The 144,179-nt window shown below is 46.1% G+C and overlaps 1 protein-coding gene across 1 annotated transcript; it reads left to right on the forward strand.

The window, feature by feature from the left end:
• The first annotated feature begins 32,012 nt into the window (after positions 1-32,012).
• On the forward strand, positions 32,013-32,384 carry LOC146822762 (nuclear apoptosis-inducing factor 1-like). The gene has a single exon (XM_085606295.1). It carries the CDS (start codon positions 32,013-32,015, stop codon positions 32,382-32,384), a length of 372 nt encoding a protein of 123 aa, XP_085462421.1.
• The last annotated feature ends 111,795 nt before the right edge of the window (positions 32,385-144,179 follow it).

The raw sequence follows: 144,179 nt of genomic DNA on the forward strand, positions 1-144,179 counted from the left end.
GCTTAAAAATGTCTAGATGCTGCTAATGCTTGGCAGCAGCAGCCCATTCATCGGCTTTAGACCGTTACATTTAGAGTCTGAGTTCTGCCCTTCACCCCTCCGGCCCCCCAGTGGATTCCACAGTGTTTGCTTCCAGGATCTTTTTTGAAGTTTCATCAACAGCCTATGATGTGTGCTACTACTGGTGAGTTAAGATTTTCTTTTCACGCTGGGGAGTAAGGGCAAAAATGGAGAGGCCAAGAGGGACCCGTCTTCGCACCGGGCTTTTAGGACTGCCAGTTCTGAGGACTAAAAGGATCCAGCCCGTTTACAGACCTGCACATTTCAAATCTAAAATGCTTCAGTATTCATTTTACTCTTCTTCCTTCCAGAAGGTCTGGGTCCAGTGTAAAGGCTGGGATACTTGAAGGCTGCAACCTCTGGCAGCAGTCGCACATCACTGTTGTCAGCCTTGGCCACCACTTCACTTTACCATCCTAAGTTCAATAGTTCTGCTGCCATCAAGGTGCTCAGCAGTGAACCCAAGAGCAGATACTCTTTTTATGATAGCACTGGCATACATCAGACTGGAAATTAACAGGCTCCAGGCGAGTGACAATTCCTGCTTTTTTGTGTTGTTGCTAGAGGTTATCACATCTCATTTATGCCCTGGCGAAATTTTGGAGTGCGGTTCTACGCCAATTTTTGCAACGCCGTGGTCTGCCAGTTGCAAGACTGTGGAACTCACTTTTGACACCACTCTGACTTAAACCAAGTAGAATACTTTTTAGGAAGCAAATTAAAACCTGGCTTTACTCTCAATGCTAATCGATCTAGTCGCACTCGCAGGTACCTTATGTTAGCGTCAAGATGCCTCGGCATTAGCTGCGCTTTATAAATGTCTCAGTCAGTAAGTCTGACATTTTTCAAATGCAGGGATGCGCAGTATTCAATGATACGGTGCACCCCTATGTTTTCCCTCAGGCAGTCACAAAAAAAGTTGCCTAGCGCCAGCGCAGGCATCCTGCCGCCATGTTCCAAGGGTGCCTGCACTGTAGGAGCAGTGGCGGCTCCTCCGCTAAGGCAGAGGAGCGTTGCCCCACTGCTCTTAGAGCAGTGAAAAAGGGAAAAATAAAAGGATAATTACAAGGTTATTATCATTATAATCTTCATTGCTGTGGGGCTGGATTAGGGCAGTGTGGGCGGGGCGGGGCATGGGTACTCCGGGAGGAGGAGTGAACTGTGCACACTAATTGTGCATGATGGCTTGGCCAGCCATCGTGGCTCGGCCATACAGTCATGCACAATTTGCATATTCCCTACCGGGCTGTAATGGACAGCCTGATAGGGATTATGCATAGGCTACCTGTCCCCTCCTGAGCGCTGATCCACAGTGCTTAGACCAATCACAACACTGCATTGCAGCGCAGGTATTGGCTTTGGGGAGCCTGTGTGCCTCCTGGTTCTGGGACTGCAGAGGAGAGACTCAGTGGGCGACCAGAGGTAAGTGTTTTAAAAAATATATGTTTTGTTCTCGCATTTTGTGGGCGTACTACCACAAAATGCAAGAACATACAAACAACGCCAACAAACAGAATGCTAGTGGCAAAAAGTCCCGTCATTAGCGAATTTTGTGCAAGATGTTTTAGCTCAAAATGCATCAACACATCGAAAAATAAAAGTAAGGATGCATTTTGTGCTAAGAAAATGCTGGATTGACACATGTATTTTTTTGTACTCTCATTACATTTTTCAGGAGTTTTGTGTAGTTTTCAAAATTTTGAGCAGGACTAATTTTATTAGGGTACGAAGTCTTCTGTCCACAATTGTTAAACAATAGTACACTTTTCAACAATATAACCTTTCTCCTGAACTCCAACATTTTTGCAAACATTTTAGAATAAAAAAATTCCAGAATGTAAAATCTGTGTGTATATACCACAATGGTTCAAACCGAACCAACAGGAGGAAGGAAGAGGAGGGCAGATAAACAAATAATGAGAAATTAATATTTCCTGGGAAATTTCATACCAAAGCCTCTGCATTCATCCCCTAGGATGACACCACCCTGATAATCACAGATCAGATGTACTCCACCCTACTCTTGGGAAGACATTAGAACACCTTCAGGTGAAAGATGATCATCCACTTTACCAATCCAGACTCAGTAGAAAAGCCCTGGCAGGGTCACTATGAGACTAGGCATACCTCTTGGCATTGGACTGGAAACCCTACTGATGCTTGCAACCCCTCTGTCGAGCAATTCCATCCTACTGCTCATTTGCCCTCTCTTCCTTTCCAGAGTTTCAGGACACACATCATCAAAAGGAAGGTAGCTCTGATTGTCATGACAATGCACTGTGCTTTCATTATTGTTGGTCTTCTTTTGGCCAAAATAAGCACTACTGTGCCACCTACCATAGTATTGCTACTGCTCGTCCTTGTAGGAAGTCTAGAAGCCTTGTGCACTATCCCAAATGTCACATCAAGAACTTCTTATCAGGGCACCCAATATAGTTTCCATTACTCATTCAAGCTCACCGCAGCATTAGTAGGCTTTCCCAGAGCCCTGATTTCAGAACCCTCCTTATCTTAGCTGACATCTCTCAGAGCTGTTTCAACAACACATCACTTCTAACTGCAGAGTATTTAGCCTTACAGATCTGTCAGTGTGTTTGTATTTGTTTCCCCTGCACTTCCAGCCCCTGTATTCTAGCTGTTGACATCACCACCACCTCTTCTGTTTGAAAACCACTATTTGCAAAGTCTATCCATTCTCTTCAATAGCTGCCACCACTGTTTCAACCCTGGTAGTATTTTGTTCCAGGTGAGCTTGCAGCGTCATAGGTGACCTGAGGATGATTGGCGTTCTCCCCTCATCAGGTCTGCATGATCAAAGGCTACCTCATCATAATTCAAATGCCGCTTGTTGTCTGAGCTATAAGTGAATACGTCATTCCCTCTCTTCATTTTGTGTGCCATCTGTCAAAGGAAGATCCCCAAATAATGCTACCTGGAGATGTATGGATCCACACACCAAGAAAGAACAGTTTGCTGGAGAGATGTGTGACATCCAAGAAATACACCCGCCCCTATGTGCCTGTGTCCGGTTAGATGTTCTGGATCTGTTGAGGCAGGAGTGATGTTGCATATGCATCTTCTGTTTGTTCTCGTGCTTGCATGCACGCTTTATGCATGGTGCATTTTCCTTTGAATCTCTTGGCTCATGGCACGATCGCAATGTTCTAGAATAGAGCATCTGATCGGGTCTGTGAGCTGAGATTCTCAGTTTTCTGGGGTCTGCCGGTGATGGAAGAGTTGTAGCCGGTAGGGCTTCCTTTTACGAGATTAAACTTCCTTTTATCTAAAAATTGCTTGCGATTCCTACTTAACAAGTGAGTTCACTGCTGCAGCAGAAACCCACATACAATCTTCAGCACCACCTTCCCTGCAAATCCTTACACCGACCTGTTTCACGCTCACCAGTTCTGGGATTCACAGTGTTGTTTGTAGACCTGATTTATCCTCAGACCTAGCAGCTTCTTCTTCCACCAATACACCTTTAGGGCCAGACCTCTGGAGCTATCCAACCCTCTATGCATGTTGGCTTAGTGGAGTGAAGGTAGGCCTGCCAGGGTTGATGCTATCCACTCCCTGCTCCCAGCAGCACACTTAAGGCCCATTTACGACTTTTGGCATTGCAGGAGCGGGCAGCCTGCCACCGTCAAGCCCCTGAACTGTCTAGAGTTGATGCCCACCTGGTTACAAGTTTTTTGTAGTCTGGCAGGCGGGTGGCATGTCAGTTCCCCCTGTGGTGTCTCTTTCCAATGGGGCGGTTCCTTTGAAAAAGGCACTGCAATGGGAATGCCTCACAAGGTTCCTGCATGGCGTGTACTGTAACGTCCATGCCCTGCAGGAATGTGTGCATACACAGGAGCACAGAGGCACAAGGTGGCACAAGGCCCCCTTTGTTTCCTCTCCACCAGGGTTTCCATGGCAGTTTCACTGCCATGGAAACCCTGGCGGAGAGGAAACTCGTAAAATTCTTGGCGGGGACCAAGGGGTTCAGCCAAACATATTGCTGCATCTGCCTGTTGCACCACAGCCAGGCTCTTGGGGTGGTCCAACCGCCCAAGTCATGATTTGGAGGTTGGATTGCTGGGGCAGTGGAGGCTGGACCGCCACACCACCACAGATCCCGAGATCATCGGAGCGCCAGACTCGTAATCAAGCCCTTAATGTCAACAAATGGGGGAAGAGCAGAAATCCCTGCTTCCATGTCTCCATTGACCCAGTGCAAGAGGGAAACCGGCTCTTATTTAGTACCTCACAGGATATGACACATGTTTCTGGGTTGGAAGAAGCAGGTGTAGAAACAGAGCTCTAGCTTAAGTACCAAGGAAAAGTAGCCATCCTTGCTCATGCCAGCTCCGATCTACCCTGTTTACCCTCAAATAATAAAACAGACAATAAGCTGTTTTCTTGGCTTTATAACACAACAAAGCATATGTTCCTTTCACGTTCCAAGCCTTGTATTTTTGATTGAAGTGACGAGTGGTGCTCATTAAAATATTGTGCCCTTCCCATGTACCCTCTTTTTTTAATATGGAACATCTACACATAGTTGTAAGCATCTTTGAAGAGATGTGTCTGTTGTGTTTTTAGTGTTTGAGCACTATAGCTGTATCCTGCTTTCCCCAATCTTATTACATTTCAGAAAACCGTAGCTATGCACAGCAGGTCATGGGCCCTCATCTGATATCTGTGTTAGTGCAAGCCACTGAAAGGTTTGATTGGGACAAGCACAGCTTCCACTCTCTACTCAAACTGGTCACTGCACATGGACCAGACCTGGCTGGGCAAAGCCAGGAGGTAAGGGTTGTATTTCAGAGGAGAGGTCCAGCAGGAGCTGGGTGGATTGAGAAACTGTTAGTGGTCAACACCTGTTCCAAAAATCCCAGACATAGTACCCATTATTGAACATAATTCTCTAGACAGCTATCTTCTTGGGCACGCGTTTGTGATAATTATTATGATATTATGTTATTCATAATAAGCCAATAGAGTGGCATCTCTTCTAGTCACTATTGTACCAAGGGTGAATTAAATCCTAATGAATGTGCATTATAATATGCACTGCAAACTGGAATGCTGCATTGAGCCTATAAGAAGGTAAAGGAACTTATAGATTACCTACTGGCGGTCACCAGTAGGTAGTTATAGTTAGGACCTATTTTCCATACGAAATCCGCAACATTCTATTTCCAATAAGTCTGGTGCCGGTTGACGAATCTTCGCGAACTTTTCCAAACTTTTGGCCAGCTCCGGTCCGCTCCTATCCTGAAAGTTTTGGGATGATTCGTCAAGTTGGGGCCGAGAAAAAAGGGGGTCCCAAAACACGTTTTCCCCTTGCAATTTCCCATAGGACCTTTTGGCGCAGCTACAGCCCGAACTGCTGAACGGAATTACACCAAATTTGGCAAACAGTTAGTCCTCAGTTCAGACTCATGCCTTTTGCTTAAATGGTGTAAATCCGTTCAGTAGTTCCTGAGAAAATTAGAGTTAAAAGTACATATATATCTATGGCCTCGGAGGGTCCGCGCACCCTATGCGCACCCTGAGCGCACCCTCTGCGAACCGTGCGCGTACCCTCCCGATCAGGCTCTGAATGCTAATTGGCTGTCAAGTGTCTGTCAACATTCGAAACCAGGAACTGTTGGCAGCCATTTTGTGCCTCGGTAGAAGCGAGGCTGAGGAACTAAGGGAAATAAGTGTGTGAAAGATGTAAAGGGGGCAGGTTAGAAATAATCTGACCCTCTAGTGTTGCTTAGGGGGTCCCCCTTTTTTTTTTTTAAACGTCAAAATGCGCACAGGGTGCGCGGATCCGGCCGCAAAAAAAACAGAAAATGAAGCGCGGGCTTTCGCGCTTCCTTAATAATTAGCCCCCGGGCTGCCAAATCCCGGGGGCAAAATGCGTAAACAATTCAAAGGGGGGCCCCCCAGCCCCAGGGACCGCTACCCCCCGGGGCTAGAAAATAAATGTTGTGGGGGGCTGAATGACCCCCCCCGGGGACCACCACCCCCGGGCTTTATTAATTGAGGGAGGGGGGCTGTGTGGCCTCCCTCCTGGAGCCTTCGAGGGCCCTGGGGACCGCCCCCCCCCAGGGCCGACTCCTACAGTGTCCTGGGGTGCCCACCCCCAGGACACTGTTGTTTTCTATGAGAGGGCGGGAGTCTCCCGCCCTCCCATAGCAAACTTCGTTTGGATTTTGAAAGAGAGAGCAGGGAAACCTGCTCTCTCTTTCATAATACAAACCATATTGCTTTTCCACACAGGGAGCTGCATGTCAGCAGCTCCCCATGTGGAAAAGCAATGCCGGCTCCCGAAGGACGCGGGGAGCCGGCTGGGACCGTGGGGGCATTGGGGCTCCCCCCACGGTCCCCAATGTGTTTTTATAAGCCCCGGGGGATGGGATCCCAGGGTGTGATAGGGGCTATTTCTTTTTTTTTTACGGTAAAATTTGGAGTCGCACATCCTAATGTGTTGGGTGCACGATTTCTCTTGCGTAGGGTGCGCGGTTCCTAGCGCGTTGGGTGCGCGACTCCAAGGAAATAAAACTGACATTTTTGGGAGATAAACATCAAGCTTAAGTGTTTTGTGCTTGAGTGGCTCTAAAAAGAGCCGTTGTGTTCATTGAGAGTTTTTGGTACTTATAAGTAAGTACCTATACAGAGTCTAAAGTTGTCGAGGAAGACTCTGTTTCCTTCATCAGTAAAGTGTACTCCATCTCTCCTATACATCTCTGGCATATGAAAGCGCAGATTGTTATTGTAAATGGACCCCATTCTATAGTCTCGGAGAAAAGCAGAAACAGATTTATTCACATGTCTCCTAGCTTTCTCAATCTGTGGACAAAAATGATTGGACCAGTTCCATTTCTGCTTTTGCCATATGTTAGAATACACAAATTCAGTTTTGGGAAAAAGTGAAATAAATTCTACAAAGGTGTCCTTCATAAGCATTTCCAGACCTACCCCAGTCAAAGTGCCTAGGTCATTGCCACCACAGTGCACTATTATGAGGTCAGGGTGTTGGAGATGCATAAAGGATTTTACCAATGGCATCAATTGGTGCCACTTTAACCCTCTCTGTCCAATCCATTTAATGTCTACATTTGGCAAACCTAGGTCTTTGTGAATGCCTTTGTTTTCTGCATGCCTTTGGCCCCAGAAAATATAGCTGTGTCCCACAATCCACACTCTAAGCATCTCGAAGGGAGGTCTGGATGCACTCAGATGGTCTCTGTAAATGAAATGGCAGTTTGAAAAGTAAGATTTTTCTAAAATTGTGGCTAAGATGCAGTTTTGAAAAAAGACAAGAAATCATTGGTTGTTTGACAACCTTCTACACTGAAAACTATGGTGCATGTTTCTTTTTTTTAAACACATGATTCTTATTGTTTAACACAAACTGATTGAAAGGGCAATTATTGTGAGAAAAGCATTTGGTAACATCATGTATTTGCTTGCAGATTACTGCTTTAAAATGTGGTTTGTTGTCAAGTTTGAGTAGCATTAGAGGCCAGTCATTGCTTATTCAATTGCAAAATAAGTCAGGCTTTCACAGTAGTGTGCAGTATTGAAATATGTAGAATGTGTGCAGTCACCTTACCCCTTCCAGAGTAGTGAATGACTTTTGGTAAACTCCTAGAGATAGTGTTGCTTGTCTAGAATCACACTGTGAGTCTGTGTGCATTTGGGTAAGCATTGTGAGAGAAGTATTTGGTAACATCGTGTATTTGCTGACAGATAACTGTTTTAAAACCTGTCATGTTGTCCAGTTTTAGTAGCATTAGAAGCCAGTCTTTGCTTATGCATTGATAAAAGGAGTCAGGCTTTGACACTAAAGTACAGTACTGAAATATGTAGATTGTGTGCAGTCCCCTTACTCCTTCCAGAGTAGTGAATATGTTTTGGTAAAGTCCAAGGGATAGTGTTGCTTGTCTAGAATCACACTGTGAGTCTGTGTGCATTATTATTATTATTATTATTTAAGAAGCTTATAAAGCGCGCAGCTACCCCCGAGGGGGTGTCCCGGCGCTGTAGACCTAAATGCTTAGAAGAGAGACAGCTTAATGAAAGGAGAACAACCAGGTTTTCAAGTTGCTGCGAAAGAGGGATTCTGATGGGAGAAACCTAAGCTCAAGTGGTAGGTAGTTCCAAAGTTTAGCCGTCATGACGGTAAAAGATCTACCGCCCATTCTGGAGCGACGGAAACGAGGAACCGTCAAAAGGCGAAGGTTATTAGATCGCAGAGATCTAACCGATTGGGAAAGCACAAGTCTCTTTCTCAAATAACCTGGGCCTGATCCATTAAGGGCGCGGAAGGCAAAAATCAGCATCTTGAACTGAATACGACGAGAAATGGGGAGCCAATGCAACTGCTTGCGATACGACGCAACCGACTGACGATAGGGAATATTGCCAATAAGTCTTGCGGCCGCATTCTGGACAATCTGGAGACGTCCAATTAGGTACAGGGCATGAATAACAGTTCTACGAGCATCCAAAGGCAAATATGGGAGGATCTTCCTAATCATGCGCAGCTTCCCAAAACATGCTGCCGTGACCTTATTGATTTGAGCCTTACAGGAGAGGTCATTGTCAAATTGAAAGCCCAGGTTGCGAGCTGTTAGAGCAGGTACAGGAGGGGGGTTGAGCACAGATGGCCACCACAGAGTGGCAGGAGGGATGGATTTCTGATTGAAAAATAAGACCTCAGTCTTATCGGTGTTGAGTCTGAGATGGTTGGCAGACATCCAAGAGCATATGTCGCTCAAACACTTGCGAAATCTGGCGAAGCTGGAATCTGAGTGATCACTGAAGGAGAACATAAGCTGAGTATCGTCAGCGTAGGAGATCACCCTAATACCCCAAGACTCCACTGTCTCGGCCAGGGGTGCAAGATACACATTAAAAAATAGAGGACTGAGTGAGGAGCCCTGAGGCACCCCACATAAAAGGGGTTGACTCTCTGATACAAACGGGTCAAGAAGGACTTTCTGGGTGCGTCCGGTAAGAAAGGAGGCAATCCAAGCTAAAGCAGAGCCTCCCAGTCCAAACTGCATTAGACGATCCAGTAGGATTTCATGAGAGACTGTATCAAATGCGGCGGATAGGTCGAGGAGGACCAGCATGGCCTCCTCTCCCCTATCCACACACTCACGGATCGTTTCAGAGACCTCTAAAAGAGCAGTCTCCGTACTAAAGCCAGTTCTGAAACCTGATTGTGAATCATGCAGTAAAGAGTTGGTTTCTAAGTACTCTGCCAATTGTAGCTGCACAGCCTTTTCAAGAACCTTCGCAGGCTTGGGTAGAAGGGAGATGGGTCGATAGTTACAAAATTGCATAGGGTCCACATCCACTTTCTTCAGAATGGGAACTAATAAAGCCTCCTTCCAAGCAGACGGAAACTGGCCCGAGCGCAGTGAGGAATTCCAGATGGAGAGGAAAGGACCAATCAACAGAGGGGCCAAATTACTCATAGTTTTGGCAGGAACAGGATCAAGAGGAGAGCCCGACTTGCACTGAATGAGCAAATTAAATGCAGTCTCAGTGGTGAGTTCTTTAAAAGCCATCATTGATGGGCTAGCAGTATCATAAGTGCTAGAGATATCAGAGGTGGACACCGCAGGAAAAGAGGACGTAATGTTGGCAATTTTGTCGTAGAAATAAGCCGACAAACCATTACACAGAACCTGGCTGGAGGGATTCTGAGGTACCATAGCAGGGGGTTTAACAAAGTCTTTTACGATCTTAAAAAGAGTTTTAGACGAGTTATCTGCATTATTGATTTGTAGGGTAAAAAAATCTCGCATCGTGGATTTTTTCAATTTAGAAAAAGTTTTTAAGGCAGATTTATAAACATTCTTAGCCTCTAGATCATAATTTAGACGCCAATTGCGTTCTAATTTTTTACAGCGGCTCTTTTCCAAGCGAAGGGCTGGGGAGTACCAGGGAGCAGCAGGGCGAGATCTGGCAGAAGTGACGTGTTGAACCGGGGCGATAGCATCAATAGACAACAATAAAGCCGAGTTGAGCTGAGCCACACAAACATCAACATCTGAGGACAAGGAATCAGATGGATAAACAAAAAAAGGGTCCAAAGCCGAGCAAGAGACTTTATGCCATTTTCTCCTAACCACCCCGTTAGGCACCCTCGGGCCAGACGCCACAGAGAAAGTGAGATCGAAAGGAATAAGGAAGTGGTCTGACCACGTGAGGGGGAGAGGAGAGTGGACAGTAATATCAGAATGATTAAAAAAGATTAGGTCGAGAGTGTGGCCTGCAATGTGTGTCGGGCCCTGGACTAATTGGGTCAGATTTAGACCCTGCAGAGTGTCTATTAGCTGATTGGCCTGGGAGCAGGACGGATTGTCGGCATGAAGGTTAAAATCACCGAGAACTAGGAAATGTGAATGTTTAAGGGATAAATCAGCTATCTGATGTATCAATGGTAGCAAAGATGAAGCTGAGGCATTGGGGGGATTGTATACTAAGATGCCTGCTAAAATGACAGAAGCCGAGTCTGAGATAGTGAAATACATGGCTTCAATAGAACCAATGTGAATAAGTTTGTTAGTAGTCAAATGAAAATGGGATTTTAATATGATGGCAAGGCCCCCACCAGTTTTATTTCCCCCACGATTAATGCCCGAGAGGAGATAGCCAGGGGGCAAAGCAAGATGAATATCAGGGTTGGAGGAATCTTTTAACCAAGATTCGGTGAGAAACAGAATATCCCAAGAGTGGGAATCAAGAGATGACCAGATATCACTGGCATGACGAGGAAGAGAGCGGCAGTTGATTAAACCAGCCTTAACCAACAAAGGGAGAGTAGGTCTCTTGATAGAGTGGGAGCGAGGTGAGGCCAATTTCCTCATGCATTTGGGTAACGATTGTGAGAGAAGCATTTGGTAACATTGTGTATTTGCTGACAGATAACTGTTTTAAAACCTGTCATGTTGTCAAGGTTTAGTAGCATTAGAATCCAGTCATTGCTTATGCATTCATAAAATGAGTCAGGCTTTGACACTAAAGTGCAGTACTGAAATATGTAGATTGTGTGCAGTCCCCTTACCCCTTCCACTGCAGTGAATGAGTTTTGGTAAAGTCCAAGGGATAATGTTGCTTGTCTAGAATCACACTGTGAGTCTGTGTGCATTTGGGAACCACTGTGAGAGAAGCATTTGGGTACTTCATATCTTTGCATACACATAACTGCTTAAAAACGTTTCCTGTTCTCAAGTTTTGGTAGAATTAGAAGGCAGTCATTGCTTATCTATTCACCCAGGAACTCTCCTTGCAATGCTGTAAACATTCAGTTAATATCCAAGTAGTAATGGAGTGAGGCAGGCCTTAGCACATGGATTGATTCAAACGCCTATCCACTATGCATGCAGTCCTCTAACCATCTACACACTTGTCTTTCACACCTGCAATTCCCCAGTCAGTATCCATACACTTCCAGAAAACACCCTGTCACTCCCCTTGCACTCCTCTAGTGACCCATTTAGCACCATGTACTAATCCATTCACTGAGTGAAAACCCAACCACTTATACATTCATCCAGGTACTCTCCTTGCAGTACTCTAATTATTCAGTCAGTACCCAAGTACTCATGCACTGAGCCAGGCCTTAGAACATGGACTGCTTCAAACCCCTATCCACTATGCAGGCAGTCCTCTAACCACCTACACACTTGTCTTTCACAGCTTCCATTCCCCAGTCAGTATTCATACAGTTCCAGAAAACACCCTATCACTCCCCTTATAGTTCTCCAGTGACTCATTCAGCATCATGTAGTAATCCATTTACTGTGCCAAAACCTAAACACTTATAAATTGACCCAGGAACTCTGTGCAATACTGTATACATTTAGTTAATATGCAAGTAGTAATGGAGTTAGGCAGGCCTTAGCACATGGATTGATTTATATGCATATGCACTATGCATGGAGTCCTCTAACCACCTACACAATTGTCTTTCAGACCTTCAGTATCTATAAACTCCAGTAAACACTCTCTCAGTTCACTTGCACACCTCTAGTGACTCATCTGGCACTATGTAGTAATCTATTCACTGCACCAAAACACAAAAAGTTAAAAAGATTAACCCAGGCACTCTCCTTGCAGTACTGTAATGATTCAGTCAGTACCCAGGTAATCATGCAGTGTCCGAGGTCTTAGCTCATGGACTGTTTAAACGTCTATCCACTATGCATGCAGGCCTCTAGTCACCTACACACTTGTCTTTCACTTCTTCAATTAACTAGTCAGTATCTATATACTTCAATAAACACCCTGTCACTCATCTTGCACTCCTCCAGTGACTGATCCAGTACCATGTACTAATCTATTCACTTCGCCAAAACCGAAAAACTTAAAAGTTTCACCCAGGCAGTCTCCTAGCAGTAGTTTAATGATTCAGTCAGTACCCAGGTACGGTGAACAACCATTACAACGCAACTTTTACAACGCACTGCCATTACAACGAAACTGTTACAACGCAAATGCTGTGACAACGCATGCCATTACAATGCAAGTCTTTACATCGACTTGCACTAGATCGCGTGCTAACATTAAAAATAGTGTAGTTTACTATCCAAACACCTTCCCTACTGCAACGTGGACTGGAGTTAGAATAGTAAATTACCCTTTTTTAATGTTGGCACACCATCTACTGCAAGTCGATGTAAAGACTTGCGTTGTAAAGACTTGCGTTGTCACAGCATTTGCGTTGTAAAAAATTCGTTGTAACAGCATGCGTTGTAAAAGCATGCGTTGTAACATCATACATCCCCCAGGTACTCATGCAGTGAACCATGCATTACCACATGGACTGCTTCAAAGGTCTATCCAGTATGCATGCAGGCTTCTAACATACTATACACTTGTCTTTAACAGCTTGAATTCTCCAGTCACTATCCATGTACTTCCAGCAAACACCCTGTCACTCCCCTTGCACTCTTCCAGTGACTTATTCAGCACCATGTAGTAATGCATTCACTGCGCCAAAACTGAAACATTTATAAATTCGCCCAGGCACTCTTCTTGCACTAGTCTAATCATTCAGTCAGTACCCAAGTACTAATGGAGTGAGACAGGCCTTAGCACATGGATTGATTCAAACGAGTTTCTACTATGCAAGGAGGCCTCTAACTACCAACACAATTGTCTTTCAGACCTTCAATTTCCCAGTCAGTATCTATAAACTCCAATACACACCCTGTCACTCCAATTGCACACCTCCACTGACTCATTTGGCACTATGTACTAATCTATTCACTGCGTCAAAACCCAAAAACTTAAAAAGATTTACCCAGGCACTCTCTTTGCAGTACTCTGATTCAGTCAGCACCCAGGTAGTTATGCAGTGATCCAGGTGTTAGTCCATGAACTGTTTCAAACCTCTATCCACTATGCATGTAGGTCTCTAGCCACCTACACACTTGTCTTTCACACCTTCAATTCCCCAGGCAGTATTCATACAGTTCCAGCAAACACCCTGTAACTCCCCTTATAGTTCTCCAGTGACTCATTCAGCACCATGTAGTAATGTATTTACTGCGCCAAAAAACAAATACTTATAAATGCATCCAGGCACTATCCTTTCAATACTCAAAACATTCAGTCAGTACCCAAGTACTATTGGAGTGAGGCAGGCCTTAGCACAAGGATTGATTCAAACGCCTATCCACTATGCATGTAGGTCTCTAATCACCTACACACTTGTCTTTCACACCATCAATATCCCAGTCAGTATCCATACAGTTCTTGCAAACACCCTGTCAATCTCCTTACTCTCTTCTAATGACTCATCCGGCACCCTGAGGTAATTCTCCAGTGATGTTTTCAGTAACATGAAGTAATCCATTAACTGTGCCAAAAAACAAACATTTATAAATTCATGCAGGCACTCTCCTTGCAATACTCTAAATATTCAGTCAGTACCCAAGTACTAATGGAGTGAGGCAGGCCTTAGCACATGGATTGATTCAAACGCCTATCCACTATGCATGTAGGCCTCTAACCATGTACACAATTGTCTTTCACACCTTCAATTCGCCAGTCAGTATCCATACACTTCCAGCAGACACCCTGTCAATCTCCTTACTCTCTTCTAATGACTCATCCGGCACCCTGAGGTAATCTTTACTGCACAAAAACCCAAACCCTTAAAAGATTCATTCAGGTTCTATCCTTGCATTACTCTAATGTTTCAGTCAGTATTCAGGTACTCATGCAGTGAAGCATGCCTTTTGACAAGGACTGTTTGAAGTAACTATCCACTATGTATATAGTGGTCTAACCAGTTTTACACTTGTGCATCAGGCCTACTTTTCCACAGTTACTATGCATACACTCCAGCAAACACACTGTGACTGCTGTTGCAAACCCATAGTGAGTCTTTTAGTAGCATGTAGTGATCTATTCAATGAAGTAAAATTCAAACAACTGTGATTTCACTCAGTGTCTCTCCTTATAGTAGTGTAATCATTCAGTCAGTTTCAGTGAGGCAGGCTTTAGGGCATGAACTGCTTCAAAGTAGTATGCACTATGCATGTAGTGTTTTAACTATCGTTACACTTGTGCTTCAGGGTTATAATTTCTTAGTCAGTATTTATATAAAAGGTGTTTGTATAGTAATAGAAAAGTATACATTTTAAAGTTATTAATATACATTTATTTGTGATTATTTTTTTCAGATACTGTTTTTCACCATAAAAATAGAGAAATCATGCCAGAAAAAAAAGAAAAAGAACAGAGAAAGGAGAGTTACTTGAAGAAAAACCAACCACAAGTATTGAATAAACAACATAATGTGGCTAAAAAGAAAAAATCTTCTGATAAGATCACAAAGCAATTTATTAAAAATGTTTGTAGGACCAGACAGAATGTACAGAATGCTGAAACCTCTGAGAATGCTTCAACTAGAAAAAATATTCAAAATATTAGGAAAAGCAAAAAAGCAAATGGACAGTCAAAGGAGACGAAGTATGGTAAAAGAAGGCAAAATCAGTATAAGGAAATACGCAAAAAAATATTTTACAAGAGAGTAGTACATAATTTGCTGAAAGATGTGAAGAAATATAAAAAGAGAGCTCTATTTTATAAAAAGAAGAAGTATATTGAAACCATTGTTGAAAAGGCTTTTGAAGTAAAAAGGAAACTATTCATTTTAGTATTAAACAGAATTCGATCACTAGATAAACCAATCCATTTAATGAAGGCCAAAAGTAGGAGGAAAAGAGTAATTAATAGAACACATTTCTGTGATGTTTTTTTGGGAGAATGGAAACGCAGTTCAAGTTCAGAGCCTTTCTTTAATGAAGAGAGTTATTTACAGAGAAATAATTTATTGCATGCAGTTGACACCAGTGGTCGAGGTTATGAGGTTAGAGATGGTTGTCCAATTGACAAAGAGAAAATGGTTGAATGAAATGCAGAAGAAGTGATAGCTGATGAAGTTCTAGGGAGACGTCTTAAACATCCTGTGTACATTTGGGATTGCAGTAGTATTTGTCATGTACGACAAGAATCTATAGATAAATATGTAGTTTCTTACGAGCATATAGTAAAAAAAGTGTTAAACAAAAGATTAAGGTGTCGGAAGGACTAGACCCTTGCAGAGTGAGAAAAAATACTGGTTTGCAAGGTCATTCTCTGGCTTGTCTTTCTAGGAAAGTTTGTCAAAGTGTTTTTCACCATTTCAGGATGTTGGCAGTATATCATACCCAAATGCGGAAGTTAGTGAGAAGATTGTATTATGCAAAAAGTCCAGCACTAAAGTTAAATGAGTTGAACAGTGCTCTTTTGCGTGGGTCAGTATCAGATGTGAAGAAGGTTTGTGATGATATTGAGTTTTGTTACTTTGGTCCTCAGCAAGAGAGTGCACAAACTGACACATTAGTAGAACAAAATGTTGAAGACAATGTAGAACCCGTGATTACAAAAAAGTTTGAAGATCAAATCACAAAGTTTAAGGTAATTTCAGGTGAAAGACCAAATGTTTCTTGTATTTGTTGTCGGCGAAGTCACTATAAAAATCAGACTAGGAGTGTCAATCTATATTTAAAAAGTGAAACAGAAAATAATGATAAGTGGAAGGAATTTGCAACTTATTTGTTGGTAGAGGATTGTTTTGATTTGGGATCTGAGCAGCGTATTTGCAAATATTGTGATAACAAATTAGATGAGAATAAAATGCCTGCTAGAGCTGTTCATAATAATCTAGAGTTGGTTGCTATTCCTCCAGAGCTGATAGATTTAAATACGTATGAGTCTATTCTCATTCAGTGTGTGCACCCGTTTCAGGCTATTGTTCGTATGGAGCCTAAAACAGGTAAATTACCTCCATCAGAGTTACAAAGAGGATTGAAAGGAAGAGTTGTGTATTTACCGTTAGATTTAAAGAAAAACATTGACACTATTGGTGTAGACCATGCAGAAATTGAACCACTAGTCATTCTAGTTAATGGTGTTCCTACTAAGAATAAGAAAATCTGGCAAGAGTTAGTGGATATTAGAAAAGTGCAAAAGGCATCTTTGTATCTGATAAAAAATAATGGGTACTATAGAAATGTGTTTGTAGGAGAAGAAGAAATAGATTTAGCAGAAGAAACTGAAACACTAAGAGGACAAATTGAAAAAGTGGACATGTCCAGATGTGAAGAAATCTATGAACATTACAGTGTACATCCACTTCATTCCAAAGAGGTGATGGTGAATACGATTGAGTTGTTCCAAATGAAAAAAGCAAGAGGAAGTCCCATGAGTTTATGGGAAGAGAACTTGGAAGCTAGTTGTTTCCCGCAGTTGTTTCCAACAGGAAAAGGTGGACGATATGATGAACGTCCTGTGCAGATTCCTGCATCTGAATATCGGACAACAAGATTATATGCAGAAGATCCAAGATTTCGACAATGTATCCCTTATATGTTTCATCTTCTGTTTGAAAGTGACTTGTCTGGACTTTCATGTGCAGTAAATCACATTTTAAAAACTGGAATGCATCTGCAAAATGTAACTGCAAAGGATTATATGGATAAAGTGCATCAGAGAGATGATCATTTAGAATCTCAGTTGATTAATTGATGGCATGTCAGCGTGGGACTAATGAATATTGGTACCGTCGTCATGGAGAACTGAAATGTATGCTACGGAACATAGGAACTCCTACATGGTTCGTTACACTGAGCTGTGCTGAGTATGCTTGGGATGATTTACTTGAATTTCTTCGAGAGGCAAATTCAAATATAAAAAATATTGAATACAAGACACCTGGAGAATTGTGCTCTTTGGATCCTGTTAATGTATGCAGATATTTCAATCATAGATTTGAAGCTATGATGTCTTTCATCTGCAATAAAAAGAATCCTCCTCTTGGAGAAGTTGTGGATTTCTTTTGGAGAAAGGAGTATCAAGCAAAAGGTGCTCCTCATATACATATGTTGTTATGGATCAAGGACGCCCCCAAATTTGGAACAGATTCAGATGATACTGTTTTGTCTTTCATTGAAGATTATGCCACATGTGCTGTACCCAATAGCAGAGAAGATAAAAACTTAAAACAACAAGTCTTACGATTCCAAAGCCATAAGTGGGGAAAATACCGTTGACGAAAGTACAAGTCAAAGGATAAGTTCTATACCAAATGTTGTTTTGGATTTCCACGTCCTTTATTATCCAAAGGAAGAGTGAACAGTTTTATGTCAGCTATGCAACATACCATCAAAAGAAAGTCTCTGAAAAATACCTACAACTTAAGAAGAAGCGAAGAGTCAAAATACATAAATGACTACAATCCAGTTATTTTATCCATATAGAACGCTAACATGGATTTTCAGTATGTTGTGGACAATTCCATTGCTGTTGCTCGATATGTAACGTCCTACATTACTAAATCAGAAAAGACGGAATTGAAAGAAATGTGGGAAGAGATTTCTCAAGAGAAGACTCTAAGTTAGAAATTATACAGTTTCAGTTTGAAGATGTTATCGCATCGTGAAATTGGAGAATATGAATGCCCAGATCGGTTATCATCTGCAAGTCTATACTCCAAAAGTAGAAGAATCATTTGGGTTAGTCTAGGTCTTGCAGCAATGCGAAATCGGGCACTGAAATCTGTTCAAGAAATTGAATATTTAGCAAAAGAAGAACCAGAAAGTACAGATATTTTGAAAACGAATATGTTGGACACATATTACCCAAACAGAAGTCATCATCTTGAGAACATGTGTCTCTATGAAGTGCTGCAAAACTACACTTTTAAACTGAATACTACAGAGAACATCAATGAAGGAAAATATGCAGTGATTGGTTCTGAAGGGTGTTTGGTAAAACAAAGGAAAGGAAATTTAATTAATCACAGGAAACTGACTTGCGACACTGCTGATAAAAGGGAATTTTACTATTTAGCCCTTTTGCAAATGTTCAAAGCATAGCGTTCAGAACTGGAATTACTTGGAGATTTTCAGAGCTATGAAGATTCATTTAATGCTTGTAAAGATAGCATACAATGCAGTGCTTTTGCAAATTATGTGAAAATGTTGAATGATGAAATTGATCAAGAAGCTACAATTGCAGCAGCGACTGATAGAGAGAGTTCTCAAGACAGTCAAAGTTCTGCTGCACTGAGTCAAGATCCACTAGGACAACCAATTGTTGAAAATGAAGCAGCAATTGCCATGATTGAGGTGGAAACAGCAATGCATCAAGCTCAAGAAGATGTAATGCAGTTAGGAAACTTGGAAGAACAACTAAATGTTGAACAGAAACAAATATATAACAAGTGAAAGAACAGATTGACCATGGATTACTTCATGAAAAGAAAGGGTGCTCATGCACATCATTTCAACCTATCCGAATGTATGTGAGTGGTCAAGCTGGAACAGGAAAAGGTTTCTTAATTAAAGTAATTACAAGCTATCTGCAGAGAACAACTGAGTCACATTTGTCTTGTGTTGTCACTGCTCCAACTGGGTTGGCAGCACATAACATTAAAGGAATTACTTTACATCGTTTACTAATGCTACCAGTAGAGCATGAGAACAAATTGGAATACCACAAGCTACCTGGAGAAGCTTGTTGTGAAGTTTCAAGAGTCCTGAAGAAAATGAAACTTCTCATTATTGATGAGGTAAGCATGGTCTCAAACTTGATGCTTGCCTTTGTGCATTTAAGAATGCAGCAAATTCTTAAAACAGAGTATGACGTTTTATTTGGAGGAAAGCACGTCATAGTTTTGGAGATCTACTGCAACTGACTCCGGTAAAAGGACAACCGGTATTTAAAACACTTGCACATGAAGATACCAGAAAGTCTCTCGGTAGTGTTGGTAACGTGAACATTTGGACATATTTTGAATACAAAGAACTGACAACAAATATGCGACAGGCAAATGATGCTGAATATGGAAGTATTCTTCAAGATATAAGAATTGGACTTCTGACAGAACATGGCAAACAAGCTTTGCAGAGTCGATTACTTTCCAATTTGTTTCCAAATGAAAATGTAGTTCCTGAGAAAGTGTACATGAAAATTGCAGAAAATAAATCAGTGATCTGCTTAATGCCAACACTGCGCGAGTGTTCTATATTCAACGAAGAACTATTGAAACTGGAAAATGAAGAAATTATAAAAATGGAAGCCATCGATAAAATAGAGCATGAAGGAATCACTATTATTTTGATGGGAAAATTGAAAACAAAACTGGATTCTTTAGAAGAAAAGATATCTAAAACGGCTGGTTTAGAAAAGACTCTGTATGCATGTGTAAACTGTCGGGTAATTTTAAGGCGTAATTTAGATGTGGAAAAAGGTTTAGTTAATGGAGCAATGGGTGAAGTGGTGGATTGTGTTAATTATCAGAAAAAAGAAGGAATTGAATTAAAACATTTTTTATTTGATCAGATTAAAGAAGTTAAAGAAATTGGTCGTTGTTCAGTTCGTTTTTTGCTTGTTAAAGATTTATATATCCGTAGGAAACAATTTCCATTTTCTCTGGCATATGCAGTGACTATTCATAAATCTCAAGGATTAAGTGTAGACAGTGCATTGGTGAACATTGGCTCTACCGTGTTTTAAGAGGGTATGGCATATGTTGCTTTGTCGCGAGTCAGAACATTATCTGGTTTGTTTTTGATTGATTTTGGTGAGACAAAGGTTACTGCAGATGCAAACTGTGTAAAAGAGTATAATAGGTTAAGAAGGGCGTATGCTCCCAATTTAGGTCAATATCCTGTATTTGAAAATTGTGTGGTTGGTCAAAAAAGAAGGTTTGAGAATATCTGTACTGAAGGTGTAGAGAAGGGAAAAGAACAAGATAATGTTGTGATTGCAAGTAAAATGAAAAAGGACACTATTGAAGAGATTGTTGGTTATCAGTTTGAAAATAGTTCAGGTGTCAACTGCTACCCTAATGTAGTGGTCAATGTTGTTTTTTATCTTGAAGGTTTGCAAGAACAAATTATGCAGAATCGGCAAAAAAGATTTTGTTCTTTGTTGCATTCTGTTATTGAAAAATTGACAACAGATACAAATAAAATGCAAACTGTTTCAGATGTTCGTAATCTTTTGGATGTGTGTTCTGGTTCTACACAATTTACACAAAATATCCAACAAGATGCTCAGGAATTTTTAATGTATATGCTTACCATTTTTGAAAATGAAGGTGTAGAAATAGAAAATATTTTTGGCCTTTGTTACAAATGGGAACATCATTGTGAAAATTGCATGTATACATCTAGCACTACTGTAGACACTGAAAGATTTCTATATTTAACATTACCGGACTGTAAATCAGTGTCTTTCAATTAATTAGTTAAAGTTGCAAATCAAAACATGGAGTGTAGCCAATGTAAATCAGATATGTTATCCACATTATTTTAAAAAAAATATGGACAATATATTTTAATGATGCAACGTTGTACAGCTGATGGAAGAAAATTGAATACTTTAATAAAGCAATTTGTAGCAACACAACTATCAATATCAGGAAAGACTTTTGTAGCAATTGCAATCATTTTCCATGATGGTCCTTCCACAACATCTGGACATTACACTGCTTATCTAAAATGTGACAAAGGCTGGACACTTTGTAATGATGCCCAGTTGGTTTTCAAACAACGTTTGCCTAGTGAATTACCAAATTCCTACCTAATATTTTTAAAGCCATAGTTTTAGGAAGATAACTCACTCTCTGAGGAATTCATTATTATAATTGATTAGGATTACCATTGGGCAATTTACATAAAAAAGGGGAACAACCTTTACAACGCAACTTTTAAAACGCACTACCATTACAACGAAACTGTTACAACGCAAATGCATTGACAACGCATGCCATTACAACGCAAGTCTTTACATCGACTTGCACTAGATGGCGTGCTAACATTAAAAATAGTGTAGTTTACTATCCAAACACCTTCCCTACTGTTACGTGGACTGGAGTTAGAATAGTAAATTACACTTTTTTAATGTTAGCACGCCATCTAGTGCAAGTCGATGTAAAGACTTGCGTTGTAAAGACTTGCGTTGTCACTGCATTTGCGTTGTAAAAATTTTGTTGTAACAGCATGCGTTGTAAAAGCATGCGTTGTAAAATCATACATCCATAAAAAACAGTGCAAAAATACCATTTGGCCTCAAGGAAAGGTATATGTTTGAATTATGGACTTTTTCGTGCTCATTGACTAGGTGAATATTTTAAAGCGACAACATTTACAGTTTTTATAAGTTAAAGTTATAAAATTTGGTTAGCCATAAGCATTTCATATATGTGTGATTTGTATTTTCTGGTATTTTACTGAGAATAGCATGTTGTTTTTTTTAAAACATTCTTTTTGATTGTTTTTTTTTGCCCGCTGTTATGTGATGAGTACAATTGAAATCACTATTTCTAGTAAAATTCAATATATTCTGAGAACAGCAAAAAAGGCAAACAAGTTACTTTGTTTAAATTATGCTGTGTTGTTAAAAATGTATTATTACATGTTATAACTACTTTTTCTTTTCTTTCACAGATCCTAATTCTAAAATAAGCAATTTACCCCAATTTACATTACAAAAAACATCTGAAAAAAATGTGTACCATTTTTTATTTCTATTACTGTGAAGGTAAGTTTAACTAAGTATTAATATGCAGAATGGGCAGATCTGCAAGAAGCTACAAAGTTTGAATACGTTTTTAAAACACCCTGTTTATACCTATGTAGTTATGGAATCTCCCTGTCATAGAATATCATGTGACCTGCAAAAAAACAGATTTGAGTGGTTCATAATAATACCCATTGTACCTATTGAAGGACCGCAATCATTTCAATCATTCTTCTTTGAGCATCTTTGCAGACAAAACTCTGTGCTTACTTCCTATCATTCGCAAGCAATTTTCCAAACAGAAATATGTCACTTTTTGTAACATAGTTATAGCGCAAGATACTCTTTCATATTTACAAAGAGAGGAAAAGGCACTCTGTGTACTTTTTCTTCTCCATGTAAATACGACCTTATCATACACACCACTTTGCGTTGAAAGGGCGATCTATAAGTGTTGCTGTGCGTGATTGCACAGAATACTCATAGAACAACACACATCTCCAGATTTATCATAAATCATAAATCTCTACATGTGTGTGAATGCTGCACCAATTGGTGTAGCAAAGCACAACAAGGAGAATTGTTTTAATTTCTCTTCATGTTTTATCTTTCAATGCATGCTACAATGCTCAGCATACATTGAAGGAGAAAAATGCCTTTACCGATTGTTTTTGTGCAGGAAGGTGTGTCTTTCTGCATAAAAACAAACTCCACATGACACAGATATGCTTGCACCATGGTGCAAGGGTGCCTGTGTCACCACATGGCTGCAGTTTAAGCAGCCGTGCACAGAGAAGCATAGACGTGCAACATATTTATGTACATATGTTGCATCCCTGTGCTTCGGAAGTACTACAGCACACTGCAGTTAAAGAGGTTACTGTGTGATGCTGCAGCACTTCCTTATAGTTCTGCACTTATACATTCATCAAACGCTACTAATGTATTCATTCAGTCAATTACGCACTACACATACATTCATCTAAACTTTCAGACACTAACATACAAATATAGCTCTTTTTTAAAAAGAGAAGTTAGTTCTGACATTTTTTTTTCTTCTTTTTCCTTTTATATTTTTTTGTGCTTTTTTCAACGATTATTTTTTTTTAAACAAAAAAAGGGAACAGGATGAACAAAATAGTGAAATTTAGGGGAAAAAAATGAACACTGATGGTTTCTCTGCACCCTGCAGATAAGGTCAATGGACTGCTCACCATAACAGAGCAGCTTGTTGCATTTAATGCAACTAATTTTAAGTTGTCCAAATTCGGGTGAACAACAGATGGCGATGCCGCAGATGTACTTGCCACTGCTGTCGGAGGGTTGTGACGCATTCTTCTGCACTCTTCCCTTGCCAGGTTGACGGGTTGGATAGTCCTGAGGTGCTTCATCATACTTGCGGTCCCGCAAGAGTATTTTTTGGTTGGATCTCCTCTCGACAGGACCCTCTGTCAAATTTTGCACGTGACCTTAGTTGCATTGGTTTTTATTTGTCCTTCAGGAAAGGAAAAACATTTCCAAACCACTGAAGTGTATCATTCAGGGCGTGGAGGTTCAGGAAGAAACCCATCATCTGAAGAATGTTCTGAATCAGATGATGCTTGCTGTCCAGAAGCCATTTTCTTCAGAATGAAATGAATGGCAGCTGTGGAAATCTCCCCAAAATAGTTCTTCTCTGCAGAGAGATGCTCCTCCAAAGAAGGTCAAAGAAGAATGATTGAAATGGGTGGGGTCTTTCAATAGTTAGAATAGGAAGTGTAATGAACCAATCAAATCTCTTTTTTTCAGGTCACATGGGATCCGCGCACTGTGCGCATAGGCAGCACGCACCGAGCGCGAATTCCCGAAATTGCATTTAAAAGCAATATAGGATTAGAAGTAAAAATATATTAATTTATGAGTAGTTTAGATTATGTCTTCAATTAATATTTACATGAAATACATATATATATGTTTTTTGACATTTAAAATATTTCGCGGGATTCACGCACCCACCGCGTCAAACACGCACATGACGTATATATATATTCACTAAAAAAAACATAGGCTTCAGGCACGGTATAGTTAGAAATGAGAATTTAAAAAACATTAGAAATTCACTGAAAAAACCATAGGTTTCAGGGACGTTATAGTTAGTTGGTCATTTCACTCATACAAAACCAGAGAAATTCCGCCGTTATAGTTAGTTCAGCTAACTATAACTCGCGCCCGCGCAATGCACTGCTGATGACGTCACATATTACATCATTCATGACATGGTCAGTGACTTCACTGATGACATCTCAAATGACATCACTGATGACATCATTCAGGGACTGTGTGTTTCTATAAAATTTAAATATGTTTTATATTTATGCCAAGGTTTATTGAAGAATGAGTGGGTGTATAAGTGTCTGGATGGAGGATTTAGTAGGTGCGTGACAGACTGTATCAGTGAGTGATTAAATGTGTCTTACTGAATGTATGGGTTAGTGACTAAACTGTGTGAATGTCTATATCAGTCTGTCTGTTGTTGTGTAAGCTGCTGCATGGGTTGGTCAGTAGCTACATGAGTGTCTATATGGGTTATTGATTGGATGTCTGAGTATTTGTATGGGAGACTGAGTGTGTGTGTGGGTGGGAGGTACTTGACTCTGCATAGATGTGGAAGTGGTTAATTCACTGGGTGTATGGGTTCAAAAGTGCATCTGGAAACAGCCATATGGGTGGGTGAGTGTGTATGGGAGTGTTGGTGAGTGAATGGATGTCTCAATGGTACATGTCCAAGTAACTACAAATGTAAAAGGCAGTGTATGTGAGAGTTGGAGTATATAAATGACTATACGCGAGAGTCAGTGATTGTGAGAGTGGCTGTATGGATGAGTGTGTACTTGTATCAGTGATTGTATGAGAGTAAGTATGTGTTAGTATCTGTATGAATAAGTGAGGCAGTGTGTGTATAACTGTGTGGGTGAGTAAATGGAAGTGTGATTGATTCTTTGCATGACTGACTAGGTGTGTGAGTAACTCTGGATGAGTGGTGGTGTGTGAGTGTCTGTAAAGGTGTATGAGTGCATATGATAGTGTTGTATTGATGAGTGACTGCATATATGAGTGACTGTATGGGTGCTCTCCTGGACCCACATCAACGACACCATCAAGACTATGAACACCATCCACTCCAGCTCACCATCCGACCCCTGCCCTCACCACATCTTCATCAAAGCAAACCGCATCATCGCACCCCAATTTCAGAAGATCATCAACAGCTCCTTCGAGACCGCCACCTTCCCAGAAATCTGGAAGCACGCCGAGATCAACGCCCTACTCAAGAAACCCACAGTGGACCCAAAGGACCTCAAGAACGTCCGGCCCATTTCCCTTCTTCCGTTCCCGGCGAAAGTCATCGAAACGATTGTCAACTGGCAACTGACCCACTTCCTCGAGGAGAACAACATCCTGTACCCACCCCAATCCGGAATCCGCAGCAATCACAGCACCAAAACCACCTTCATCGCTGCCACAGACGACATCAGGACCCTACTGGACAGCTGCAAAACTGCGGCCCTCATCCTCCTGGACCTCTCAGCCGCCTTCGACCCCGTCTGCCACCACAGCCTACGCACACGCCTACACGACGCAGGAATACGCGACAAAGCCCTGGCCTGGATCACCTCCTTCGCCACCGACAGAACCCAGAGGGTTCGCCTCCCCCTTTCTGTTCCGAAGCCACCAAGATCATCTGCGGTGTGCCCCAAAGATCATCCCTCAGCCTAAGGGTGGGCGGAATTTGCGAAATTGCCTTTTGCAAAATATCGCGAAACGGCAAAAAAATCTCCACGAACACGCAAAATTTTGCGTGCTCGCGTAGATTTGGGCTGATTTTAATGCGTTACTGAATTTGAGCTTTAACTCGGGCACCTGCTTTATTTATATCTGTAAGTGCTTCCTGTTGAGGTTTAATTTTTGTGACAGGAGCATCGTGCCAGAATGAATACTGCCCTGCATATTTACCCAAGAAGATACCATTGTTTTGTGCAATACCTCTAGTCAACCCGAGTACTTTCTGCTGGCTAATCAGTAAGTGCTACCTCGTTTGGTAAATGTATAGTGCTTTTCCTACACTACAGCTGCGTAAAGGGCCAGAAGAGTTGTCTACAGCGACCATGTGTGTCTGTAACGTTGCCACTGCGCCGACTGGCGCCGGGGTCCCTTGAGTGAGCTGTCCATCATAGTGGGGGAAAGGGCGGGAAGACATTGCACACCACTGGTGTGTGGGCCGGGGCCAAACGGGCGGGGCTTCCATGCAGTTCACATGCCTCTTGTTTATAAAGGGCCAGAGACCGATCAGAGCAGCAGATGAGGAGACAGACCCTCCTGGTGTCAGGAACTACACAGGGATTGCGCTCGAGAAACTCATGGATGCACAGAGCTCAATCAAGGATTACAGCAAATTGTTGACTGTAGATATGGGGAGAAAAGCACACCTGCCTAGCCTCGACCGTGCTCACGAATGTTTTGTGCTGATTAATGCGTTACTGAATTTGTGCTTCAACTCGGGCACCTGCTTATTTATATCTGTAAGTGCTTCCTTTTGTGGTTTAATTTTTGTGACAGGAGCATCATGTCAGAATGAATGAATCCTGCCCTCCATATTTCCGTTCCACCGCGGATCGCGAATGTTTCGTCATTTTCGCGTTCCGCGCTGAATTCGAAAATGCCGAAATTTTGCAGTTCCGCGAGCGGAACGGAATTTGTCGCCCAGGGTTATCTCATCCCTACACTTTTCAACGTCTACATGGCACTGCTCGCCAACATCGTCCGCTCGCACAACCTCAACATCGTCTCTTACACCGATGACACTCAACTGATCCTCTCATTCACCAGTGAGCTATGCTGAGAGCCATGAAGTTGGTCTATCTGTTTATGGGTAGCCAATGGATTTTTTGATTGGCTGGTGTAATGTGGTAGCATAGGAGAAGATGAAGAAGTTGACTTGCTGCAGCACTTTGGGATTATTGCATTCTTTGGCGTAGAAAGCGAATGGCCTATAGTCCGTGTCCAATCGCGTAGTCCACATAAAACATGACAAGGTCACGGTAGGCTGTACCTTCTGAGAGGAACGTAGGTGAGGGAAGATTGTCGCAGCATTTGCATGGTGTAGAAATGTTAATTATGACCAGGTTTACTTGGGGAACAAATGTTGATAGGGTCCTTATCAATCACAGACTGCTTATTTCAGGTAATGTCGCTGGTGGTAAGCCGATTTCCTTGGGCCAGATGGTTGTCGCTGGAAGTTCTTCAATTCTTTGCACATTAGGAATTATTAGTTCACAGAGTTAAATTTAAGGTGTATCCTCAGCATCCACAGATTAACGACTTAGAGCCCTCAACTGATTAGGTCACTTTAAAATGATGGTTTGAGTACCAGTTCAAGAAGTGTGTGAACTATGTGTGGGTACGATCAGTGTGTGGTGAGTAAACTCCCACTGTTGGTTTGCAAAACTATGTCATTTGAGCCACTGAACTCACCGGATGGTAAACGGAGAGGATCAACAAAAGAATCAGCCTTTCAAGACCAGATGGCAGATTTTATAATCGAAAATACCTGAAAAAGTACAGAAATTAAATCTACCATATAACAAAATGAATGTGTTGACTTGAGGGTTCAGTGGTGGGTAGAGGTACGGGAGTTGAGGGTGACTTGAGGGTTCGAGATGAGTGGAGGCAAAGGGAGGTGAGAGTGACCTGAGGGTTTGGAATTAATAGAGGTGAACGTAGCTGAGGGTGACTTGAAGATTCAGGGGTATGCAGAGGAAAAGGGAGGTGAGGGTGACCTGAGAGTTGAGGGGTGACTAGAGGTAAACAGGGGTGGGGTTAGTTGAGGGAACAGGGGTGGGCAGAGGTAACGGATGGAAAGGGTGATTTGAAGGTGACTGGTGAGGGTCACTTGAGGATTTAGGGGTAGGCAGAGGTAAAGCAACAGGCGGTAAAAATGTATGTGTGGGAATTGATCATATGCTCAAAGTGGAGTTTCTACTCTGATGGTTTCAAGTTGTCTTGCAAGTGAAAGCAAAACAAAAAGAAAACGTAACCATATTTGAGGGCACGCAGCGGGTAAGAACACTAATCAGTAAAGCAATCAGTACTTGGTCCATACTCCAGGGAATAAAAGAAAACACACAGAGATGAAGTGAAGCCTAAGTGAAGCAGACAGGTGCTGACACATCACACCAATGAAAAGGAGGAAAATTAGATACACAATGAGGCCAACCAATGGGAAGTAATTAGTGGACTAAAAGTCCCTTTTTAAAGGTTTTTCTTAATTTATTTTTTTGAATTGATAAATCATCTTAAGCTCTCAGGCGAGATCTAAAATGTGCCAGTCTGATGCATGGACTTATTTCAAGTAAGGTCTACAGTTAGCTGGCTGACACGTGGGAGCAAGCCCTTGTAAGGCATGCATTAGAATATATTACATGGCTTATAGTCCTCTATGCACAACTCCTAATGTGAAAAAACATATAATGTAAAAGTAACTGAATTACCTTCTGTTGCATTAAGTATTCCTTCAAAACAATGACCCGTAGCACATGGGCATCATGTCGATGGGATGCCCCCCCCTTGCACTCGCAGTGCCCTTAGTACTCCATTGGACTGTGATGTAAGTCCAGTAAATCCTGCTAAAACTGTGTAAGCCTTCAGTACTTAATTTGTGTTAGTGGTTGCAGGTGGTAGGCACCGGCACTCATTTTTTGGGACTGCCTGCGATTTCTTTTTTATCAGTAGACTTTAACTCAGAGCAAGAGCGAAAGGAAGAAATAACAAGGACGCGTAGAACGGGTAAGAGGAAGAATGGAACACAATTGCAAAGAGAGAAAGCGTGGTGAAAAAGAACATTAAGTTGCGAGATAAAGATAGAGGAAGTGCAGGGGGTGGACGAAAGAGGCATGGGTTGAAATAAAGACAAGGCAGCCTCAGCTTCTGGAAATCCTGAAACTGGGCAGTGACAACGGTGCTCATAAGAAAAACTTTATTTTTTAATACAAATTAAAATCTAATGCTCCAAAACAAAGTGAGAGTTCTTTGAACAAAAATAGAAAAGTAATGAAAAGAATTTAGCTACCATAGCCACTAATGCTACAAATCAAAGAATCACCATCAGTGTGGACTGGGGCAGAAAGTTGCCCCAGCACCAAAATAAAAGTGGGCACTATTAGCAAATCAGATAGCTACAAAGCGTGGCCTACATCAGAAGGTCGTGGCAGTTTTTGAACTTGTAAAGACACGTAGTATACGTGTTCTGAAAGTTATGGGAGAATGCATTTGTCAGTGCAAGCAATTTACAGGAAAAACCGGCCCACCACACCAGAAGATAGGTTCACAAACCGCAAAAACCCACAGTCAAGAACAAAAGGTGAACCGCGAGCACATTACTAACATAGCATTTAGCATCATACAAGTTTATGCAGTAAGAGAGCGCCATCTCGTGGTATAAGATGTACAGTACGTGAATATCAACTATCACTGTTATACTGTTAAGGTAAAACGGATTTTTCAAAATAGGGATATCTTTCACTGGTAAATCAGAAATGTCATTGCCTGTGACGATAGAAACGTTATTGCAACGTATTTGCTTGGGATAAACACCGCTTTAACAGCAAATAAGTGCTATATAGTACTGGTCACTGAAACACTGCAATTGCATTCATTATGAGGCGATTCAGTGTAGGCCATGAACAGGCCTTTTATCCCACCGGGCTTTTCACAAGTGGGCTGGAAGCTTGGAGGGCTGTTTCAAAGCTAAGGGTAGCTCCTGGAGGTATATTTACAAGAACTGGCACACCGCTGTTTTGCGGCAGCGTTGAGCCCCAAAAATTACAGCTGCGGTACGATAGATTCCTCAACATTGGTTAGCGTTGAATTTTCCATACGGTGCTCCATGGCGTTAGACTGAGGCTGGCGTCATAAAAACTGAGGGGCAGATTTATGTTTGACTTGCGCCTCATTTACGCCGCCGTCGCGTCACTTTTGTGACGCAGCAGCGGCGCAAATCCTGCGCCATGGTGCGGGGTATTTACAACGTGACGCATCTGGGAGATGCGTCACGTTGTAAAGCCCTGCGCCACATGTAGGCGTTCCAGGGCAGGTGGGGGCGTTCCGGCGCAGGAACGCCTCCTAAAAGTGGCTGAGTGAAATCTACAAGATTTCACTCAGTTACTTTTGAGCCCATGCTGCGTCAAAACCCTGCGCCTGCTTGAAGCAGGCGTAAGGATTGACGCAGCATTGTGCAGATAGGGCCCCCCAGAGCATTGCTGGAGCTGCGTCGCACTTGCGGCGCAACTCCAGCAATGCGCCACTTTTACGGCACAGATGTGTGACGCATCTGTGCCGTTTTTGCCCCATGGTGCGCCGCATTATAAATGTGGCGCATCCATGGTGGCGGAGCTGGGGCGCAAAATGACTGTCGCATCCCTGCTGATATGCAGGGATGCGTCAGTTATTATAAATATCCCCCTGAGGGGCAGATTTACAAGCCCCTTGCGTGACTTTTGCGCTGCAGTTGCATCACTTTTTTGACGCAACAGCAGCGCAAACAATGCGGCCTATTTACAAAGTGACGCATCTAGGGAGATGCGTCACGTTGTAAAGCCCTGCGTCACATTATACCTGCATCAGGTATAATGGGGCAGATCTATATTGGAGAAGCGCCACTTTTACGCCGCCGTTGCGTCACTTTTGTGACGCAGCGGCGGTGTAAACCCTGCGCCACTTTGCGCCATATTTACATCGTGACGCATCTATGGAGATGCGTCACGATGTAAAGCCCTGCGCCACGTAAAACCTGCATCAGGTTTCACGTGGGCGTGTCGACAGAGGGGGGGGCGTTCCGTCGCAGGAACGCCCCTGAAAAGTGACTCAGTCAAATCTATAAGATGTGACTGAGTCACTTTCCCAACGCTGATGCGCCAAAACCCTGCGCCTGCTTGAAGCAGGCGTAAGGCTTGACGCACCATGTTAGGGATAGGGTAGGTTGGAACAGTGCTGGAGTTGCGTCGCGCTTGCGACGCAACTGAAGCACTGCGCCAACCTTACGCCATCGAATGCGTCACGCATCTGTTTATTCCTGCGCCATGATGCGCCGCATTGTAAATGCAGCGCATCATGTGTGGCGCAAGGGTAAACTTGCGTGACGCATCTTTCCTGGCGCATCCTTGCTGATTTGCAGGGATGCGCCAGGAAACATAAATCTGCCCCAATGTATGCAGGCTGGGTGTTCCCACGCAGAAAGGCCTCGTAAAAGTGACTCAGTGAAATCTACAAAATTTCACTGCGCCACTTTTAGGATGCCACTGCGTCAAAATCTTACGCCTGCTTCAAGCAGGCATAAGTAGTGACGCAGTGTAGTGGGAATAGGCCTCAACACGCATTGCTGGAGTTGCGTCGTGCTTTCGACACGACTCCAGCAATGCGTGACTTTTCCGCCATCCGATGCGTCAGAATTTCTGACGCATCTGTCAATCCTTGCGCCATAGTGAGCTGTATTGTAAATACGGCGCATCTATGGTAGCGCAAGGGTTTCTAAGGGTGGCGCAGGGAAAGTGACGCATCTGTACAGATGCGTCACTTTCTTGTAAATCTACCCCTTACTCTGTTGTGTGCGCCATGTCGTTAAGAAATTTGACGAACTTGCTGCAAAAGTGACATTCGGCCAATTAGCGTCTAGAAAATAGACACTAGATGTCCTAGAACCACTTTTAGGCGCTTAGTTGAAAAACAAAATACAAAAACGGCACATGTAAAAAAAAAAAAAGTTACACGTACATGGAGCAGCCAGGAGTGAGTGCAGCCCAGGACAACAACCCCAGCAATCCCAGTACCAGCCAGGATGACCAATGGAGTCACAGGGGAAGAAGAAGAGAAAGTGCAAGTTCAGTCAGAAGGAGAATGAGATCTTGATCACAGAGGTGACAGAGCACCAACACCAGCTCTTCTTCAGCTATAAAATGCCATTGGGGAAGAAAAAGGCCATATGGCAGACCATAGTGGACAAGGTGAACAGCGTTGCTGAAGTCAAGAGGAAAGTAAGGGACTGTAAAAAGTGCTGGCATGATCGCAAGTGCAAGTCGAAGGAGAAACTGCCAACCAATTTCAAGGCAGCCATGCAGACCGGAGGTGGCAGTCTAGTGTCCCTGGAGGAGCTGGATCCCTTGGAGGAGCATGTGGCCACTGTCATCTCCGAGGTGTCGGTGGTCGGAGTCGTGTGAAAGGACAGTGCTGACTATGATAAATAAAACAGCAACAGGTAAGTTGCAACAAGGGGAAATGTGGGTAACTAGGTCATGTCGTGCAGAACAGGTATCTCTGTCCCAGCACTCCGTGTTACTGTCTGCAGGCCAAAGGGTAACCCTGGGCGTAGTAGGCGTAGTGGGGCTACGTGGAGCATTGCGTAGTGTGGCCAAATCTATGTACACTCGCGCGCTCCGCGTAGCCCCACTACGCGCAGCCCGCCTGCCCTCATTTTAAAATAAGTTAAAAGTATTTTAAAAGTAAATAAAATGCCTTACCTGTGGTGCAGGGTCCCGGGGCTCCCTCTTCCTGCTTGACGGCAACTTCTTCTCACAAATGCGCATGCGCGGGCGTCCGCGCATGCGCATTTGTGAGAAGAAGTTGCTGTCAAGCAGGAAGAGGGAGCCCCGGGATGCCGCACCGCAGGTAAGGCATTTTATTTACTTTTAAATTCTTTAAATTATTTTAAAATGAGGGCGGGCGGGCGGCTGGTGGCGGGCAGCTCTGCTTCGCCGCGGCATGTGCGTAGCGCTGCCTGCTACGCCTACTTCGTAAACCGCGAAGCAGGCAGCGCTACGTACACTCTGTGGGTGGAGTGGAGCACTACGCCCGGGCTTACCAAAGGTTAGGATGCTGGTTCTTCTATGGTTAAACATGACATCAATGAAAGGCTCATGGGCGTTTTGGCAATTTTTTGACATAGGGTAGCACTCTAAACCTTCTAGCTGTGCTATTCTAAGTTAATAGGAAAGGGCAGGAATGCACCATATCTACAAGATACAACAGACGTCTGCCAAAGCAGGCACCCTTTCATCAAGGGTGCTAGGGTATCTGCGTTAGTGATCGTCAGCTGATTGTGCACCAGCATAGAGGAAAGCACAGGGATGTGTTGTATTGTTGTAAGTACAGCATATCCCCCAACTTTCCTAATGACACAGCTTGGCACAGCAAGATGTTTTGTGGCGCTGCGCTGCACCACATGTCTATGAAATATGCCCCACTGTCTCACATGGGGCCATGCACATTAACCTGGCATGCAAATCCATAGCAGGGGACCCGTTTCTCAGAGTACAAACAACACACCTTAGGGGTGGGGGATATGTGGGCCATGGGAATTACCTACACATAGGAACATTTCAAAAACTACTTCCGTAGTAGCCTAGATTAAACTGCATGGTATGCAGCTGTCCTGGCATGCAGGGTGAGAGCACACAGGTTTCAGCGGTCATGGTAGGGACCACCTGAACTCCTCTCATCTACTAAATATAACTGTGTGTGAGGGTGAATGCAAGTGATGTACACCAAAGGACCATGCAGCATATTTACAATGAAATGGCACAGGGCATCGATGCAAACAGATCTGCTGCGTCGAGCTGCGTCATTTCAAAAGAACAGGCATGCGCCAACGCAGCAGCTGGTCAGGGATAAAAAACAGCAGCCCATTGTGATACTACATTCTACGTGTCATGTGGACCAGAGTGAAGATATAGTATGTGCCAGGAGTGAATATGGATCAAAATTGTCTCACTGTGCCCCACGTACAAGTCAGAGGATGTCATACACGGAACTGTCAAGGGATAGGGAGAGCTACTTAGTCAACACAAGGGGCACGAGTCTAGGAAGGACAGAGGCTGATGTGGATGGGCCAAGTTGTCTTAGAAAACTTGGGGGGGGGGCATATTTATAAAGGCATTGCACAACAGGAGCATCACTTTTTAGGGTGCTTAGGAGGTGCGATGCACTGCTCCATATTTATAAAGTGGCGATAATGCAGCTTTGTAAATATCACACTCTTTCATGTAGGTATCTGGTGAAAGGGGAGAGCAATGGGTGTTGCTGTGGGCGTTCCACTGCAGCACCCATTGCTTTTTGACACTGCCCCAGATTAACAAAGATCAGTAAATCTGAGGCAGCGCTATTGAAAGCAGGCATTATATTGGCGCAACGAGGAGAAATACTTTTATTTCTCCTTGCTTTTGCTCTTTCTGCAGCACACATAGAAGGAAAAAATCACTTTTATTGATTGTTTATATGCAGGAAAGTATCACCATTCTTGACATAAACAATCTTCCCTGCAACACAGACACCCTTGCATCAGGGTGCCTGAGTTGCAGGGAATCATCCCTGTGTTGGCGCTCTGCAGCTTTTTTTAGTGCCATTACAAGGGAAAACACGAGGGTGTGCCATATTCTTGTAAATATGGTGCATCCCTGTGTTTTTTAAATGATGCAGCGCGATGCTGCAAAATTGCTTGCAGTGCAGTGCTGCACCATTTCTAGATGAATATTACCCTCTTTAGGTACATGTCACCATTCCCAGCATTACTACCATATGGGGTGCTGCCTGACAAATCACTCTATAACAGCCTGCCATGTCAGTCCATTGGATATGGTCACGCATGATGTAGGTGTCGTAGGCACATGCGGGACAATGTATGATCAGGGTGCCATCACTGTGTGGTAGTTAGCCAGCTGCAATGTCTAAAATGGGAACAGCTAGAGGAGACATGTATACATACATATACATGGGTCTGATCAAAACGATGTGTGACACCCTGCAGATAACCAGCTCTGGTCCTGATGAAATGGGTTGAACCTCAGTGATTGTAATCTGACTAGTATGACAAGGCCCATCCACTCAGAGTAGGCACACAGTGGTGGTGAGAACAATGCTGAGATGAGTCATCTGAAAGGGAAATGCAGTGCTATTTGCAATCCGTACCCTTGAGTAACAGGTGTCCTACGCATCAATCAGGAACTGAAGGTGAAATGTATTGCCACTTCATTGTCAACTGGATTACTCATATCAATATCCAAGAGACATCAGCAATAGCATTTCTCCATCTCATTGCAAAGGATGAACCCTTACCTCCTGTCCAGCACGCTGCCCTGTACTTTAAGCGATGGTGGGGATGACTACCCACAAACCATTGACCAAGACACCCTCCAACCACTCCTGAACTCCATTGAGATACTATCTTCAGGCACGGGGAGGGTCAACAGCATTGTGGGTTCTCCACATCCCCCGCCTACCAACCTACAGGCACCACTTGCCACCCCACCCAGAGCCCTGGACTCTGAGGTTCCACAGATTACCTTCTAATGTACTGCGGTAGGAGTCCAGCGGGAATTGGTGAAGCAGGTGTGGGCAGGGAGGGAGACCATGGCTGAAACCCCAGAGGGAGTCCATGAGTGCCTCAGAGGCACATACTCTCCACTCCGTGGCCTCCAGCAGTCCCTGGCTGACATCGCTGGTGTCATGAGGCAGAGGCATGCACAAATACCCTGCCAAAATAGCACCAGCAAGGTGGCCAATCTGCTAAGAGCAATAAGCATAGAGTAGAAACAGGACTCCCACTTTGCTGCTGTGGCTGCCTACCTGCCTCTGTGTTGCAAAACCATCATATTCTCCTCAGTGCTGTGCTGCCTCATGTGTTGGCACAGATAAATGCTACTGCAGGCACAGGGTCCACATCTTCTTCCAATGATGTATGTGTGTCTCCCTCTGCTGCCACACCTACAACACCCCCCTCACCAGAGATACCACACACATCAGAGGAGTAAGATGTGGACTGCACCTCTTTCCAACAAAAAAGTGTCCGGTAGTATTCATAGGTGCCACATACCCAGTTTCTCCTTTGCGCTGTGCTTCTAAACATGCCAGGAAAAATCAGCTGCCACTGTCCTCATTTAGATTTCACCCTACTCACCTTGACCATTTATGGACTGTCAATGTGGCCTATCCTCCCTAATGGCATTGTGGTCATCCTCGTCACTGAAGCACTCTCTCCTCCACATGTTCCATGACATGTTATCCCCTAAGACTCTGTCTGGACATCCACTGGTTCAAAACATCTTTTGGGGTTGTTGTCAAATGAACTGTATCTATGAGCCGCATCATCATTTGCACATGATAATAAATGCACTTAGTACTACCTGTGTGTTGTCTGTCTGTTAGAGTCAGGACCAAATTGACCACTGGGCATTCTGTGAGGCAAAGACACCAACTGCTTGCCAAAGGGACATGTGTTGTTCGGAGAAAAGTCCTTTATATCGAGCTCAAATGAACTAGTCCCTCCTGTTGCCTGAGGTGTGGACATAGGTGGTTGGGATGGTAAGCTGTTGGAGGTGCAGGGTACCAGTGTCTTGGACATACCTTGGACTGCCCGTCCATCTTTTCCTGTGTTTCTCTTGCCCATTGCTGGTGGTCTCTGAGGAAAGACTTTCCACTTGCCTAGAGCCTTCTCATCCTCATGTTGCTTCCTCATCGCCTTGTGTGCCTTACCGACTCTTCGGTGGAAGTAGCACTCCTTTCTGAGGTTATGCTTCCTCTGCTGTTCTGGGGTCATGTTGTCTGTTTAAGCAAAAAGGAAAACTATCAGTCAAAGGGTGACTAGGAACAGGTATAAACATCATGAAACAATATTATTTTCACAATATCTAAGGTAGTAGCCCCTACTGCCTGAATTTTTCTTGCTGCTTAGTGTGACCATACACATGCCTATTATCTATCATATCAGATTTACTAAGGCCAAATTACGAAGGCAGGGCAATTGGTGCACAATGCAATTGCAAAACCTTGGTACATCAAGGTATGGCCATGCCAGTACATAGTATGCTTGGGAGTACTGATGTTTGGTATCTATGGAATGGCACACATACCATCTTTACTGAACATTGGTGTGCCTTCTGCATCCTGCAATGCCCTTTAAGCCATTGGCATTTGCCACAGTAAGATATCCGCTAAGTACATGTATTGTTTCACAACATAGTGTAACTGATATGGCAAGGACCCATATCAGGACACATTGCTAACTATACTGAACACTTGACAAATATTACATGTAACAATAAGCGCTGGAAAAGTACCTCAAATCACACAGAGGCATATGAAACCTCTCCTATCTGAACTATATGCACATGGTGCACCATGCTACTGCTCAGTAAATGGTCCCTTAATCATAGCATGTGCAACTGACATGCATTCTGAATCCTTCAAAACCATGACCATGTTCAGATGTGTATCCACTACTACATATTTTTGCATAGTCTTCCACTGTGATCGTGATTTCCCTGTCAAGCCTCAATCATGTGGTCCATCCAAGATTGGCAATGTATTCTCCTTGACAGTAGTCAGAGGCTGATAGACATGCAGCAATTATCATCCACTTTTCCTGGCCTATTAGTCATCATACAACAGTTTATTTGTGATAGGGATGCACATTGAATCTAGCAAGTCACACAGCATCTGACATCACACTCAATCCTTGCACTACACAATTAACATTGATGAAGGCACTCATTGATGAAGTTGGAGTCCTCGAAACCATCCACCTTACTAACTATGTATGCTAGGGGTCCACATACATGACATAACATGAAAAGCACATCATTTAAATTAGAAAACATATACTATATGCAACAGAAGCATAGTACATGTGCAGAGCTATTGGCTATGTAACACTTCAGGTTGTAAGTAATCAAATGACACAGTTGACATGCCTGAATGGTAAACATTGGTAAGGCAGGCTGAAGTGTACATAAGTATGATGAGCCAAAACATGCATCTGTTTGCCAATTTGCAGAGCCAGTTTAATTGACCTTATCATGGCTGTATTTCACTATGGTAGCTCACTTTGATGAGTCTCTGCACCTACATAACTCGCAAACCATACTCAGCAAGGTACACCACTACCCATGGACTCTTAAATCTTGACATGAGGAAGTGAGAAGCTACATACATCACACATTATGTGTACCTGTTTCCTAAGTTAGGTAAGTTCTATACCTGTCAGTGCTGCGGAGTACCAGATATTGTTCAGACATGTTCCATGCATTCCTAAGTCTTTTATTGGAAAATTGAACAATGACATGCATGGGATATGTTGAGATTTGTCAGATTCATGCTGGCAAACGCAAGATACAGTACCATGTGAGTGGGCTCCCCTCTGACATACATTAGGCCTCTCACACAAAAGGCATGTACAATGGGAGTCTCATATGTATGGGCAGCTCCAGTAGATCTGGCCTCAAAAACACATCCGTGGGGCCATACAAAGTCAGCATGCAAGATTTGCTAAGCACAGCGTAGCCATGGTGGCCATCAAGGAGCAATACCTTTTACTTAGGAAATGCTGTTCAAGACCAGTGATATGTGTTTTGCCAAATTCACAGGTTAGCTAAGCTGTGTAAGCCATGGCAGGCCTCATTAATGCGTGACTACCCAGGGGAGGTATGCCAAGGCGGATATCTGCACACCACTATGGGGATTATTTACAAGGCCCTTGGACAGGCGGTGCATCACTTTTGATAATGTAAAAAGTGGCAACCCAGTAGTGCAGGGGACTTGTAAATAAGCCCCTTTATGTGTAACATATGTTCTGTAATGCCGATCACAACTGTACCTGACAAATACTTGTTGTGGAATAAGCACCTCTGGAGCTGATCTGCACTGTCTGGTCTGTTATCATATGAGTTGTCTCGATGGGCGCGGCTGTTTATCATGGTAGTTTATGCATATGGGTGTCAGAAATGCTGTTTTCTCTCCCCCTTTTCCCCCCGGTCTCCCCCCTCTCCCCTCTATTTCCCTAGCAATCTGCCGGCTCGCTCTCTTCGGGCATATAATCAGCTCCCGAGCATCAACACACACTATCTACGTGGTGGTCATCGAATACTAGAAGGTATGGGGACACCGGGATACATGCTAAGTGCAGCCGTAATAGATAGACGGGCTGATGTGGCGCGATTGGAGAGTCATGGGCGTGGGGCATGCAGCGGCACATGGACTTACTGTAAATGTTCCAGGCGGCGGGGTAAACTGTTCAGAGTTATATATGTTTTTATTTAACTGCTCATTGTTTAAATTTGTATCCAAAGACAGCATGCTAAGGACCCATATTCGGGGCCTGTAAAAGTTGAATATGTTAGAAATGAGGAACGCTATAACTGTATTAGTTGTATAAGCAAAGATTCAATTTGTATGGTGACACAACCGCGTACAAATGTAATGTATTCCGTGATTATAGCAACAATAATAATAATAAAATCAAAGTTAAACAAAATGAGTTGTCTGGATGGGCTATGGGCATCTGCATCAGCTCAATGCTTCCTTAGGACTCATTTGTATCACCTACTGGGACACTAACACTTGTGTGGCCCGCTCAGTGTCACAGATAGCACTGGTGCACAGATCATGCCAGCGCCATGATATTTCCGTCTTTGAATGGAGGCATGGCTTTTGTGAGCCAAAATTCATGTGATTTATGCTTATTGGTACCACTGTTCTTCAATGGGTACATGCGACACATAAGATAGCACACACATCATGTGTACTTACCAACTGGTCCACCAGGTTTGATGCCAACATAGTTGAGAAGGTCAGACTCCCTCCAAACCACATCCGCCCAGCGATGTTTGAGCTGATAGATGTTCTGGTCTACTTCAAACAGAATCAGCATCTGTTAGTGTACCCTCTCCCACTGTCGCTTCTGCCCATTCATGGGGTAGCCCTGGAGCACACGTCCCCCACTGGCTACCATCTTGGGAAGGTAATGGGTAACCAGCCACAGGAATCTGTTAAACTCCTGTTCACAAAACAAAACAGAACACCCCAACACCCACAACTACCCCTAGAATAACAATACCCCAGAAGGCAAACACCCAACAGCACACAGGACAATACACAACAATAGACAACAAAACAGCACAAAAAGGACTTGGGGACATGACGGGGACAGCAGACATGACAAACCAATTTCAAAACCCCCAAAACACTCTCAAGCTCAGTCAAAACACAACCACTCCCAAGCTCATACAGTAAAACTGTGACTTAAAGTGAAAATGAAAGCAAATTAACACTTCCTGGCTTGCAGCATGCAGGATCCATGACATCACTTCCCTCTATCCATAAAATTACTTCCTGAGCAGATCCCTCACATTTTCAACCTATACGTAATTTTTTAATGCTACCAGTCAATGCGTTGATGTTACACAAGGCCTGACAGGGCACCATGCGGTCCTTCTGATGCGTCGGCTCGAAAGCGGCATTTTTGGCTGACATGCTAGTTGCAGCAATCACGCTTTAGTCTCATGTGACTGTTATTTTTTACACAATAGGGCAAACGTGTGTTTTTTGTTGCATCAGAATGTGCAATGCAGGTAATCGTTTACAGGATTGCGGTGATGGGTGTGAATAGTGGAGTTGTCCTGTTTACTGTCATTGCATGTGTTTTCTATGTGCATTTACAGTGTACACATGTGTGAGTTAATGCTTTTGGGTATCATACTACGCATAGGGCCCAATCTCTCTGGTAGCGCAAGGGTACACCTTACAAGAGGTGCCCTGTGTGCTGAACGGGTATTAGCACCCAATTATATTGCTTTACCTTCCCTCAGGGATGCCACAAACTAGATACCACAGTGCAGGCAGAAGACTGTGGGGATACTTTGGAGGTTTACATTTTCCCTTGCAGGCAAGTGCTGCGATTGGCTGCAAACACCTGGAAGGGAGGTATGGATACTGCCAGATGATTGGTTGAGTTAAGGCCATTCATATTATATTCAAGAGTCGTACCCTACAGAAAAGTATCAGAGTCAACATTTGTGGACCACATGATTCTCACTCATGCTGATGGTTCTATGCTAGTTCATCAGGCATGCCTTGGCGTGACCTCCAACATATTGCTGACAGTAAGGCTACATACATCACACCATAACTACACTCTGCATCACAGATGTGTTGCTTGTGCGTAGCAATGGGTGTTCACATGCAACACTCATGTAGTTTGACACTGAGACAGGTGATGAGAGCCATATAAACCTGGCACAGTCCAACACTTGACAGACATCCCCAGTACAGCCAGAACAAGGATGTATAAAATGAAGCAACCTTGGTCCATCTGTTTTAATGTGTCCTGCATGCTGATGCTCACATTGGCCATGTTGAACAATACCATGATTGGCTTATGTGCAGGCAAGTGTTGAGAGAACACATCATATCATGTTGTGGTACACAAACATCGGCTGTGTGGCCTTGTGTCTGGAAGATATGTGAGGGCAACTCCACATAGTCTTTCTCAAAAAGCGAAGCCAATTATTTGTGAATCAGGAGGCCAGGTTGTCTAGCCACAACTAGTGTCAATTAGTTGCAGGTGTGATGTGAATGTTTTGATGTTTACTGTGACTATGAAATAAAAATGTAGACACACTGGTAGTGCTCATATGTTTATTTACATATATATATATATATATATATATATATATCATGTGACCAAGGCCCCCAGAGGGCTGAAACGCATAATGGCGCCGGTGCAGGGCACGAAATAAAACTTTGAAAGCACTGAATTTGGGTTCGCCTCGTCCTTTCCTAGCACACGGATCGTTGGACTAGTACTGGATACATATATATATATATATATATATATATATATAATATATATATTTATTTCCACAGTTTCATGTAGACACCATGTAAGTCACTCATGCATCTGTGAAAATAATTGTGAATGATATTGTCCCTCCGCCGCGTTGCTGCTACTGAAGGTACTGTTTGATATGGCTCCTCATCTTCCTCATCCTCATGTCTGGCAATTCCTGCTTCTCATTGTTATCAGCCAATGGTACATTTATCAGCATACAAATATTGTGCAATATTCAGCAGACAAGTGTAATTTTGCATGCCATTGGTCGTGAGTAGACCAATCGGCCTCCAGACATTTCCAGACTACTAAAGTGGGATTTGAGTACACCAAATCTCCATTCTACTATGGACTGGGTCCTGCTTAGGGCATGATTGTACCTCCTTTGTGATTTTGTCTGTTTTTTGAGGAGTCATAACCCACGGCTCCAGAGCATATCCTTGGTCAGCTGCAAATACAGTAGATGTAAAATTAGCTAAGAATCATGACAAGTGATGGCCCCACATTCATGTACATTCTGCTATGTGTCCTGACTGATTCATACACTTTACCTACTGTAAGAGATGTGCTATGACATTATGTGGCATACACGCAAGTCAGCATTGGAAATGACTGACACTGTGCTACACATACAGGTGTGCTGTCCTCTGTGATACACATACTATTTGTCATACTTGGCAGTGTCAATGCCATGAAGGTTATGATTTTTCCCCAGTAAGGAGAGTCAATTAGCTATTGAGTAGACAAATACATGACACTCATCTATTGTGTCTGTTATTGACTACTATTTTGACCGATCGAGAGTTGGGCGCATATAGCTAGATACATTGCCTCTAGTTCACTGCCACTCTCTATATTTTTTATCAGGCAGTTTCCCTTCCTGAATAAATTATTGCTAGGACTAACTGACCTGTTTTAAACTCACTTCCCTCCCACATCTACACATACTAGGCCCCTCACCCCCACTGCACACTACGGGAGGAACAAAAGATCCCCGCCAAAGAGCCCCATATTGGGTGCCCGTCAGGTATTGCAGCACCGACCTGACGAGGGGCAGGCTCATATGGTGAAGCATGACACCTAGCTTGCTAGGTGTGTGAGAGCCCTTGCTCCGAAAAGGGGAATCCCCCTTTATCTCCAGTGTGGGGTTATTCCTGGTTTACCCCCACCTTTAGTTTCTCCCTGTTCTTTCACTTGGACTCAGAGGAACTCCATACCCTTCTTGCATACAGTACTGTTGGGGCACGTATGTTGGACCTCTTTAAACCTGCCCCGTTGTCCCTCTTTTTGGAATCATTGACTACTATTGCCATTTCTGAACCAATACATGTCTGATTTTGCAAACTGTAGATGAAGCTGGTGACGTTGCATACTTCACAGTCACACATATTTTGCAGTGAGAGTTGGAATCAATGTTGTTAAATGTGTACTGTCATGGGGAGGGTAGTTAGTGGATATCAATCTGGGACATGATAGTGTACACATGACATTGCAGTGTTTACATTATGTTGATGATGCACAAAGGGTTTCAGTTATATAAGAGTCTTGCGCTGTACAGTGTGAATGGGAGAGTGACCACACTACAGTGCCACACTGCTTGAGGACAGTGTGGGACTTAGTTTTTCACATGATTCATATTTGCTACCTGAGCTGGCAGGAAATGTGCAGAATTGCTCCAAGACAGGCACATTATTCCCAAGATACGTGTGTTGTTGGCTGCCATGGAAGATATAGTTTGTGCATGAGGCTGTACTTTGCTGCACAGTCTGGCGCCTTGGAAGAGTGATAGTGTGGGTTGTGCATCCCAAAACGGTGTGCACATAGGATTGGATTTGTGTACATGATGAGTAATGTAATGTAGCATGGTAGACATAATTTGGCAAGGTTAAAATATGACTCAATTTCTCAGTCTCACAGGTCTGGGATAATTCATATGTCTCATGACCATAGGATTTACCTGTGGACACATCAACGCTGCACTTTACTCTGGCTTGCCTTACTGCATATCTATGAAATTATGCAAGGGCATGCAGAAAGACTTTACACTGCCTTATTGATATGAGTTGGAGACCTACTCCACCAGAACATCATGACCAGTGATGCTCCAGCAGCGCAGTTCACTTGTACATGTGGCCCACAGTGGCGTAGGCAGACTCGACATGTGTGACTTTTAGGATTGTGTTGCACATGTGCCATGTAGTGTGGCACAAGTATGTAGGCTCACACCAACTATGTATGCACTGTCTCATTCAGCCTAAGACTAAAATGTCAATGTATTCCAACATATTTGGCTTGAGAGGTACTTACCAACCAATAAGCCATTCCCATATGTCCCATTCTGGAAGCGTATGGAAAGTGCCACCCCACGGGTGGCATCCCCCAACTCCACAGCAAGGTGTCCAATAAATGGAGTAATCAAATTAATCGAAGGTGAAAGATGTTAGTCAATTCTCAAAAATGCATGATCAAATCTTCATAAATGAATGTTCGCGAGTAATAAAGTTTGTTTCATTCACGTCTTGACAGCGAGAAAACTTTAATGAGGCGATTTAGCGATCCCAATGCATTTCGTGCTAATGGAGCCCTTCCTTAGGAGAATTAACGCCTAAAATTATGAAGTGAGAAGTACAGATCACAAAAAGGTAGATGAATGATTTGTAATATAAGAACGGTGAGTCATGCATTCTGTCAGAGATCGAATGAGAGAGATCCATTAATGAAGTTCAAACAGGTAGAAGCTCGTCTCGTAAGTGATGCTTTCTATACGTCTTTAACAACGCTCTTGGATCAGTGAGCGATACCCCACTGGCACGCATTACTCTGATTTGGTTCACTAAGGAACATTTGAAATACCAGGTGACCCCTGTGCCCCACACAGCCGGTCGCTCCTCGCCCTCTCTGCCCTGCTAGTGCTGCCTGCCTGACGCTTCCTGCTGCCTGCTTCCCGCACTTTTTCGCCGCCGACGCCGCCCAGTGACTTCTTTCCCGCCGCTGACCCTGCTGACCCGCCTCCCCTTCCGGCCCATTGGACACCCCGCTCCCGCCTCCCAGCGGCTCCTCCCCCCCGGCTCCTTTCTTAAGGGGACCGCAGTGGGCTGGTCAATGTGACCCCTGTGCCCCACACAGCCGGTCGCTCCTCGCCCTCTCTGCCCTGCTAGTGCTGCCTGCCTGACGCTTCCTGCTGCCTGCTTCCCGCACTTTTTCGCCGCCGACGCCGCCCAGTGACTTTTTTCCCGCCGCTGACCCTGCTGACCCGCCTCCCCTTCCGGCCCATTGGACACCCCGCTCCCGCCTCCCAGCGGCTCCTCCCCCCGGCTCCTTTCTTAAGGGGACCGCAGTGGGCTGGTCAATGTGACCCCTGTGCCCCACACAACCGGTCGCTCCTTGCCCTCTCTGCCCTGCTAGTGCTGCCTGCCTGACGCTTCCTGCTGCCTGCTTCCTGCACTTTTTCGCCGCCGACGCCGCCCAGTGATTTCTTTCCCGCCGCTGACCCTGCTGACCCGCCTCCCCTTCCGGCCCATTGGACACCCCGCTCCCGCCTCCCAGCGGCTCCTCCCCCCCGGCTCCTTTCTTAAGGGGACCGCAGTGGGCTAGTCAATGTGACCCCTGTGCCCCACACAACCGGTCGCTCCTCGCCCTCTCTGCCCTGCTAGTGCTGCCTGCCTGACGCTTCCTGCTGCCTGCTTCCCGCACTTTTTCGCCGCCGACGCCGCCCAGTGACTTCTTTCCCGCCGCTGACCCTGCTGACCCGCCTCCCCTTCCGGCCCATTGGACACCCCGCTCCCGCCTCCCAGCGGCTCCTCCCCCCCCGGCTCCTTTCTTAAGGGGACCGCAGTGGGCTGGTCAATGTGACCCCTGTGCCCCACACAACCGGTCGCTCCTCGCCCTCTCTGCCCTGCTAGTGCTGCCTGCCTGACGCTTCCTGCTGCCTGCTTCCCGCACTTTTTCGCCGCCGACGGAGCCCAGTGACTCCTCCCCCCCGGCTCCTTACTTATGACGCCCCCAGAGCGACCGCGCAGCGGACGCGCGCAGCGGGAGCACCGATTGAGCGCCGAAGGTGCGCCAAAGGTAAGCCCGTCTGCGCCCGTCCGCGCCTGGACCGCGCCCAGTGCCAGGACCCCTGGCCCCCGCAGTCACCCGCCCACCCGCCGGACCTACGACGCCACCGAACTCAATGCACTCAACGCCGGCCGAGTCCCGAGCTGCTACCAAGCCACCCCGGGACGCACCCACGGACCCTTCTGCTGCAACGCCTGCAAATTCACCTGCATCCAGACCTGCACTACACCAGCACCAACCAAGACCAAGACGAGCAACAGCAACAGCCACCTGAAGTGCATCCTGCTCAACACCCGCTCCGTCCACCGACACGCCATCGAACTCTGGAACCTGCTCGACACCGCAGCCCCAGACGTCGCCTTCCTCACGGAAACCTGGATGAACGCCTCCTCAGCGCCCGACATCGCCATCGCCATCCCAGACGGCTACAAGATCATCCGAAGGGACCGCATCAACCAGACCGGAGGAGGCATCGCCATCATCCACAGGAACACCATCCGTATCACGACCAACACTGACGACACCCTCACACCCACCGAGCACCTGCACTTCCAGATCCACATCAACCCCAAGACCACCCTCAGAGGCACCCTCATCTACAGACCCCCAGGACCACGCACACAATTCAGCAAAGACATCGCCGAGTTCATCAGCCCGCACGCCCTCGCCTCCGCTGACTACCTCCTCCTCGGGGACCTCAACTTCCACCTGGAGAACAACAACGACCGCAACACCACCACCCTGCTGGACAATCTCGCAAACCTCGGACTCAAGCAACTGGTGACCACCCCCACCCACTACGCGGGACACACACTCGACGCCATCTTCTCATCCAGCAAGGACAACTCCTTCAGCCACGCCACTGGACTCCACTGGACGGACCACAGCTGCGTCTACTTCAGCTTCAGAAGGACCACGATCCACCACCACCAGCAACAGGTTGCACGCCGCAGCTGGAACAAGATCACAGCCGACCAGCTCGCAACCTCCCTGAGCAAGAACCCACCCACCAGCGCAACGAACCCCAGCCAAGCGGCCACCAACCTCACGAAGTGGATCAGCGACTGCGCAGACGACCTCGCCCCTCTGAGGACCCCGCCTAGCAGACCCGGCAGCAAGAAAGCCCCATGGTTCACCGACGAACTGAAGAGCTCCAAGAAGAACTGCCGAGCCCTCGAGAGAGACTGGCGCAGAGACCCAACACCTGACAACATGACGGCCCTGAAGCTCGCCACCCGAAAACACCACCAACTGATCCACGCCACCAAGAAGACAGCATTCAAGGAACGACTGGACAACAACGCACACAACAGCAAGGAACTCTTCAACATCGTTAAAGAGCTCTCCAACCCCAACGCCGGAAACAACGACATCACCCCTTCGCAAGACCTCTGTAACTCCCTCGCCTCCTACTTCCACAACAAGATCGTGGACATACACAACAGCTTCAGCACTCTACAGTCGCACCCCACGTCCGAACCACCGCCCCCCACCACCACCCTCCGCGCCTGGACCCCGATCAGCTCCGAAGACACCGTCCGCACGATGAACACCATCCACTCCTGGTCTCCGACCGACCCCTGCCCCCACCATGTCTTCAACAAGGCCGACGCTGTCATCGCACCCCACGTGCGAGACATCATCAACACCTCCTTCGACACCGCTACCTTCCCGGAGAGCTGGAAGCACGCCGAACTCAGCGCTCTACTAAAGAAGCCATCAGCCGACCCCATCGACCTCATGAACTACCGCCCCATCTCGCTACTCTCGTTTCCAGCAAAAGTCATCGAGAAGACCGTCAACAAGCAGCTGTCCGCCTTCCTCGAGACGAATGGATCCCTCGACCTCTCGCAGTCTGGCTTCCGAGCCAACCACAGCACCGAGACCGCCCTGATCGCAGCCACCGATGACATCCGAACCCTGCTCGACAACGGAGAAACTGCGGCCCTCATCCTCCTAGACCTCTCCGCAGCCTTCGACACGGTCTGCCACCGTACCCTAGTGCAGCGCCTCAACAACGTCGGAATCCAGGAGAAGGCACTGGAGTGGATCATCTCCTTCCTCACCGGAAGGACACAGAGAGTCCGCCTCCCACCGTTCAGATCAGAAGCCACCGAAGTCATCTGCGGCGTTCCTCAAGGCTCCTCGCTTAGCCCAACCCTCTTCAACGTCTACATGAGCCCCCTCGCAGCCATCGCACGCCAGCACAACCTCAACATCATCTCCTACGCCGACGACACCCAGCTGATCCTCTCCCTCACCAACGACCCCGACACCGCCAGAGCCAACCTACACGAAGGGATGAAAGAGGTAGCCGAATGGATGAAGAACAGCCGCCTGAAACTGAACTCGGACAAGACGGAAGTCCTCATCCTGGGTTCCTCACCCTCCTCCTGGGACGACTCCTGGTGGCCCCCCGCCCTAGGCAACGCACCCAAACCAACAGACCATGCTCGCAACCTGGGCTTCATCCTGGACGCCTCCCTCTCCATGACCAGACAAGTCAACGCCGTTTCCTCGGCGTGCTTCAACATCCTGCGCATGCTACGTAAGATCTTCCGGTGGATCCCCACCGAGACCAGGAAAACGGTCACCCAGGCCCTCGTCACCAGCCGCCTGGACTACGGCAACTCCCTCTACGCCGGAACCACCGCCAAACTCCAGAAGAGACTCCAGCGGATCCAGAACGCCTCTGCACGTCTCATCCTGGACATCCCCCGCCGCAACCTCATCTCCGGAAACCTGAGAGACCTGCACTGGCTCCCGGTCAACAAGAGAATCACCTTCCGTCTCCTCACCCACGCACACAAAGCCCTACACAACCAAGGCCCAGGATACCTCAACAGCCGCCTCAACTTCTACGCTCCCAAACGCCAGCTTCGATCGACCAGCCACGCCCTCGCCGCCGTCCCCCGCATACGAAGAGCGACCACAGGAGGAAGGTCCTTCTCCTACCTCGCCGCGAAGACCTGGAACTCCCTCCCGACCCACCTCCGCCTTACCCAGGACCACCTCGCCTTTAGGAAGCAGCTCAAGACCTGGCTGTTCGAGCAGTAGCGGACCCCCTCCCCTAGCGCCTTGAGACCCTCCGGGTGAGTAGTGCGCTATACAAATGCTTTGATTGATTGATTGATTGACCTTAGGAGTGCATGAACCGCCTTCCTTATATCCATTCTGGAAGCGCTCATTTATGGTGGAATGCCGGAAGATGAAGGAATCATGAGCACTGCCTGGGTACTCTCTGAGGACATTGATGAAGAGGCCCAGATGGTCCATGATTACTGCACATTCATGGAAAGCGTGTGCTTCCTATTGCGGTACAGGCGTGATCTAGCAACTGGAGGCACAAGTTGAACAAGAGTGCAGTCCATTGCCCCAACATGTGAAAATCCTGCAATGCCATAAAAGCCTTGCTTGTTTTCCTGTTGGTTCTGCTTCGTGTTGGGAAGAAGAGGTACTGGGGTGTGAGGCTTTTGATGGCATCCATGACAGTGGGGAGGAATTTAGAGAAAGGATGCCTGGATATGCCTGCCACTCTGGCCGTGGTGGGATGGAAAGTTCCTGACGCCAACATGTATAAGACAGCCAGTAGCTTGGCCTGTTCAGGGATGTTGGTGCACCGTTGCGATGTTGGCTGCAGCCTTTGTGCAATCCGGTGAAGGAGGTGGACAATGGACTTCCTCCTGAGCCTGTAATGAGCAATGAGCTACTTCTCCCTGAGGTCAATGAGGGTTATCCTCTGCCGGTATTTCCTCTCCCTTCTCCTGCACTGCCTCTGTGGTGATGGTGGTGTGGGTGGTGATGAGGATGGTGGTATTCTTCTTGGTGCTCTGAGCTACAGTAGGAGTAGGTCCATGTGCCGTTGAGCTTGCCCAGGTGATTTGAGTATGTCCTGATTTTATACCAGTGGACATGTGTCATTTTTACACTTGCTTTTCCATAGCAGTAAAAATCTGCCACTACTGGGACTCTGACCCTCTTTTGCCAAAATCGTTGTAAATCCAGCTGTGTCAGTTTTGCGCAGCTTTTTCAGGGGGGAATGCTTACCATGCATGTAATTAGCGTTAACTGCTGCAGCCGGATCTGACATTAAAAAAATAGGCGCATGAGTTCAAAAAAGTGATGCTAAAGGCCAATAGCGTCACTTCATAAATATGGCACCACAAAAAAAAAGCAGCTGCAGCATCAAAAAGTTGACACTGCGGCAGCGATAGCTCCTTTCAAATATGCTCCCTGTTGTCTCTGCCCCAGCTCCGCCAGGTTAGTAACTGCAACAGGCAGAAGTGTTGTAAATTGGCAGCGATTGGGTTAGCATTAGCGGAAGCCATCTTGTATTTAAAGGTTATCTTGTCCATTTTGTGGAATCCATTTTGTATTTCTGGCAGCCATTTTGTTTGCCATTTGCTGCCACGTGCTCACCATGTGCTATGTCCTCCCTCAGTGTTGACTGCTCTTGTAATCTGCCTAGAAACAAACTATATTTAGCATCTTCCACCTTCGCACATGCCCAGTTGAGTTTGCAGCTGTCCTTAGTATGTAACTGTCAGGATGTGTTTACTAGCATTGGCAAACTGTTAACTCCTCCTACTTGTCGACTGTGCATTTCTATATGACCTTATATGTACCTAAAACCTTCTTCTGTACTTGTACCGCCTTCGTTTGAGCCCCTGTGTGGGTATAAAAGGACCATGCTCCTTCTGATTCAGTGTGCTACTTTATACATTACCGAAGGGTGCTGTGTGAATGTAGTTCCACCTCATGAGTTTTATTAAACTTTGTATTTTCTATTCCAGTTTCTGTGCCAACTTCTTCCTATTGGTCTGAGGACTCTGTGCAGAGAAGGGCGAACCCCTTGCACTGGTAGGCCTTGCTGAGGCTTACTACCACAGAAGGAGGCTTCAATTGAGAGAGAAGGAGTGGGAGGGATGGATGGGGTGGTAGAGAAAAAGTGACTAGATAGGGGGAAGAGAGTGAGAAGGTGAGAAAGAGAATAGATGATGGATGGAGGAGAGGAAGGGAGCGGGGCTGGTGAGAGTCTTTTCACTAAGGCTGCTTTTGGTCCTCCAATCCGACCCCAATACAGTGCCTCGAATGGGTACGTTAGGAAAACCAATGTTTAGGGGGGGGCATTTAAAGAAGAGGAAGTGGGACATCCACCCTTGAAATAGCAGGAGCTCTATTCCGCCCCACTCGTGGTTCCAACACGTTTGGAGGAAGAAGAACAACGTCCCTTTGCTTGTTGCCTATACCTTATGGGACCTACTGCACAGCGGCATCGACAGACGTACCAGATCTGGGCAGGAGGGCCTGTTATTCCAGTTCACAGCCACCAGTAGGACTGTGCTGTCAAAATTATAGAACTTCAAAATAAGACAGTACTCACCACAAAACGAGTTACATCATAATAACCAAATAAGTCTTGTAAATGTTGCTTAAGAATAGACTGCGGAGCCTATACCAGTTTAGAAGTGCTTTAACAAAGCAAAATGCTTGAATGAGAAAATTCTGCACCGCATAGTTAGATGAGGTCTAAAAAAGTCCACAGTGTATTTAGCCGAAATTTGTACTAGCCTCATTGGTGTACGGGGGCTTTCCTTGGGTACAACTGCTGCTGACGAACAGAAAAGAGGAACATAAATTCATTGTGCCGCATACTAGAACTAGACTGTTTTGTTTTTCAACTTATAAGATGTGCAACAGGTATTTTGTAAAGTTGCATGTACATGCAGTAGTTGAAATTGAAATTCAGAAGTGCTGGTACTCACTATCCAGGGGTACCTGCTTAACTACTGAGAAACATCAGTACTCTCCCTTTACAACTATTGCACTCCTGCTGAGCAGTGCGGATACTCTCAGTTTCAAATTTAAGAAGTTCAGGTATTCAGTACCGGACAGACCCTTTCTATTTAAAGCACTGTCATACACCTGGGGCGACCAGGTGTGCACTATATGCTACCATTGAAGAAGCCGATAAACCTTTGTTGAAGTGTGCTAGAGAGAATGCTGTCAACATTCTTTTGTTTTCTAATAGCGATCTATCGGCTATTTTGTCAATAACTTTGCTTAGTGGAGTTGACTTGTGAAGCAAATGCTTATTTTTGTCTCCAAGGTACTTGGCTTGTTGCCAAGCTCTTAATGTGTCAGGCATTTTTTAATCTATAAATTACTGCTAATATTAAACTCACATACAGACCCATTAATGTGTGAAGTCAATGAGCCTAATTTGCAAACTGCATTTTGGTGCATGCAAAGTAGCACTCCGGTAGTTTTTTAGGTCTCGCCTACGCAGCGCGCATGTGCTGCCCAGGCAAAAAGACCTTCTACGATCGCTTTGGCCAAAAACGTGCACGCGTTCCATTGCCTTCAATGGCAACGCGTGCACGTCTGGAGATTCACTTGCGGGAGTGCGCAGCGCCATATGGTAGCAATTATCGCTCCTGGCGCTGCTCGCTCTCGCAAGTGAAACGCTTTCACTCGCCCCCTCCTCTCGCCCCTCCCCCTGCTGCCTCGTTTTAGCGCGAGGAACGCGCTTGTTTTTATGCTGTAGCTAATTAAGGAAAATAACCATGCCGTGCTTTCTAGTAACGTTAGCCGTGGTGCCTAAGCAGATAAATGTTTTGGAAACTGAAGATTGCTGCCGGTAAAATGTTCCAAAAGTCTTCTTTTTTTTTTTTTTTAAAACAGCTGAGCCATCAGAAACCGGAGTCATCACTCTTACAGTCGTGATACGCTCCTGGACCTCAGGTACAAATCCAAGAGCCCGGGCTGCGTCATCTGGGATATGCAGGAGGATGTGCTGCCCTCCCTCTTGCCCTGTACAAGTTGCAAGCAAGTTCCCCCCAAGTTATACTGGCAAACTAGCAATGCCCTCACGACTTCACTTAAGCCAAAGGAGAGGAAGGAATCTACGGTAGTTAAATGCCTGCTACTTAACGCCAGATCTCTGGTAAGACATAGTATAGAGTTAGCGGACCTCATTTTGGAAACCAAAGCTTTGATAACATTCGTAACGGAATCCTGGACAGATGCTGCCTCAGGTCCTGATATCGTCAAAGCCACCCCTCATGAGTACGAGTGTTCGGTCCAGAACAGAGTAAATAAGAGGGGAGGAGGTCTGGCCATTTTCTACCACAACTCGATCAGAGGTTCCTTTCAGTAGGGGACCACCGACCTTTTCGAAGCGCTCATTTACAACTTCACCCTATCTAATCATCAAACCCTCAAGGGCGCCCTTATCTATAGGCCCCCTGGGCCCAAAGCACCCTTTCTCCCAGAACTCAGCTGCCTACTAGAGGAAGCGCTCTGCGCTAAGACGTTTACATTGCTGGGAGATTTTAACTTTCATCTAGAGAATGACTCTGACCCAGACACTCGGGATCTCACAGAGCTGATGCACGGGGTCGAGCTAAACCAAAGGGTCAACGGCCCGACCCACAGAGCAGGACACACGCTTGATGGGATTTTTTCCAGCCTCCCTAATTTAGAAGTTACCGCAGTTCGGCTGGTCTCCTGGTCCGACCACGCGGCAGTTCTATTTGATATTAGGCTGAATCCGCCTCCTAGACTAAATAAGGTCAAGAATCCTCCCAGAACGATCAGGAAGTGGAAAAATATTGAAGGAGAGGCTCTAGAGAACCTGCTTAGATCCTCCATGGGGCCTTGCCCAGTTAATGTGGAAGACGCAGCCACCTTATATACGAACTGGCTAGAGGCTGCTTGCTTCAACCTAGCCCCCCAAAAAACATATCATTCCACACGCTCTAGCCCCTCCGCTCCCTGGTTCTCAGAACAAATCAGGGACCATAAAGTGCTCTGCAAAAAGCTGGAAAGACTCTGGCGAAAAAACTACAAAGAGGAGGACAGAAAGCGTCTCAACGCAGAGTTGAAAAGGTATAAACTCGCGATTCAAGAGGCCAGGAGCATTATACGAAACTCATCAAGGATGCCAGTAATTCCTCCAAGGAATTATTTCGCACAGTATCATCCCTGGCTGCCCCTAAACCAGCAGAGATACCACCCAGTCGCAAATTATGCGAAGATCTGGCGAAATTCTTCCAGGAAGAGGTAGAAAACATCTTTCTTGCACTTGACTCCCAAGTCAAGTTTGCCGCTCCTGAATCTAACCTGGAGGCAGATAGGAACCTTGCGAGGCTACTTAATTTCCCTCCCATTAGAGAGGAGGAGGTCGAGAACAGATTACAACGGATAAAATCTGGCTCCCCTAATGACCCTTGTCCGGCTAGCGTAGCCAAACTAGCCGCGTCGGCCATGGCCGCAGGACTCACCCCGCTGTTCAACGCAATGCTGGACTGCGGGGAGTTTCCTCTGCACTGGAAACAAACCTCCATTCTACCACTATTGAAGAAACCAAATCTAGATGTAACGGACCTGTGCAATTTTCAACCTATCGCCAGGCTGCCCCTGCCGGCAAAAGTCTTCGAATGCATCCTGAACACACAGTTGAGTGCCTTCTTGGGGGCAGGCCATAGCCTGGATACATCTCAACATGGATTCAGGGCAGGGCACAGCACTGAATCGGCTTTGATTAGATCAGCAGAAGATGTAAGAACTGTGATGGATACAGGGGGCAGAGCCGCCTTAATAATAATAATAAAACCATTTCTAAAGCGCCTGGTTACACTGGCATAGTGTGTCCCCGCGCTGACAAATGCCACTGCACCCCGAAACGACAAAAAGTCCGAGGCACTCCTGGATCCCAGAAAAAGACTATTATTTACGTGGGAATAGGTGAGTTTTCAGTTTTAATCTGCATCTTGCTTCAGAGGGCTCCATGCGTAAATCAAGAGGAAGCCTGTTCCAGTGTTTGCTGGCTAGGAACCTAAAGGAAGCACCTCCAATCTTGGTCTTGCGAACGCGGGGAAGTTGGAACAACATTGCTCCAGCAGATCTAAGATTGCGGATGGGACGATGGAGAGTCAGAAGATTACGCAAGTAGTCAGGGCCTTTTCCCTGGGCGATGCGCTGGGCAAAACAGAGAGCCTTGAACCTAATTCGTTCTTCAATAGGGAGCCAATGGAGTTCATGAAGTGCCATTTTACCTGATGCTCTACGTGGGAGGTTTAGCACCATACGTGCAGCCGCATTTTGTACGCACTGCAGTTGGTGAATACCTTTTTTGCTAAGGCCCAGAAGGAGAGCATTGCCATAGTCCAGATGAGGCGTAACTAAGGCGTGGATGAGTGTTTTTCTAGCACTAATGGGGAGGAGATCAAGAACTTTGCGGAGTGTTTTGAGTATTCCAAAGCATTTACTCGTGATTTTGCTAATCTGATGCTTAAAAGAAAACTCCGTATCCAGCGTGATCCCTAGGTTTCTGACAGACTCCACCGGCTGAGGAGTTACCCCCAATTCCTTAGGCCACCAAGCATGCGACCAAGCGGAGGGAGATTTACCAACCACTAAAAGTTCAGTTTTGTCGCCATTAAGGCGCAAACAGTTGTTATTCATCCACACTGCTACGGACAGCATGCAGTTTGAAAAATTGGTAGCCGCCTCTGCCTGATTGTGGGTGAGTTTGATTATTAATTGGGTATCGTCAGCATATGTGACGATATCCACTCCAAAGGCTTCCACAATATGAGCCAAAGGCTCCATATAAAGATTGAACAACGTAGGGCTCAGACTGGAGCCCTGAGGAACTCCATGTCTGAGCTTTCTGAGGGAGGATTTGTAAGGGGGACAGTGCACCTGGAAGCTCCTGTTATTTAAAAAGGATTTAATCCATTCCAGTGCAGATCCCTCCACTCCCATGTCTGAGAGGCGGGACAGCAGCGTTGAGTGCAGCACAGATCCTGCTGGATTTGTCAGCGGCCTTTGATACGGTCCACCATAAGATACTTGTGGACCGGCTAAGGGCTTGCGGGATTCAAGGAAAGGCGCTTAAAATCCTGCACGCCTTCCTTTCCGGCAGGACGCAGAAGGTGGCACTAGGTGATTTTGAATCAGACCCATTCGTGCTCCCCTGTGGAGTCCCTCAGGGGTCCTCCTTGAGCCCTACTCTTTTCAACGTATATGTCTCTTCCCTGGCACCAATTATTAGATCCTTTGGTTTCAACTTAACATCGTACGCAGATGACACTCAGATAGTGGTATCACTGCTACCGGGGGAAACAGACAGCACGGCAGAAAGGTTCAGAGGCTGCATGCGGGAAGTCAGTAACTGGATGGCGGAAAATTGTCTTAAATTAAATACAGCTAAAACTGAGGTGCTACTCTTTGGATCCAGAGACAACTTCTGGTCTCCACGCTGGTGGCCGGAGGAAATGGCCCACCCCCAGCTCCGGTCTCGAAGGTTAGAAACCTGGGCGTACTAATGGACGATTCACTGTCCTTTAGGCCTAATATCAATGCACTCACCTCAGCTACCCATTTCGTCCTAAAAACCATCCGGAAAGTGCTGCCGTTTCTTGCCAACGAGCACAAGATGACAGTGGTGACAGGACTGGTGATGTCCCGTCTGGACTATTGCAACAGCCTACTGCTGAATGCCCAAAAGGGGCTCCTCAATAGGCTCCAAATTCTGCAAAATGCAGCAGCTCGTCTGATTACAGGCACACCCAAATTTGCCTCGGTATCGCGGGATTTGGCGAAGCTGCATTGGCTACCTGTTCGCAAAAGAATTACTTTCAAATCTCTATGCGTAACATTTAAAGCTTTGCATGGCTTAGGGCCCCATTGCATGACCCAACTCTTCCAATGGCACAGACCGACTAGATTGTTGAGGCCAGCTGAACAGAGCCTTGTAGTTGTCCCCAGAGTTAGGAAGGCTCGGTGGGGAGGTAGGAGTTTCTGCCTGGGTGCAGCAAAGGCATGGAACGCACTACCACTGAACCTCAGACAACTCCCCGACCTCCTGTCTTTCAGGAGAGCACTTAAGACGTGGCTCTTCACACAGTAATCTTTCGGCCCTCACACTTTGGCAATCAGCGCCAGGACACCTCCGGGTAACAGTGCGCTCTATAAATGTGAAAAATAAATAAATAAATAAATTCAGTTTTTCACTATGCTGTTTGCCACGTATACCATGGTGTTTGCCTTTATTTACGCCAGCAGCAGGGCGGTCACTTTAAAATGCTAGTGCTAAATGTGACGTGATTGTATAGTATTTAAACACATATGACGGCGGAAGTTGGCGTCTCACAAGGGTACCCATGGCCGCCAACATCTGGGGGCACTGGATGGAGCTCGAGCCGCAGCATTATCTCAGATGAGACCCGAGGTGCTCCGGAAAGCTCACTAAAGCCTGGGTTCTGCATGGGAACAGTGTCCCCCAGTTGTGAGGGTTTCTGTTCATCTTCTCAGGTTCAGCTGCTGCTGCTACACAGCGTCACCACAGGAGGGGTGGGGGTTGCAGGTGATGTGGCATAAAGTAAAAGAGCCCATGTACCAGGCATGGACCTCGAGAAGAGACTCTCTGTGGGAAGAGGAAATTAGCTAGAGGTACTATCGTGAAAAACATTACATTTATACTACCTTGCACAAAGCAGAGCACAAACCTACATATAAACATGTCTTAAACGTGTCTACTGTAGATCATTGCTGAGTTTATTGTGTTAGCACTGTGAAAGCACCCTACTCCAACAAAGATAGCCTTACAGATAGTAAAGGATTAATATTTAAGTGTCTCCCTAGAAGACAGTTTAAAGTTGAAGACATTAAACCTTGAAAAGTAATTGAAATTGTGCGCCAGTCACTTTTCGTTACTGAGTGTCCTCGTAATTGGTCACTGCTTCGAGAATACTGCTAGGTAAACACAAATTGGCATAATCTGAATCAAAGACAATTCTGAGAACAGTGAGTCATTCTTTCTCTCATAGTTCAGTATACATTTAAATATATAGCTTTGTCCTTCCATCAGGGGCGCAAGGGGCGTTGCCCATCCGTCCTGATTTGCCACCCAACAATAAAACTATATTTTAAATTACAGTGATGCCATAGTTTACATTAAAATTACTTGCCCTACCCCCAAACACCTATGCTCGATTGCAGTGCTCCTTCCATCGGCCATATGAGTGACACCAGCTGCCATCTATCTCCCATAGTTCCTCTCTGGAGTGTCTGATGCACTGTTTGCATTAAATAGCTCTTTATCTATTGGGGCGGGCATTGTCTGCACTCCATCTTGGTGTATTTCATGAATTCAAAGTCATTCTGCTTTGCTTGTTACATACAGTCATTGGCCCTTCACTCATTCATATGCTCACCCATTCATGTACCGTTCCATCAGTGCACTCAATAACTCACTAATTCTTTCATTCATAAGGCAGTGCTCTCATTTATCTGTTCATTCAAACAACTACTGAAAATCATTCTCACATTCATCCATTCACACACACAACCACACACAAACAATTTGTGAAGATTTACTACAATTTATGAAGACTTCAATTTATAAGTCAGCTGTTTTGGTTTTACCAGTGCTTGTTCAGCTTTTTTATTGTTCCCTTTTTTCAAAAAGGTTTTTCTCTCTGGTTATTGTTCTGTAATTATGATTTTTTTATGAGTTGAAATGATTTCCCAGTGATATCCATCCTCACTATATTGAACGTTTCTGCACACAGGAGGTGGGGAAATAACCTATGCCATCTGCATGCTTTTTGTGGAAGAAAGAGCGATCCTTGCAACTACAAGAAAAACACCCAAAAGCATTTTACGCTGAGCTACCCAAAATGATGGCCCCAAAAAACAAACAAAACAAGCATTGGCATAGCCAATAGGTCTCGCCTTTGGGACCTTATAAGTGTTTAACCATGCAACAGTTAATGTTGTTGCACCAAGGATATTGTGCTACATAACTGAATACTTATAAGGTCCCAAAAGTGAGACCTATTGGCTATGCCAATGCTTGTCTTTACTTATTACTAAATGTATTTTACAACGCTAAGGGTGGAGCTCGCCACCTCAGCCTCTCTTATTTTTTATGTATGGAGATCTCGGCAAACATAAGTATGCCCTTTTGAAGTAAATATGGCAGTGACCAGGGGGAATGGTGGGAAAATGGGGACTAATTACTACAAAGTGGGTGAAGTTAAGAGAACATTAAGGAGGAGCTTAGGGAGAGATACCCACAGAAGAGTAAAATCATTGCAATTCGAAAAAATACACTTCTAAATTTACCAAACACAACAAGATGTTGGACGGAGCGCTGAAACTTTTCAACCACTCACCCCTAGTTGAGATCTGGGTTGAACCCATCATTCTTTTTCTCAGTATGCGAACCAAGTTTGGACCCAGCCATATGTAAATCAGTCTTGACCCTGCTCCTCATGGGAACAGTCCAGCGCGAACTGCCAGCCAGGTCCTCAATGGATCGGAAACAAGCATCCTGGGACCGATTTTGGGGTATCACCCCTCATCAGCCATGCTAGTTTGAATCCAGTGGCACAGCAAGCACGGGACCCACGTCTCGGCATACCGATAGCATCTTAGGGCAAACATAGCAAACACAACAAGATGATGGATGTAGTGCCACTGGCTGGGTGCAGACTTGGGTGGCATAGTTAGCAAAAGAACAATAGATTCAACCCAGATCTCTTGACTGGGGTTGAGTGGCTGAAAAGTGTCAGCACTTTATCCATCATCTTGTTGTGTTTGGTCTCTTGCTTGCTGTGCAACTGGATTCAAGCTAGCCTGGCTGATGAGGGCTGATACCCTGCAACAGTCCTAGGATGCTTGTTTCTGGTCCATTGAGGACTAGGCGTAGCAGTTCAGGCTGGACTGTCCCAATGAGGTGCAGGATTAAGACTGATTTGCATATCGCTGGGTCCAAACTGTGGTGTCATAGTGAGCAAAAGAATGATGGATTCAACCCAGGGGCATATTGTAGGAGAGTAGGGTCTGCTATCCTATGGTCACCCCAAATATTTGCTTTTTGCTTCACTGGTTTTTGACATATTGAGGCTGTGGGCCTGCCAATCAGACCCCCAGCCTGCTGTTCTCTCTACTAAATTAAAACTATGCACCCTAGGTGCATAACCAATTAAAAGTGGATCACCCTGTCAGCCCCTGTACCAGTGTACACTAGGTACCCAGGGCATTGGTGTATCTAAGGCCTGCCAGGGGCTGACGCATGTATTATGCCACCCCAGGCTTGGCCTAACAAATTTGACACAACTGGCTGATCACTCAGCTGGGGTAAGTTGGTGTAACCACCTCTTACTTAGGTGTAGTATACCTATACCTAACCTTAAATGGGACACCTGGTAACCTATAAGTCACTCCTAAGGCAGGCCTTAACAATCCTGAAGGCAGAGTGCTTGGTTCCATGTGAGATGGTGCTCTGGCATGAGCTGAGCCTGTCTGCAGTGGTCGGAACAACTTCCTTCTACTGTTTCCAGATATCGTCATACCATATACTCTTAAGTGCATTATGAACCTCGCGGTTAAATGCTAACTTTGGTTTGGCTTTATCAAAACATGTCGAGTAAGGTGTCATACGAATTGGAATACTAACCCCTCGCCAATTCTGGTGACGGGGTTAGCATTCCACCCTTCTAGAGGGACACGACATGTACAGTACCTGAAACCCGGGTAAAATCAGACATAGCCTCAGCTCCACAAAATGGATGCTGCCACCACAGACACAAGTCTGCCCTCCTGCTGCTGGGAGTCCTTCCAGCTTGGGAGGTGTGGACAAAGGGTTTCCTGCCAGGGGAGGTGCGAGCACCACCCCAGACAGGATTTTGTGTATTGGTCAGGTAGGGCTTGAAAGGAACCAGACATGCCTGAGGCTCACAAGGAGCCTCGGTGCATATGCCAGTTCAATCCGGTCCTGGGGCACACCAGTCCCGGGCCTGGGGCGAGCTGGACAAAGGATTGGGGGTGTAACCACCCCCCTTCCTGGTCCCACCCTTAGGGAGGGACCTAGCAGGTAGTCCGGCCCCTAGAATCCGCTTAAAGGTAGGAGCTGTGTCCTAAGACTTCAGACATCCTGGAATCAACTTGAAACTAAGAAGAAGACGGGAACTTCGACGCTCTGCCGCACAGAGGACTGAAGCCAATCTCCCCTGTGGTCAGGGAGTGACCACCTTGCTAACGCAAGCACCATCCAGCGAATCAACGTCTGCTTTGCTGCCGCCTCCCGCCGGAGCCCGAGCCCAGAGACTGACAAGACCTGGACCTCCAGACCTCTCACCGCCCGATCCACAGTCCCTGAGAAGAGGAGACCCGTGGAGGCACCGAGACACGTGGAGCCAGCCATCTTGAAAAGACCACGACAAGCTGCAAGCGCAACAACCGAGGCTCCCTCCAAGTTGTGCTTTGGGATCTGAGAAGCCCAACACCCGAGCAGCATCTGCACCAAAGGTGAGCCCTTCAGCATCTCCACGATCTGCGTGGGGCCCTTCTGCATTTTGCCACTCGACGCGCCTAACCGGTTGCTGGCCTGCTGGCTAGTGGCCATCTTGGCAACGAACTTCAAAAACTACACCACTGGTCTGGTTGCTCCAGACTGGCCCTTGCTCCCCTCCAAAGGAGCAATCCCTCTGACCTTGCTGGTCAGAGCCATCAGCTTATTTTGTTTTCCACAACAATTGCTTTTGCCAAGGCTTGTTTGCTTCGATCAAGTCGCCGACACCGCCGACAGCGAGAGCCTGCGTGGGACAGCTCGTGACTCGACTCCTGGACGTCGTCGACCTTCAGGGACCACGTGGCTGCAGAGACAAGCTACACCTTTCTTCCTGTTTGCACCCGACATCGCCTGGTACCCACCTGGTGCCACGCTGGTCACTGGCTAGTGACTGTGAACACTGTCCCCTCTGCTTACAGGTCTTCAACATCTCCGATCCACTCTTGGATCCACTGCATCTCTTCCGGACCGGCCGCCTGCAGCATCTTTGTCCACAGGCTCCATTGAACAGATAGAAGAAACCCGACGCACTTCGACGCCTATGCAACCGCTTCCTGTGGGTGAGGTAAAGCTGGCACTCCGGTGCCCAAGTGTAGAGAATCATCTCTAGTGTCTGTGTTTCCAATCTTAAGTTCCTAGTCCATCCGGAAGATCCTCTTTGCAGTAACTTTGTACTTTTTACGCACCCATTGAAAACCTATGGGAGCTCGCGTGTGACTATTTGCTCTGCACACGCAACCCGTGGACCTCCTGGTCACTAACTGAAGTTAGCTCCTTGTAGGCCCAGCGATTCTAGAGGCCCTAGGCCTTTTCCCTTTTCTGTTCGTGGTACTTATACCACTATTTTAGTATATGGTTTGAGCGGCCACCAGGGCCTATCCATATAAAGTGCAACTTCTGTGTATTCTACTGTAATCTTGTTTGACGATTTGTGCTCCTGTGCTCATAAAGAGACTAGGGGTTACTTTGAGAAATAAATACATATATATTTTGAATATATATCTGTGTGGTGTCCTTTCATTGGTATAAAAGGGGGTTACATTTGGTAAAACAGCCTGCTTAACACGCTTCACGAGTTTAGCCTCAAAGACTGCTTAGCCTACGCTACCACTAGGGCAGCTAGTCCGAAAAGGTTGACTTACAACCACACCATAAGGGTTGCTTGGCATGGTACAAGGTGGTCACTTTAACTAGTGAACATCATATACCAGGCCAACTTCTCACATTGGTGGCAGCGGTGGGATTTGAGCTTGCTGTGTTTTACCATTGTAATCTCTTGGTTACCAATTGAAAGATCACATAGGTACCTATAGGTACATATAAAACAAGATTAGATATACTTAAGTTCTACTGAACTTAGTTGTTGTAGAGCAAAGGGAGTAGCACACCCTGACTACAACTACTAGATAGGTTTAGTAGGTAAACCCAAGTGTAGGTAGATTGCAACACATCCACCCACACTTAAGAGCAATGGCTGGGGCAGAGGGGTCCAAGGTACCCATCTCTGTTGAGAGTGACCCCCAGAGGGCACCATCCATCTTTGCTACCCTAAATCAGAATGAGATCAGGCATTTGGCAACTCTTAGAGGCCTTAAACAGCCCAAGAACCGTACCTCTGCTGAGCTCAGAGAACTCTTACAGAATGATGAAAATCAGAAAGAGCTCGAGAAAGCTTCCCAGTTAGCCCCCTTAGGGACAGGAACAGGAGGCCCCCCTTCTGAAGATGCCACTGAAGTACCCATTTCCAATAGCCATCCCTTAGATGAGCACCATACTACAGAGGAGGAAAGTGGTGGGGATACAGATGTGAGTGAGGATGAAGGGAGAACTAGCCCAGTGCCAAGTGTTATACTTGGCCCAGCTAAACTAAGGCTATTGGGGACTGACAATGGGATCATCCCATTGGATCTCCCCAGTGGACTTAACCAGAGGTCTGGGAGGCAAAGGAATCACTCAGGTGAATCTAATGCTTCTCATACCTCTAGAGGCTCTCAAGGTCACTCCAGGAGAAGGATGACCACCCCTCAGAGGAGGGAGCATGAGGCCAGAATGCAGGAAGCCCAGCTGAGGATCAGGAAGCAGGAGCTAGAAGTAGCCCTGATGGAAGAAAAACTGAACAAGGCTAGGCAACCTAGAGAGAGTGGGTCTATACCCACCGGTGGCAGCATTGTCCCTAGGGACAAAGATAGGGTCTTTGATAATAGGAACCTGTCTAAGGTTGTGCCCCCCTACAAAAGTGGGGATGACATCCACAAATGGATAACTGCTCTTGAGAGAGCCTGCAAAGTACAGCAGGTTCCTGAAGACCAGTGGGCAGCAATCCTCTGGCTCTCCTTTGAAGGAAGAGGCAGAGATAGACTCCTCACTGTTAGAGAAGAGGATGTCAGAAATTACAGAGTCCTGAAGAGTGTCCTAGTTGATGGGTTAGGCTTAACCACTGAACAGTACAGGTTAATGTTCAGAGACACCCAAAAGACACAGACTCAGGACTGGTCTGAATATGTTGAATGTGCCACTAAGGCTTTGGAGGGTTGGTTGCTGGGAAGTAAGGTATCTGATTTTACAGGATTGTATAATTTGATGATGAGAGAACAGATTTTAAATAACTGTCAAAACCAGCAACTGCATCAACACTTGGTTGACTCTGATCTGACCTCTCCCCAAGAATTGGGAAAGAAGGCAGACAAATGGGTCAGAACCAGGGTTAAGCAAAAGAACCAGAACCTGGGCCAAGGGGGTGATCAGAAGAAAACAGACCAAAAGGGTGGAGATCAGAAACCTAAAGACCAGAAGTCTTCAACAGGGCCCCAAACTACTGCTAAGGAGGGTGGGTCCCAACAGTCCAAAAAGAAGAAAGAAGGTCAAAAGAAACCCTGGTGCAATCATTGCAAGAATACAACTCACTGGACTAGTGATTGCAAAAAGGGTGGAGCCCCCAACACTGTTGCCCCTAAGGCACCTGCTCCCAGTACTACTGTTAGCAGTGTTGGTCCCCAGACAAAGGGTGTAGTGGGAATCACTATGGGAACTGAAGGAGATTCTGACTTAGACAGAACCCTGACACAGGCAGTCCTGATCTGTGATGGGGACATTGATTTGTCCCTGACTGTGAGCCCCAGTAACCTGGGCAAGTACAGACAGACTCCTTTAATTAATGAAAAAGTGGCTCAAGCCTACAGGGACACATGTGCCAGTGTCACCATGGTGACACCAGGCTTTGTGGACCCTGGACAGTACATACCAGGTGAGAATTACCTGGTGACCAATGCCAGCAATGCCACTACTTCACATAGTGTGGCAGTTGTTAACTTCTCATGGGGAGGGGTAACTGGCCTCAAAAGGGTTGTGGTTAGTGCAGACCTCCCAGTAGAATGTTTGTTGGGCAATGACCTAGAGAGTTCTCTATGGTCAGAAGTGGAGTACAGGACACATGCAGAGATGTTAGGTATATCACCACATGTCCTTGCTGTGACCAGGTCACAGGCCAAAAAGTGCCTTACTGAACCACAGGTCTTGGATCCTGGAACAATGGACCAAGCACCTACCAAGAAGAAGAACAGGAGGGTCAAGGCTGTGCCTTCCCCCCTGCCTCAGAGTGATGATCAACCTTCCCAGGAAGCTGATCTAGAGGACCCTGAAGGAACTGTCCCTGAAGAGCTTGAATCTGATCAGGTTGAGTTTCTGGGGACAGGGGGACCTTCAAGGGCTGACTTGAGGCAGGCTCAGTTATCCTGTCCCTCTCTTGAACCCCTCAGACAGCTGGCTGCTGCTGGGAATGCTCAAGGTACCCATAAAGTGTATTGGGATGATGGGCTCCTTTATTCAGAGGCTAGAGACCCCAAGCCTGGTGCAACCAGGAGGTTGGTTATACCTCTGCAATTTAGGGGCTTCCTTCTTACCTTGGCCCATGATATTCCTTTAGCAGGACACCTAGGCCAGAACAAGACTTGGGACAGGCTTGTCCCTCACTTTCACTGGCCTCACATGAATGAAGATACAAAGGAGTTTTGTCGCTCCTGTGTTACCTGCCAAGCCAGTGGCAAATCAGGTGGCACAACAAAGGCCCCCCTAATACCACTACCGGTGGTGGGGGTCCCCTTTGAAAGAGTGGGAATAGACATAGTGGGTCCCATGAATCCTCCCACTGCATCTGGGCACAGATTTATACTGGTGGTAGTGGATCATGCCACCAGGTATCCAGAGGCAATTCCCCTTAGGACCACTACAGCACCTGTTGTGGCCAGGGCCCTGCTGGGAGTATTCTCCAGAGTGGGGTTTCCTAAGGAGGTAGTATCTGACAGGGGTACCAACTTTATGTCAGGATACTTGACAGCTATGTGGAAGGAATGTGGTGTCAACTACAAGTTCACCACTCCTTATCACCCACAATGCAATGGGCTTGTTGAGAGATTCAACAAGACCCTAAAGGGTATGATCAAAGGATTACCTGAAAAGCTCAGGCGAAGATGGGACATCCTTCTACCCTGCCTTCTGTTTGCTTACAGAGAGGTCCCACAAAAGGGGGTTGGCTACAGCCCCTTTGAATTGTTGTTTGGGCACCCTGTAAGAGGCCCACTGTGTTTAGTGAAGGAAGGATGGGAGATACCTCTCAAAAAGCCTAAGCAAGACATAGTGGACTATGTACTTGGTCTCCGCTCCAGGATGGCTGAGTATATGGAGAAGGCATCCAAAAACCTTGAGGCAAGCCAGGCCTTACAGAAAGCTTGGCATGACCAAAAGGCTGTCTTGGTTGAGTTTCAGCCAGGACAGAAGGTATGGGTGTTGGAGCCAGTGGCCCCAGCAGCACTCCAAGACAAATGGTCTGGACCCCATACAATCCTGGAAAAGAAGGGAGAGGTCACCTACTTGTTAGACCTAGGAACTCACAGGAGCCCCCACAGGGTACTCCATGTTAACAGGTTAAAAGCATATGTTGACAGGGCAGACATGGGCTTGCTCATGGCTACAGATGAGGGACAGGAGGAAGAGAGTAACCCTCTCCCAGACCTGTTGTCTCAGAACCCTGAAGATGGCTCAGTTGAAGGAGTGACCCTTGGAGGCAACCTCACTGCCCATCAGCAGACCGAATGTAGACAAGTTCTACAATCATTTCAACATCTGTTTTCCCTAATACCTAGCCAAGCTGACTGGTGTACCCATGTTGTGGACACTGGTGACAGTCTGCCTGTAAAGAACAAGCTCTACAGACAACCTGACCACGTCAGGGACTGTATAAAGGCTGAGGTACATAAAATGCTGGAATTAGGTGTCATTGAACCCTCAGAGAGCCCCTGGGCTAGCCCAGTGGTTCTGGTCCCCAAACCTCACACCAAAGATGGCAAGAGAGAGATGAGGTTCTGTGTGGACTACAGGGGTCTCAATGCTGTCACCAGGACAGATGCACACCCTATTCCAAGGGCAGATGAGCTCATAGACAAACTAGCTTCTGCTAAGTTTTTGAGCACATTTGACTTGACAGCTGGCTATTGGCAAATCAGATTAGCTGAGGAGTCTAAGGCCAAAACAGCATTCTCAACCCCAGGTGGGCATTATCAATTTGTGGTGATGTCCTTTGGTCTGAAGAATGCACCTGCCACCTTCCAAAGGCTGGTGAACCAAGTCCTTACTGGGTTGGATGACTTTTGTGCAGCATATCTTGATGACATTGCTGTCTTTAGCTCCACCTGGGAGGATCACCTGATCCACCTGAAGAAGGCTCTTGAGGCCCTGCAAAGGGCAGGCCTCACTATCAAGGCTACTAAGTGCCAGATAGGGCAGAGTAAGGTTGTATATTTGGGCCACCTTGTAGGTGGAGGCCAAGTTCAACCACTGGAGAGTAAGATACAATCCATCAAGGACTGGTCCCCTCCAACCACCCAGACTCAAGTTCGAGCTTTCTTGGGCTTGACTGGGTACTACAGGAAGTTTGTTAAGAACTATGGGTCCATTGTGACTCCTCTTAATGATCTGACATCCAAAAAGATGCCCAAAAAGGTTCAGTGGACAGTAAGCTGTCAAAAGGCATTTGATGACCTGAAGGAGGCCATGTGCTCTGCACCTATCCTGAAAAGTCCTGACTACTCCAAAGAGTTTATTGTCCAAACAGATGCTTCTGAGTTGGGTGTGGGAGCTGTGCTGTCACAAATTAATGTAGATGGTCAAGACCAACCCATTGCTTTTATTAGCAGAAGGTTGACCCCCAGGGAGAAGAATTGGTCAGCTATTGAGAGGGAGGCCTTTGCTGTGGTGTGGGCCCTGAAGAAGCTGAGGCCATACTTGTTTGGCACTCACTTCAAGATTCAGACCGACCATAAGCCCCTCTTGTGGCTAAATCAGATGAAGGGTGAAAACCCCAAACTGCTTAGGTGGTCCATTTCCCTACAGGGTATGGACTTTACAGTGGAGCACCGGCCAGGTACTGACCATGGGAATGCAGATGGTCTCTCCAGGTACTTCCACTTAGGACATGAAGACGAGACTGGTCAAGGCTAGTTTAATGTCCCTGCGTTTGGGGGGGGGGGGTTGTGTAGGAGAGTAGGGTCTGCTATCCTATGGTCACCCCAAATTTTTGCCTTTTGCTTCACTGGTTTTTGACATATTGAGGCTGTGGGCCTGCCAATCAGACCCCCAGCCTGCTGTTCTCTCTACTAAATTAAAACTATGCACCCTAGGTGCATAACCAATTGAAAGTGGATCACCCTGTCAGCCCCTGTACCAGTGTACACTAGGTACCCAGGGCATTGGTGTATCTAAGGCCTGCCAGGGGCTGAAGCATGTATTATGCCACCCCAGGCTTGGCCTAACAAATTTGACACAACTGGCTGATCACTCAGCTGGGGTAAGTTGGTGTAACCACCTCTTACTTAGGTGTAGTATACCTATACCTAACCTTAAATGGGACACCTGGTAACCTATAAGTCACTCCTAAGGCAGGCCTTAACAATCCTGAAGGCAGAGTGCTTGGTTCCATGTGAGATGGTGCTCTGGCATGAGCTGAGCCTGTCTGCAGTGGTCGGAACAACTTCCTTCTACTGTTTCCAGATATCGTCATACCATATACTCTTAAGTGCATTATGAACCTCGCGGTTAAATGCTAACTTTGGTTTGGCTTTATCAAAACATGTCGAGTAAGGTGTCATACGAATTGGAATACTAACCCCTCGCCAATTCTGGCGACGGGGTTAGCATTCCACCCTTCTATAGGGACACGACATGTACAGTACCTGAAACCCGGGAAAAATCAGACATAGCCTCAGCTCCACAAAATGGATGCTGCCACCACAGACACAAGTCTGCCCTCCTGCTGCTGGGAGTCCTTCCAGCTTGGGAGGTGTGGACAAAGGGTTTCCTGCCAGGGGATGTGCGAGCACCACCCCAGACAGGATTTTGTGTATTGGTCAGGTAGGGCTTGAAAGGAACCAGACATGCCTGAGGCTCACAAGGAGCCTCGGTGCATATGCCAGTTCAATCCGGTCCTGGGGCACACCAGTCCCGGGCCTGGGGCGAGCTGGACAAAGGATTGGGGGTGTAACCACCCCCCTTCCTGGTCCCACCCTTAGGGAGGGACCTAGCAGGTAGTCCGGCCCCTAGAATCCGCTTAAAGGTAGGAGCTGTGTCCTAAGACTTCAGACATCCTGGAATCAACTTAACCACAAGAAGAAGACGGGAACTTCGACGCTCTGCCGCACAGAGGACTGAAGCCAATCTCCCCTGTGGTCAGGGAGTGACCACCTTGCTAACGCAAGCACCATCCAACGAATCAATGTCTGCTTTGCCGCCGCCTCCTGCCAGAGCCCGAGCCCAGAGAATGACAGACCTGGACCTCCAGACCTCTCACCGCCCGATCCACAGTCCCTGAGAAGAGGAGACCCGTGGAGGCACCGAGACACGTGGAGCCAGCCATCTTGAAAAGACCACGACAAGCTGCAAGCGCAACAACCGAGGCTCCCTCCAAGTTGTGCTTTGGGATCTGAGAAGCCCAACACCCGAGCAGCATCTGCACCAAAGGTGAGCCCTCCAGCATCTCCACGATCTGCGTGGGGCCCTTCTGCATTTTGCCACTCAACGCGCCTAACCGGTTGCTGGCCCGCTGGCTAGTGGCCATCTTGGCGACGAACTTCAAAAACTACACCGCTGGTCTGGTTGCTCCAGACTGGCCCTTGCTCCCCTCCAAAGGAGCAATCCCTCTGACCTTGCTGGTCAGAGCCATCAGCTTATTTCGTTTTCCACAACAATTGCTTTTGCCAAGGCTTGTTTGCTTCGATCAAGTCGCCGACACCGCCGACAGCGAGAGCCTGCGTGGGACAGCTCATGACTCGACTCCTGGACGTCGTCGACCTTCAGGGACCACGTGGCTGCAGAGACAAGCTACACCTTTCTTCCTGTTTGCACCCGACATCGCCTGGTACCCACCTGGTGCCACGCTGGTCACTGGCTAGTGACTGTGAACACTGTCCCCTCTGCTTACAGGTCTTCAACATCTCCGATCCACTCTTGGATCCACTGCATCTCTTCCGGACCGGCCGCCTGCAGCATCTTTGTCCACAGGCTCCATTGAACAGATAGAAGAAACCCGACGCACTTCGACGCCTATGCACCCGCTTCCTGTGGGTGAGGTAAAGCTGGCACTCCAGTGCCCAAGTGTAGAGAATCATCTCTAGTGTCTGTGTTTCCAATCTTAAGTTCCTAGTCCATCCGGAAGATCCTCTTTGCAGTAACTTTGTACTTTTTACGCACCCATTGAAAACCTATGGGAGCTCGCGTGTGACTATTTGCTCTGCACACACAACCCGTGGACCTCCTGGTCACTAACTGAAGTTAGCTCCTTGTAGGCCCAGCGATTCTAGAGGCCCTAGGCCATTTCCCTTTTCTGTTCGTGGTACTTATACCACTATTTTAGTATATGGTTTGAGCGGCCACCAGGGCCTATCCATATAAAGTGCAACTTCTGTGTATTCTACTGTAATCTTGTTTGACGATTTGTGCTCCTGTGCTCATAAAGAGACTAGGGGTTACTTTGAGAAATAAATACATATATATTTTGAATATATATCTGTGTGGTGTCCTTTCATTGGTAAAACAGCCTGCTTAACACGCTTCACGAGTTTAGCCTCAAAGACTGCTTAGCCTACGCTACCACTAGGGCAGCGAGTCCGAAAAGGTTGACTTACAACCACACCATAAGGGTTGCTTGGCATGGTACAAGGTGGTCACTTTAACTAGTGAACATCATATACCAGGCCAACTTCTCACACATATTTACAATAGAAGTGGCGGAGCATGATGTTAACCTTCTTGGCTAAACACCACGCTCTGCCACTTCTGAAACGCAGGGCTGCACCATATTTACAACAATATAGTGCAGCTCTGTGTTTCCACCTGTGCTGGTGCTAAATTTAGCACCTAGCGCCAACGCAGGCACTATTGCACCATAGTGCAAGGGTGTCTGCATTGCAGGTGAAGATTGTTTATGTGTTGGAAGGTGTCCCTTCCTGCACATAAACAATCTTTCAATGGTGTTTTGTAACTTCTATGGGTGCTGCGTAATGCAGCATCCATAGAAGTTGCAACGTGGCATTTTCATAATGATTGTTTATGTGCTGGAAGTGACACCTTCCTGCACATGAACAATCATTAATGGTGCTTTGTTGTTTCTATGTGTGCTGCACAATGTAGCACAGATGGAAACAGCAAAAACAAGGAGAAATTACACATTTCTCCTTGTTTCGCCTAGGTAAGAACAGGTTTTTTCTGTTCTTAATTTTGGCACTGCCCCATATTTACACCACCCTTGTAAATATACAGGCAGTGTCAAAATCAATGGGTGTTGTGGCAGAATGCCCACCACAACACCCACTGCCCACCTCTTTTACACTAATTATAGCGTGAAAGGGTGCCTTATTTACAAGGCAGCGTTAAAGTGGCTTAATGCTCCCTTGTAATTAAGGCAATGCCCCTATTGCCACCACAATGTCGTGAAAAGTGACATTGTGGTGGCAATAGGGGCTTGTAAATATACTCCCAGATTCTTGACTCGGGGTGAGTGGTTGAAAAGTTTCAGCACTCCGTGTATCATGTTTACTACTTCTAAATTTACTACAGCACTAATAGTGTTAATACAGGCTCAAATGCACTCCAGCCCAGCCTTGGATAAATAGTTGCACATATACTTATACAGTTAATTCATGTGGGGAAATGAATAAAAGAAACAGGTAGGCTCTAACAACACAGTAATGAGGTAAATAATATATAATTAATAAAACTTGAATAGTGATAAACCATATAGTCAGACAATAAGGTGCTCCATAAGTGCTAAGTGAAAAGGTGCTTGTGTAGTTCACCAAGGAAAAAGAATGACTGTACATATATGTAAAGAACATGAAACAATTCAAATTCTTTGGTCAGCCAGCCAAATTTGTCCATTCAATATTGTCTCATAAATGGAAGCTGTTACACATGTAGGAGCAGATTAACAAGGCCCTTGCGCCACTTTTGCGTAACATGGGAAAAGTGACGCAAAAGTGGCGCATGGGGCTTGTAAATAAGCCCCGTAATGTTTTACATATTCACGGCAGTCAATATGTTTACTGCTGTATATTTGTGTAGTATTCATTTTTAGGGTTCGCGCCCTGCGTTGCACTGCGCAGCGGTGCTCGCGCAGGCGAGAGCCCTTTTGTCCGGGGTTTGAAAACGGACCCTGGAATCGCACACGCTCGTGCGTGTGCTTTGGCTATTGGGCTTTGCGTGCGTGTTTTTTGTAACAGAGCACGCAATAGGCCAAAGGCGGGCGCATTGCTCCGCCCATGGCCTATTGGTGTCTGTTACGAGCACCAAAGCCCATATGTTTTCAATTATCGTGCCCAGACACGTGCGCGATAATTGAAAACATATGCCTCGCTGTGGCGCGCGCATGCACCACTCGCGGGCGTGTTTTAACTGCGACGGATTTATCGCACAGCTTCTAACTCCTCTAGTCAGAAACACGAAAATGAAGTAACAGGTGAGGAGAGGTCATGTAGGATGTTTATGGATCGGAGACAGCCAAGAAACGTTAAGCGCCCTCTCTAATAATTAACAAATGAAAGCAGCCCTACGCTTCCAGGCTATCTCTGGAAGGGAGCAAGAGGTGGTACGCCACCATGTAGTGGTTGCCAGACCACAGTAGATGTGCCCGAACCCCTGGCCTACGTCTGGGGGCGGGGGTAGGTTGTGCCACTAGTCCCAGGTGTGTACTCTAGTCCAGGACAGAATGGGGAGGGCTGCACATGCAGACCTTTGTAGATTGGAGGCACTCTTTGCAGCAGTGGCTTACAAGGAGAGGCTTCTGTGTCCCTGGACCACCACGTGTACCATGACTCGCTAATTACCCGCCCCCCGGCGTAATCCAGGCATAATCATGGGGTGGGGGGTTTATGAGCAGGCCAGACAGCTCCCAGGCCTACGGGTTGCGGACGGTGAAGTGGAGGGGGGGAGGGTGATAGTTGGACGACTAATGATGAGGATAGTAGGCCTTCGCTGCTCCCCACATCTGAAGATCACGGCGTTATGTTAGTTCCGCCCTCAGCAGCAGGGGCCAGCCTTCTCCCAGCCCCCTTCCTTGGAGAGTCTGATGTTCTTCTTTATGTCTTAATGGCGAAGGGCGGCGGGCAGCAGGAGCCAGCGTGTGGTGTGGGAAGTGCCGCTCTCGCTACTACACATGTGGATTGGGACTAAGATGAAGAATGCATCGCCATCTAGGTCAGATGGAACAGGAGGTGGAAGAGGCAGATGCCCCGCTCAACAGCCAGGCCACCTGTGTCCCTCGGAGCGCCATGTTAGTAGGCCTCCATGATAGGTTTGAGCTGGATTTGCGGGCACTCGGGCAACATATCAGGCCCATACCACCCACTCCCTCAAAACAAAGTGGCGCTGATGAAGCAAGGGAGGATGTCGGACCACTGGGTGCAGGTTGGGCTCCCCCAGCAAAGGTACTCACTGCGAAACCAATAGATGTGGGAAGGATACAGGCACTGGATCTTTTAGGAGAAGATGAGGTGACAGACGGCGCAGCCCCCAGCCTCCGCGATCCGTTCAGTGTACCCAGGAGTCTCTCCAGCCTCATGGGTGGTGCGATGGTGGCCGCGTTGAGGGATGTTACTCTGCCACGTCTGCCGGCGGTGCGATGGGTGGTAATCTCGGCGTGTAGGTCTGGGAGGCTAGGCACAGGTTGGCCCCCACTACATGGTGCGCGGGCCCGGTGGGCCTTTCAGTCCTAAATAAGCAGCTCCAGCGATCGCTCACAATGGGTGGAAGGCAGCTGTGCCGGCCCGATGGTGCGTCTACGATGTGTGGTTGCAGACCCGGGATGGCCACATGGACAATGTGTCCTCCTTCGTACAAGTGCCTACAATCAGCCCGAGCCACGGAATCAGCCAAGCCTTGCCCGCAATCTCGGGGTGCCAGTACAGGCCACACAGGCGCAGCTAGTCACTGAAGGGCACAATGGGTGAATGGTTGTGCCTTTGGCCCAGGCAATAGGCTCAAACAATGCCGGGGGGTCGGTAAAATGTGGGCTGTGTGTGTAAGGGTAGTTACTGCCAGGATCAGTACGGACGATGGCAGATCATGGGTCGTGGTGTAGAGCAGCTCTAAAACACATCTGACATCTTTCCATAGCTGGCCACGCCCCCACTGTCAGACTCATTTGAGTTGACTGCGCAAGTGTGATTAGGTGGTCAACCACACACACAACCACACATACAACCACACACACAGCCACACACACAACCACACACACAACCACACACACAACCACACACACAACCACACATACAACCACACACACAACCACACACACACACAACCACACACACAACTGCACACACACAACCACACACACACAACCACAGACACAAAACCACACACACAACCACACATACAACCACACACACACACAACCACCACACAACCACACACACAACCACACACACAACCACACAACCACACACAACCAACCACACACACACACACACAACCACACACACACACACACACACACAAGCGCACACACACACAAGCACACACACAACCACACAACCACACCCAACCACACACATACAACCACACACACACAACCACACATACACAACCACGAGCACACACACAACCACACACAACCACACAACCCCACACACAACCACAAACACAACACACACAACCACAACCACACACACAACCACACACACACACAACCACACACACAACCACACACACACACACAACCACACACAACCACACACAACCACACACACAACCACACACACAACCCCCCCCCCCCACACACACACACACAACCACACACACAAACACAACCCCACATACAACCACACATACAACCACATACACAACCACACACACAACTACATCATCAGTGCACACTTTCACCATGCACAGACACCATCAGTCTTCAGTGCACGCTTTCACCGGGCACAAACACCACCAGCCGTCAGTGCACGCTTTCACTGGGCACAAACACCACCAGCCATCAGTGCACGCTACCACCAGACACACACCACCAGACGTCAGTGCACGCTTTCACCAGGCACACACACACCACCAGCCGTCAGTGCACGCTTTCACCAGGCACACACACATCACCAGCCATCAGTGCACGCTTTCACCAGGCACACACACACCACCAGCCGTCAGTGCATGCTTTCACCAGGCACACACACACTACCAGCCGTCAGTACATGCTTTCACCAGGCACACACCATCAGCCGTCAGTGCACGCTTTCACCAGGCACACACACCACCAGCCGCCAGTGCACGCTTCCACCAGGCACACACACCACCAGCCATCAGTGCACAATTTCTACAGGCACACACACCACCAGCCATCAGTGCACACATCAATTGTTAACGCATCCACAATTAACTATTGTAGCAATCGCAGTATGGTGCACTTTACTTTTAAACATATTAATCTAAAGCGCAGCATGCCGCCATTGCTACAAAAATAAATACACATTTTTTTGGCCTACAATTTATAGACTTTTGTTGCAATTGGTGTTCCAATATTTAGCAATGCCGATAGCTCAAACTTAATTAATGCGAGACCTATTGCATTGCAAATGCTTGTTCTCTACTGGCTTTGGGCCGGGTGGGGGAGCTAGTTGTATGGTAGACCCTCCCCATTATATCCTAAAGTTGTTTACCAGTACTCTGACCAAACAAGATCAAATCTGGGCACCCCAAATCACATAGACAAACACTTCTTGTCTTGCAATGGTCAAATTCAACTTATTTCTGCCAGTCTTCTCTATCAGGGGAAGGGTAATAGTTTCCGAAATAACAATCAGATTTCTTGCCACACCCTGATCTCATTCCTCGTACAACCGAGTACGATCCTCATGGAACGTCCGGTTTATGTTTTTCCTGTGAGTGATGCAGCACCTCTTATGAGCCCCAAATCACAAGCACAAACATCTCTTGCTGTGCCACCAAATCATGGGGATAGCTTGATGAGGCCCATTGGCCCATTTTTCCAATTGTTTTAGAGGTCAGCATGCCAGTGGTTGTGTTGTATATATTGGAGTCAAGCATTGCAGGGGATTTTCTCAGGGCATTGTAGTGCTTTCCCCCCATTCTTTGTCATGGGATGCCCTCCCCGACGGTCCACCTCCTACCTGTTTTGCATACGGTCTTGCTATGTGCCCCTATCTCTAATAATGCCTTACACAGGTAAGTGATCAGCATTTTACCACATTCCATTATATAGATGGTCTGAACATATCCATGTCTCTTCTTCCGCAACCCCCAGATGGTAGACATCTCTGCCTTCAAGGCCCTGTGCTGAACAAACTGTCCCACTGGCGTCCTAACTCACCAATCAATCACTCCAACAGGAGAAATCCCCATTTTCAAACAGGCCCTCTACAGTTTCTAGCTTATTAGCCCACAGCTCTGCAGGTCTATGGATTGTCAAAGCCCTCCCTGGGTACCCAAACTGTGCAAGGGCATCGCATTGGCATAAGGCACCCTATGTCCTTGAATGTCTGCAGATAGTACTGCTGAGCCATGCATTTCAGCCCTGGTAAGGCCACACATGCAAAGTCCTGATGGTGTAAAGAGGACAACTGTGTAAGTTGGCCTTATCAATCAATTACCCATTCCCTGTGTGCTCCCTCTGGTGCAATCTCCAAGCCAGAGTCCTATCCAATTTGTTTGAGCTGCAATATAATATTATTCAAAGTCACAGCCCCTTGGGTCCACCATTCAACCATCCTTTTCAAATTCCCCAACACAACTCTTCTTCTCCAACAGCTCCAGATCAATTCACCGAGTAGTGAATCAAGCTTCTTAACATTGAGGAATAGGTGTTGATAGGGTCGAAAAAAGTGGTACAACAGGCACAGGAGGATCGCCCTCTTGGTTAGGGCAATTCTCCCTGTCACTGTGAGGGGCAGGATTCTCCAGAGAGCAATGGAGGACCTCAAGTCCATAGTAACCCACCTTATGTTGCCATCTAAAAGATTTGTAGTGAAGTGGTACACATGCAGTCCTATGTATCTGACTGTAGACTCGACCCACCACACTGACTCACCATAAAGTCCCATCTCTTCCTGACGTGCTGCATGGCCTACGGGGAGAAAGCAAGATTTTGACCAATTAACTCATAGCCTTGAGAGGCACCAATACGCTTAAAACGACCCCCACAGTGGAACATCAGCCTGTTCCCACATTGCAAATGTACAGCAGCACATCGTCCACATACAGGGAGAACAACATATTGACCCTTGCCCCATTAGTCCTCCTTTCTCCCCTGAAACTTGTAGCACTGGGTTTGACTGCTAGAAGTGGTGAGATCAGACACCCCTGACTTGTCCCTCTGTGGGCGCAGTATTAAGAAATCACCTCCTCAGTGCAATCCCTAGCTAAAGGGCAATATATATAATAAGGAAATCAATCTGTAGTTATTAAACACATCCGAAATTTCTGGAGCACCTGCTGTAGGCTACTCCAACTTAAGCAGAAAAGGGGTTTGATCATGTCAGTGGAGAAGAGAAGTGCCCATGGCCATTCTCTTGGAGAAGTTTCTAGAATCTGAAAACGTCAACAGACATCCTGAGATGTTAGCACTTTTTAGTCTTCATGTATAAGCGTGGGCACATGCAGGCGCAGCCCTCGAGGCAGATCCTTTACCATATTTATAATATTCCACAATTAGGATAGGGCCCTATGAAGGAATCTCTGTCTGGGCTTTTCCCATTTTGGAATGGGCTACTGTTACTTCTTTGCTTGTTGTGGGGGTGATCACCCTTCCTCAAAAGTCGCAGCATAAAGTGCTTGGGGGCCAAGTGATCTGCATATGCAGAATAAAACTCCTGGAGGAGCTTGTGCGTACCTCGTACCTTACCATGGGCTACATCGAACAGGACGCCTTTAACATTTTGTATCAAAATTGACACATTTGGTGGCCTTGCGTGGTTTGATAAATCCTACTTAAGATTTGTGTTGCTCTTGCACCCTGTTGCATGGCGCAAGAGCGATGCAACTCTTCAATAAATATGCCCCCCTATTTTACTCAGCCACTGCCCTGTCAGAAGAATGTGTGTTCTCAGTGGCTGGAATAACGTAGCAATTTGTAATCTTTTGCAAAACTCACTTACTGAAAAAGATGGAATATGCTAATGTGAATGCAACTTACTTATTCAGATGCCTCCTTACCTTTCAAAAGAGGTAAAAATGGCAGCTGTCAATAAGAGGATAATAAAATGTGTTCCTCGTCCATTTTAGAGGTAAATCACACAATGACCTGTTGTGCACACCTATGCTCAGGCACTCACAGTATAAAGGTACTAAAGATCAAACTGAAGGAAAACTGAAGATTTTGCTCCTAGATACTTGAAAAGATATGAAGATGAACATTTAGGGACTTAGTACGAGTCCGGTGGAGTGCTATCCCTGGGTGAGATACCACTACACCTGATCACAACTGGCCTGGTGTTTCAGGAACATGGGACACGTTTGTACCGGCTGGTAACACTGATTGGTATCATCTAATATGACATTGGCTGTAACAACAACCAAGCCTCATTCCTGCTGCCTGCTGACCTTTATCTCTTGGGGGGGGAGCATGTAACCCCCTGCCAGAACTAACCTTCCTTCCCTCATGCTCACATCTCTACCATGCAGAATCCTCCAAACACACTTGGTGGTAAATGTGTGTGTTAACCTCTCAGAATAGAGATTTCTGTGTGGAAGTCTACGTGGTAATGTCATGTTCGCACAGTTATTGCCTTTTCAGAGGAGTTTAACTCATAAATGTGTGGAATTTCAATCAGATATACTTGCTGGTAATGGTAATTCTGTATGTTGGGAATTTCTGCATGTAATTCCACCTAACTAGTGATTTAGATCTTGGCGGCATTACAGTTTTCCCGCAATGGTGACGGTTCCAAGTACTCCATTGAGCTGACAGCGGTCCGCACGTCATACTTAGATGTTGTATCAATAGACAGTGTCCCGCCATGACAGTGGTCTTCTCTGGTAGCCAACAGTACTCTGTCATGCCGGCGGGCTTGCTCATAGCTGAATTAGATGTTCCTGTTCTGCTGGCATTGTCCTGGCAATGGAATCCTGATGGAGTGAGGCCATGGTGGTGTGGAGACAGGTAAGTACTACTTATTATCATTTCAATACACTTATATGTTGTGAATCTGTCAAAATGTATATGTGGGTAATGTGTACTGCCCATATTTTTACATATAACATTGCACACAACTACATACACACACTGTTGAATGTACACCCACACCCACCACAAATGCCTACCTTCAATCTCGTCAAGTAGCAGCAGCACAGGAAAGAGCTGGACAATGGCGTTCAGGATAGAATCAGTGATGGGACCCCGAAATAAGGTGAGTTTTCATCTCTTTTTCTTCCACTCGACCAAATCGACCTTGGAGGTTTCCCCACCACAGTTGCCTCTATGGAAAGACACATTGTAATCTGGATGGTGGAAATCTTGGCAGGATTCCCCCAGTTAGCCCCTTCCATCTCTGATGCGGGAGAAAGATTCTGGCAGAGACGGCCGTCTTCCCTCCTCTTCCCTCCAGTGACCAAGCAGATGGCCCACCAAGGTGGTGGGCAGGAAGACCACCAAAAAAGCAATGGCTTGACTAGTCCTGCAAAGATCTAAACGAGTCCCTTAGTGAATACGCCTGTTAATTAAAATGCATTCCCAACTACATGCTAGCATTTTAAATCTAGGCCCTACCTCATAGGTTTACTTATGTGGTAGTAACTGAGACAAGGGTCGAATCAATCATGAAAGAGCACATGGGTCTGATTAAATATATACAGGACCAAAGGCTCAGTTCCTGTGAAAACTAATGGTATATTCCAACAAACGATGCAACATCAACGCTGTGACAATGATATCCTTCAAAGAGAATCATCACCTGCACTGTTGGAAAAAGTAAAGTTGTGTGGTTTTACTATGGAGCTACATTTTTATCAACAAAGACCAGTTTTATCACATTATTTAGAGCCACTACCCCTGTTATAGAGATTTCAAAATGTCATTAAAGTTTTGGCATAGTTGTGGCTCTGCTCACCGGGCTTAAACATAAGATATTGCCTCTGATAAAAAAATAATCAGATACTGCAATTTAGCCTATATAGGGTGAACTCAATGAACCACTTGTAAAGGCTAAAAATAACTGTTGTGTTACTCTGTCTAAAGTGGCACCGTTGGGTGGAAAATTATGGGTTCAAATGTTACCCAGAGTGAGTGTTAGTGATTGTTAGTAGTTTAGACTATTTGCAGGCTTTCCTGTCACCACCTTTTGGGTTGGCAGGAAAAGTGGCCAAGGATATGCCCAGACGTGATCCCATTGCTCGCTGTGCAATAGGATCCAAGCTATACCCCATTTATGAGGACATTGATGAGGCCTAAAAAGACTGAAATTGGTCTGGATGATCCCTTTCAGATGGGGCAGCTACTGGCAGTTCAGAATGGACTGTTCCATGATGAACAGGGTTAGTAATCTTTAGCGGATATGAATGATCAATAATCTATTGTAGGACCGGGGGTCACCAGGCCCTACGGGGGTAGCGTGACTCGAGCAGGTAGGCATCCAAGGGCTTACATGTAAAGTGACCATACAGCACACACATCCACTGAGACAGGAAACGCACGCAATAATTGACACCACACAGTAGTTTGAATAAAACCAATCAGTTTTATCTAGATCAACCTTAGGATCAAAAGCATTTCATTATGAACGGATTAGCAGTTCATTATGAATAGATTAGCAGTTCATTTCGACATCAAAACCTGGCCTTGAATCAAAGCGCGACACCTGGTGATCCTGGGGAGCGTCAAACGCAGCGTTTACGCAAAGCGCTGCACATAGCGATTCAATAGCGCTTTTAAAACCTGGCATCTAACATAGCGTTGCACATAGCAAGGCAATAGCGCTTTAAAACATGGAATCTAGCATAGCGCTGCACATAGCAAGGCAATAGCGCTTTAAAACAGCATTTGACATAGCGCTGCACATAGCAAGGCAATAGCGCTTTAAAACATGGCATTTGACATAGCGTTGTGCTCAGTGAATCATTAGCGCTTCAGATATGGCAGTTCAACATAGCGCTTTGAAACATGGCCCTCAGCATAGAGCGCTAAACTTTACAGTTCCCTGAGGCGCTCACCGGTAATCCCATCAGAGCCTTTCTAAGTACCAGTCTTTCGGAAGTTAAGCGCTATCCCTGGAAGGAAGTAAGGGGTCCGACCAGCCTCTGGCACGGCCGCCGGCCGGGGGGGGGGGGTACACCGACTCGCCTTCTCTCCTCAAAAGGCCTCCGGAGGGCTGTGGGGCCCACCGACGCTATGGGGAATCCCCCCTGGGGGAGGGGCGTGCTCCGGGTTCCTCGAGGGCCTCCCGCCCTCTTCCACAGGGGGTTACCTGGATCTTCGGCCTGACGTGGGCCCTTGTGAGGGTTCTCCGGCCTCCCGGCGATGTCCGGGTCGAGCAGCCCGCCCCCGTCACGTGATGCGGCACACTGACTTCCAGGCCTAGCGCGGCCTTCTTCGAATTCTGGCGGCCCTCTCCTCATGAAGGGCCGCGTTGCGGAGGCTGTGATGGCAGCGGTGGGGCCCCGATCTTCCCCGCAGGCCCCGAGGATGGCAGGGGACAGGCGACACGGCTCAGGGCCGCGGCGGTGAGCTATTCTTTTTCTTTTTTTTGGGGTTCCCCGACGGGGGGTGGCTGAATTTAAGGGGTGGCCTGCAGCTCGGGGGTGGCGATCGATTTGGCGCCCAGCGCCCCCTCTCTCTCACGATGAGGCTCGGCTCGGGGCAGGCAGGCTGGGAGGCGGCAGGCCACACACCAGTGGCAGAACAAGTTAGGAAGGGGGTCCAGGCGACGCCAGGGAGCGCAGGAATGGCACAGCGCAGGTACCTGTTTGATCCCCCAGCAGTTCTGTGTTAAGTTCCTGCGGTAAGTTCTTGTGGTAAGTTCTGGGGTAAGTTTCTTCGTCCTTTTGGCGCTTGTTGTATCTGGCGCCCTTGGTAGGTTGGTTCCTTGGGGGAAGGGGGGTAGGTTGAGTTGGTGACTAGCTAGCTCCTAGTCAGGCTTGGTAGGTTGTCCCTGGGTTCCCCTCCCGCTGGGCCAGATCAGTGGGCTAGTTCAGGATCCCTCACTCACTTAAAAGGCAGCACCTAATCCCTGTCACTTTCAGAGGCATAGGTCCCTGACTAGGCCCTACCGCCTAAAACTCCTGCGTAGGTTCCCCCAGGTCTGCGTCACCCCAACTGACTAAAAAATGTTCCCTCCTTTCCTTAAGTAGCCCTAGGTCAGGTGACCACCCTCTAAGGCGGCAAAAGCAAAACCCCACCCTTCTTCTAGAAGGTTCCAGCAAGTTCCAGGAGCTTCCCCACTCTAGCTATAGGACAAAAAGGCGGGCTGGTGTCGCAACATTGTTGTAGGGTCCCAGCCAGCTCCTGGCAACTAGGGTGCTACTAAAAAGGCCACTCCGCAGTAGCAGGGGCCTGTGGCAGCCATCTTGGGGGAAGAGAGCACCTGCACCTTAACACTGATTAGCAGTGAAAAGGCGCTCGGAGACCTAAGGCCAACGAAAAAGGGGGTGGAAAAAATGAGGCAAGAGCAAAAATACAGGGAAAGACAACCCTAGGGCTGACAGGTCTAACATCTATAATGATTCTTTTTCATATGTTTCATGAATATACTTTGTAAATAATGTTCTCTGTTTACGGTGTTCCCGCGCTGATCAGATAATATTGTATAAAATTCTAGATTGCACTAATACTCAATAATTGAGTTTGCACTCATTTTCTTTTAAAGACCTGGAAAAAAGTCAGTGTTTTTGCATAATACACAGGACAGGAGGGCATGTCCTGTGAAACCTTTTCGGGTCTGGTGTCATACCCTTCAGAGATCCTCTGTTCCCCTCTTCCTCTTACCTTGTAGCAAAAACATGCTCAGTATTGATTTGTATAAGGAGATCCTCTGTGTAAAGTGACACACAGGCAAAAAACAAGTTGGAATGCTACCCAGAATGATTACCAGTGGTTTAGACTATTTGCAAGCATTTCTCCCATTATCTTTTGTGTTTATGATGTAACGGTCTAATGGCCAACGCTATGCCCAGACATGGGCGTCTTACTTGCCGTGCCTTACGGCTCAAGTTTTACCTCACTGATGAGGCCTTATAATGCCGTAACCAGTCTGGGGTTGCTTGTTTTCCCTTGTGAAGGGGGCTTCGCCTGACACTTTGAGATGGACTGCATAGTCAAACTAGGGCAAAAATAGGCCTGATACCAAAATAAAAGTAGCCCTCATTAGCAAGTCAGATAACTTAAAAAGTGTCCCACATTAAAAAATCTGCAGTTTTGAACATTGTAAAGATATATCTTCCAAGTGCTTTGCAAGGTAATGGAGACGGCAGCCATTTGTTGCAGACACTGGGCCTGATTCACAAAGCACCTCCACACTTGTGGTGGAGGCCCCACAATCAAGGGAACAGTCTCCGCACTTGGGGCAGAATCATTCCGCCTTGAGTTTGGAGACTCCCCCACAACTCCAGGCCTCTGCCACGAGTGCGGAGACCCTTTGTGAATCAAGCCCAATATCTGTGTTTAGTATCACAGAAAACAACAGTAAAAAAGGCCATAAAACAGGCTCACAAACAGTCAAAAAATGGCCTAAACATTGACCTGTCAGACCAGCACTTGGGCCATTGCCAGTTATCCCTATATGCCAGACCGACAATGATCGATTGTTCTGTTCCGAGGAGCAACTGAATCAGTACTGATTTTCATGGGCCTATTTTTAGAGTGGCACAATGGGCAAAAACTGATGGTTTCACTCAATCATTCAGGACTTATAAAGTGTTGCAAATCACCCTTGAGGGCATCAAGGAGCTGGATTTGCTAGCTGCCTCACAGTGCTCAGTTAATTTGAACAGCCATGTCTTGAGTCCCTTAAGGGATGTGGATTGCAGGTGTCTGGTCAGTTGGTGGAAGGTCATTTGTTTGTTGATGTATGCTGGTCCTTCATTGTGCAGGGCTTTGAATGTGTGGGTCAGTATCTTGAAATTGCATCTCTTCTGGATCGGGAGCCAGTGTAGCTTCTTGAGATGCTAGGGGATGTGGATCTGTCTGAGGAGGTCAAGGATGAGTCTTTCTGCTGCATTTAGTATTGTCTGCAGTACTTCAGAAGGCGTGTAGTGATTGCTAGCTAAAGGGTGTTACTGTAGTCCAGGCTGCTTGTGAGGAGGGCTTGAGTGAAGGTCCTTCTGATGTCGATTGGGAGCCACCTGAAGATCATACAGAGCGTAGGGTGTAGAAGCAGTCAAACAATACTTTGTTTACCTGTTTCTGTATAGATAACTTGATGTCCAAGATGATGCAGAGGTCGAGGGCATGCTCTGTAGGTGCCGGAAAGGGCTGAATTCATCAGGCCACCAAGTGTTCCATGGCTAGGTGTTGTTCCCAAAGATGAGGAGTTCCATCTTGTCCGAGTTCAGCTTGAGACAATTGTCCTTCATCCAGTCAGCAACATTCCTCATACGTCTGTGGAAGTTGGTTCTGGTGGAGGGAGGTGGTGTCTTCTGACAGCGAGAGGTTGAGCTGGGTGTCCTCAGCATGATAAGAGATGATGTTGAGTCCTTGTAATCTGGCAGTGTTAGTCGGGGGTCATGTACATCTTGAAGATGGTGAGGCTGAGGGATGATCCTTGTGTAATGCCGCAGATAATCTCTTTGGGTTCCGAGGTAAATTCTGGGAGACAGATTCTCTGAGTTCTTCCAGTGGGGTATGAGGTGATCCATTAAAGGGCATAGCCCTGGATTCCAATTTGATAGAGTCTGTTGATCAAGATGTGGTGGGAGACGGTGTTGAAGGCGGCTGACAGGTCCAGGAGGATGAGGGCTGCTGTTTCACTGTGGTCTAGGAAGTCCCTAATGTCATAGGTGGCTGCTATCAGGGCTGTCTCTATGCTGTGGTTGACTTGGATTCCTGATTGAGAGGGGTCCAGGAAGTTGTGGTGCTCCAAGTATTTGGTGAATTGCTGGTTGATTGTCTTTTCGAGAACCTTCACCAGAAAGGAGAGCAGGGATATGGGCTAGTAGTTCTTTGGATCTGCTGGGTCAGCAGATGGTTTCTTAAGGAGGGATCTCACTTCAGTGTGTTTTCAGTCCTCAGGGACGGAGGCCGTGGTGATGGAAGCATTCAGAACTTTCTTGAACTCTTCGCCAATCGTCTTGCTACTGAGGTTGAAGATGTGGTGGGAACATGGGTCCGTAGGTGCTCCCGAGTGTACGAATTTCATGATGAGATTGTGGCTTGAGTTGTGAGAGGGTCCCAACGGGTAAGTAGGTTTTCAGGGTTTGTATTCGTGGGTATGAATAGGCTGATGCTCTTGGTGGCAGGGGGCTGGGGTTTGAAGTTCTCGCAAATGACTGAGATCTTGTCGTGGAAGACGTCCACCTAGGTGTCACACAGTTCTTGGGAGGGGGTGATGCTTTTCCCAATGGTTGCTGGGTTAGAGAACTCCTTCATGATGGAGAAGCGCTTCTTGCTGTGGTTTGTGCTGGCTTCTATGCAGCCTGCTGGAGTGTTCTTCTTTGATTCTCACAGAAGGCGGTGGTATTGGTTGAGTGCTGTTTAGAAGGTGGTATGATCTTCTGTCTTTTCGCTAGTACGCCAGTTGCTGGCAGCTGCATTTGGAGGATTTCAGCTCTGGGGTAAACCAGTTGGCTCTTCTGGCTGGTACTTTGGGTTTGGGTGGTTTGGCGGGAGCGATTGTGTCGGTACACTCCATGATCAACTAGGAGCAGTTCTTTGCAGCATATTCTGGGTAGGGTGATGTGTCTGGGAGGTGGGAGTTGACAGTGTTGTTTCACTGATCTTCTGATACCTTTTTCCAGTTTCTGCATGTGGAGCTGGGGGGTGTGGTGCTAGTGTTAGTAGATCCCGAGATGGTGAAATGAATAATGTACTGGTCAGTCCAGGTGAGCTCAGAGACGTGGTTGTACATGACTCTGTTGATGAGGTAAAAATGGGGTCGAGCGTGTTTCCTGCGATGTGGGTGGGATCGGTGACAAGTTGTTGGAGGCCGATGTTGCTCATGTTTTCCAGGAGGTTGGTTGTGTTTGTGCCATCGGCGTCGTGGATGTGGAAGTTAAGGTCTCCTAGGAAGATGTAGTGCTCATAGTCAATGGCGATCGGAACAATGAGGTCAGGGATGGCATTGCAGAAGCCTGACCGTGGTCCCGGTGGTTTGTATGTGAAGGTGCCTCTGATGTTGCTTTTTGAGTCAGTATGAAGTTGGAAATTATGATGCTACCTTATTGGGGTTGGGTTGCCTGAGGAGGTTGTGCTGTGTTTGTTGCTTTGGATCTGGTGTGTTATCTTGTAGCCTTTGGGTGTGGCGATGAGGCGGGGTTCAGCCAGGTCTCTAAGAGCAAGATGAAATCCGGGGTGAGGGATGACATTGTGTGCCAGATCTCCATGGCATGTTTGCCAAGTGATCATGTGCTGAGTAGAATGCACTGGAATTGTGTTGTGGCAGTCTCGATCAGTGTGGTGGGCGCAGTCGTGTTTGCGGTGTGTCTCCGCTGCTGCTGGTTACTTCAATGTTGCAGGTGAAGTGGCAGCGCTGGCAGGGGAACGGTCCTCTGGCGGTGCATGGAGATGTGCAGCAGCAGTTGTTGCTGTCAATGCACCCAGGGTCCAGGCCTCAGAGGTCTGCAGTGGTATAGCTGTACGGGGTGGAAGAACAAAGGTTCCTGGCGCTGGGCTCGGTACAGGTGCAGACGAGCACAGACGGGCTTGCCTTTGGCATGCTGGCGGCGTGTCCACACTGTGGTCATACTGCGGCCTCCATTATGTAGGTCCTGAAAGAAGGGAGGGGTGCTTTGAGGCAGTGGGTGGGAGTAGGCAGGAGGCAGGAAAACGAGCAGCAGGAGAGAGCGGCAAATGAGGAAAAAACAAGGAAAAACAGTGAAAAACAAAGGAAAAGCAGGAGAAAGCACTGAGAAAAACTGGGGAAAGTAAGGAAAGAGCAGTAAAAAAAGAGGAAAAATGGGGGAAAGGAAGGAGAAAGCAGTAGAAATTGAGGGAAAAGCAGGAGAAAACACTCAGGAAAATCAGGGGAATGGAAGGGGAAATCTGTAAAAAAATGAGCAAAAAGTAGGAGAAAGCACTCAGAGAAATGGGAAGGAAGCAGAGCGGTGCAGCAACATGGGAGAGCAGGGCCTGGGACCTGAGTTGGAGCACTACTCAGTGTGATTGCCAGTGGTTTAGACTATTTGCAAGCATTCCTAGGCTCGCAACATTTTCAGGTCTGATTGGCTAACTTTTAAGGTGGTGAAATGCAAAACACCACATGAATTACCTACTTGCTAAATTGTCACTGTCAAGATGCGTTAGGAAATTTGTGAGTAAGGAATACCTTAAGGCCACATAATATATATATTTGCGGAGAGGTATCACTCCAAGGGGCAGTTCGGCACTATTGACAGATAACCTATGTTCATTGTAGCCCAGGTCAGTGGTACTCATTTTGTAGATCCTGGAAGACTGAAAAACAGACAGGAATTGCTCCGAATTGAACATGTGGCACAAAGATCAAACTCAGGTCAATGCAGTGCGTCCATTAATACACTAAGCCACAAGAGCCAGCATAGATTACTGACCACCATATTCTAAATGTCCAAAACTTTTCACTTGCATAAGGAAGCAGATATTTGAAAATGTACTTTTGGTCCTGTTGTAGTTAACATCTTGCATTCTGTGGCAGGTTACTTTATGGAACTATGAAAGGAACAAATTATGGGGTTCTACAGTTGCCAAGGGCTCAGAGTCAGTTGAAGAGCTGCTGACTCTTCAACTCATCTCATCCATTATGGTCTATGTCCAATAAATTTTGGAGCAGAAACAGGATGTCGGGTTTACTTTTGTGCAACAGGTTTGAAACACAAGATTCGTGAAAGAATACACCAGCACCTGATTCTCCATCCCGCCTAAAATTACAGCCCCGCCCGGGATACCTACAAATCATGTCCTAACTGGCGAGAATGCAGCCCCCCTTTTTCCACTCCTGGAACATGCAAGGTGACTGGGTGGCTCAATTGTTTGCTGTCCCTGCATGCCACCTGGTAAAGGAGTCAGCAAGAGGCTGAACTCCCAGTTCCCTGTCCCTAATATTTCCTTATCCCTAGCTCTACTCCCCTTCCTACCTTGGCCTATCTCTATCCTGTCCCACTCCTGGACTATTCCACTCTCGAAGTTACTAGGGGGTAGACTAGCTATGTCTGCCACTCCCCCTGGTTCCCATCAATGGAAACATGGTGGACGGGAGTGTAGCCTCCTTCCTCATCGCCTACGGATATATCTCATGCACCTGTCATAGAAGGTGCAATGTGCAAATAATGAATTATAAAGTGCCGTGCAGAACCATTTTACCATTATCAAGTGATTATGTCCAATCTTTCTAAGGGGGGTGGGAACTAATACCTCACGTTCTAAATACATAGAATAAAGGGCAGTGCATAGTAACATTTACATTTAAAACACAATTATTCTGCTTAACTCATCCCACTTTGATCTAAAACTCTGACCTTTTACTTCCAATCTAGTCCATAAATTCCCAAACTGCCAAGAATTTCCTAGTGACCCCTACCCTTTTTGCATACGTTTCCTCGAAAGTTCTAGTACATTGCATTTTTCTATACAAATCTAGGTGGGTTGGGATTTTCGCTGTCTTCCAGTTCTGAAGGATCAAGGAGAGAACCACCAAAGCAGAAATCGCTATAAATGCTTTCTCTCCTCTGGAGATTGGGGTATTGGATCTTTGCCTTACAAACCCAAACAATGTGATTTCTGGTTCTTGTTTTAATTTTCTCCGTAAACTTTCATTAAAAGGAGAGAACTCTTCTTCCTAAAACTGGGTTAAAGATGTTATGTTATGTTATGTTATTACCATGCAGTGAAATCTCCTGCCACTCTAGTTCTGAAAAAATACATTGAGTTTCTTGGGAGATTTTATCTAGAAACCTTGTTACTACTGGGCTTTCCCTTTGGTCTGGCAATAATATATACCAATTTCCAACACACCTTAATTTAGCTCTAAAAAGAGCTGGGAATAGGGAGGCCGAAGTACTCGACGGAAAACAACATTTCTTCACGAATTGAGTAATCTGGAGAAAGCCCCAAAAAAACGAATTACAGCTGGTTCCACATCTAGCCTGAATCTCCTGCCATTTTATACATCACCCCCAACCACGAAATTACGTAGCTTCTTAAAACATATCTGATTGTTTCTGATATAAAGGCCCAGTGTTTTACACTCCGTAAGTTTCAAAAACTCATACCCCTGTATTCACCTTTGTATGTTAAAATGAACGTATTCTTTTCCCGAACCCCTGCAATGTCTTATAACAAGCCTTTTTCAGAAGTTTGGCCGTTTTAAGAAAAACTGGCGTTTACAATTCTGCTTCCTGCACCATCTTATCCATAAAAAAGCTACCCAGCGATACCTTACCATCTAGCATTAAATCCACCAGAGTTGCCTCATAGTAAGTTCATATCTCTGGAAGTGCCAAACCCCCTTGTCTGATATTGAGTTTAAGCACTGAAAGTCTTACTCATGATGCTTTTTTTTCCCAAATAAATTGTCGAATCATAACTTTCAACGGTTTGAAATATGCAATGTTAATTTTTATGGGAACATTTGAGAATAGAAATATTAATACAAGTAAGATGGACATTTTTATAAGCGCTACCCTTCTGATTATTGTAAGTGGAAAAAGAGTCCATCCATCTAATACATTTCTAATCTTTGTGGCCATTGCTAAATAATTCAATTCTAAAAGTTCCTCATAACTATTTGTAACGTAGATCCCTAGAGAACGGATAGGCACTGAAGATTGGGCTTGCCGTTGCAAAAACTCAGGCAAAGTTTGCCTACTCGCATTAAGTAATAACATTTCTGTTTTATTATGGTTAATTGTATACCCTCCAATAGCTTTGAACTGCTTCAGTCAAAGTTGTCCTGATATTCTGTTCCTCTGCCTAAGGTAAAGAATAATGTCATCTGCGAATAGTTTTAATCTGGGCATTCCTTCTAAAGGCGCTTGAATCTGCAAATTAGCCCTCATTTTTGCAGCACGAGGTTCTATAAAAAATGTGAATAAAGCAGGGGATAAAGGACATCCCTGACGGGTTCCTCGCCTTATATCCACTCTTTCTGCTAACTGCAAATTTATAATAACTTGGTCCTGAGCCCCTTGATATAAATTTGCCAACATTTGTGTTATTTGCATTGGGAATCCAAACCTTTGTGAGAAATGCAAAAAGGGCTTCCCAATTAACTAGGACAAATGCTTTTTCGGCATCGACCGTCATTATAAGGACAGGTAGTTTGCTCAAGCGCTTGGACTAGGAACAGAGTGTTTGATGACATATATCTGCCTGAGACAAACCCCGTCTGATCATCATGAATAATCCTCTGAGCTATTGGTGAGAAACGATTTGCCCAGATCTTCATTAAAATGTTATAATCAACATTCAATAAACGAATTGGTCTGTACGAATTAACGTTGTTAGGGCACTTATCTTTTTTAACCAAGCTTATTATCGTGGACTCATAAAAGATAGAGGGATCTTCTCCTCCCACTCTTACAAACTTCAATAGCTCCAATAAAAAAGGTGTTAATTGTTATGAAAATGCCTTATAAAACTCTGTGGGTAAGCCATCATTTCCTGAAGCCTTGCCACCCAGCATTGATGCATTGAAGCAAGGGCACCCTTGATTTTGCTTGGGGTGATTTCAGCGCTTATTTCAACTCCCTGATCAATTGTCATAAGTGGAAGATAAATGTCACCCAGATATTGAGTTATCGCCTTGTTAGATACCATAAACTTAGTTGCATAAAGCTTGCGATAATAGTTCAGAAATGTTTGTGCAATTTTTTCCTTATCAATAATCAATGCTCCTGATTCTGGTTTGATCCATTCTGAAATTATCATAGACTCCTGCTTGGCTTTGCTTGACCAGGCAAGGAGTTTTCCCACTAACTGACTCTCCTCATATACGCATTGCTGGTATGTCTTAGAGCTGGCTATTTCCTCAAGAATAAAGAATTCCCTTAACTCCTGTTTTGTTCTGATTAGTTGTTGCTCCAATTCGAGATGCTCCCCCCTGGAACTATCCCTCTGCATTAAGGCTACTAGATCCACAGCTTGTTGTAGTTTAATTATTTGATTTCTCCGCATCTGGGATTGTGATGCCGAAAAGACCATCATCTGGCCCCTTACTGTAGCCTTATACACCCCCCATATTAAAAAAGTAGTCGCCGTGCCCTTATTTTCCCGAAAGAATGTCTTAATCCATTCTTTCATCTCTTCTACCCATTTAGGGTTCGAAAGGAGGAGCCGATCCGTCTGCCACCTGGATTTCTCCCGCCTCTCCACCTCTATTCTTATCTGAATAAAGAGCAAGGAGTGATCTGAAAAGGAGTTGGCTCTAATTTCAGCATTAACATGATTAATATAACGAGGGATCAAAAAGAAATCTATACGAGAAGCAGTCTTAAACCGCTGGGAGTAACAAGTAAACTGTATATCGCCTGAAAGTAACTCCCACCATGGATCAATAAAAAGACAATCCTGTTTCATAGACCATAAAATCCCTTTTTGTCCTTGGTTTTAACTGTTTTTTTCACTTTATTGGAGGTATCCTTTTTCAGATCTTGAATGAAATTAAAATCTCCTCCTAACACTATCGGGGCCTCTTTGCCTCTAACCAGCTCATTGATCTTTATAAGGGCTGTTGGATCATCGTTGATTGGTGCATAGTAGTTTACAAAATTAAACAGTGCCCCATTTACCCTGACAGGGGTCCAAATCCACCTCCCTTGAGCGTCTCTGGTTACTTGATGTATCTCACAGTTAGTTCCTTGGCCAAAATAAATAGCTGCCCCCCTAACTGCAAGCGCTGCTGAGGCAAAGAAGGCTCTAGAATAGTTTTAGGATGGGTCTCCTGAAGATACAAAATCTGAGGAGAAAAAGAAGTAAGCAATCTAATCAGCCCACCATATTTTTTGTTATTAGATATCCCATTAACATTTATCGATATTATCCTTAGATTAGAATCCATATTACATCAAAAAAACACTAAAGGCATACCATTTGTGACCCTTTGTTTCTACCTTACACATTACTCTGATATTTGCATTAATAAGTAAGGTTACTTCTCTAATTCTGCTCTCTTTTTTTACAATTACATCCCAACCCCCCCTTCCCGGTGTCCTACCCCCCCAACCCTCACCACTTCCCCGTGACCCTTCCTACTCCTGGCAGATGGGGAATAGGCCGCCTTACCCCCAGCCTGCCCTCTTTGTGAAACTACTGTGTCAGGTGCCATGTTGTTGCACCCTACTGTGGTCTACTACACTACCCCGCCCCAAAAGAGTAAAAGAAGAGAGAGAGAAAGAAAAAAAAGGAAAAAAGGACAAAAACATAAGAATCAGTGTCTATCTTGCTGGACAGTCCACTCTCTTTACTTTTCCATAGTGATTTTCTGCAATAGTTTCTGGGCTTCATCAAGACTTGTAAACATGTGAAATTTGCCTTCAACCAAAACTCGTAATTTTGATTGTTGAGCAATGGCCGCTTGAGCTCCCTATGCTTTAAACAAGTAGAGAAGCTTAACGAACTCCTTCCGACGATGTGCTGCTGCTGCACTCATGTCTGAAAAAATATGACAACTAGGAACTTCCAGAGAGGAGAATTGCTTCTTCTGAATCGCTCTGGTCAGAATCTGCTCCTTCAGTCGACAGTCCGCAAAGTTAACTAAGATTGTTCTAGGCAATTTTGAGTTGGGGAATGGCTGCTCTGGAACTCTGTGTGCACATGTTATCGTGAGGTCACCTAAAAACTGGGGAAGGACATTCTCTTTGATAAAGGATTCAACCCACTGGAGTGTTTGTGACCCTTCACAATCTTCAGGGACCCCAACTAGCCTCAGATTTGAATGTCAAGAATGGTTCTCCAGTTCTTTCAACTTGGTTTCCAGCAAGTTTTTCAATTTTTTATCTATTGAGACCTCCTGCTGCATCGAGGTCACCTGATCTTCCAGGAGAGAGATTCTTGATTCAGCCTCCTGGAGTCTTGCCAGGTAAGATCCAACTACTTCTTCAATTTTTGATAGACGAGCATGAAGTGCTCCTATCTCGGTTGCTTGTACGGCTTTCATCTCTCTTATCTCGTCAAGAATAAGGTTCAGCATAGCTTTTATATCACACTGGAAGCTTGTCCCGGTCTCCGAAAGCTGAGCCTCAAACGGATCCTCTAATCCTAGCCGTGGTTGTTGACTTGCTAATAAGATTCTATTGAAGTATTTATTAACCAATTACCCAAATGTGTCCGGGTATTGACTTGGATTGGGGACACGCCAATCGTTCAGATAGGGGTGAAACATTGTGTCAGGCTTGCTCTGGAAGGACTGTCGTCCTAGAGCACCAGGGAAACCACCCCAGCCCGACCAGCACTGTCATCCACAAGCACAGCAACACCCTGGGAAGGACTTCATGTCCCAGGGTGCAACGCTCGCCACCACATGCTGCTGATTGACATTAGGAGGAGTTACCATCGCTGCTGCCTTAAGCACTGTCAGGACCTCTGCAGAACAGGACGCACGTGGGCAAAGCCTGACCCAAGGGCGGGCCCATCCTAGCCTGTCAGAGACAGACTGAGGCAGGGCAGGGCCACCTCCCTTGGCTGTGCCATAGCACAAAAGCTAAATGGTGCAAGTGGGTAAGAACACTTTAAATATTTCTCTCTTTGGAATCCAAGTCCAAAGATTGCTCCCACCACTTCCCGGTTGAAGTTGTGGCAGCCAATCATGTCATTGCTGTTAGTGCATGGATCCGCGTATCCACCTCGGTGGATCCGCTGTGGATCTACGTCTCTAGATATACATAAATAATTTTTCTTTAATAACTGCAAAACTACTCAACTGATTTAACTCAAATCACTAAAAGCACTTTTTCTGGACCTAGATCTAGGTTTCTGCCAAATTTTGTGTAATTCCATTTAGCTTAATGGGTGGTAGTTATGTATGAAATCCCTATAGGAAATTGCATGGGGGAAACATGTTTTAGGACCCCTGCCCTTTTTCTCAGCGCCCACTTCACAAATCAACCCAAAACTTTTCAGACAACAACTGAAGTGAGTGGCAAACTCGTTTTGAAAATGTAGTGAAGATTTGTCAAAACTGCACCAAAATTATTAGCAAAACAAAAAACCCTTTTCCTATGGAAGCTCAGTCCTAACTATAACCACCTATCAGTGATGTCATGAGTGATGTCACTGACCATGTCACAAGTGATGTAATATGTGAGGTCATAAGCAGTGCATTGCGGAGGCACAAGTTATAGTTAGCTCAGGTAACTAAAATTGCTGAATTTCACTGGTTTTGTATGAGTGAAACTTGAGCCTAACTATAACGTCTCTGTAAACTTTGTTTTCTTTTCTGTGAATTTCTGTTTTTTAAAAATATATTTCCTAACTATAATGACCCTTTAACCTTTGTTTTTTTTTCAGTGAATTTCTAAGATTTTCCATATGCTAATTCCTAAGTATAATGTCCCTCTAACCTTTGTTTTTTTATTGAATTTCAAAAGTATTTTTAATTTAATTTCCTAACTGTAGCCTGAAAACCTTTGAGAGTGGGTGTGTGAGTCACTGTATAGGTTGCTGACCAGGTGTTTGAGTGGCTGTATAGGTCTGTGAGTGAGTGTGTAATAACTGGGTAATTACATAAGTGCATGAGTAGTGCATAGGTGATTGTATAGGTAGTGCCTGTGTCATTCTATGAGTGCAATTAGCAAGGACACACTGTGAATACCGTGTGTTTTTGACAAAGTGTAAAACACATATACAGACATATTTTACTTAAGGTTTCAGTGTAGCTATTTAGTAAGACTAATTTAACATTCCCCTTTTTTCAAAAATGTATTTTCCTTCTTTACAGCAACACGAGAGGTTGCAATGACATTAGTAGTCACAAATACAAATGACAATGTGTGAAACAGATATAGACATAATTTACCCAAAGTTTGAGTCTAGCTGTTCCGTAACATATTGGTTTAACTTTATTTTAACATAATTCTAAAAACCAACAGTTTCAAAAAACTAACTTTCAACATCTGAACTCACGAAAACAACATAACTACCAAGCAAACTGTTACACAAACTCATGGGGAATCAAAAACTGCTGCAAAACTAGTGCAATACACAATGTGAGACAAAATCCTCTCTAGAGGGACGAACAAAAAATATTCATGTGGGACGATGTCCATCTTATACTATCCTAAAACCTATCATAGAAAATGTCTCCAACTGGCGATCTACCAAAGGGAAGCCCAAGGACCATGTACATCAGTGGCAGAAGCAACAATACCTGGCTAGAAAGTCCCTTCAGAGGTGCACACTACTATAACAGATATAGCTCCAGAGTTTTCAAGAATGGCAATGTATTGCATGGACTGTGGTATGGTGAGTATGTTCTGGTGAGCAGTGTGTTACAGCTATTCGCAATGCTGCAAAAAATCATACATGCTCCCCTTTTATATTTTTTGCACATTTCTCAGTTTACACTTTTCAAATTCCTCCTGTCCCAGTTGCCATTTTTGTTACCATAAAAAAGAACAATTTTTTTTAACTCTACAAAAGCACTAAACAAAACAGAAAATCATCTCACTGAGAAATAAAGGAATATCATTGGATAATACACTTTTCAACTAAAAAAATAAGAAGACCAGGTCCATTTATCTCTCTTAAACATTCTTTAAGAGGAGTTAATAGTGAACAGATTTCTGTAATGCACAATATGCCAGTAGACATTGTCAAGGGTACAAATAAAAAATATTCTTACGGAACTTTTTCCATGCTTTACCATCCAAAAACACACCATAGCAATAGTGTAAAAGCAGCAAGAAGGCAACACAAGGCTGAAGGACCCTCAGCTTCAATAGCAACTGCAACAACACCGGGGCAGAGACCCCTTCAGAGGTCCAAATTCAACTTCTAGATTTGGCTCCACAGTTTGCCCGGATGGCATCATATTGTATGGATTGTGGCATTGTAGTGAGGGCTGGAGAGAAGTCCATAACAGCCCTTCGAAATGCTGCAAAGAATCATGAATACAGATGTTTTATTTTTTTTATTTTGACCCCTCATAGTTTTTCTACATTAGCAGGCATTTCATTACCTTACAAAATAGGTATCTAATATCTATGTGGTTTTCGTTATATCATCTTCTAATTTATTGTAACACTACTTACATATTACTTGCCATATGGACAAGTCAAAGCATTCCTCTACAAATTAATACACACCTAACCAGTTAACATTATGTACTTTTCATTTTTTAAATACAAGTCAACAGTCTGTGTTTGAATCTTCTGATGAGTGCTTCAACAACATATACATACATACTCTTGTTTTGGGACCACACTGCGTTAAATTTTATAATCTCTTTTTCAACACTATCAACTGTAATATCCCTGTCCTGTTATGCAACTCCTCCTCTTAAGAACTCTTCATTTTCCCTAGAATCATGCTCAAGACCAAAGAAACACAACTGCACATCATCAGAAACTTTTCTACGTCTGCCACAGTACCATGCAAAAGTGCTCTATTCATTTCTCCTCAATCTTTCTCATAGTTTGAATTTTATTTTAATTATTTAATAAACTTTGGAAATGCCCACATATATTATTTTGGTTTAAATTTCTTTATTACAAAACCCATCATAGCAAAGAATGTAAGCGACATGGCCTGTGGAACACAGGGTACTTTACATACATTTATCCAACTTACCCCTCCCTCCCCACCCTGGACCCAGACAACCTAAGACAGACTAATAACAATTGTATCTTGCTCCCTCACCCATCCATGTACCAACTCAGGATTTTGGAGTGGGAATCGTAGGGGCTTCCGAGAGGCGCGATAGGCTAAGATACTTGGGGCAAGTAAGTTCAAGGAATTCTGACACCAGGAGATTCATAAATGGTTTCCATAGCTTGCGAAACACTGAGCTTTGATTCAACAGTGTTAGGAAAACTCGTTCTATTCCCATAATGTACCACAGTCTATGCAGCCATCCTTGGTATGCCGGGATGTGATCTGTACCCCAGTGCAACAGTATGTTCTTCAGGGATGCTATTAGCACTAGCCTGATCTGCCTGCCTCTTGGATTTTAGTGGGAAAGTGAGAGCATTGGGAAGGCCCAGGATGATATAGGCGGGGAATCTCGGGAGATCTGTTTCCAGGTATGTGTCAATGTCGTTAAGGACCCTTGTCCAATATGTCGCTATTTTCGGGCAGTCCCATGAAATATGTAATAAGGTGACTGGGAGGCCACACTGACACCAACAGTCTGGGGATTTGGACAGTGCAACTTTGGACGTGCGCAGAAATACAGAGTCGCTGAGACTGGTTACTAGCTCTGTAATAGAATCTGTGCTCTGCTTTCTTTAAAAACTGCATGGAGATCGCTACTGTTCTTTTAAAGGTTATCTCGCACCACTTTGCACCTTAAAACCTACATTTATATCGGTTAAATTGCTATTTGCACAAAAAATTTTCTGCAAGTATAGCTCTATTTTAAATTGTATTTGAATTGTTTTTACTGTATCTGTAGCGGCGGGTTGCCCCTCCCCATTCCACCGCGGGTGTAGTCCTGATTGTTGTGGAGGGAGTACAGCAACTTCCGGTGCTCTGGGGTGGGCGCTCTAGTTGTCACGCCTTCCCTTCCTTAAAGCAGATGCCTTGGCTATCGCGCAGCGGACGCGCGCAGAAATACAGAGTCGCCGAGACTGGTTACTAGCTCTGTAATAGAATCTGTGCTCTGCTTTCTTTAAAAACTGCATGGAGATCGCTACTGTTCTTTTAAAGGTTATCTCGCACCACTTTGCACCTTAAAACCTACATTTATATCGGTTAAATTGCTATTTGCACAGAAATGTTTCTGCAAGTATAGCGCTATTTTAAATTGTATTTGAATTGTTTTTACCGTATCTGTAGCGGCAGGTTGCCCCTCCCCGTTCCACCGCGGGTGTAGTCCCGATTGTTGTGGAGGGAGTACAGCAACTTCCGGTGCTCTGGGGTGGGCGCTCTAGTTGTCACGCCTTCCCTTCCTTAAAGCAGATGCCTTGGCTATCGTGCAGCGGACGCGCCGGTGGCGCGCCAAAGGCGCGCCAAAGGCATGCCCGCCTGTGCCCGTCCGCGACCAGACTGCGGCCGGGGCCAGGCATGCTGCTAGTGAGGGGATTTCAGAGGTAAGGATCGTGTGGTCGCGAGAAGATCTGTGGGCGCTCAACATGGATGCTGTGTGTTGCGCTCATAGGATAGACCTAAGGTCTGACACCTTCCCTCAGACATGTGAGGCTTGTGGAAAGTCTCTGGGTGCGAGGGGTGGCGGGGGGGAGGAGGTATATACCAGGCCCAGGCCGCTCATTAGCAGAGGTTTCAGAGCTGGCCTCCTAAATTGGAGATCCCTACCGAAGCACGCAGACGACATTTGGCTGCTATTGGAAGGTCATGAGTGGGATGCTCTGTTTCTAACAGAAACCTGGCTTAATGAGGACAATGTGACCGCCATTGCGCTGCGGTACCTCCAGGTTATAAAATGTGTTTTTCTAACAGGGCAGGTGCTAGAAGAGGAGGGGGGGTGGCTGCTATATTCAAGGAGCAGTTTATACTAACATTCTCTGCCCCAACCCTGATTCCGGGACTGGAGGGACTACACTTTTGCCTTCAGGTGGGACCTCAGCTATCACTAGCGGGACTAGTTATATACCGCCCTCCTGGTGGGGATGAGCCCAACCTGATAGCTCTGTTGGATGTGATCGTGCAGAGCTCCCTCCTTCACCCTCATTTCCTCACAGTTGGGGATTTTAACATCCATGTGGATAAAGAGGGCTGCGCCCCTGCTGAGACATTGAGGGCCATACTGAATGCAGCCAATCTGAGACTAAGCAATGATGGCCCCACACATAGAGCGGGTCATACGCTTGATTTAATTCTTTCTAACATTAAAAACGTGACGATGGAGGCGGCACTGCCGCTAGTTTGGTCAGACCATTCGCTCATTCCATTTAAAATAAACCTAGCGGCGGATAAACCTGCGACAAGTAAGTACTCCTTTATGAGGAGACAATGGAAGAAGCTAGTCCCTGCCACTATGGGCCCTGTGTTGGCTCAGACTAAACCAACTCTAACCTCAAATGCCAACACTGATGCACAGCAGTTCAATGACTGGATTGGGAACATGGTGGCGTCCATTGCCCCAGCAAAACGCACAATGTCCAAGAGGGAATCCCCTTCCGCCCCCTGGTTTTCGCAGGACCTTAGAGTAGAGAAGGCAGCGTGCAAGAGGCTAGAGAGGCTCTGGAGGGTAAATTACGGGACCCTGGAAAAGCCCGATAAAAGGATGCCTCTAAAAAATTGCAGAAGGCTGTTAAAAAGGCTAAAAAACTGTTCTTTGCTGCATCTATTCAGCAGGCAGAACACTCAAGCAAGGAAATTTTTAAGATGGTTCAGTCCTTTTTCAAACCTAAATGTATTGAGAGGGAGGTACCGACGTCGGTCACATTGTGCGATAGCATTTCTGATTTCTTTGACCAAAAAATCAAGCGAGTTTATGAGTCCTTCGGCCCGGAGAGGAGGACGGTGAAGACAGATCTGATTATCAAAGAGGTGACTGGTGATTCTTTGTCTCAATTTCAGCCTATAGCTCTGACCTCGGTCATGCAGGAATTAAGACGTTGTAAGTCAGGATCACCTGACGACCCCTGTCCACCTAAGCTCTGGAGCATAATGGCGGACTACGTGGCTCCCACTATACAGCACATCTGGAATTCGTCCATTTCCTCCTGGGTGTTCCCGGAGATATGGAAACATGCCACCCTCCTCCCATTAAAGAAAAACCCAAATGGGGACCCTACGGACCTCAGTAACCTTCGTCCAATTCCTCTGCTGGCTGCACCGGGAAGAATGCTTGAGAAAGTTATCCAGCGGCAGCTAAGTAAATTTACGGAGGAAAATAGGATACTGCACGAAACGCAGTCAGGTTTTAGACCCGGTTTCAGTACCGAGACAGCTCTGATTGAGGTGGCAGACTCAGTGAGGTGGTTGATGGATTCAGGAGACTCAGCCATGCTGGTGCTCCTGGATTTATCGGCAGCTTTTGATACGGTTGACCACGCAAGGCTGTTGAAGCTACTGGTAGAGGTAGGCCTCCAGGACCAGGCGCTGGGTTGGATACAGTCGTATCTGACTCAGAGAACCCAAAAGGTGGCACTGGGGACCGTTTCTTCAAAACCCAAGGTTCTCAGTTGTGGCGTCCCTCAGGGTTCGGCACTTAGCCCATTATTATTTAATATCTACCTGGCTCCGCTTTTCACGTTGATTGCCAATTGGGGGGTCAAGGCAATTTCATATGCTGTTGACACCCAACTGGTGTTTCCATATTCGGAGGTGTCAGAGGCGACCTTTTCAAGCTTCAAGGGCTGTCTTCAAGACGTCGCGTGTTGGATGAACACCAACAAATTGAAACTTAATGCGGACAAGACGGAAGTGATTTTCTTTGGAAAAGGTTCCCCTCCCCCATCTGAGCCTTGGTGGCCGGCAGCGATGGGCCCGGCCCCTTCGCCTAGACAAATGGCAAAAAATCTGGGGGTGCGCTGGGACAATAATCTGTCTTTTGCCTCGCACATCCAACAGGTAGCGGGTTGCTGTCTAGGCAAGCTGAGGAATCTACGGAAGATTCTGCGACTTTTACCTGAGAGTTGCCGTAAAACAGTAATCCATGCCACAGTGACATCAAGACTGGATTACGCTAACGGCCTCTATCTGGGCTTGCCAAAGTCCTTAATTCAGCGACTGCAAATGGTCAAGAATGCGGCTGCGAGACTTTTAATGCGTATTCCATTTAAGCATTCAGTCTCTCCGCATCTTCTTTCACTTCACTGGCTACCTGTAGCCAGTAGGATCAAATTTAAGGCACTTACGCTGGCTTTTAGATCCTTGTATGGCACCTGCCCAAACTACCTGAGAGATCGGTTGCCGAGATATACTCAGGCCCGCTCCCTTCGTTCCAACTGCCGCGTTCAGCTAGCAGTTCCACGAACAAAAAGGGCCCGGCTGGGAGGAAGAACCTTCTCGGCCAAGGTGGCGGCGCTATGGAATTCCCTGCCCCCTGCGATTCAGCAGGCCCCCTCTGAATCCTGTTTTAAGCAGATGCTGAAGACCTGGCTCTTCACCCAACCGCGCTAATTGCTTAAAATCGGTCTCTGTGTCTTTGCCGCTCCTAGCGCCGGGACACCTCCTTGTGAGGTAACTGGTTGCGCTCTAGAAAATGCTGTATTATTATTATTATTATTATTGTAGAGTCTGATGGGGTAAGATATCAGTATGTGATAATCTTTGTTGATGTTTCAATCCCTGGTATATTATGGGCTGTGTGCCTAGCGCAATAGTGAATATCTACCCATTCCTTTGGTGTCAATTCCCACCTGATCTCCGGAGTTGGCCTTCAGTTTTAGTAGGAGTGCTCGGTGGACATAGGAATTTATATAACTGTGTGATTAAACGTGAGTACGTAGGGGTTGAGAACAGCCGGCGTTCATAGGGTGTGAGGTGTTGTTGTGTCCCTGGACGAATTGTTGGTTGCAAACCACAGTGGCATATTTGTGTGTAGTGCCAACGCTCACTTTAAGGTAGCCCTAGTTCTGCTTGGAGGGACTCGAATGGTATAGGGACCTCCATGTCGAACAAATGTCCAATTGATCTACATCCTGGTTCGTTCCATCGGTAGAACGCAGTATTGTTCAAGGCTGGTATAAAATCAGGGTTCCCTACAATAGGGGACAATGGGGAGGGAAAGGAAGTAAGGTCTCTCTGAGATGCTAGTCTATCCCAGGTATTTAGTGCTGATTTGGTGATAGTGGACAGGTAGAGGTTAGGGGGTTGGTGTTTTTAGGGAGGAAGAGGATTCTCCATAAAGGTTGTCCTGCCAGGGCCCTTTCCATGGACAAGCAGTGTTTCTCCGACTCGGCTCGGGACCATTCTAAATAAATTCTCACCTGTGTAGCCTGGTAATATCGTTTCAGATCTGGGACACCTGGCCCACCCTTGAGGGGATTGCTGTAGGCTATATCTTTCTGGTGGCTTATCTGCCCAAATGAAGTGGTGTACCTCATCTTGGAGGGTGCAGAGCATGCCCTGCAGTGGTTCTACTGGGAGGACTAGAAACATATACAAGATCCGGGGGAGGATCGTCATTTTTATAGCCGCAATGCTCTCCAGCAAAGAGAGAGAATAGTGTTGCTAGTGGTGAACGTCACTGCTTATTTGGCGGGTCAGGGTGCAGTAGTTAAGAGCGGCCCTCTTCAGGATTGTGGGGGCAACTTGAAGTCCCAGATAAGGTATGTTTGCTTGAGGGTATCCATTATTTGGGCCTGCAGGGTTCAGCTCAAGGCCAGTGATTTATGAATGTTAATTTTTACACCGGCTGCCTGGCCAAACAATTCTAATTCCTTTAAGGAACGTTGGTAAAGAGGTGGATGGGTTCTCCAGTGTTGCTAAAATGTCATCTGCATACAGACTGACTGTGTGGTGATCTCTGCCAAATTTAATCCCTGTTATCGCTTGGTTGGATTGAACTCTATGGGCCATGGGTTCCATGTACAATGTGAAAAGTAACAGAGACGGGGGCAACCATGTCTGGTGCCCCTGGAAATTGATAAGGAGGTAGACGTGTGGCCATTAACCCACATCATGGCTGTAGGGCGATCATATGCACTGAAAATCCAGCTTCTAAACCTGTCCCCAAAGCTGAAGTGCTCTAGTGTAGCCTCAAGATACGGCCAGTGCACTATGTCAACTGCCTTCTCGGCATCCACTGCTAGGAGCATTCGTTCCTGGTTGTGTCTCTGCGCCTTGTCTATGAGGTGGAGAAGCCTGCACGTGTTGTCTCCGCATTGACTTTGAGTGACAAATCCGGCTTGGTCCTGGTCTATAAGGCCTGGGAGGAGCGGATTTAGGTGAGACGCTAAAATATCCGTAAAGATTTTAAGGTCCACATCTAACAGTGCAATAGGCCTGTACAACGGGCATTGCATTTTGTCCTTCCCTGGCTTTGGAATCACCACTATCAATGCCGTCTGCATAGAAGGGGGAAGAACAGCCGAGATCCCCAGTTCATTAAATAGACGAGTGAGAAGGAGTGCAAGGGTTTTGCAGAAGGACTTATAAAAGATGGCTGGGAAGCCATCCGGGCTGGGGGATTTAGATAACTGTTGGCGGGCAATGCAAGAGATGACTTCCTTAATTTGTATAGGACCGTCTAAGACGTCCCTCTGGTCTGAGGTGAGGACTGACATGTGCATGTCCCTGAGATAGTCCGGAGTGTTCTCTGAAGGAAGTGACTGGGCTTTGTAGAGTTCTTTATAGTATTCTCGGAAGGCCTCCGCTATATAAGGGTCCTCGTTCTGTACCTGGCCCTTAGAATCTTGGACCTCTTGGATTCGTAGCTTCTGTCTTTGGGCCCGCAATTTTTTGGCAAGGAGATGCCCGCACCTGTCCCCACCTACATAGTATCGATGTTTAAGATGTATTGCTGTGTATTCTGCTCTGCCTGTGTCTAGGCTGGCCAACTGAGCTCTAGCAGCTTCCAGCTATCTCCATACTCTGGAGGAACTAGTCCTTTTAAGAATGCGTTCAAGTTTTACTACTTGAAGGGTAATCTGTTGGCGTTTATCCCGGAGGGTTTTATTTTCAGCAGCCGAATTGGCAATCAATTCCCCCTAATCACTGCCTTTAGGGCGTGCCAGAGCAGTGAAATCCCGTAACCGGTCCTAGGATGCTTGTTTCCAGTCCAGGGAGGACCTGGCTTGGCAGTTCGGGCTGGACTGTTCCCATGAGGCACAGGGTCAAGACTGATTTGCATATGGCTGGGCTCAAACTGGAATGGCATGGTGAGCAAAAAAACAATGGATTTAGGCCCAGATCTCTGTACTGGGGTGAATGTATGACATTGTTCTGCACTCTGGCCATCAACTGTTGTTTTTGCATTTGTCACCCTGAGTGGGTCGGGTATGCCCAGACGTGGGTGCCCTGCTCTCCATGCCACTGGAATCAAGCTATCCTGGCTGAAGAAGGGTGAAACCCCGAACCCGGTCCTAGGATGCTTGTTTCCAGTCCAGGGAGGACCTGGCTTGGCAGTTCGGGCTGGACTGTTCCCATGAGGCACAGGGTCAAGACTGATTTGCATATGGCTGGGTTCAAACTGGAATGGCATGGTGAGCAAAAAAACGATGGATTTAGGCCCAGATCTCTGTACTGGGGTAAATGTATGGCATTGTTCTGCATTCTGTCCATCAACTGTTGTTTTTGCAGAGCATGGGAGTGGACCTACCCGGGGTGTCATTTGTGGTTAGGTTATTGTCTATGGCGTTAGAGATCTTTTGTATATTTTCAAGGCGCTGAAGGAGGTCTCCCGCAAACGCCAGGCTCTAGCATATGGACTGTGTTTAGAGATCTCCAATGTAATACTACCGCCGCATGGTCGGAGAGGGATCTGGGTTCAATGGTGGCTCCCTGCACTCTAGGGATGATGTCTGGTGTGACCAGGAGGTAGTCCAGTTGGCATAGGTTTTGTGTGAGAATGAATAGTACGTGTAGTCCCGGGTCTGAGCGTGAGTGTGTCTCCAAATGTCTGTGAGCTTAGAGCTTAGAAACCATTGTAGTCTCCTCTTGGAGGGGGCACCTGTCTGGCCGTATCTTTGCACTGACTTGTCCAAGTCATTATCAAAGACGAGGTTAAGGTCTCCCCCCACTATAAGTGATCGAGTCTCCGACCCCAGTACCTCCGTCAGGGCATTTTAAAGGAAAGGTTCCTGTCCCTCATTAGCCACATATATGGTGGCTATAGTTACTGCTTTTGGGTCAACTTGTAGTGAGAAGGCCAGCATCCTCCCCTTTATGTCTGCCTCTTTAGAGAGGACCTTACCACTAAAGTGCGGGACAACAGTAGAGCTATTCCTGCAGTTTTGTTCGGGAGGGACGAAAAGTATTGTTGGGGAAAGTGTTGGGAACGGAGCATATGGTCGTCCTTGGGGAGGAAGTGGGTTTCTTGTAACAGGCAAATGTGAGCTCCGGATTGTTCCAGATACGATAGAATAGCGCTCCTTTTCAAGGGATGAATAAGGCCTTTTATATTCAGCATAAGGATTATTGATTAGGTGGTCTGACATGAAGTAGTTAGGGATTTAACGCTACTTAAATAATTCTGGAGTTGTTCACTGAAGCTGTGGGCAAGTACATTATGGAGCCTGATGCTGGGGGTGGGTATATCAAGATATTGTGATGGCAGTACCTGGGTCCAACAAACAAAAATAAACAAGTCGCCCAGTATAATGGCGAAAAAAACGTAATAACATAAAGTCCATTTCCGGTAGGTCTATGGAATGTTCTTGAAGTGGGGTCGTGGAAGCCTACCTCTGCCACCACCTGGCCCACCCAGAGCATAGTCCTTTGTAACAAGATGAGGGTAGGTGTAAAGGAGGGGCATAGCATCCAGGAGATGTTGGTGTCCTTGAGTTGTGGTCTGTGGGCCTGGGCTCAAGGAGAAGGTGGTCCTGAGGTGTTCTGGGACTAGGCATCAATGACGACTTGCTTCTCTCTGGCTACAGTTTCGGCGTCCAGCCTTGTGCTCTGCAGGGAATGCTTTTCTGATTCTCTGTTCTTGAGAGCCCTCTATGTCATGGCCCCCCTTGTCCTCCTGCGGAGTGTCCAGGGCCGTGTCTGCTGAGTCTAAAATATTGCGAGCCTCCTCCAGCGATCTTATTTGGTGTAGTATCCCTTAGTGGCAAAAAATTATGCGGAAGGGGTGGCCCCCATGATACTGTACCCCAGCCTCCCGGAGATGTGAGGTGATAGGGTAAAAAGCTTTCCGTTTTCGAAGAGTTATGGCAGCACATCCAAATATAGGGTTGAGTGATAGCCCTGGTACTGCAATGGATGTTTCTCTTGTGCCCGTTGGAGGATATGTTCCTGCAGAAGGAAATCATGTACACAGGTGAAGATGTCCGGTGGTGGAGCTTTAGGCTATCGTTTAGGGCCCACCCTATTTGTTCTGTCCAGTTTAATGATCTCCTCTGGGGCGGGGCCTCGAGGACAGATCTGAAAAAGTCCATTACAAACATGGAAGTATCCGATCCCTCTGCGCCGGATGGTGCGCCCCTTATGCGGATGTGATTCTTTAAGTTCCTGCATAAATTCCTTTTTGAAAGACTGAAGGTCTTCCCGTAGTGCAGCAAACAATGATTCCAGATAAGGGCAGGTGACTGGCTCCTCTGGTACTCTCATATTGGCAGTCCCCTCCACCGTTGACATCGCCGTGGCATCGCTCGACTGGGCCCCTGGGTTTTAAGAAGCATGTCTTTAAGGGTAGAGTCTTTCTTTACTTCAGCAGATGCCACTGGCTCAGCGTGCCCCAGAGGACTGACCTGGCCAGTGAGATCGGGAGCCCAGGGGTCCCCTTCCAGGCAAGATCTTTGTCCCAGTAGGTGAGTGATAGACTCCAACCTGGTGTCAACTTCTCTGCTTCAGTTACTGCCCCCTAAAGATTACATTGCTGGCTGCCTCCGGGTCGTCAATTGATGAATACACTGAGCTCGGGGCTGTAGAACCAACAGCAGCCCCTCCTCCCCCATTTGCTCTGTCCTGGGTGGAACTGATGGATTTGGGGCCCACAGGGGCCAAGGCCCCCTGGGCTTCAAAGGTCCAACTCACAAGTTGTTGCGCTGTGACTCTGCCGATTTGGGAGCTGCCGCTCCCGGGCAGCTGGGTGTCCCATGCACTGAAGACCACAGTGGTAATCACATCTGGGGGTCCCTGTACTATGCCCCTTTCTCAGATGGTCTCCGAGTCCCATCTGAAAGTATTCCGCCTGATCTGTAAAGAAGAGTAACTAGGCATGGGCACCTGGGCCGCTGCAGATTAATTAATTAAAGGGGCCCCCAGGTCCCCTTGGGGCGAGGAGACTCCCCTCCACGTCAGCAAATTGTGGCCTCTGGGAGCTGTCGGTGGGGAGCGTATGGCATTCCTCCCACCCAGAGAATGCTCACCGGCCCTCCGTAATGCCTCTCTGCTGGCCCTCTATTTCATTTTAGCGGCCTCTTCAGTGGCCCCTCGGGTGCTCCCTCTGGAACCGGGGGCACTGTGGGAATCCCCTCCCCCAGAACAGGCTCTCGTAGCAGGGGGGCATCCCCCTGTGTGCTCTGGCAATTTCATGGGCCTGCTATGGTGTCGGCACCCTCACTACCCTCAGACAGGTGGTCTCATCGTGCTTTGTTCAGGGGGGGCTCCGCAATGACCCTGGTCTTCCCCGGTGGCCTCTTCTGCCTCTGGTCAAAGAGGTATGGCCCCCCTCCTCCCTGGAGAGCACTTGCTGACCCCCTGTACCGCCTCTCTCCTAGCTCTCTATTTCGCCCTGATATCCAAGGCACTGTGGGGATCTTCCAACTTCAGAACAGGCTCACCGTCTTTCGTAGGAGGGGTGCGTCCTCCCATGTGCTCCGGCACTTTCCTCAGGCCTGCTCCAGTGTCAGCATCCACCCTTCTCTCAGGCAGACAGTCTCATCGTGTTCCGCCACTCGAAGGGCGCTTTGGTCTTTCCGCTCCTCCGGTCACCTTCAGCTCCTCACGGCCGAGGGCCTACTCCTCTCTCTGTCTGATGCTCTGCTCTTCCGACCCAGAGGGACCACATCCCGGTCCGGATGCTGCTCAATGGCGACCCAGCTCGCACCCACCGGGAGGAAGGGTAGGCCGGTGCGTTGGGCGTTCCAGATCGCTGCCAACAGGCACGCACCGCAGCCTTCTGTGCATTGGCCTCCATGCTCTCAGGTCCGCTGGGCTAAATCGCAGGGTTGGGAAATCCCCACCGCTTGTCACCATGGGCCCAAAAGGTCCCCACTGGTGGAGCAGGAAAAGCGGCTTGCTCATATGGTCTGCCCTTTCGAGTAGTGCTATTCTGGGCAGATGGGCCTGCAGCAGGGAGCGGGGAGACTCAGTGACACGTCTCACCCATCCACCATCTTGGCCACGCCCCCCACATATATTTTTAAGAAATGGCTTTGTCCTCTTACCAATAGCTCTTTTGTCGTTCACCACTTCTTCATTTTGCCCCTTTTGAGCCTCAGTTCTACATAGATACTGTAGTTGCTTCTGTTCCTTTGTCCTCCGAGTTTTTGTAGGCATTCTGTCTGTAACTATGCAGACATTGTTCTGTAAAAGAAACTATATTTCCAATTTTTTCTAGCCAATGTAAAAACTACTTTACCACTGGCTTACACATAACACAAAAACAAATTAACCTACCAACATAACTACAAGCACTTACTTCAATGTACCGAACCCAAACCATAACACAAAACGTAATTTATTAGTTACCTTTTAATATTATAGCACCCTCTCCCACAACATACCTGCACCATATCTCAGTTCTCAGCTATACACTCTAAAATACCACTTTATCCCTTTTGTACTAAAGTCAAAATAAACATCAACCAAAGTGTGAAAAGTACATACAGTGTCTCAATACTGTAAATCTAAAAACACAACGTAAGAGCTAATTCTGTGCCTCTAGAACATTGTGTCACTGGTACATTTAGTGTTTCAATACTTTTCTACTTAGATGTGTCAGATTTAAATTTTGAGAAATACTGCATATAAAAATAAGCACATTAATCTGTATCACAGCATATAGCTCACTAATTCTTCGGAGTGCATGCAAACAGTGTGTGACAGGTTACATATATAATTCACCAGATGGTTCTAAAAGAGTACATAGTCCTCACAAAAACTTGCAAATACATGTGTTTCTGGTTGATACTCCCTGGATGAGTGCATACATAGTGCCTACGTGATTCTCTCAGAATATAGGTAGCACCTGCATTATTCCCTGAGTATGTAGGAGCCACATTGATGATTCTATATCTGCGTAGTTAGTGCCTGGGTATTCACATGACTATATTGCTACTATCTGGGTGATTGGATGAACACATGGGTGTTGCCTGCGTAGTTCAATGAGTATATAATTACTGCCTGCATGATTGGAAGAGTGCATGTGTAGTGCCTGGTGATTGAATAAGTCTAGATGTCACACTTGATATATAATTACATACTCTCTAAGAGCATACATTGCTCTATTACTCAGTGTGCACATGCATCAGTACATTATTAAAACCTAAAACAACAATTCTCACTTTTTCAAAACACAAAAATTGTTTCCTAATGGCATACCTACATAATTTCACAAATATTTCTCCATCTTTAAAACATATATTCAGCATTTCTCAAAATAATGTTGCACGCCAAGTGAAGCTAGCACATGAACTTTCAGGAGACATTCTGCATTATTAACCCTCCTCAATTTTAAACATAGCATGTTTAATGAAATACACCACCTTCACTATAAACATGAAATTTTTAAAGAACATAGATCACCACGTAAACATATATGTTATTTCATAATAGATATACACCTTCAGGCTATCTTTCCAAAACTATAGTTCTCTGAATCGGTAAGTAAACTCAAGAGTATCATAGTAACTATCTGCAACCAGAAAAAACATATCTCACCAACTAAACATATGCAAACCAGTGATATGAGTTAAAAAACACATTCACAAATGCTGCCTAATACATACCAAACCTGTATTACTACTTTATAATTTATATACAGGCACAGCATATTTTCTTATGTTTTATTCATGACTACACTGCTCCTATTTAATAATGTGACTAAAAGCACTACAGTTCCCAGAATGCAAATAGCGTAGACCTTTCTGGTCTGCACATGATGTTTAGACAGTTAAAACATTGTAATTTTTAAAGCCATTACTCATGGTAACTTTCAACAGTACTAACACATGCCTTCTGCACCACACCCTCTGCCAGCTCCAGTTCATCTGATATATATTTTTGTCACATCACTGTGATACTCCTTTTAATCAAACTCTATATATATTTTCATTTCTAATCTAACTTTTAAATAATTAACAAGTTATATACATACCAGTTAATTGAGTTTGGTGGTTATATTGTTATTTTAGCTCTTTATCGATAGTTTTGACACTGTAAAGATTTATAAAAACTAAGCACAAGAATGTTGCACTACTCTCATAGAAAGCAACTATAAAATGGCAACCTCTTCAATTTTCGACTCTATGAGCATGAGAAAGGCACTAAATGAAATCATAGCTTTCATTTTAGATGACTACATCTCCACTTGTGAATGGTTACCATCTGTTAACACTTTCCCTCTTTTTCAAAATGAGATTCCTGATGCCGAGTGTTTTTGCGATCATCACAGAATAATCGCGAAAAATGCCGGGAGTCCAAACCAATATTTAGCTTCAGTTGTTTTCAATTTAAATACTGAACAACCGTTTATTACATAGTCCTGAGCTGAAAATTAAAGTTTACCATTACTTAAATCGTGTCGTAACTCCTCAACTAAAAAAAAAAAGGTTCTGTCTCTTTCACACCCTTCCCCCCCAATACATTCTTAGGTCATTGTACCTAGCAACCCAGTGGAACCAGTAGATCACAAATTCACAGCACATTCTAGAAGAAACATGAAACTTTCAAAAAAAGATACAGCGGGTGTGGTTTACTCCACAGATTCAATAGCATATCCATGTCTCTATTACATTTCTTTTTTTTAAACAACAACCAATAATAGGATTGGTTGCTAAGACATCCAACACACTACCTAATTTTATCCACTTTCATGCTGACAACATCCAATTAAATATATCTTTTAAAAAAACTCAATTTTAACTGTTTTTCAATTGGAAAACAACATCATTCCGCTCCAGCCCTCCCCTGACTGCTATTGCTCCTTCACTTCAAAATGCTTAATGTGTTGATTCTGGGCCACAGCTATGTCTTTTGGGCTAACGAGGCTGCACAAAAGAGAGGTATTGACAGGGACTTGGGTTTGCCAAATGTGGAGATTATTTGGTTTGGTCAGAGAGGGTTAAGGTATTATCAGTTGCTGGCTTTGGTTAAATCCATTGTGGGTCTTGAGTTCCTCAACTCATGATTGTGCACTGTGGTGGCAATGACCTAGGCACATTGACTGGGGTAGGGCTGGAAATCCTAATGAAAGAAACCTTTGGAGAACTAATGCCACTTTTCCCTCACACTGTCTTGGTGTATATGCCAAAGACAGAAATGGAAGTGGCCAAATCAATTATGTCCACAGATTGACAAATCCAGGAAACCTTTTAATACCAATTTTTCCGCTTTCCTCAGGGTCCATGAATGGAATTTACAGAAATGATGGAGCTCACTTTGCAGATGAAAGCAACAGGGTGCTTCTAAGTAACCTGAAACTCTGCATCCTGTCTTATGTGTAGCTGTCAAATATATACAATCAACGGAAAGGCTCTTATTAGACCCACCCTAGTACCCAACATATTGTTAATTTTCTTTAAAAAGATCCTTTTTTTCAGTTTTTGTAAATCGTTGCGATGACGTCGCGATGGTCAGAGACAGGTCGCGAAGCGAGAATGGAAAACAAAAGCAGACATTCAACAGCCACTAACACACCCAAAAATAATAATTTCCAAAAATCCATTCTAAACCTTGAGCTATACATATTACTATTTACATGCTTCTTTAAAAACATGTTTAAACTCATGTTTTGGTACCAAGGGGTATATGTACAATAACTGCCACTAACGAACTCTAACGCTAGTTAGCGGCAGTTTTCTTAACGCCGTCTATCACCAAAAACTATCGCCTTGTTAGCGAAGTATTTACCATACGTCGCTACGTGGCAATAGTTTCAGGTAGCCGTAGTGAAAACTTCCGCTAACACTAGCGTGGAGGCGATACAAATTCTGACATTAGCGGGCAAAAACTGACGAAAGGCCCATTAGAGGCAAAAAAACTCACATTAGTTATCCCAGGGGGACTTTTTTTGCCTCTAGAGGCAAAATCGCCTATAAGTCCCCCTCCAATGAAAAATAGGAAACAAAACCAATGGAATGCAGAATGGAACAGCCAGGGCCAAGTGCAGCACAGATCAACAAACCCTCAAGCCCCCCCAACAGCCAGGATGACCAGCCAGAGTCCCAGGGGAAGAGGAAATTCAGGGCTACAATCATGAAAAGAGGCGCATCGATGGGCAAAACCAACTATGTATACTTATTATTGCGCACTCCTTGCAACACCATGGCATCCAGAACCTTGAAAGTGCGGACAGTCCCGGGGCCTGGAGGCCTCACAGGACCTGCGACTGGGACCGGGAGTTGGATGCGGAGGTGCTGTGGAGTTGCCAGGCCATGGCGGTCGACATTGAGGCATCTTCGATCACCCTTACCTGGTGGTGAAGTCTGCCAGGTAGCATGGAGACAAATTGCTGACCTATGTGAGAAGACCGCCTGGTGCCCCTTGGAGCTGTGAATGGTAGAGGTGCTCCTGCGCACCAATGTAGGGAGGTCTACATCACATACCACGTGCCACCACTACACCTTGATGCACTGAGAAGTTTACCAATGGTGGGTGTGCCTCTCTGCCTCACAGGCCGGAGGATGTTGCGCTGGCCGGGCGCTGTGGAGGATGAGGCCCCTGAGCTGCGCCGAATTTGTGTGGCGGGAGCACTGCAACATCACGCCTAAGGGGGCCCTGTTGCATCACCTGCATCTGGAGGTTCCCCAGCAGACTTGGCGGGGACTGCTGTACCCAGGCTTGTGAATGCCCGCCTGGCTAAGGCTCCTGCTGGCTGAGTACCAGATTTGAAGAGATGCAGCGGATTTTGCCACAGTGTCAATGTCCAGGTGAGGAGAAGATGGTACGCGTAGAGGACGAGGCTCAGAGGGGTCGATTAGGGCCCTGGCCTAGCACCTGTGGGTGACGCACCCCCAGTGGCGGCTCATCCGCTAAGGCAGAAGAGCGTTACCCAACTGCTTTCAAGCAGTGCAAGAAGAGGAAACATAACATGATGATAACTTTCTGATGTACTCATGCTATATTTCCTTTGCGGGCGGGAGGGTGGCTGGGGCTGCTCTACTCACGGAGCAGGGCAGGGGCAGAGTGGTATGCCCACTGAAGTGAGCAATGACTGATTGGTCGACCATCTCAGGCCACCCAAAGCAGGCTTGCGCACATCCCTGTTCGCAATGCAGGCTGCAGTACAGCCTGCATGGAGAACATGCCCACTCTTCCAGTTCCTGGCTGAACGCCTTGTCACGTGGCTCAAGAACAATCACAATGCCGCATTGCAGCATTGTGATTGGCTTAGGGGAGGGAGCCTGGCTGCCTCCTTCCTGTTCCTGGAGGCAGACTAAGGAGATCAGGAGCACAGAAGACGGGGGACATGGCCTCGAGGTAAGAATTATTTTAAAATATATTTACAACCCCTGCTCCCCTCTGTCCTCACCCCACCAGCGTAATTTCCTGTGTTTCCTGCCTCCCAGCTGTCCAGTCCCCCCCGCAGCACTACATAATGGTGGCCTTAGTGCGGCCATGCTCAGTGGGTGTACCACTGATGTGCCAAAGTCAAGCCCGTCTGTGTCCGTCCACCCCGGGACCGCACCCTGCACCAAGGACCCTTCCTCTCGGACACTCCACCAATACAACACCAGCACCCTTCTTGCCATCAACCCTGGATGCCACACCCCCTGCCATCTAGCAACACTAGAATTCTTTTGCACCCCGCGCCTATCAAAACTGCAAATGCACCTTCTGCCACAGCAGCACAACAGTACCTCCTGCCGCCCACCTGACAAACAGCGCAGCCAACCGGCTCAACTGCATCCTCCTGAACATGTGGTCCTTCCACAAATATGCAACAGAAATCTGAGACGTCCTCTAAGCCACCTCTGCAGACATCCCCTTCTTCACGGAATCCTGGACCAACCACTTTTTCTGACGGGACATCACCATCACCTTCCACAACAGCTACAAATTCACCTGCACAGACCACCCTGAGCGGCCAGGAGGAGGCATTCCCATTGTTTAAAAAAGCACATTCTGACTGGTCACGCACTCTAATGACCTGACGGTGACCATGGAATACCTCCACTTCCACATCCGGACCAACATCACTCTCCACGACACCCTCATCTACAGGCCCCCCGGGCCATGAACCCCCATTCACCAATGCATGCAATCGGGGAGAGGAGTTGGCCTAATGGCTAGGATGCTAGACCTTGGACCTGGGGAACTGGGTTCGAGTCTCGGTAATGACGCTGAACATCCTGTGATTCTGGGCAAATCACTTAATCCCCCGTGCCTAACAAAATATGAATGTGTATCCTCATGTAAGGTAACTGGTGCTATTTAAAGTGCTCTGATACCTGATTGGATTCGGGTCAAGTTCGCGCTATATAAAACTCTGCAAAAAAAAAAGAAAATATCATTGTAGACCTCATCGCACCACAGGCTCTTCCATCCACCAACTACATCCTACTCGGAGACCTCAAGTTCCACCTGGACAACCCCAGTGATCAGAACACCACCCTCCTTCTGGGGAATCTCGCCAACATCGGACTCAAGCAGCTAGTCACCTCACCAACCCACATAGCCTGACACACACTTGAGTCCGTCTTCTCTACCAGTGGGAACTTCGACTACAGCCACCACACAGGACTCTCTGGTACCGACCATCATTGTTTACATCATTCCTTCACCATGCCCACCGTAAACCATTGCTATCATTGCCCCCCGTTGCAGCTGGATCAAGGCCACCGAAGAACTTTCCTTCAACTCCCTCAGCACCACCACTCCGCCAACGCTTACAGACGGCAACACCGCAGCATGCAACCTTCACTGATGGGTCTCCAAATGCGCCAACACCCTTGCACCCCTCAAGAAAAGACCAGGCAAGCAAAACTCCAAGAAGGCTGCCCTCCACTAGTCCAGCCCCACCTGCAGACGTCTCCAGAAGAGATAGAGCCACAACATCAATCGACTCCGCAACACAGTCACCCTTGGCCCATGGCGCAAGCGTTCCTGCATTGGCACATGGCAGCCATTTTGTGCCAATGTAGGGGTAAAAGACAGGGGGGTTATTCATGAGCCCCTTCAGACAGTTTCACCCCGCCAGTGCGTCATTTTCTTTATGTACTCGCTGCGTGAATATTGCACCACGATGCACCGTATTTGCAAAGTGACGCAGCTAGGCATATGCGTGACCTTGTGAAGCCCTGTGCCACATTATACCTGCATCAGGTATGATGTATGCAGGGTGGGTGTTCCCACACAAAAAAAGCTTCATATGAGTGGCGCAGTGAAATCCATCTGATTTCACTGCAACAATTGTAGGACGACAATGCGTCAGTACCTTACACCTGCCTCATGGCAGGCTTAAGGGTGACACAGTGCCACAGTGCGACAGGGATAGACTGGCCCCATGCATTGCTGGAGTTGCATCATGCTTGTGACACAACTGCAGCAAAGCATGACTATAGCGCTGACAGATACGTCAGGATACTAGACGTATCTATCATTAACTGTGACATGGAGTGCTGTACAGTGAATACAGCACATCCATGGTGTCGCAAGAAGGGCGCAGTGAAAAGTGTTGCAACGCTGTTTGGCGCAGCGATACATCACATTTCATGAATGAGCCCCAGGAATGCGCCCTATCTTATTGATGGTGCGCATTCCTGCCCTGTAGTTTTGTTGCAGGGCAGTGCAGCAACAGTCCCTGCAGCGCTGTCCAGCACCAAAACCTTCTGAAATGAGGCCCTGAGTGTTTGCACCATTTTTAAGACCTATTTTCTGGTCTTAAAAAACTGCATCTAACTGGAGCTAGAGGCAGTTCTTTTGGTTTTGCACCATACAAGGAATTCCTTGTAATAATCACAAAGTGGGGATAGCAGCAGTTTTTGCACGAGAACGTCTACCTTGCATCTCATTTTCGTTAAGCCCTGCTAATAGAAGTGGCAATCCTAAAAATTCACGATAATGCTGGCGAACTGCCGCTAACTGCGATCAGCGGCAACTTGTAAATACGGCGATAAAAAATAGCCGCCATAACGTCAAACAACAAGATGATGGATTGATGATGAACCGTTTCAAACATTCACCCCCAGTCAAGTTTGGGACAAAATCCATCGTCTTTTGCTCGCCATATATATCTATATATATATTCACTGAAAGAAACATAGGTTTCAGGGACGTTATAGTTAGCTGGACATTTCACACTTACAAAAACCATAGAAATTCCACCGTTATAGTTAGTTCAGCTAACTATAACTCGCGCACCCGCAATGCACTGCTCATGACATCACATATGACATCATTCATGACATGGTCAATGACATCACTGATGACATCACTGATGACATCACTGATGATATCTCAAATGACATCACTGATGACATCATTGAGTGACTGTGTTTCTGTAAAGTTTAAATATGTAAAGTATAAAATATGTTTTATAGTTATATAAATGCCAAGGTGTATTGAAGAATGAGAATGAGTGGGTGTATAAGTGATTGAATGGATGATTTAATAAGTGCATGACTGTCTGTATAAGTGAGTAATTAAACGTGTCAGTGAATAGATGAGTTAGTCACTAAACTATGTAAATGTCTGTATCAGTCTGTCAGTTGGTGTGTAAGCAGTTGCATGGGTTGGTGAGTAGCTAAATGAGTGTCTATATGGGTTATTGATTGGTTGTCTGAGTATCTGTATGGGTGTCAGAGTGTCTATGTGGGTGTGTGAGGGGTGTGTGACTCCTTGCATGGATATATAAGTGGGTGATTCAGTGGGTGTATGGGTTGAAGAGTGCATCTGTGAAGGGTGGTATGGATGGGTGAGTGTGTGTATGGTTGTGTTTGTGAGTGAATGGATGTCTCAGTGGTACATGTGTGAGTAACTACATATGTGAAAAGCAGTATATGTGAGTGACGGAGTATATAAATAAACTATATGTGAGAGTGATTGATTTTGGGAGTGGCTGTATGGATGAGTGTGTGGTTGTATCAGTGATTGTATAAGAGAGTAAGTATGTGTTTGTGTCTGTATGAATAAGTGAGCTTGTTTTTGAATAACTGTATAGGTGTGTGAATGGAAGTGTGATTGATCTTTTGCATGACTGACTAGGTGTGTGAGTAACTGTCCATTCCAATGCTTTATTCGACAGTTTTGTCATAAAAGCAACACATACATACAATATTTTAAGACAATAAATATTCTGAATTCTAAAACATTAAAAACAAATTAAACATGATAGCTGTCGAATGTGTTCCACAGAATAAATAAAAGGAAACTTTCCCTTCCCAATTATTAGTTAAAAACCCAGTATTCAATCAAGTAACCTGATCCAATTACAATAGAAGGTGACTTGCCCATATTACCAGGGCCATGGCGGTCAAACAATCTGAGACAATGCCCTAGATCTAATGGACCAAGCCCAACCTAGGAACTTAGCCATGGCTATTGCAATAGGCTGTGATGGGTCCGTGGTGAGTATTCTTAAGGCCTCATCATGTTTCCTAAAACCCAAAATCTTACATATAGGTATAACCCACATAGCACAAGGTTTCTTGTATAGTGGGCAAAAGAACAGAAAATGGCTGATTGTTTCTTCTTTATCAGAGCATATTGGGCAAGCTTTCTTGTTGCCCCCACCCCAATTGCCATTAAATGATCTAACTGGTAGGGTGCCAATCCTCAGTTGGAAGTATAACTTCCTGTCAAATAGTTTCTCAATGAAGTCCCAATAGCTTTCTAAAGCAGGCTTAGACTTCAAATCAAGAAACCGACCAGAGAGTTCTTTTAAAGCACCCTTAGTACGCATTGATGCCATTACCAAATCCCAATACAACTCTTTTAGAACCTTCTTAGGGGGAAAGGTAGCATTTTGGGGGTCCTCCCATAGTTCACTCAAGCCTAAATTCCCCAGCAGTGACCTTATTTCCCCCCAACCATTTGATCCTATGGTGGTGATCTAAGTCCATCACGTCTTTTAAACCTTTTGCATAGTGAGACAATTCGGCCGTGCACCACAATCTTCTCCAATATAAGAGAGGGCGGAGTTTGGCCAAGTCCCTTATAGGTTTCCTACCCATATCAAGTAGTAATGGGCATGTAGGAGTGCTTTGGGGGACACCAACAACCTTTCGCAGAAAAGAATTTTCAGCAACTGTTAAGGTGGATACATTCTGAAACCCCCAGAGTTCGGCACCATAAAGCGTAGAACTTAGAACTTTAAGACCATATATCTCCATTACTGGGCTTATTGGCTTGGTGAGGGAGGTATTAAAATTAGCTGCAAGGATCCCGGCCTGTTGCTCATGCTTCAGAGTAGCTGTATTAATTTGCTTAGACCAGCTCATGTCTGCCTGAAGCACAACCCCCAGGTAAGTGAAAGCATCTACTTTCTCCAGAGGTACATTGTTCAAAAAAACCTTACCCCGAAAGGACTTATGTTCATTAAATGTCATGAATTTTGTCTTATCTGTGTTTATTATGAGACCACGAGATAGACAGAAGGCCTCAAATGTACTCAGGGACTTTTGTAGTCCGCTAGGGGTTTTGGACACTAATAAGTTATCATCCGCAAACATGAGGACTGGCATGCGTTCATTAGCCAACACGGGAGCATCGGTGGGGAACTCCTGGAGGAAGACGGCCACCCCATTCACAAAGAGCGAAAACAGGGTGGGTGCAAGCACACAACCCTGCCGTACACCCCTTGCAACGGGGAAAGGGTCAGAGACTTCACCCTTTGAGCCCCATCTAACTTGCGCATGATTATCCTCATGTAGGCGGATGATCAAGGACAACAAGTCAGCAGGGATTGCTAACTTACTGAGGACCTCCCACAACCTTCGTCGAGGCACCAGGTCGAAAGCTGCCTTCAGGTCTACAAATACCACATATAAGGCTCCTTTTCCCAAGACAACGGTCTTCCAATAGATGTTGATAAACTGAAAGACCTGGTCTATGGTACTTGTAAGGGGACGAAAACCCGCTTGCAATGGGGTGAGAATGTGTTCCTCATCCATCCATAACTGAATCTTATAAAGGATCAGTCTCCCCATAATGTTTTGGACGGAATCAATAAGACTTATCGGAGTATAGTTTGCCGCAACTGATTTATCCCCCTTTTTGAAAACCGGTATAATCTCGGCCCCTTTCCATGAGGCCGGGATCGGAGCCCCACAGGCAATAGCATTTGCTAGATATCTTATGTACAAGCGCCAGGATGATTTATAATTTATAAACACATCACCTGGGATGTTATCTATTCCGGGAGCACGACCAGGAGTGATGGTATTCAAAGCTCTGTCCACATCACCCAACGTGAATACCTCTCCGGAGAAGAACGTTAATTCGATAGGCCCTAAAGACTGTTCATCCTCCAAAGGTGCATACTGGGGTTTAAAATATTCCACCCATTGGTGCTGGGGAACATTATTCTGCGGGGGGTCCGGGATCCCCCCCCGGTCCCATTTAAACGTATCCCAGAATGCTTTAGGGTTCCGCGACAGGCAGGCTGCTTTAAGCTCAGACCATCTTGCTTGATCCCAGGATTTTTTGGCGTCTGTAACTGCTTGTTTATAGGAAACGCGTGCCAACCTTACCTTGCCTGGGTCACCTTCACCTAGCGCTAACCCCAGGTTTTTTCGCAACTGGCGACAATTGGCGGAGAACCATCCCTCAGTTTTTTTTACTTTCCTCTTACCCTGACAATACTTAACAGATTGACAAAAGAACAGTTTTAATTGCTCAAACAGAGCTTTATGCATCACAGTGAATTGAGTCAGGGGAATTGGTTTTCCCTCACCTGAGGCCCAGGCATCGAGCACCTTGTCCAGCTCAAAATTCATTGCTGACAATCTTGCCTGGGATCTAGAGACATTATCCCACCGCAAATGACGTGTGTCATTAGACACCACTAATTCTATGGATCCTTGTACTAGGCTAACTGGCGTTAATACACCTATAAGCCCCTCCATTGTAACTACAAGAGGATCGTGGTCACTTTCTACTCGGGTGACTACGGCCATATCTATCACACAGTGCCACAGGGACAAACCTATCAATACGTAGTCTATACGGCTAGCCCTACGCCCATTATTAAATGTATTTGCCCCTGTGCTGTCTGAGGGTGTGCGGCCGTTAACGGCCCTCAATCGATGTCCGATGCACAAGCCAGTTATTTGAATTGCCACATCTGTCCATTTTTTTATTGGCTCAACCTCTAGAGAAGGTATGCTCCAAAGTTCATCCTCCTCTGACATTAGATTATGGGCAGTATAGCCCAGCGGTTCAAACGTAGAGTTAAAATCACCCATGACCATCAAATCAGAATCCCTTTGGATGTTATCCAACAATCTTTCTAGGGTTGTTATGACATGAGAACAACGACCACCAGGTAAACCTCTTGCATAGACATTAAAAATGTATAGACTAGGATTTTTGTCCACATTAATTTTTATGGCAAGAATGTCATTGCAATTTGTGGGTATTTGGGTAATTTTACACCCGAGTGCCTGACGTACCCATATGACCAAGCCCCCCATGGGACGGCCCTTTGCTTGCTTTGTCGCAGTCACCTGAAAAGATAAGTATCCTAGGCGGAAAAGGGGCGTTGTTGCCCAAGTTTCTTGAAAGAAACATAGGTCATGCATGTCAATAAACTCGGTCCAATCAGGGAGAGCCAACTTGGAGGCCAGCCCTGCAATATTCCAGGATAGGGGTTTTAAAGTTGGGGATCTTTGGGTGCATGAAGTATTTGGCATGGGGAGATCCCCAAGGGTGGAGGAAGGACATAAAGTCATGGGTGTCCCCACAGCTAATACTAAGTTATTGCCCCCAATGTTTCCAGTATTTGGTAAAGACTCCACAATGGAATAGCTAGGAGCACATAAGTTTCCTTGGTCTGTACCTGGCTTTGTCCGACCTTGACTTAGGAGGGCGGGACCTTTGGGAATGCATATTGAATTATATTCAAGGGTGGTAGTTAGTGGTCAATCACACTCTTCTAAGCCGGATAGTGCTTCAAATCTGTTTCCCAGCGGAACGCCCAAACCCCCCCTGGGCCACCCCGTCATTTCATTCATACAGGCCCTAGTCTGCTGAAAAGTCACAGGGGGGGCAGGGTAAAAGAATGTTAGGGGTAACGGTCTGATCTTAGAGGCCATGCCTTGGTAATACTCTCTAGAAATATACCCCCCTACTCTTGGATCCTCAAAATTAATAATAATACAATCCCCCTCTATTGACTTCAGACTCTGTCCAACCCAATCCACCCTTCTCGCATAGAGGATTTTGGACATAACTCCGTAGGGGAGAGAGCGGTTCGTGTTCAGCCAATGTATACACTTATTTTTCAAATCAGAGTATTCCTCACGTTGCCCTGCTCTCAGTGGAGGAACCCCTGTTAATATACATACATACGGGGTAGAAGCAGGGGGAAGATCTATGCGTGGGAGGCTGTCTGGGAATGTGTCATGAGGCCCCCTACGGTCCCTTGCTATAGCTGGGATAGGTGGGACAGGATCATCAGAGCACACGCCACCCCTATTAGAGTCGACAAGGGAAGAGGCCCGGAGGGTAGGGGCATTCCCAGTCGTAACGGGGGGACTTCCAGGTTGAGCTAAATGGGCAGGGTGCACTAAAGGAGTTGAATTAGTGCTAAGGGTAGGCTTAGTAGATCCCAAAACACATTGGCCCCTCCCACCACTATCACCAGATCGCGCATTGCCAATGGAATTAGTTTCGCTACCCTCAATCATATCGAGTCTATTTTCTATAGTAATTAATCTTTTGAGGATAGGCATACAAATTCCATTAACTAGCCGTTCAATTCGGTCCCAAATCGCCTGCGACAGGTCTGAGGAAATGTCAAGCTCTATGGACGTTACAGTGTCTACCTCAGTCAACTGAGTAGGCGGATTTTCGGCTCTATTTTCTATGGGGACCGATATTCCGCAGGAAGATTCAGATGGGACGTTAGTCTTCTGGATTTTTGCTTTCCTGCCCTTCTGGGCCACACTTCTGTGCTTCCTTTTAACTACGGGCAAGGGATGTACAGTTTTTGCATCTCGTTTATAACAGGACCTATTGTTTTTCTCCATGGGGTCGGGTGGTGTACTATCAACTATAATGGCTGGGGGACCCTCGAAGGGAGATACAATTACAGGTATGTTTTCCTCCGCCCTATTGGAAACACTAGGGACTGGATGGCCTATCGCAGTGGGCGCTCCTTGCTTAATGCCTGCGTTCTCATCGGAATGAACAATAGAGACCGAAGTGGTGGTGGAAATAACTGGGGCTCTGTTAGGCAAATTGGGGGACACCACCCCTGCTAGGAGACCCATTGAGGACCTTCTATTGGCCCCAATCTCCAAGGATAATCATTTTTCCGTGCGATCAATTTCGTGTGCCAAAATTGAGGAAGCACGAATGATAAATTGATCTAGGGTTCCCATGACTGAGCCTGCTGGGCCCGCCTTTTCACCCCTAGCCATCCTTCCTGACTTAGCAAACATAATTCCCAGCAAATACTTCAATTTCCCCAACAGATCACAATAGGACTCCTCAATACCACCACATAAAATTGGGAGTTACACCTAAAGTGAAAACCACAATATGACAAAGCCAAAACAGGAACACAATGTCCAACTATAGCAGAATCAGCGGGATGAAACACCCTGGTGAACAAGAAAACACTGATGGCATAGGATGAATGGGCTCCTCAAATGGGAACTAATCACAGTACCTTTTAGTCCTCGTCGAGTAGAACACGTTATGGAGGTGGCCCAGCCCTGCCAATTCCTGACAATGACGGGCCAAGGACGGGCCCGCCCTTGGCCCGGGCTTCGCTCGGGCGCCGCCCGCGCGTGTCCCGCGCTGCGGCGTGCCTGATGGGCTTAACAAGGGGCTAGGCACTAGTGGATGACGTCCTCAGCAGCCGCCCAAAGCCGAGGATTCTGGGGGGTGTAGTTGTAACAGCCGTTCCCCTCACAGCGACGATAGTGCTTGCCCAGCAGCAGAGCGTCTCCCCCTTGCTGGCCGTTTCCCTCACGGCAGGAAAAGGATGCAGGAAATCAGGTAAGTAACACCCGGAGAGCAAATGCGCGTCCCGCGCTGCGGCGTGCCTGATGGGCTTAACAAGGGGCTAGGCACTAGTGGATGACATCCTCAGCAGCCGCCCAAAGCCGAGGATTCTGGGGGATGTAGTTGTAACAGCCGTTCCCCTCACGGCGACGATAGTGCTTGCCCAGCAGCAGAGCGTCTCCCCCTTGCTGCCCGTTTCCCTCACGGCAGGAAAAGAATGCAGGAATTCAGGTAAGTAACACCCTGAGAGCAAATGCGCGTCCCGCGCTGCGGCGTGCCTGATGGGCTTAACAAGGGGCTAGGCACTAGTGGATGACGTCCTCAGCAGCCGCCCAAAGCCGAGGATTCTGGGGGATGTAGTTGTAACAGCTGTTCCCCTCACGGCGACGATAGTGCTTGCCCAGCAGCAGAGCGTCTCCCCCTTGCTGGCCGTTTCCCTCACGGCAGGAAAAGAATGCAGGAAATCAGGTAAGTAACACCCTGAGAGCAAATGCGCGTCCCGCGCTGCGGCGTGCCTGATGGGCTTAACAAGGGGCTAGGCACTAGTGGATGACGTCCTCAGCAGCCGCCCAAAGCCGAGGATTCTGGGGGACTTAGTTGTAACAGCCGTTCCCCTCACGGCGACGATAGTGCTTGCCCAGCAGCAGAGCGTCTCCCCCTTGCTGGCCGTTTCCCTCACGGCAGGAAAAGAATGCAGGAATTCAGGTAAGTAACACCCTGAGAGCAAATGCGCGTCCCCAGAGTGTGAGTAACACTATGGATGAGTGGCGGTTTGTGAGTGTCTGTAAAGGTGTACGGGTACATATGATAGTGCTGTAATAATGAGTGACTGCATGTATGAGTGACTGTATGGGTGAATGAGTGGATGTGTGTGAAGACCTAGGAATCAGTGAGTGGGTATGTAGTAACTGGTATTGGTGTGTCTATGGTTTTGAAAATGGTAGTCTGTATTTTAGAGTAGGTGCATCAAAGGTCATATGAGGAGGTGCTTCAGATTATCACATGGATGATGTCACCAGTGATGTCATCAGTGATGTAATTTGAGATGTCATCAGTGATGTCACTGACCATGTCATAAATGATGTAATATTTGACGTCATGAGCAGTGCATTGCGGGTGCGCGAGTTATAGTTAGCTGAACTAAATATAACAGTGGAATTTCTATGGTTTTGTAAGAGTGAAATGTCCAGCTAACTGAAACCTATATTTTGTTCAGTGGATTTCTAAGGTTTTTTAAATGCTAATTTCTAACTATAACGTACCTGAAATCTATGGTTTTTTTCAGTGAATTTCAATGGTTTTTTAAATGCTAATTTCTGACTATGACATCCCTATTAAGTCCCCTTGAATCCTGAAGGTCCCTGGTAGCCAAGTAGCTCACCGGGTACATCCAGTAAATGCCACAGAACTGCGTTTCAGAAAGGTGTTCTGGGGCCACGCCCCTTTTTACACCATGCTGAAAACACGGCTTCTGGCGCACGGTTGCTCAGAGGATGAAGTCCATTTGTGTCTTGAGGTCCTCAGGACACAAGAGGACCTCATTGCCCTACCAGCAGTGCACCAGAAGACACATGTGCAGAGTGGTGTAAAAAGTGGTGTGGCCTCGGAGCACCTCTCTGCAACGCAGCCCTGTGGCATTTACAAGAGGTACCTGGTGAACTAGTTGCCCCCCAGGGACCCTCAGAATTGATGGGGAATTAATCTCCTAACTTAAAACACGCCACAGGGCGCGTTTGTGCTGTGGTGCAGGGAGGTGGGCGGGGCCTGATGCAGCTCCCTGGTGCTTACTGGAGGTACTTGGTGGACTAGTTGCCCCCAAGGGACCCTCAGGATTGAAGGGGAATTAATCCCCCAATTTAAAACACGCCACAGGGCATGTTTGCACTGTGGTGCAGGGAGGGGGCAGGGCCTGATGTGACAGGTGTGAAAACGCGCCCTGTGGCGCGTTTTAAGTTGGGTGATTGAGTTCCCTTGAATCCTGAGCATCCCTAAGGGCCAACTAGCCCACAAGCTACCTCCAGTAAGTGCCACAGAGCTGTGTTGCAGACTGGTGTTAAAAGGGGGTGAGGCCTCAGACCACCACTCTGCAATGCAGCTCCCTGGCAAGTTGGCCCCCAGGGACCCTTAGGATTGAAGGGGAGTTAATCCCCCAACTTAAAACGCGCCACTGGGTGTGTTTGCACACTTGTCAAATCAAGCCACGCCCCCTCCCTGCATCACTGTGCAAACGCACCCCCTTGTAAATTGGGGGATTAAATCCCCTTGAGTCCTAAGGGTCCCTGCAGTCCAACTAGCCTACCAGGTACCTCCAATAAGCCCACAGAGTTGCGTTGCAGAGAGGTGTAAAAAGGGGTATGGCCTCGGACCACCTCTCTGCAAGGCAGCCCTGTGGCGCATACTGGAGGTACCTGGTGGGCTAGTTAGTTATAGATATATTACCTACTGGCAGTCGCCAGTAGGTAGTTATAGTTAGGACCTATTTAACATAGGAAAAGCATTTTTTGTTTTCCTAATAACTTTGGCGTTGTTTGACTAATCTTTGTGAGATTTATATATATATATATATATTACCTACTGGCGGTCGCCAGTAGGTAGTTATAGTTAGGACCGTGTTTCCATAGGAAATCTCAAAATTCTATTTTGAATAACTTTGGCGCCGGTTGACGAATCCTCGCAAAATTTTCAAAACTAATGGGGCGCTCCGCTCAGCTCCTACCCTGAAAGTCTCGGGGTGATTCATCAAGCGGGGGCTGAGAAAAAAGGGGGGTCCCAAAACGCGTTTTCCCCATGTATTTTTCCATAGGGACTTTAGTCGCAGCTACAGCCCAAACGGCTGAACAGAATTATGAGAAATTTGGCAGAGAGGTAGCCATAAGGTCCATGAAGTGCCTTTTGCAGGTTTGGTGTAAATCTGTTCAGTATTTCCTGAGAAATTAGCATTTAAATCAATATATATATCTGTACGCGCGTACCGTGCGCGCACTGAGCAAGTCCTGTGCGCGCACCTTGCCGATCGCGAGCGCACTTCTGATCGGTTCTTAGATGTCAGTAAACATTCGAATCGGTGGAAATCAGGAAGCGGCGGCCGCCATTTTGTCTCTCGCATAAAGAGGGGGTGATAAACAAAGGGGGAGAACTTGAAAAGGGGGCAGAGTGGGGAGATATTGACCCACTAGGCATTGTAAGGGGGTCACAGTAGGACCTTGTAGGGCAAAAAAAAAGATTTATATTTTGAAAAAAAATATCGCCGAGTGCGCGCACCCAGCGCGCACCCGAAAAAAACCTTTTAAAAAAAAAATTTAAAAAATTGCATTTAAGTGTTTAGATATAAGGTGGCTCTAAAACGAGCCCTTGTGTTTATTGTGTGTTTTTCGGTACCTACAAGTAAGTACCGATGCAGAGTCTAAAGTTCAAGAGGAAGACTCTGTTGCCTTCATCAGTGAAGTGTACACCATCTCCTCTATAAATGTCTTGCATGTTGTAACGCAAGTTGTTGTGGTATATAGAACCCATACCATAGTCTCTGAGGAAAGCAGAAATAGATTTGTTGACGTGCTTCCTTGCTTTGTCAATCTGCGGACAAAATTGGTTGGAGCAGTTCCACTTTTGCCTTTGGCATATGTTAGAATATACGAAGGCAGATTGAGGAAAAAGCGACATCAATTGCACAAAGGTGTCCTTAATAAGCATTTCCAGACCTACCCCAGTTAAAGTGCCTAGGTCATTTCCACCACAGTGCACAATAATAAGGTTAGGCAGTGGGAGATGTAGAAAGGTTTTCACCAAAGGCATTAATTGGTGCCACTTTAACCCTCTCTGACCAATCCATTTAATGTCTACATTTGGCAAAGCAAGGTCTCTCACCATACCTCTTTTTTCTGCATACTTTTCACTCCAGAAGACATAGCTGTGACCTACAATCCACACTGTGAACATCTTCCAAGGAGATCTGGATGCACTCAGGAGGTGTCTTTCAGTAGAAAGGCAATATGAAATGAAAGACAGTTGAAAAAAGGAGGCACACATACTTTTTTTTATAAAAAGAACTCATTGGCTGTTTCAAACCATTCTACACTAAAAACTAGGCTGTATGTTTAAATTTTAAAAAGCATGTTTTGTATTGGTTGAGAAAAATGTGTGAACAAAGAACATTAGTTTGGATTTGCTGTTAGGTTTGAAAAGTCAAGCAGTCTTGCTCTTTGAAAATGAAACATTGTCTGCTGAACTTCTGACCTCTCTGCTCACACCTGTGTTCCATGACCTGTTGCTATGGTAGCAGGCAGAGGTCAAGTTGGGGGAAGGGTACATTTGGAAAGGGGTTGAAGTTTTCATCCAATAGAAATGTGTGATTTCATTTGAAAAAATGTGGGAAGCACCGAGATTTGAAATTAACATGTATATGTGTGAAAAAAGAGAGGGAAACTGTGCCATTAACTGGTTCTGCTGAGAGGAGAGAGGTGTTCAGCTCAGAGATTCTGGTCTGAATATGTAAAATATTATGGAGTATGTTTTCACCATAAGTTAATGTGTACTGGTAATAATGAGGAATACTGTTTTGTGCCTACCATCAAACCATGAGTCTGTGTGCAGAGAAGAATTGTTGACAGAGATTTAATTTGTGTTGCTGTTGAAAAGTAAGACTTGCAGTTGAAAGAAAAGGACAGCTTCTTTTTAATTGTGATGGTTAGCATTTAGCAGAAATCACTTTGAAAGAAAAGAGAGGAAAATGGCAGCACATTTGAAAAAAGCTTTAGTTCTGTAAGAATTGATAACTCAGGAAAGGGGCAGCCTGTGTTTTGTGCCTACCAACACAGCATGAGTCTGTGTGTATATAGGAATTGTTGTCTGAGATTTAATTTGTGAAGTTGTTGTTCAGTAAGAAATGCAGTCCTAGGAAAGGGGCAGCCTGTGTTATGTGCTTAAAATGATGGCATGAGTCTGTGTGCACACAGGAATTGTGGGCAGACGTTTAATTTGTGAAGATGTTGTTCAGTAAGAAATGCAGTCCCAGGAAAGGGGCAGCCTGTTTTATGTGCGTAAAAAGATGGCATGAGTCTGTGTGCACACAGGAATTATGGGCAGAGATTAAATTTATGAATTTGTTGTTCAGTAAGAAATGCAGTCCCAGGAAAGGGGCAGCCTGTTGTGTTTACTCAAATTATCTCTTAGCGCACATGCACTGTTACATACATCCCTGCAGTCTTCATGCAGTTCTGGAAGTCTCTTTGCTCATCTGTCTTGCACCAGACAATACACAGTGTTCAGAAACACACTCTTGGCACACACGCATCAGCTTCTCCAACACTCTCATGTGTAGTACTCAGCTCTGTGTGCTGTTTCAGATAGCACTGTGTAATGCAAACACATTCAACGTCACCAAGGCCTCATTTAAATTGATCTAGTCTATTCACTCACCCTGTAACACATGGTCATGGTCTTAAGGAGCTGTTAGGACATGTGCTGTTTTCTGCTTCTGTAAATGATAAGGGAAATGTATCAGGCTGTAACAGTAATTTGGTACTATTCAGGGACACTGTTTTGTTCCAAAAAACATAGCATGAGTCTGTGTGCGCACAGGAATTGTGGGCAGAGATTTAATTTGTGAAGTTGTTGTTCAGTAAGAATTGCAGTCCCAGGAAAGGGGCAGCCTGTGTTATGTGTGTAAAATGATGGCATGAGTCTGTGTGTGCACAGGAATTGTGGGCAGATATTAAATTTGTGAAGTTGTTGTTCAGTAAGAATTGCAGTCCCAGGAAAGGGGCAGCCTGTTATCTTTACACAAATTATCCCTTAGCACACATGCACTGTTACATACATCCCTGCAGTCTTCATGCAGTTCTGGAAGTCTCTTTGCTCATCTGTCTTGCACCAGACAATACACAGTGTTCAGAAACACACTCTTGGCACACACGCAGCAGCTTCTACAACACTCTCATGTGTAGTACTCAGCTCTGTGTGCTGTTTCAGATAGCACTGTGTAATGCAAACACATTCAACGTCACCAAGGCCTCATTTAAATTAATCTAGTCTATTCACTCACCCTGTAACACATGGTCATGGTCTTAAGGAGCTGTTAGGACATGTGCTGTTTTCTGCTTCTGTAAATGATAAGGGAAATGTGTCAGGCTGTAACAGTAATTTGGTACTATTCAGGGACACTGTTTTGTTCCAAAAAACATAGCATGAGTCTGTGTGCGCACAGGAATTGTGGGCAGAGATTTAATTTGTGAAGTTGTTGTTCAGTAAGAATTGCAGTCCCAGGAAAGGGGCAGCCTGTGTTATGTGTGTAAAATGATGGCATGAGTCTGTGTGTGCACAGGAATTGTGGGCAGATATTAAATTTGTGAAGTTGTTGTTCAGTAAGAATTGCAGTCCCAGGAAATGGGCAGCCTGTTGTCTTTACACAAATTATCCCTTAGCACACATGCACTGTTACATACATCCCTGCAGTCTTCATGCAGTTCTGGAAGTCTCTTTGCTCATCTGTCTTGCACCAGACAATACACAGTGTTCAGAAACACACTCTTGGCACACACGCAGCAGCTTCTCCAACACTCTCATGTGTAGTACTCAGCTCTGTGTGCTGTTTCAGATAGCACTGTGTAATGCAAACACATTCAACGTCACCAAGGCCTCATTTAAATTGATCTAGTCTATTCACTCACCCTGTAACACATGGTCATGGTCTTAAGGAGCTGTTAGGACATGTGCTGTTTTCTGCTTCTGTAAATGATAAGGGAAATGTATCAGGCTGTAACAGTAATTTGGTACTATTCAGGGACACTGTTTTGTTCCAAAAAAACATAGCATGAGTCTGTGTGCGCACAGGAATTGTGGTCAGAGATTTAATTTGTGAAGATGTTGTTCAGTAAGAATTGCAGTCCCAGAAAAGGGGCAGCCTGTGTTATGTGCCTAAAATGATGGCATGACTCTGTGTGCGCACAGGAAATGTGGGCAGAGATTTAATTTATGAAGTTGTTGTTCATTAAGAAATGCAGTCCCAGGAAAGGGGCAGCCTGTGTTATGTGTGTAAAATAATGGCATGAGTCTGTGTGCGCACAGGAATTGTGGGCAGAGATTTAATTTGTGAAGATGTTGTTCAGTAAGAATTGCAGTCCCAGAAAAGGGGCAGCCTGTGTTATGTGCCTAAAATGATGGCATGACTCTGTGTGCGCACAGGAAATGTGGGCAGAGATTTAATTTATGAAGTTGTTGTTCAGTAAGAAATGCAGTCCCAGGAAAGGGGCAGCCTGTGTTATGTGCCTAAAATGATGGCATGACTCTGTGTGCACACAGGAATTGTGGGCAGAGATTTAATTTATGAAGTTGTTGTTCAGTAAGAATTGCAGTCCCAGGAAAGGGGCAGCCTGTGTTATGTGCCTAAAATGATGGCATGAGTCTGTGTGCGCACAGGAATTGTGGGCAGAGATTTAATTTGTGAAGTTGTTGTTCAGTAAGAATTGCAGTCCCAGGAAAGGGGCAGCCTGTTGTGTTTACACAAATTATCCCTTAGCACACATGCACTGTTACATACATCCCTGCAGTCTTCATGCAGTTCTGGAAGTCTCTTTGCTCATCTGTCTTGCACCAGACAATACACAGTGTTCAGAAACACACTCTTGGCACACACGCAGTAGCTTCTCGAACACTCTCATGTGTAGTACTCAGCTCTGTGTGCTGTTTCAGATAGCACTGTGTAATGCAAACACATTCAACGTCACCAAGGCCTCATTTAAATTGATCTAGTCTAATCACTCACCTTGTAACACATGGTCATGGTCTTAAGGAGCTGTTAGGACATGTGCTGTTTTCTGCTTCTGTAAATGATAAGGGAAATGTGTCAGGCTGTAACAGTAATTTGGTACTATTCAGGGACACTGTTTTGTTCCAAAAAACATAGCATGAGTCTGTGTGCGCACAGGAATTGTGGGAAGAGATTTAATTTGTGAAGTTGTTGTTCAGTAAGAATTGCAGTCCCAGGAAAGGGGCAGCCTGTTGTGTTTACACAAATTATCCCTTAGCACACATACACTGTTACGTACATCCCTGTAGTCTTCATGCAGTTCTGGAAATCTCCTTGCTCATGTCTCTTGCAGCTGACAATACATAGTCTGCAGAAACACACTCTTGGGACACACGCAGCAGCTTCTCCAACACTCCCATGCGTACTACTCAGGTCTGTGTGTAATGCAAACACATTCAACGTCACCAAGGCCTCTTTTTCTTTGCTCTACTCTAAACACTCACCCAGGTTGCAGATACTTATGGTATGAAGTAGCTGTTAGGAAATGTGCTCTTTTCTGCCTCTCTGATTTTCCAGGTAAAATGTGTAAGGCTGTAACAGCAATTATCACTTGATCTACCAGAGTAGTAAATGTGCTTTGAATTTGCAAATCAAATTCTGTTTTCTGCTTAGAAGCACACCATGAGGCTGTGTGCACATAGGAATTGTGGCCACAGATATAATTTGTGTTGCGGTTGTTCTGTTAAAAAATGCACTTGCAGGAAAGGGTGTACTGCTCGATTTTCCCGGCCTTTCTTGTGTTAAAGGGGAACCAATATGACTTCAGTCTCTTTCCATCCAAGTCTAAGGGTTAGAGTAGTGAATGGAGCCTATTTACTAGGCTCTTTGACATGATCCTGTGCTCTTCCCCATAGATCAGGGCTTGCACACATAGCCTAGGGGATAGATTCGTTAGTATTAGGGATAACCTGTCTTGTAGTGGGGGTATTTCATGGAGCCGTGCTGAATTCAGGCCTGGTAGGCCTCAAACGGGAGAGACTCCATCTTTCTTTCTGCTCCGGCAGCTTGGGATGCTTCTAGGTCAGATGTAATGTTTTAGTTATGAGGTGTTATTCGCTTGGAGAGAACCGGTTCAGGCCGGCCCTTATCGAAGGATTGTATTTTTCTTCATGCCGAAGACACTACATCAGGCCGGCCGGCTGGGAACGTGTCCTTGGCACGGGGAGGTACAAGAATTTGGTGGGCGGCAGGTTACGGCTGGAATTTTCCATGAGAGAATGCACCTCTATATTAGTGAAAGTCTGAGGCAGATACTGGCACTGGCTTTTTAGTCCGTAGGCGGCCCCTGGCCGTTAGCAGTAAAGCTACTACTTATTTCAGGGAAGACAGATGACAAACTTGAAGGTGGAGAAAAACCGAGAAATAGATATTCCAAAGAGAAGAGAGTAGCCGAGGAGGAAGAGGTCCCAGTGACTCGGAGAGGGAGACGGGAGTAGATCCGTGACTGCGGAGGTGTGACTTCCAGGCGAAGCCGAGGCACAGACGAGAAGGGAACCTAGATGACCATTGAGTGCAGGCTACATACGACCAAGGTGATGTCAACCCCTTTTTATTAGAGTGTACAACTTAATCTTTTCACTTTTCTTTGCAGGTTATGATATGTATTATGTTCTGTGAGTGTGTATGTAGTAACTAAATAAAGTATCCAGTTTGTAGTGAATCAACCTGAGCTGCGTGTTCTTGTATAAGAGGGTAGCCTATTCTTCTAGTCAGCTGTGACTCGATATGAACAGATGTTAACCCTGATCAGGTAAGTGGTAACTGAATAAGGGAGAAAGGAGCCCCTCGAACTGGAGAACAGGTTGTGCTCAACTAGCAGTCTTTGTGTGATCTGATACATATTAACACTGATTCCCCTGTTGTATGTCGTGGTAATCATAGGATGAACTCGTGCTAAGGCTGCCGTCTGGGCAGGAAGTCCTGGGTCCGTTTGGGACCGCGAGGCCGCCACTTGTCTGAGGCTGCCGTCTGGGCAGGAAGTCCTGGGTCCGTTTGGGACCGCGAGGCCGCCACTTGTCTGAGGCTGCCGTCTGGGCAGGAAGTCCTGGGTCCGTTTGGGACCGCGAGGCCGCCACTTGTCTGAGGCTGCCGTCTGGGCAGGAAGTCCTGGGTCCGTTTGGGACCGCGAGGCCGCCACTTGTCTGAGGCTGCCGTCTGGGCAGGAAGTCCTGGGTCCGTTTGGGACCGCGAGGCCGCCACTTGTCTGAGGCTGCCATCTGGGCAGGAAGTCCTGGGTCCGTTTGGGACCGCGAGGCCGCCACTTGTCTGAGGCTGCCGCCTGGGCAGGAAGTCCTGGGTCCGTTTGGGACCGCGAGGCCGCCACTTGTCTGAGGCTGCCGTCTGGGCAGGAAGTCCTGGGTCCGTTTGGGACCGCGGGGCCGCCACTTGTCTGAGGCTGCCGTCTGGGCAGGAAGTCCTGGGTCCGTTTGGGACCGCGAGGCCGCCACTTGTCTGAGGCTGCCGTCCGGGCAGGAAGTCCTGGGTCCGTTTGGGACCGCGAGGCCGCCACTTGTCTGAGGCTGCCGTCTGGGCAGGAAGTCCTGGGTCCGTTTGGGACCGCGAGGCCGCCACTTGTCTGAGGCTGCCGCCTGGGCAGGAAGTCCTGGGTCCGTTTGGGACCGCGAGGCCGCCACTTGTCTGAGGCTGCCGCCTGGGCAGGAAGTCCTGGGTCCGTTTGGGACCGCGAGGCCGCCACTTGTCTGAGGCTGCCGTCTGGGCAGGAAGTCCTGGGTCCGTTTGGGACCGCGAGGCCGCCACTTGTATTATAAGAGGTCTTAGTGTATATATATATATATATATGTATGTAATAGGAATTCCCTGTCCTTAGGTGGTACATATATATGTGGTTTCTTAGGTGTGAATAGGCCCTAGGGAGGGGGTAACGTTCTGGTTTGGGTTAGAGAGGCTCTGTTGAGCGGGTTCTATCTGATCCGAAAACCCAAGCAGAACATTTGGCGTCACGAACCGTTTACGAAACCTGTGTGCGTTGTGGTTGTCTTGTGTTTGCTTTCGGCGCGTGCGTGGTTTTGTTTGCATTTTATTTTTGTATACTTGTGTGTATAGTTTTTATTTTTCTTCTTTCTCTTCTTTTTCTTTTTTTTCTTTTTCACGATGTTTTCTAGAAGATCCAAATCTGCTTTTAAGTTGCCCGTTGATATTCCCGGTTGGGATTCAACGCCTTATGAAGCGTTAGCCCGTGAGTGGGCTGACTCTACTGGTTTGAGTGAGAATTGGAATTCTTCTTTAGAGCTGGCGGAGCCGGCTAATGTGATTGCTTGTTTGCAGAAGGCACCTGTATCGAAGGGTGAGGAGATTCCCGTTTTGGGGCGCAGAGGTTGGATTGTTCTGTCTGCGTATCGGCTTCTACATGAGAGATTGTTGAAATTACAGGTCTCTCTTCACGATGTGGAAGTGCACTTTGTTGAGGTTCAGAATTCTCATACTTTGTTGCGGTGTCAAAATAAGTTGCTTGCTGATAAACTGGAGACTTACCAAACGATTGCCGAAAGGGCGGCTGTGCGAATTGCTCGTTATAAATACAAGAACAGGCGCGGTCGGGTTTCGACGCGAAAGGTGCGTCTAGTCGTGGCGAAAGCCGGACTGGATTGGGATCCTGATGAATGGGATGGTAATATCTGGAACTCGACTGACTCTTGTTCCTCGGGTGAGGAGTCTGCCAAACGCGAGTCTTCTCGTTCCCGTCATGAGTGTAAGTCTACTTCTCGCACCTCTGATGGTGCACCCTGTGATTACGCTCGTTCTTCGGGTGGGATCGATGCCTCTTACACTGATTGCCCCTCTACGAGTACTGATCGGGCTCCTTGTGCTGCTCGTCCCGCGGTCTCTGCGCATCCAGTTTTTCGTCGGAAGTTGCAGCAGTCTCCCAATGCTCCGCAGGGTGTTTCTTTGGACTGTTTGGAAGACTTTACGCAACAGGAAATTAGTGATATTTTGCAGCGATTTAGGCAGCGGACTGGTGAGGCCTTACTCCCATGGATGGTGCGCCTTTATGAACTGGGCGCTGCTGGTATTATGCTGGATACTGGCGATTGTTTGAAGTTCTGTTCCTTGAGTTTGGATTCTACTGTGCAGGATCATTTTCGTAACTATAATGATGGCGGTCAAATTTCTTTACTCCAATTGGCGACTGAGGGTTGTAATTTGAAATATCCTACTGAATCTGACTGGCCTGTCAATGACAAGCCGTGGTATACTCTGCGTGACGCTGCGCAACGTCTCAAAGAGGAGGTGATGAAGACGGCAATTTTTCTAGGTACTGCTGACAGGTTGCTTGATGGGATGTTGACATCTTCTGTGCGGAATCGTATTATTCGTTCTTCTCCTGTTGCCTACAAGCAGGTTATGATGACTTTATTGATTAATCAGACTGGTAATGTGTTATCTACGGTGTTGGAATCAGTGCGCCAACTCGGTGAGTTGGGTGAGTGGTTTAAACCTGAACGTCAGTCCCGGCCTGACACTCGTACTCCTGGTGAGAATAAACTTACTAGACGTGATATCTTTTTTGGTCTTGTGGCCGATGGTGTACGTAGGGAAGACATTGACGGTGAGACCACTACTCGTTTGTGGGAGTTGTTTCGCAAACGTGGTTTGGATCGGAAGGAGGGTGCCCGGCGTGTTCGGACGACTGAGTGTGATCGTGGTTGTTCCGACGGTAGCGGTGATGACGACCGCCGTGGGCGCTCTGATCGTCGTGATGATCGGCGTTCTGTACGTGATGTGTCCCCCCGTCGAGAGAGAGACAGGGAGAGAGAGGGGGAAAGAGAGAGGGGGAGAAATGATTATGCTTACAGCAGACGTAGAGATGATAGGGATCAATCCCCTGAGTTGAGGAGGAGAGAGGATCGTCACAGTTTGGTCGATCGTAACCCGCGGTACAATACTGAAGACTCGAATCCGTTCCGTACGGGGAATGGATATGAACAGGAGGTACCGATACCTAAGAAACGTGAGAGTCTTTATCCTGATTTGTCTTGGTACACAGAATGCAGTAAGAATGACTAGGAAATAGGTCAAGCTCCGGTACACAGATGGGCTCACAGAGATAATAGACCCTATGTAGATATTGATATTTATTGGAGACATCGTAATATCCAAAGGGCCCGAGCATTGGTAGATACAGGAGCGGAGGCCACTCTTATTCATGGAAAATCAAAGAAGTTTACAGGTCAGCCTTTTACTATTACCGGATTAGGTGGAAAAGAAACCCCTGCAGTTCAAACTTTGCTTGAAATGAGAATAGGTAGAATCCCTAGAAAAGAATATTCTGTATTAGTGGTGCCACTCTTAGAATTCATAATTGGAATTGATATTTTGAAAGGAATGACGTTGCATCTAGATGATGGGTGTTACCAATTTGGAACGACACATTATATATCGTCCAGGCCTATACGGGTTGGTCGTTTAAGAATGCCCCCCATACAAGTTCCCCAGGCGACAAAAGTGGTTTGTCAGAAGCAGTATCGTATTCCAGGTGGCCATGAGGAGATTAGTACCACTATTCAGGAGTTGGTGGATGCAGGAGTTATAACTCCAGTTACTTCTGCTTGGAATAATCCTGTTTGGCCGGTGCGTAAGAGTGATAATTCTTGGCGCATGACTGTTGATTATCGAGAATTGAACAAACACACGCCCTCTTTGACTGTTGCAGTACCGGATGTTATTACCCTAATTGAAAGAATACAAAAACATCCAGGTACATGGTATGCGTTGATTAGCAATATCCATTGATATTGCTAATGCTTTCTTTTCTATCCCAATTGCCCCTGAGTGTCAGGAACAGTTCAGTTTTACGTGGAACGGGCGTCAGATGACGTTTAGAAGTCTTCCCCAGGGCTATGTGCATAGTCCTACGATATGTCACCGGCTGGTGGCAGAGCATTTGGCTGAGGTACCGGTTCATCCCCAAATTCAGATGTGTCATTATATTGATGATGTTTTGATCCAAGGCGAAACACAAGAGGAAGTTCAGACACAATTGGACGGAGTCATTGAGTGTCTGCGTGAGAAAGGTTGGGAAATCAATCCGGATAAATTGCAAGGTCCGTCCCAGGCTGTAAAATTTTTGGGTATTAATTGGCATGAAGGGCACCGTGAAGTGATCCCTCAGGTTAAACAGAGGATTCTTGATTTTGCAGTTCCGAGGAATAGGAAAGAAGCCCAGAGCTTCATTGGTTTGTTTGGTTTTTGGCGCCAGCATATTCCTCATTTGAGTCAAATATTGGCCCCTTTGTACCGGGTTACGCGTAAAAAGAATGCATTTGAATGGGGTAAACCACAGCAAGATGCGTTTAGTCTGGCAAAAGAGGCAATTCAACATGCTCTGGATTTATGGCCTGTACGTGATGGTGATGTGGATTTGAATGTGTCTGTACAGGGCCCTTATGCAAATTGGAGTTTGTGGCAGAAACAAGGCAGGAGTAGAGTACCGTTAGGTTTTTGGACCAAAAAATTACCTGATGCTGGTGAGCGTTACACACCCTTTGAGAAACAGTTACTTGCTTGTTATTGGGCTCTGGTGGATACCGAGCAATTGACTTTGGGACATGATATAGTTTTGCGTCCTGAAATTCCTATCATGCAGTGGGTTCTGAGTTCACCGAGAACTCACCGAATTGGACATGCTCAAGAGGCGAGTGTGATTAAATGGAAATGGTACATACAAGACAGGGCACGTGTGGGCCCGAAAGGAGTTGCTTCTTTACATGAGCGGGTGGCGCGAGCACCGTCGACTGAGACTGAGAGTGAGTGTTCCGTACCTTTAGCGCAGGAGTCTCCTGTTAAATGGGGTAAGCCTTTTGATGATTTGTCCGCAGCGGAAAGAAACCATGTTTGGTTCACAGATGGTTCAGCGAGGTTTATAGGGACGACACGGCACTGGAAGGCGGTGTCCTATAATCCGGTCACACAGAAACTGCTGAGCACAACTGGTGAAGGTAAAAGCAGCCAATTTGCCGAGCTTTACGCTGTTTACCAAGTTTTGAAACAAGAGTTACCTGGTACATGTCATATTTTCACCGATTCTTGGTCTACTGCCAATGGACTGGCTATTTGGTTGCCGACTTGGCATTCTCATAATTGGAAGTTACATTCCAAAGAACTGTGGGGAAAAGAGTTATGGCAAGAGATTTGGGAGATGCTCCCACAGAGTACTGTTACAATCTTCCATGTGGATGCTCACACCCCGATAGATTCCCTTGACAAATTTTTTCATAACATTGCAGATGAGAAATCTAAAATTGCTGAGGCAGTGGTGGACAGGCAAGATTCTGATATTGCGGGATTGGCGAAATGGGCACACCAGAAGGCAGGACATTTTGGAGAGAAGGCCACTAGCAGGTGGGCTGCTGATCGAGGAATTTATATTCCCCTAGATTTAATTAAAAATGTTATTTTACACTGTCCAGTTTGTCAGCATATTAGACAGCGTAAGGTGCCCCAAATTGTCAAAGGTCATTTACATCGCGGAAAACTGCCCGCTCAAATTTGGCAGATTGATTACATCGGTCCACTTCCTATGAGTAGGAATTGTCAATATGTTTGCACAATTGTCGATACATACAGTGGCTTGCTGGTAGCCCTTCCATGTAAGCAAGCTACCCAATTGAATACCATTAAAACACTAGAATTGATTATGATGTATTATGGTGTGCCATTCCAAATTCAATCTGATAATGCATCCCATTTTCGTGGAAGATTGGTACAGGAATTCTGTGCGGAAAATAATATTGAATGGATATTCCATATACCCTACTACCCACAGGCCTCGGGCCTGGTGGAGAGATTGAATGGCCTGTTAAAGGACCAGTTGCGTAAGTTAACAGATGACAAGTATAAAAATTGGCGAGACTTTCTACCCCAAGCACTATTGATTTTAAATAATCGTCCTTTTTTAAATGCTGAATCTCCACTTATGCGTTTGTTTCCCCCGAATGTTGAGACTATGCCTAATGAAATCAGAGAAACTGTGATGTATTGGGAAATTACTCCCGGAGCTTTGGCTCCATGCAGAGCGACCCCTGGGTCGGCAGGTTTAGACTTGCATGCTATGGATGACACCGTTATCAAAAGCAAGGACCGGGTCATCATTACTACTGGTGTTGGTGTTCATATACCACCTGGGAATTTCGGATTGATCGCCCCTAGATCGGGGCTGGCTGTAAAAGGCATTCAGGTGCTTGGAGGAATAATTGACAGTGACTATCAGGGAGAGATTAAGGTGCTCCTGCTGAATAGCAGTGAGGTTGATTTACTGATACATCGCACTGACCGAGTGGCTCAATTACTCATAATGCCTGTTTTCAGTGGTGAGATTACGAAAGGCACTGCCCCAACTTTGCTAACTATACGAGGCCAGAAAGGTTTTGGCTCTACGGATAACCCTGGGGCTAGGGTTTGGGTTCAGTCGCCTAAGAATCCCCCTGAACCAGCAGAGATCATTGCCACCGGTCAGGACAATACCATTTTGGTTATGAGACCAGGGAAAGATAGCTGGGAAGCGGTCCCAGCTGACAAATGTTATTTACGAGAATGATTAATGCCTGTATTTGGTTCTCTTTCAGATCATTCTTTGGACTGTTGCTGCAGGATGTGTCGGCGCTGGACTCCTTTTGGGATGGTTCGACGAGAGAGAAGGGATCCCGTCAACCCGGGATGAACTGAGAACCCGAGTGTTGCGTTCCTTCGATGCGTGGGATTCATCATCGAACTTTTGGACACTGTTGGCCAAGAGGGTGACTGATGCCCCTCACTTCTGTTTGACACCGATGAGATCTGTACATGACATTCTGGCGACCTGTCTAGTTGCTGTCCCCGCCTCATTGGAAACTTTAATTCATATTTTTAATGTTTCAAAGGCTCGTCCCAATATTCTCCTGGGTGATTTTGCTACCCATGTATATTGCCCCTTATGTACTGAACTGCCGAACGAGCAACCCCCCATTCAGTCCCAAATACTTACTTATAATATCACACAAGGTGATTTATGTTTCTTTCTTACATGTAATCCTAGTGCAATCTCTGAATGTCTACGCCTAAAACTAAAAGGCGCCACTTCATTTACGGCTCATGAACGGACTTTGTGCTTTCAAAGGACACCGACCACATGTGTTTCAGTTCAGAACAATATGACTTGCAATAGTTTGGTAGTTACCCCCAGTCACTATCGCACGATGTTACTACCTGCCGGATGGCTTTTCTCATGTGGTAATACTTCCTGGCCATATGTCCCTGCAAACATTTCCGGAGGCCCTTGTGCCATTACGAGACTCAGTTTGTTGATGTTTTCATCACATCCGAATGCCAACTCTCGTGTGCTTCGAGATACTGTGATGTTACAGGAGGATTGTGACTCATCTTTGCATTTATATTCCAAGTCTGAATACCTTAGCTTAGCTGTTTCAATTATTGGTGTTCCTGCTTTGGCGGTTTATAATGCCAAATCCATTGGGAAAATGGCCTGCTGGATGGTGAAATCTATTAATCATACTTCTACAGTCTTGTCTGACATGCTATTAGACGCCCAGGGTGAACGTAGGGCCATTTTGCAAAATAGAGCAGCCATTGATTATCTTTTGCTTAAACATGGACATGATTGCTCTGACTTCGAAGGTCTCTGCTGTTTTAACTTATCTGATCATACACAATCCATTCGTGCACATATTGACAAGTTGCATGACTTAACGGAAGAAGTTAGAAAACACGTTGACCAGGGCTGGTTTGACTGGCTCTTTAATTGGTTACCCGATATACACATGCTACGCCAAACATTAGGTGGTATTTTGATTGCTGTTGCTGTTTTGATTTCTATCTGTTGCTTTATTCAGTGTATTCCTTCACTACTTCAATTCTGCACACTTGGTACTAGACATAGATCAGTTAGCTTTGTTTCATATTATTCTTCCACAGATGTTAGCTCCATTTAATGAATGTATAATAGACTGAAGTCAAGGGTGAAATGTACTGCTCGATTTTCCCGGCCTTTCTTGTGTTAAAGGGGAACCAATATGACTTCAGTCTCTTTCCATCCAAGTCTAAGGGTTAGAGTAGTGAATGGAGCCTATTTACTAGGCTCTTTGACATGATCCTGTGCTCTTCCCCATAGATCAGGGCTTGCACACATAGCCTAGGGGATAGATTCGTTAGTATTAGGGATAACCTGTCTTGTAGTGGGGGTATTTCATGGAGCCGTGCTGAATTCAGGCCTGGTAGGCCTCAAACGGGAGAGACTCCATCTTTCTTTCTGCTCCGGCAGCTTGGGATGCTTCTAGGTCAGATGTAATGTTTTAGTTATGAGGTGTTATTCGCTTGGAGAGAACCGGTTCAGGCCGGCCCTTATCGAAGGATTGTATTTTTCTTCATGCCGAAGACACTACATCAGGCCGGCCGGCTGGGAACGTGTCCTTGGCACGGGGAGGTACAAGAATTTGGTGGGCGGCAGGTTACGGGCTGGAATTTTCCATGAGAGAATGCACCTCTATATTAGTGAAAGTCTGAGGCAGATACTGGCACTGACTTTTTAGTCCGTAGGCGGCCCCTGGCCGTTAGCAGTAAAGCTACTACTTATTTCAGGGAAGACAGATGACAAACTTGAAGGTGGAGAAAAAACGAGAAATAGATATTCCAAAGAGAAGAGAGTAGCCGATGAGGAAGAGGTCCCAGTGACTCGGAGAGGGAGACGGGAGTAGATCCGTGACTGCGGAGGTGTGACTTCCAGGCGAAGCCGAGGCACAGACGAGAAGGGAACCTAGATGACCATTGAGTGCAGGCTACATACGACCAAGGTGATGTCAACCCCTTTTTATTAGAGTGTACAACTTAATCTTTTCACTTTTCTTTGCAGGTTATGATATGTATTATGTTCTGTGAGTGTGTATGTAGTAACTAAATAAAGTATCCAGTTTGTAGTGAATCAACCTGAGCTGCGTGTTCTTGTATAAGAGGGTAGCCTATTCTTCTAGTCAGCTGTGACTCGATATGAACAGATGTTAACCCTGATCAGGTAAGTGGTAACTGAATAAGGGAGAAAGGAGCCCCTCGAACTGGAGAACAGGTTGTGCTCAACTAGCAGTCTTTGTGTGATCTGATACATATTAACACTGATTCCCCTGTTGTATGTCGTGGTAATCATAGGATGAACTCGTGCTAAGGCTGCCGTCTGGGCAGGAAGTCCTGGGTCCGTTTGGGACCGCGAGGCCGCCACTTGTCTGAGGCTGCCGTCTGGGCAGGAAGTCCTGGGTCCGTTTGGGACCGCGAGGCCGCCACTTGTCTGAGGCTGCCGTCTGGGCAGGAAGTCCTGGGTCCGTTTGGGACCGCGAGGCCGCCACTTGTCTGAGGCTGCCGTCTGGGCAGGAAGTCCTGGGTCCGTTTGGGACCGCGAGGCCGCCACTTGTCTGAGGCTGCCGTCTGGGCAGGAAGTCCTGGGTCCGTTTGGGACCGCGAGGCCGCCACTTGTCTGAGGCTGCCGTCTGGGCAGGAAGTCCTGGGTCCGTTTGGGACCGCGAGGCCGCCACTTGTCTGAGGCTGCCGCCTGGGCAGGAAGTCCTGGGTCCGTTTGGGACCGCGAGGCCGCCACTTGTCTGAGGCTGCCGTCTGGGCAGGAAGTCCTGGGTCCGTTTGGGACCGCGAGGCCGCCACTTGTCTGAGGCTGCCGTCTGGGCAGGAAGTCCTGGGTCCGTTTGGGACCGCGAGGCCGCCACTTGTCTGAGGCTGCCGTCCGGGCAGGAAGTCCTGGGTCCGTTTGGGACCGCGAGGCCGCCACTTGTCTGAGGCTGCCGTCTGGGCAGGAAGTCCTGGGTCCGTTTGGGACCGCGAGGCCGCCACTTGTCTGAGGCTGCCGCCTGGGCAGGAAGTCCTGGGTCCGTTTGGGACCGCGAGGCCGCCACTTGTCTGAGGCTGCCGCCTGGGCAGGAAGTCCTGGGTCCGTTTGGGACCGCGAGGCCGCCACTTGTCTGAGGCTGCCGTCTGGGCAGGAAGTCCTGGGTCCGTTTGGGACCGCGAGGCCGCCACTTGTCTGAGGCTGCCGTCTAGGCAGGAAGTCCTGGGTCCGTTTGGGACCGCGAGGCCGCCACTTGTATTATAAGAGGTCTTAGTGTATATATATATATATATATGTATGTAATAGGAATTCCCTGTCCTTAGGTGGTACATATATATGTGGTTTCTTAGGTGTGAATAGGCCCTAGGGAGGGGGTAACGTTCTGGTTTGGGTTAGAGAGGCTCTGTTGAGCGGGTTCTATCTGATCCGAAAACCCAAGCAGAACAAAGGGGCAGCTTGTTTTTTTTCAACTGTGGTGGTTAGTACTGTGCACAAATTAGTAAATCACAAATGAGAGACAAATGGAAAAACATTTGAAATAAATGAAAAGTAAAAAAAAATATTTTAATGAATTATAATTACAAAAAGGATTTTTTTTTAGTTCCTTGCAGGTATTGCTGAGCAACAGTGAAAAAAAAAATGCCTTTAAGGACAAGAAAAAGGAAAGAAAAGCAACAAGTATATCTGGACAAAACTGGGAAAAAAAAATAGCAGGAGAAGCTGGAGATGGCAAAAAGAAAAAGTCTACTGGTAAGCAGAGCAGAGATTTCTTGAAAAAGATTTTCAAAAAACAAAAAAATGGCAAAAATAACTGTAAAACACAGAGAGTTTTATGTACAAAGCAACAACACAGTCAACAGCAAAAAAAAAAAGCTAATGTACAATCAGAAGTATGTCAAAGTGATTTAACACGAAAATTAGATTTTAAAAATATTTGTCGAAAAATGTTTCATAGAAGAGTGATGTTAAATTTGCTAAAGGATGTGAAAAAATATAAGAAAAAAACAAAATTTATTAAGAAAAAAAAATTTATAGAAAATATTGTAAGTAAGGCTTTGGAAATAAAAAGAAAACTTTTTATTCTAATTTTGAATAGGATGCGTAGATTAGAAAAATTAGTGAATGCAATGAAGTCACAAAGCAAAAGGAAAAGAGAAGTGAAAAAAGTAACTTTTGTAAAGTGTTCTTGGGAGAATGGAAACACAGTTCAAGTACTGAACCATTTTTTAATGAAGAGAGTTATCTTCAAAGTAATAGTTTGTTGCATGCAGTTGACACCAATGGTAGAGCATATGAAGTTAAGGATGGTTGTGTGATGCAAAAAGAGAAAATGGTCCCAAGAAATGAGGAAGAAGTAATGGCTGCTGAGGCTATGGGGAGACGTCCAAAAGCCCCAGTGTACACTTGGAACTGTAGTAGTATTTGTACTGTGCGTCAGGAATCTATTGATAAATTACGTGACTTTCTAAGAGAATATAGTAAAAAGAGTGTAAAACAGAAGATGAAGGTGCTTCAAACACTAGATCCATGCAGAGTGAGAGAAAATACTGGTTTGCAGGGACATTCTCTGGCTTGTCTATCTAGAAAAGTGTGTAAAAGTGTTTTTCATCATTTTAG

Source organism: Triturus cristatus, chromosome 5_2, assembly GCF_964204655.1.
Source record: "Triturus cristatus chromosome 5_2, aTriCri1.1, whole genome shotgun sequence".
In the NCBI taxonomy this organism is placed as follows: domain Eukaryota; kingdom Metazoa; phylum Chordata; class Amphibia; order Caudata; family Salamandridae; genus Triturus; species Triturus cristatus.

Coding starts and splice junctions, on each gene's coding strand:
- LOC146822762 (XM_085606295.1), top strand. CDS start 32,013: ATGGAGTCACAGGGGAAGAAGAAGAGAAAGTGCAAGTTCAGTCAGAAG.